The sequence below is a fragment of the Myxocyprinus asiaticus genome, chromosome 10 (assembly GCF_019703515.2).
Source record: "Myxocyprinus asiaticus isolate MX2 ecotype Aquarium Trade chromosome 10, UBuf_Myxa_2, whole genome shotgun sequence".
Lineage (NCBI taxonomy): Eukaryota > Metazoa > Chordata > Actinopteri > Cypriniformes > Catostomidae > Myxocyprinus > Myxocyprinus asiaticus.
Genome location: NC_059353.1, coordinates 11094292 through 11205883, shown reverse-complemented (window position 1 = coordinate 11205883; position 111592 = coordinate 11094292). Strand labels below are relative to the sequence as shown.

Sequence of the window (111592 nt, the reverse complement as noted above, 5' to 3'; positions counted from 1 at the left end):
GCAAGGATCCTTGAGGGGGTGTGGGAGTTTGCTTATCCATTCAACATGTGTTTTGTGGACTTGGAGAAGGCTTATGACCGCATCCCCCAGGTCGTCTTGTGGGGGGTACTAAGAGAGAATGGGATAACATGGCCATTATGCATGCCACCCAGTCCCTGTTTAAATGGTGCGAGAGCTGTGTCCGCATACTCAGCAGTAAGTCAAGCTTGTTCCCAGTTGGTGTTGGACTCCGTCAAGGCTGTCCCTTGTCACCTATTCTGTTTGTGATATTCATGGACAGGATTTCAAGGCATGAAGCATTTACCCATGTTTCCATTGATCATGGTATGAATAATGGGGGGTTGTACTTACTTGATTTGATTCTTGGGGGGTTGATAGGCAGATCGGTACAGCGGTGGCAGTAATGCAGTCATTGTACCGGACCGTGGTGGTAAAGCGGGAACTAAGTCTGCAGGTGAAGCTTTCAATTTACCACTCAATCTATTTTCCTGCCCTCACCTATGGTCATGAGCTTTGGGTAGTGACTGAAAGAATTAGATCGAGATTACAAGCAGCTAAAATTAGCTTTCTTTGCAGGGTGGCTGGGGTCACCCTAAGAGATAGGGTGCGGAGCTCAGACATCCGGGAGAGGCTCGGAGTAGAACCGCTGCTCCTCTGTGATGAAAGGAGCCAGTTGAGGTGGTTCGTGCATCTGTTCAGGATGCCTCCTGGACGCCTTTCTAGGGAGGTGTTCTGGGCATGTCCAAATGGGAAGAGACCCCAGGGCAGACCTAGAACACACTGGAGAGATTATATCTCTCAGCTGGCCTGGGAACGCCTTGGGATTCCCCAGGAATAGCTTGAAGATGTGGCTGAGGAAAAGGACATATGGGCTGTCCTGCGAGTTTGCTGCCACTGCAACCCAGACAGGGATGAAAATGGATGGATGGATGGATGGATGGATATTGTAACTTCTTGATATCAGGAATTAAATTACTACAAGTACACATTTTTGATAACAGTAATTACATTTGTACTAGTAAAAAAGTTCATTCTTGATATCAAGAATGATGACATCACCCACAGAAATACCCATTCTTGATATCAAAAATGGAATTTCAAATGGCAAAAACCTTAATTCTTGATATCTCTAATTACATTTTCACTGTAGAATTTCACAATTATCTGTCACTCACTTCTATTCAAAATGCAGATATCTCAAATCTAATTTCTTACTAAGCTGAAATTCTACTTTCATATATCCGCAACGCACTTCTTACTAGTAAAAACTATCATTTTTATATGAATAATTACATTGTTACAAGTGCAAATGTCCATTCAATTAGTGTTTTCACTAGTGTTAATGTTAGTTTAAGATATCTGTAATGTGATTATAGCTCATAAGAAAGCCTCTTAAATATCTTTAATTACTCTCCAATTTATTGATATCTGAAATAAATTTCCAGAAATCTGAAATACTAGATCTATACATTTACAGATATCAAAAATCATAATTTTTTACTACTAAGAATTGCATTGCTGATATGTGAAATTGGAATTTCAACAAATTAATTATAGATATCTGTAACTTTAAATAGGAATGACAGATATTTGTGAAATCCCACCAGTGAAAATGCAGTTACAGATATTAAGAATCATGTTGTTAAGTTGCTAAAAAAATTTAAATCAAGAATGAGTATTTCTGCGAGCAATGACGTCAATTCTTTTTTCTTTTTACTTTTTTTTAAATCAAGAATAAAGGTTTTTACTAGTGCAAAAGCAATTCTTGATATCAAATATTAGCACTTTAGTAGTAGCCTCATAACATTCTTGAAATCAATAGCATTTTAACTAGTGAAAATGTAATTGTTGATATTCATATCCTGCACATGATTAAATGTTACAAACGGCTTCTGATACGTATCAGACTGCTCATTCAAGCAGAGCAATGTTTTGATTGCTCCACAGAGCCACAGTGTTTACACTTTTTAGGGGACTCAAGCTATGAATGGCATAGTTGTCTCTCCATATTAAGCTGGGATAGGAGAAAGTATTTTAAAATGTATTATAATAAAAGAATAATACTAATTTTATTTATATAAAAAAAAAAAAGAAAAAAAAATGTCACCTTAAGAAAAAAACTGCACAAGCAGGATTTATGACTATGTAGTTTCTAATTATATTCGTAACTTTAAAATTGTACATGATTGTCCAAGAAGGTTGCTGGGAGCGTTTGTCCAAACACTTAATATAAAAAAGGGTCCTCTACAGGCCATCCAAAACCATTTTAATGATTTAACACATAAAATATAATTGATCAATCAAACAGTTATGCTATATACACTACATGAGATACATTGTAACTTGTTACATCAAACAAACATGTGTGCCCTGTGACATCTAATCTTCTGCAAAATAGATGAGGAGAAAAAACATTGTGGCAGACTGTTTGTACGCAGGATGGAGATACTTTTTGGAGCTTTTGTGCTGCCCGCCCTAATCATTGTGCTTGGGATTGGACTGGGTGTTGAGTTAATATCCTACACTTAACACACCCTTAGCAAAGATGAACCAATGCAACTGCACTTAATAATTAACAGACAAGACTGTATAAGATTGCACAACTCAAGACCCAAAAACATTCATGAGACTCTGTTGAACAATCTAATACAAACTAAAGCCTTGTTTTATGGTGTCGCTTATACATATTAGCCTTTACGTGACGATAGCGATTGGCTGTTATTAAATAATACAGAAACCATAGCCACCATTCATTTGAGTCACAGTGCATTAAAAATGATGAAAGGAAGGATATAGTGCATTGTGTTCTTGTTGTGTGTCAGTGAGGTTTGTGTAATGAAATAAGTTCATGTAATTATGACCTATCCCACATAATGTGTTTATAGGACATTTATCTCTGTTAGTATGAATCTGTAGGCTTACATGTATCCTAAATGTGAAAAATCTTTCTGCACACCTAGTCAGCTTGAGTTGTACAGGGAAATTTTGATGTGGTTCTTCTGGGTGTGTCAGCATGTCTGTACAATGTGATGGCCATCTGGACTGTGAGCTCGGAGAAGATGAACTCACCTGCGGTGAGCACTACCCATAGGAAAATGTTTTGGTCAAAGTTTGCTTAAAGGAATAGTTCACATACACACACACACACACACACACACACACACTCATGTTGGTGCAGCTATCATTATGAGGACTCTCCATAGACATAATGATTTTTATACTGTAAAAACTATAGATTCTGTCCCCCAACCCTAACCCTAACCCTAAACCTAACCCTCACAGAAATTAAATAACGCACAAAATATCATAACACAATAAAGGCTCTGCTAGAATACATTCTTACTTTTTATGTTAACATAAGATATTCTAAATATTTTTATAACTTTCAGTGGTATTTTTGCCCAGAGTGCTGGTTAATTTCTAACCCTGACCTGCAACACATTATGTAAGTTACTCTGGATATGTTTTTCAGTTAAGATGTCTTAAATGTAAATGTACACTGAAGTTTATCCTTTGACAACTTGCGAAGAACTACTGAATGTAAACATCTCATAAAGTGCTTTTTTTTTTCTTTCTTTTTTTTTTGCACTGCATTGCATTCTACAATTAAGCTACTGTTAGTAACATTACATCAGGATTTAAAGCTTCTTTCTGTTCTCCTTCTTTATTAGATATGTGGAGTGGAATTCCCTTCCTCTGTCCTCTGTTGAGCTGGATGTTCAAAGAAACCTGGTGTCAATCATTTGGAACCATACAAGTTCCCAGCAAGCCATGAAATTACACTACATATCTAGTCTCAGGTGTGATATAACACAGTCTCATAATAATTCTTCATAATGTAATGCTATCAAGTACTGTTTGCTAAGGCAAAAAACAAAACAAAAACAATCATAGACTTACATTGAAGGATGAACCCAAGCAATATCTTGGGTCCAGAACATCATTGCAATTTAGCAGTGTCACTTTTTTGCTATGTCAAAATGTAGTTATTACTGTACCATGTCATTTTGGTGAAATAAATCGCTTGTAACATAATACACTCAACTATTCCACACTTGACTGATTTTTACTATCCCTCACATTCACTACTGAAAACTGAAACTGAGGCCCGATACCCTACAAGACAAACACATACAGCAGCACCCTGTTGAATTCATACATTGAAGCATTAAAGTCAAACTAATGATGCTTTTAGATACACATTCAGCTGCTGGTGTTAATATGACTGGTTTTGTCAAAGTCCAGGAAACTTGATCATGCATACAATCCATTTTCGTTCATTTTCATTCAGAGCAAAGTCTCTGAGAATGGCTCTCTCTCATACCTTATCTCCTATATGATACACATTATTGCTTTTGCACAGAATTTTAACCTGGAGTGTACTCTTGTACAACATCAGAATCAGAATCAGAATCAGAATGAGCTTTATTTCCAAGTATGCTTACACATACTGTACTAGGAATTTGTCTTGGTGACAGAAGCTTCCAGTGCACAAACAATACAACATCAAGACAGAGATAATAAAAAAATAGAATAAAAATAAAAACCAAATAGAAAGTAAATAGAAGTATACATAGAAACACACAAGAAGACAAAAATATATACACAGAATATACGTATGTACAAAAACAAATCTGTTATATACAGATAATGCAAGAGAATGTAATGGCAGAAGAGTTAGGATATGTTAGATAAATATAAATAGACTAAGCTGTTTATTGCACATAATTATTGCTCAATGGGGCAGTTTTAACTGTTCATGAGATGGTTAGCCTGAGGGAAAAAACTGTTCTTGTGTCTGACGGTTCTGGTGCTCAGTGTTCTGTAGCGCCGGCCAGAAGGCAACAGTTCAAAAAGGTAGTGGGCTGGGTGAGTGGTGTCAAGAGTGATTTTTCCAGCCCTTTTCCTCAATCTGGAAGTGTGCAATTCTTGAAGGGAGGGTCGGGGCAACCAATAATCCACTCAGCAGTCCGAACTGTCCTTTGTAGTCTTCTGATGTCCGATTTCATAGCTAAACCAAACCAGACAGTTACTGAAGTGCAGAGGACAGACTCAATGACTGCTGAGTAGAACTGGATTAGCAGCGCCTGTAGCAGGTTGAACTTCCTCAACTGGCTAAGGAATTACAACCTCTGATGGGACCTTTTCACAATAGAGTCAGTGTGGGTCTCCCACTTTAGGTCCTGTGAATTGGTGGAGCCCAGGAACCTGAATGACTCCATTGCTGCCACAGTGCTGTTCAGAATGGTGAGCGGGGTCAATGATGGGGTGTTACTCCTGAAGTCCACATTCATCTCCACTGTTTTGAGTGTGTTCATCTCCAGATTGTTTTGACTGCACCAGACAGCCAGCTGTTCAACCTCTCTTCTTTATGCAGACTCGTCGTCATCTTGGATGAGGCCGATGACAGTAGTGTCATCTGCAAACTTCAGGAGCTTGAAAGAGGGGTCCTTGGCGGTGCAGTCATTTGTGTAAAGGGAGAAGAGTAGTGGGGAGAGTACACATCCCTGGGGGGCACCAGTGCTGATCGTACAGGTGCTGTAAGTGAATTCTCCTAGTCTCACCAACTGCTGCCTGTCCATCAGAAAGCTGGTGATCCACTGACAGATAGAGATGGGAACAGACAGCTGGGTTAATTTAGTCCAGAGAATATCTGGGATGATGGTGTTGAAAGCCAAACTGAAGTCCACAAAAAGTATCCTTGCATATGTCCCTGGTCTGTCCAGATGTTGCAGGATATGATGTAATCTCATGTTGACTGCATCCTCCACAGACCTGTTTGCTCGATAAGCAAATTGAAGGGGATCTAGAAAGGGTCCAGTGATGTCCTTCAGGTGGGCCAACACCAGTCTCTAATGACTTCATGGCCACAGATGTCAGAGCAACAGGTCTGTAGTCATTAAGTCCTGTGGTTTTGGGTTTCTTTGAGATGGGGATGATGGTGGAGCATTTGAAGTAGCTGGGAACTTCACAGTGCTCCAGTGTGTTGAAGATCTGTGTGAAGATGGATCCAGCTGGTTGGCACAGGCTTTGAGACAAGTGGGTAAAACACCATCTGGGCCCTGTGCTTTCCTTGTCTTTTGCTTCCAGAAGCCCCGGTACACATCCACTTCACAGATCTTAAGTGCAGGTTGAGTAGCAGGAGGGGGAAGGAGGATGGTTGCAGGAGGTGTTGGTGTTTGTGTGAATTGAAGGTTTAGAGCGGGTGTAGGGTGTGAGACTGGGCTTTTCAAATCTACAGTAAAACACATTCAGGTCGTCAGCCAGTTGTTGATTCCCTACAGTGTTGGAGGATGATGTCTTGTAGTTAGTAATATCTTTCAGGCCTCTTCACACTGATGCAAGGTTGTTAGCTGAAAACTTGTTTTTTAGCTTCTCAGAGTATCTTTTTTAGCCACTCTAATCTCCTGGTTACACCCACTCGCCCCCTGGCAGTTCCCCAGCACTCCCATGCATACTCAAGAAGGGTTTTGCTATGTTCTGTAGTCAACAGCTTAAAGCACCTAATGCCCCACTTATGAATGTAATTCTTTTTCAGTCATCTTGTTGTTCTATTTTAGATCCTTTTTAATATCAGCACGAAGCTTTCAAATTATCCCACAAAGTCTCAAAGTCAAATGTAATGAACATTTTGTAGAATGCCTTAACGTACAGATTAAAGTTCCTTAGTGGCAGGAAATTTCTCAGCCATCTACTGTGTATCATTTTGTTGCCTTCTCTTCCCCAGTAAAACCCAGTGCAGTTTGGGAAATGTAATAAGACTGAAGTGTATAGGTAAGCACAAAGACTCATGCTTTTTTCAAAATAATCCAATATACATGCATGAATTTACAATACAACGTTCTCTGATCTAAACTTTCCACCCAGCAAGCAGTGCCAGCTGCCTCTGGCTTCATGCCATTCCATTTTTTGAAAAAGAGAGAAACAAAGATTAACTATTCAATCCAATGACCATTTCAACCCCAGCATGTTTAATCAGGTTCTGCCGCACAGGTGATGCCCATCAGCCTCATTATCTTGCCACAGCTTGTTTAGGGGGTGTGCTATATTCAGCAATCACGATTATATCACGATTATATCACGATTGTGACCCCCCCACGAACACCCCTGTGGTCAATAGAATATAGACACACACACACAGAAAACTAAAACAACAACATAAAATAACATACAATAATCAAGTTTAATAAAAATAAAAAACTCTAAATTACTCCCTCCACCACCTCACCTCGAGATTCCCTCAAAAATGCTAAATAATTGCCCAATTTCTTATTGTAAGTTTCCCTAACCCCCATCCTAATGCTTGACCCCTCCTCGAAGGCAGCCACCCTCCCCATCTTCGCGCACCACTCTGGGAACGAGGGTGCTCCATCCGACTTCCAACTCCTCAAAATAACTTGTCTACCAATCATCACACCGGTCAAAACCCAGTCCTTCATGTACTTATCTACCAAATCCATGACCTCCCTATCTCCCAAAATATAGAGTCTGGGGCAGAACGAGACCTGAGTGCCCAACACATCACACACAAAACTTTGCACCTTCAGCCAAAATTCTTGGATCTTAAGGCACCCCAAAAAACATGGATGGTGTCTCCATCTTCAGTATGGCATCACCAGCAGATGGGTGTGTCCTTAAGACCAAGCCTATACAATCTAGAGGGGGTCCAATAAAATCTATGTAAAATCTTAAATTGCATAAGGCAAACCCTTGCATCTCTAGATGCAGGCTTTATGTTTTTTAGAATCCTTGCCCACACTCCCTCCTCCAATACCAAGTTTAAATTTTTCTCCCATAATCTTTTAAGAGAATTTAAAGCTCTGTCCCCCAGACTCTGAATTAACAAGGAGTAATACACTGATGCCTCATGACCCTTCCCAAAAGCAGCAATCACCACTTCCAGAGTATCTGCCACTCTAGTGGGGTGTGTGCTACTCCCAAAAACAGAGCAGAGCAGGTGGCGCAGCTGTAAATACTTATAAAATTGAGATCTGGGAATCCCAAAATGTTGAATAAAATTTTCAAAAGATCTCAATATTCCACCCTCATACAGGTCACCAAGTGTATTAACCCCCTCACAATCCAATCTGACCAACAGAAAGGGGACTTATTAATGCATAGTTTAGGGTTCAGCCATATGCTCGAGGCTACGTTTAAATAAATATCAGAATTAAACACTCTGGACACTTTTGTCCATATCGAGTGCAAATGCAAAATAACGGGGTGCGACTTAACCTCTCCAGCTAGTTTAATCGAAAGGCTTTGCAATGGTGAAATAGGGGAATGCATAATAATAAAATAAAATCTTGGCCAGGCCTAACCCACCTTTGTCAATCGGCCTATGTAATTTACTGAAATTTAACCTGGGACGTTTACCATTCCAAATGAAGGACTTCACTTTGCTATCAAATTGCTTAAAATAAGAGAGAGGGACATCTACAGGGAGAGATTGTAGCAGATGGTTAAATTGTAATAACATTAACCTTCCCAATCATCGATAAGTGTAATGAAGCCCACCTGCCCACATCATTCGAAACCTTTTTATTAAGGGATCAAAATTAACTCTGACTAAATCAGACACATTTTCTGGGAATAAAATTCCCAAATACTTAATTCCCTGTTTGGGCCACATGAAGGCGCCTGGCTGAAAAGCCGTTACTGGACAGTACGCTGTCAAAGCCAAAGCTTCGGATTTAGACCAATTGACTTTGTATCCTGAGAATTTGGAAAAGGAATTAATAATTCTGTGGAGGCAAGGCATAGATCTAGTAAGTTCAGAGACGAATAATAAAATATAATCTGCGTAAAGCAGAAGCTAATGCGCCACACCTCCCGCCGCTATACCTCCTAATCCTCCTTTCTTATCGTGGCTGCTAATGGTTCCAGGGCAAGACCGAACAATAATGGGGAAAGAGGGCAACCCTACCGGGTGCCCCTATCCAGAGTAAAATAATCTGAAATTAATCCATTTGTTTGTACCGCTGCTACAGGGTGTCTATAAAGTAACTTAATCCAACCAATAAATGTATTCCCGAACCCATACCTTTCCAAAATCTTAAAAAGATAATCCCATTCTACCATATCAAATGCCTTTCGGCGTCAAGTGAGATGGCAGCAACCAGAGATTGATCATTCGTTACTGACCACATGATATTGATGAAACGCCTAATATTATCAGAAGAACTACGGCCTCGAATAAACCCCACCTGATCTATATGTATACAGGTGCATCTCAATAAATTAGAATGTCGTGGAAAAGTTCATTTATTTCAGTAATTCAACTCAAATTGTGAAACTCGTGTATTAAATAAATTCAATGCACACAGACTGAAGTAGTTTAAGTCTTTGGTTCTTTTAATTGTGATGATTTTGGCTCACATTTAACAAAAACCCACCAATTCACTATCTCAAAAAATTAGAATACATCATAAGACCAATAAAAAAAAACATTTTTAGTGAATTGTTGGCCTTCTGGAAAGTATGTTCATTTACTGTATATGTACTCAATACTTGGTAGGGGCTCCTTTTGCTTTAATTACTGCCTCAGTTCGGCGTGGCATGGAGGTGATCAGTTTGTGGCACTGCCGAGGTGGTATGGAAGCCCAGGTTTCTTTGACAGTGGCCTTCAGCTCATCTGCATTTTTTGGTCTCTTGTTTCTCATTTTCCTCTTGACAATACCCCATAGATTCTCTATGGGGTTCAGGTCTGGTGAGTTTGCTGGCCAGTCAAGCACACCAACACCATGGTCATTTAACCAACTTTTGGTGCTTTTGGCAGTGTGGGCAGGTGCCAAATCCTGCTGGAAAATGAAATCAGCATCTTTAAAAAGCTGGTCAGCAGAAGGAAGCATGAAGTGCTCACATTTCTTGGTAAACGGGTGCAGTGACTTTGGTTTTCAAAAAACACAATGGACCAACACCAGCAGATGACATTGCACCCCAAATCATCACAGACTGTGGAAACTTAACACTGGACTTCAAGCAACTTGGGCTATGAGCTTCTCCACCCTTCCTCCAGACTCTAGGACCTTGGTTTCCAAATGAAATACAAAACTTGCTCTCATCTGAAAAGAGGACTTTGGACCACTGGGCAACAGTCCAGTTCTTCTTCTCCTTAGCCCAGGTAAGACGCCTCTGACGTTGTCTGTGGTTCAGGAGTGGCTTAACAAGAGGAATACGACAACTGTAGCCAAATTCCTTGACATGTCTGTGTGTGGTGGCTCTTGATGCCTTGACCCCAGCCTCAGTCCATTCCTTGTGAAGTTCACCCAAATTCTTGAATCGATTTTGCTTGACAATCCTCATAAGGCTGCAGTTCTCTCTGTTGGTTGTGCATCTTTTTCTTCCACACTTTTTCCTTCCACTCAACTTTCTGTTAACATGCTTGGATACAGCACTCTGTGAACAGCCAGCTTCTTTGGCAATGAATGTTTGTGGCTTACCCTCCTTGTGAAGGGTGTCAATGATTGTCTTCTGGACAACTCCCATGATTGTGTAGCCTAGTGAACCAAACTGAGAGACCATTTTGAAGGCTCAGGAAACCTATGCAGGTGTTTTGAGTTGATTAGCTGATTGGCATGTCACCATATTCTAATTTTTTGAGATAGTGAATTGGTGGGTTTTTGTTAAATGTGAGCCAAAATCATCACAATTAAAAGAACCAAAGACTTAAACTACTTCAGTCTGTGTGCATTGAATTTATTTAATACACGAGTTTCACAATTTGAGTTGAATTACTGAAATAAATGAACTTTTCCACGACATTCTAATTTATTGAGATGCACCTGTAAGTGATGTCATAACTTTATTTAATCGGTTAGCCAGAATTTTGGACAACATTTTTACATCTAGTTGGATCAGGGAGATTGGACGGTAACTTTTACACTCGCTTGGACCTTTGTCCTTTTTAAGAATCAGACTGATCCGGGCTTGTGTCATGGTTGGAGGAAGCTTTCCATTCTTTAATGAATCAGTATAAACTTCTAACAAAAGTGGAGTCAGTTCTGTAGCATAGGATCTAAAAAATTCTGCGGCAAAACCATCTGGCCCCGGAGCTTTGCCAGTAGGTAGGGACTTAATTACCTCATCAAGCTCCTCCAGAGTTATCTCAGAATCAAGAGAGTTTTTTTGCTCAGTCGTCAGTTTAGGAAGATATAATTGTTCCACAAAGTTTCTAATATCTTCATCAGTAGATGAAGACGTGGAACTATAAAGATCAAGATAGAATTCTTTAAAGGCATTATTAATATCAATAGCCGAGGTAAATATTTCACCACCAGCAGATTTCACTGAGGGAATGATAGAAAAAGACTCTCGCTGCTTTATATATCTAGCCAAATGTTTTCCTGCTTTATCACCTCAAAGTATGACTGTCTTGCCCTGAATAACCAAAACTCCACTTTCCGTGACAAAATAGTATTATATCTATATTTCAATCGGGTCAATTCTCTGAGGCCATCAGATGACATACAGCGCTTCAGCTCTGCCTCTGCACTTTTAATATTTCCTTCCAACTCCACAAGTTCTTGTGCTTTGGATTTTTTAATGAATGAGGCATACTGTATGATCCGACCCCTAAGAACCGCCTTAAGTGCCTCCCAAGATCTTAAAAATCTTTTGATCTGAAGGCGTATGCTTAAATGTTTGAAATATGTTTTGTTGACAAAAATATAATTGTGCCACCATATTAATTTATTTCATTACAAAACTATTTTTTGTATTATTATTTTTTATTATTATTAATTATTAGGACCAAATAATAAAGAAAAGCAGCCAATAAGTGCCCAGCAAAGATGTGAACTCCATTACTGTTTAAAAAGCATCTCAGGGTGATACCTCAAGAAGTTGGTTGAGAAAATGTCAAGAGTTCATGTCTGCAAATTCTAGGCAAAGGGTGACTACTTTGAAGATGCTAAAATATAACAGTTTATGATTTTTTTAGTCACAACATAATTCCCACAGTTCCATTTCTGTTAATCCATAATTTTCATGTTTTTACTATTTTTCTAAAATGTGAAATTATAATAATTATTATTATAAAGAATGAGTATGTGACCCTAAACTTTTGACCGGTACTACCGAATGTGTGTGGCTAGTAAAAGGATTAGGGAGGAGAAGTAATAGGGGTGGGACCAGACTGATCTGTATAATTTTTTTTCCCACCATTGACATAATGGCACAAAAGATTAATGCTGACTGGACCAGAGCTCCATTTTGGGTCCCATCTGGACGCTTGGCTTTAATAGGAGTCTATGGGAGTGACATGGGCGCAATGGAAAACGGTCACGGCCCCTAACCACATCCTCCACAGTTTTAGCAATAAATGCGTTGAGTTAATTTGCGTTATTAATAAAAATTGTATATCCTTTCTTATATGCTGAATTTAGAACTTTACTGACCCCTGACTTCTAAAAAAAAAAAAAAAAAAAATACATCTTTTATAGGTTAAAAATATATTTCTTTTTATCTTTTCGATTATTTGTCTCCTTTATCTTATGTACATTTTGGTTGGTTTATACGTATTATTATTTTTTTTTCTTCACCTGTACTTGTCTTTATGACTCAGTGATTGTATTCATACATTGTTTGATCTTACTGAACATGTATATAGAAAAACATCCACAGTTTTAGCAACATTTGTGGACTTTTCGGACGGTCCTTTACCCACCATAGGCACATTTTCCAATTTATATCAATGTTAAATTAGCGATCTGGAATGATTTCACCGTGACGCCATCTGACCAGCTTAAATACGGGACGGGTGGCAACCCTATCTGTGCTTCCACACCGGTGGAAAGCAACAACATCCACTAGGTGTGAATTCACAGTTTTTTGTTGAGCTAGGCCATGTATGTATGGCCACCCAAGTTATCGTGTGCTAGCTAGAAGATATTCTGGTATATCAGTGCCCTCTTGTGGTTTTTAAAAAGAACAACACAACAACAAATGTCTTTTACAATAGCTTTTTCTTTTCTTACAGAAAGAAGAAATGTTGAAATCCTCTACTATCAGCTCTGATTATTGAAACAACTTGCTGTTTAATTGCAGGAAATAAGATATCAGGATACGCTGGGGAAAGGGAAAAACTGCCACCGGGTGCAACTCTTTGTCATATAGAATAAGAAATTATGTATATTATGTGCACTCAAATTTGAAAAAGTTTTGTTTATTTGATGTAAATAGTCTTATACAGTACTTGCTACTGTTTTAAACAATAACCTCCCAAACAATCTTGTGAAGTGTCATGAAGAACAACACAGAACCTGCAATGTGCTTTTGAGGCAATAAATAGAGACAAAAAGGAAAACAGCCCCAACCATGCAAAATTGTCATTGTTCCAAAACTTTATAAAGCCTTACTATGGAATACTACTGTAATTATGAGTCTTTAAATAATTATAAAATGCACACAATTAACAAACATTTAATGTAGTAGTATGGCAAAAGATTCAGCCTTGACCTTTATTTGACTTTGATGATAATATTTAATGCCATCTTCATGAATCTGATATGATAACTGATATGGTAAACTTTGTATACATTAGATTAAAACTACATTGAATCTAAAGGCTCTATCCTATAGAGCAAAAACAAAGAACCCCCTCTGAAACAAAGGAACAACTTTAGCTTAAGGACAAACATTATTTAACTGGAAGAGACCTTGCTTTAATGGATATTACTGAATTTAATCAATGTATTATGCTTTCTGTGTTTATCAGCTAAATAGTTTTACAAAAGAATACGTAAGGCATTTTGCAACTTGTGTGTGTTAAAACCAATTTACATATTTAAGAATGGTTTTCAATCCATCCTTTTTTGTTTTTCTAAAAAATGTAAAGCATCCCCTGAAAACAGGGCAGATAGCTATGTTTCTGTACATAAATATTCCTTATAAAACACAAACTAATAAAAAACAACAACGGAAAAACAACACTTTTTTTTGTACAGCATTAATATATAAAAATAAGAATCTCTTTTCTTCTCAGAAGTGTGAGAATATTGGAAGAAAACATTAGCATGCAGTGTGAATAAAACAGCACAAGGACAAACTCTTAAAATCTTGGCATTTAAATGAGTTACAATAGAAAACAAAATCATTACCAAACATTCACTAGCTTAAAAACTTGCCTCTGGGTGTTAGGTTTTTGCTTCTTATCTATTTTCTAGAAGTGTATCTCTTACATAAAAGTGCACTCACCTGCACAACTATGCAGTAAAAACGGGTGCTGAAATGCAATTCTTCATACATGGCAGCTTTCAGTAACATTGTGCTCTCTTTAAACTGTTCATGTGTGTTTGTGTTTAATATATAGGCCAACGTACAGTACTTCTAATTTTTTGTAGTTCAGCTTTGCTGAGAATCTATAAGGGGACTGGATCACTTGTGCCAATGTAAATGTAAGCATGCAGTGTGTTCTGTATCCTTGTGGCTTAGTTGCTAACATCTAAACCCAGCCCGGTTATGTTGGAAGATGACAAGGTGTCATCTTCATCATCGCTTTCTTCTGATTCATCCTCACTGTGATTCCCCATCATGACTTGCTGCATGGCAAGAGTTGCTCCATCTGATGAAAGCGCCTGGAAGCCATCTACATTCATCCCAACTGTAACCATGCCACCTGCACAACACAGTAACAGTAAATATATCATTCGTCAATTTTTTAGTATAGAAACAATGAACAAACTTTTTCCAAAATTACTTTGTTTCTTTTTTAATATCCTTCGTTACAACAAAACTTGGAAACTCAGATATGCATCTTTAGCTATAATTTATCATATATACCATGTCATATAACCTGTAAGTAATTAGTCTGAAGTTTTACTAACCTAATAACATAGAAATGATTCTCAACTTGAGCAGGACATAACAACTGGCTCTCCAGTCAGCAAGTGAGTTGTCTGATTGATTGAAATCATGATTCAGACCAATGACTTCTGTGTTCTTTTCAATGTGACTCTCCAATTGGTTTAAATGACATATTTAAAAGAACCGCACCAATCAAGCGATTTATTCACAAATTGGACAGTATGTTGCGCTTGTTCATTTTTGCATGCAGTCAGTGAGGACAATGCAATAGAAAATCGTGTTCATTGTCGATACATTTTTTCATAGTCTTTCCCGCTTATTATATTTAATTCACAAGCTCGCACACTCAGCTAAAACATACATACATATTTGCTGTGGTGCAGGAAACAGTGTTGAGGTCATACCAGCTTGCATTGTGAGCTGCTCCTGTGTTCCAGAAGAGGCGACGGTATCAGACCAGAAGCGATGTAGCGGGCGGGTCGGAGGAGTTTTCTTCTTGGTTTTGGGTGTCTCTGTGGAGCTGGCATCCAGCATTGGCTGCAAGATCCGTCTGCGAGCATTAATGAACCTACAGAACAGACCCAGACAATAGTTTGCATCATTTGGTATCGCAAGGGAGAACGGAAGAAAAGTACTATTGACATAATTAATGCTGTAATGAATGAATGAACAAATTGGGAAAAACAATACTGGGTCTATTCCAAATCTAGTAGGCTGCTTTGCTCTCTACTGTCTTCATAGACAGCAGCCTTTTAAGGCAACATCCTCACTGCCAAGGAATCTCATAAGTGATTTGGAAAGCTTTGTATAGGCAGCAACTCAAAGCAAAGGGAGACTCGACTCGATTTCATAGTTTAGCCAAAGTGCCTTTAACCCTTTAAGCTCGAATAGGAGAGAATTCAAAAAACAATTTTTTTAATAACTACAGTCTTGACCAACACAAAATAGGTATCGTTTTAAAGCTTAGAAGCTGTACTTTCCAATGTATGCAGGCATTATGACCAAAACTGAACAAGTGCTTTGAAATTTGCAGACAAATCAGAAGTGTTCCATTTTGATAATTTATTAATAATTTTGCACTGTAAATATTATTTTAATCAGTTAAAACATCAAACTGATCAAATAGCCATGTGTCACGTTGTTGGAAAGTTGTGCCCAATTGTTTTACTCACAAATAGGTTCAAAAATATAGTGAGTAATAGCTAAGTACATGTCTTTGAAATGTATGTTTCATGTGAACAGTTGTTGCTTATATGCCACATTTTCGCTTATAACTTCACGAAAAATACTTAGATGAGACGATTATCTTTCAAACGAGCCCACACACAATGTAATCGGATGCGTACATCATTATATAATCCACATGAAGCACAATAAAATCTTTAAAAACACCCTCAGAGCTTAAAGGGTTATGGCAAGTCAAGTCTTCGGGCAGTAAACGTAATTTTCTATGGATACAGGTACAGCTCCTATATACTTGAATGTGGAAAGACCGAAATCTCCCAAAGAATTGGTCGTTTACGAGCATATAACATTTTTCAAATCAGCAATCAAATTTGACAACAATCGTATCATAAATTGTACTTCTTTAGCTCATTGAAGCAAATACACTATTTTCAGGCTGGTCCATGTAATGCGCATACACATTCTCGAGTAGACAATTTGTCTTTTAATTGTAATGCGGGACTTCCATTCCTAGATCCACCATATTCAGCGTTACGATTTCTCCCATTGCTAAGTATACTAATGACCCATCTCATTCAATACAGTCTCTGGTTTAGTGTTAGCATTTTGCTAAGCTAATGAGGTGGAACTCTTAATAAGCATAAAAATTCACAGCACACAAATAGTGTGTAAAATAGTCAATTTTTAAAAAGATCAAACTATTTTTTATTGCTACTTTTCAGAACTGAATGAATGTGTATATAGTCAAACAGTTTATTTGTAGTAATTTATCTCGCATCATATGGATTTTTTTCACCAAGTCTGTTGCAGTGCATGGGTTTTGTATCTTCAACAGAGGATACATGCAATGCTTCCTTGGAGAAGACTGTCTTCGAAGGCAGCATGATTATGCTACCAACCTCTCGAACATCCTTCGCACCTATGCTGCCTGCTTTGTGTGACTGCTAGACTGACTTACCAATTGTTGACTTGGAGTAAAGTCAGGTTTGTTTGAGTTGCAATCTGTTTCTTCTCTTCCTCAGTGGGATAGGGGTGCTAGGTGAAGAAATTGCAAAAAATATATAAATAAATAATAATAGGAGTGTTAATTTATATAAGGTAAAACAGCAGCAGCAACAACACACTGAATGACTATCATCACTCGCTTTTTCAAAAGTTTCCTCACCGCGATGTGCTGGAAGAGCCAGGTGCGCATGACGTTGGTGGCTTGTTTGGGAAGAACGCCACGCTTGTTTTTAGACAAGCTTTCGTCTGCACCGAAAAAACTCAAATCCTGATTGAGCTGAAGTTGTAGCTAACAAGAGAGAACAGGAAGTGAATGATCAGGTTGTCTGTGATCGTTGTGCAAGCAGGTTGTGCTTTATATATAGCCTGTTGGAGTTTACTGCAAACCTGTGAGTTCTGAATATGTATTGTTCCAGGTGAGATAGCTTGTGTCACTACTTGCCCCTGTGGTGTAACAACAGTCACAGGCTGATAAACTGTATTACCTGCACACAAAGTGGAGTTACCAGAGTGAGAGGGACTGTGCAACCAGTTAGGATGTTATTTTAATGCATATATTAAGATAATAAAAGCCCACAAAAAAACTAGGGATTTTAACAATGTACCTGTCACCATCTGTGATGGACTGACTGTTGTCATAGTAACATTGCCTTGCTGAAGGCCTGATGCAGACACCACAATGCTCTGGGGGCTGAGGGCAGCTGAGAAAGAGCTGGACATCTGCAAAGAAAAAAACCCTCACTGTTATACACTTAATACTATTTGTTTTAAGAGTCAGAAGGCCAGAAATAAATGGCACTTTTGAGAAATAGGGTACAAAAGTACAAATTTACTCAAACTTATTTTTCAACAAATGGTCAGTGAAAGGTGCTTAAAGTTCTTAACATTTGGAAAATGTTGATTGTTAATCTCAGGAAGTCTATATGATTTTCAAGTTGTTTTATTTACTTTTATTTTACATCAAGTTTGCCATCTTGTTTCCAAAAATATAGGACACTGAATCTGAATACCGTTTAAAGGGACAGTTCACCCAAACAATTTACTCACCCTCATGCCATCCCAGATGTGTATGACTTTCTTCTGCTGAACAGAAACAAAGATTTTTAAAAGAATCTCTCAACTCTGTAGATCTATACAATGCACGTAAATGGTGGCCAGAACTATTCGGGTCCAAAAAGCACATAAATACAGTATAGAAGTAATCCATATGACTCCAGTAGTTTAATCCATATCTTCAGAAGTGATATGATAGATCTGACTTTCACTTTCATGTTCTTCTTTAGCTTTTGGCAAGTCACATTCTATCGCCACCTACTGGCCAGGGAGAAGAATTTATATTATAAAATGACTTAAATATCGATCTGTTTCTCACCCACACCTATCATATCACTTCTGAAGATATGGATTTAACCACTGGAGTTGTATGGATTACTTTTATGCTGCCTTTGTGATTTCTGGAGCTTCAAAATTTTGATCACCATTTGGGATGGCTTGAGGGTGAGTAAATGTTGAGAGAATTTTCATTTTTGGGTAAACGTTCCCTTTAACTTCCTGTTTTATGTGAAAAACAATGTGTTTCTGAAAAACAAAACAAAAATAACTTTACAATAATTTCAATAAACAATTGAAATAAAAAACAAGAACTAAAGAAACTATGATAGAATGGGTAACAGGGTTGCAAAAACAGTTGCAAATTCAGCCTAAATTAAGCTATTGGTAGGTTGGTAGTTCTTGATAAACATACATTATTGGCAAATATACAGATATCTGATGTGTTTAAAACGACCTACTTTACATGCTACGTCAATTTTATGTACTAAAATATTAAGATACTTTCTCAATCTTATCTAAAAGTTCACACAACAAAAAACATGGGACTTGTTTGCTACTGGTTCATCAAAGTGTCCCCTATTCATGGAAAGTGCCAAATACAAGGGTTAGCATAAGAATCACAGGTAAAATCGTCCACCTGGTCATGGTCTGGAGAGTATGGGCTGCCTGGCTCTCCGCTCAGCAGTGTCTCACTGTTCATCTTGGTCTTGAGACAGGCAATGTAACGGCTGCAGAAGTCCTTGCACAGGTCACTAACTTTTTCTAGCTCTAACAGATGAATCCTCAGCACCTGGATGGCCTTGATAATCTGAGCACAAGGGAATATAGTAGTAATCTTGGTCACTGTTTGACACCATGATAACATATCCAGGAATTAAAAATACACACCATCTGGGCAAATCTCTTACCAAGTTGTCGAGGTCAGGGTCTTCACTAAAGAACGTCTTGCCCTCTTTCTCCTGACTGCGCACAAAGTTCTCAATGTCAACATCAAAACTGGCTGAAGTTACACAGTCAGAGCCCTGAGTGGACTGCTCACACTTCTCAAACAGCAGAGCCAAAAGAGGAAAAAGGGGATGCCTGGGGGTGAAAAAACATATGCAAGAGATGATACTGTTGAAGTCACTCCTTAAAAGGAATATTCTGTGTTCAATACAAGTTAAGCTCAATCGACAGCATTTGTGGCATAATGTTAATTTCCACACAAATGTATTTAGACAAGTACCTCCTTTTCTTTAAAAAAGCAAAAATCTGGGTTACAGTGGGGCACTTGCAATGGAAGTGAAAGGGGGCCAATCCGTAAACATTAAAATACTCACTGTTTCAAAAGTATAGCCACAAGACGTGAACAATGTGTCAACATGATTTTAGTGTGATAAAATCACTTACTAACCTTTTCTGTTTAAAGTTATAGCCAATTTTAAAACTTCTTTGCCATGACAATGTCAACAAACCATAAAATGACTGTAAAAATGCTGATTTAAACAACTTTACAGCTCACATAGAACATGAGTTTTAACAGAAAATTATAAACTTCACATTTCTGCCTTTAAACCCTCCAAAAATTGGCCCCATTCACTTCCATTGTAAGTGCCTCACTGTAACCTCGATTTATGATTTTTTAAAAAGAAAAGGACGGACGAGTAATCAACAGAGTTGTTCAAAGTGCTTCACAATTTAGAAATGTAAAAATAGTAAATTAACAAACACCATCAACACACATACACATACATTTTAAAGCATTATAAACTCTAATACAAAACTGCATATACAAGATGAGATCAATGTCAGAGCAGGTATCTCCGATACTCAGGATTCCCCTGATTCAAATGCCAATGTAAAAAGATGTGTTTTCAGCTGAGACTTAAACTCTATAGATGGGCCAAACGAGTATAATGGGGAAGATTATTCCATAATTTAGGAACAGCTACAGAGAATGCTCGATCACCCTTTGACTTTTGCTTGGACCGAGGGACAGCCAGCAACATTTGGCTTGTAGATCTCAGTGGCCTAGAAGAAGTTTAAAGGCTTAGGAGATCTGCAATGTAATGTGGAGACAAACTGTGTACTGCTTTAAAAACAAATAAAATCTTAAAATCAATCCTGTACTGAACCAGCAGCCAGTGAAGATATGATAACACGGGGGTAATAAGCTCCCTTTTTTAATGCCAGTCTGTAGCCTGGCTGCAGCATTCTGTACAAGCTGCAGGCGGGACAGTTGCCGCTGACAAAGTCCCGCATAAAGAGTTACAATAGTCCAGCCTGGAATTAATAAAAGCAAGAACTACTATATCTAAATCTTTGAAACTAAGTATGGGTTTTAGCCTAGAAATCATTCTAAGCTGATAAAAGCTGCCTTGTACAACAGAATTTATCTGTTTATCAAAGCAAAGGGTTGAATCAATTATAACACCTAGATTTCTCGTACTGTCTTTCACAGTTATCGCTAAAGGAGCAAGAGTACTGGTTATCTTCTCTGTACAGATTGGTGAACCAAATATAATAACCTCTGACTTTCATTAAGCTGAAGAAAATTGTTAGATAACCAACTTTTAATATTTTCCAAACAGTCCATAAGGGACTTCAGAGACTGATTATTCCCAAATTTCAAAGGGACATATAATGGTGTCACCCACATACATGTGATAAGAAATGGCATGATGGCGGCAAATAGACCCTAGAGGGCGCATATCAAGTGAAAAAGAATAGGACCCAAAATAGAACATTGAGGGAGGAGGAATAGTTTCTAATGTTCACAGAAAATGTTCTATCATGTAGATAAGAATCAAACCATTTTAGCACAGTCCCTCCAATGCCAGCATCACACTCCAAATGGTCTAAAAGAATTAAGTGATCAACAGTGTCGAATGCTGCGCTGAGATCTAAAATGATTAAAATTACAGACAGCCCAGAGTCAACAGCTACTAATAAATCATTTACAACTTTTAACAGAGCGGTCTCTTTGCTGTGACTGGCTCTAAATCCTGATTGAAATTTATCCAGGATATCATTCTCTGATAAAATAAAAAGGGGAAATTTGAGATTTGGCGAAAAATGTTAGACACTGTGGGGTCAAGACCATTTTTTTTTATTTTTTATTAAAGGATGAACCACTGTATGTTTAAGACAGGGCAGGATGATACCATTAGTTAAGGAGCTATTTACAATGGACTGTATACTAGGACCAATGGAGAAAAACAGGTCTTTATAAAGTCGAGGAGGAATAAGATCTAAAGGAGTGGACGTCGGTTTCATATGATTGACTATGTCCATTAAGATTGGAATAGAGACAGGTTCAAAACAGTCAAATAAACAAGAACTTGGAATGGGAATCGCCAGTTCAATACTAGAAGATGTAATATGCGATCTGATAAGATCAGTCTTGTTTACAAAAAAGTTCAAAACTTCTTCACAGGCATTTGGGGTTAAATCTACGAAAGGTGAGGTAGCCGGATTTAGCACCTTGTTTATGATGCTAAACAAAACTTTTTGGCAGTGTGCATTTATTAATTATATCTGAGAAATATTTTGTTCTTGCACCTTTGACTGCATGCTGGTATTTACTGTGAGAATCTCTTAACATTTCATAGGAGATCTGTAACTTGTCTCCCACCTGCGTTCGCTTTCCTACAGACCTGCCTAAGAGCACACATCTCATTGTTAAACCATGGCTGAGGTTGAGATTTGGGGACGTTTAAGTCGGAGTGGAGCAACATCATTTATAATGTCCAGACATACAGCATTAAAAAGGACAGTCTGTGCCTAGGGAGGGCTTAAGGGCCTCAATAATAGTGAAAATGGGCATGCTACATAAGCCTCAGCAAAATTATTTGCTGTAGACTCATTAATAGGTCAAAAAATGGCAATCAGCAAGTCGACTTTTAGAAGAGGAAGTTTAACATTGAAAAAAACAGGTTTATGGTCAGATAGATAACTGTCCTCTGTAAACACATTATTAATGGATAAACCCAAGGATAAAATCAGGTCAAGAGTGTGACCATGCCTATGTGTAGCATCACAGACTGACTGTATTAAATTAAAAGAATCAATATGTTTAGAGAACTGTCTTACCAGTGGTTTAGACGGACAACATACAGTTGAAGTCAGAAGTTTACATGCACCTTTGCCAAATACATTTAAACTCAGCTTTTCACAATTCCTGACATTTAATCATTGAAAACATTCCCTGTCTTAGGTCAGTTAGGATCACTACTTTATTTTAAGAATGTGAAATGTCAGAATAATAGAAGAGAGAATTATTTATTTCAGCTTTTATTTCTTTCATCACATTCCCAGTGGGTCAGAAGTTTACATAAACTTTGCTAGTATTTGGTAGCATTGCCTTTAAATTGTTTAATTTGGGTCAAATATTTTGGGTAGCCTTCCACAAGCTTCTCACAATAAGTTGCTGGAATTTTTGCCCATTCCTCCAGACAGAACTGGTGTAACTGAGTCAGGTCTGTAGGCCTCCTTGCTTGCACACACTTTTTCAGTTCTGCCCTCAAATTTTCTATCGGATTGAGGTCAGGGCTTTGTGATGGCCACTCGAATACCTTGACTTTGTTGTCCTTAAGCCATTTTGCCACAACTTTGGAGGTATGCTTGGGGACATTATCCATTTGGAAGACCCATTTGTGACCAAGCTTTAACTTCCTGGTTGATGTCTTGAGATGTTGCTTCAATGTATCCAAATAATTTTCCTTCCTCATGATGCCATCTATTTTGTGAAGTGCAACAGTCCCTCCTGCAGCAAAGCACCCCCACAACATGATGCTGCCACCCCCATTCTTCACGGTTGGGATGGTGTTCTTCGGCTTGCAAGCCTCACCCTTTTTCCTCCAAACACAACGATGGTCATTATGGCCAAACAGTTCAATTTTTGTCTCATCAGACCAGAATACATTTCTCCAAAAAGTAAGATCTTTGTCCCCATGTGCACCTGCAAACTGCAGTCTGGCTTTTTTATGGCGGTTTTGGAGCAGTGGCTTCTTCCTTGCTGAGCAGCCTTTCAGGTCATGTCGATATAGGACTCGTTTTACTGTGGATATAGATACTTGTCTACCTGTTTCCTCCAGCATCTTCACAAGGTCTTTTGCTGTTGTTCTGGGATTGATTTGCACTTTTCGCACCAAACTACGTTCATCTCTAGGAGACAGAATGCGCCTCCTTCCTGAGTGTTATGATGGCTGCGTGGTCCCATTAGTGTTACTTATATATAGTATACTTGTGTACTATTGTTTGTACAGATGAACATGGTACCTTAAGGCATTTGAAAATTGCTCTCAAGGATGAACCAGACTTGTGGAGGTCCACATTTTTATAATTTTTTTATGAGGTCTTGGCTGATTTCTTTTGATTTTCCCATGATCTCAAGCAGAGGCACCGAGTTTGAAGGTAGGCCTTAAAATACCTCCACAGGTACACATCCAATTCAGTACACCCTCTTTAGAAGTTAATTGGCTAATTGTCTAAAGTCTTGACATCATTTTCTGGAATTTTCCAAGCTGCTTAAAGGCACAGTTAACAGTGTATGTAAACTTCTGACCCTCTGGAATTGTGATAGCCAATTAAGAGTGAAACAATCTGTATGTAAACAATTGCTGGAAAAAATTACTCGTGTCATGCACAAAGTAGATGTTCTAAATGACAGTTTGCTAATATGAAATCTGTGGAGTGGTTAAAAAATGAGTTTTAATGACTTCAACCTAAGTGTATGTAAACTTCTGACTTCAACTGAACATGGATATTAAAATCCCCAGTGATCAGAAGATTATCAGTGGTGGGAACAATGAAAGAAAGAAAATCTGAAAAGTCCTGTATAAAGTCCTTATTATATTTTGGCGGGTGGTAGATAAGAGCACAATTTACAGTGTGAGTCAGTCTTTTCGGAGGAATGGTAATGTATATTAGTCCACAAATGCTGTCGACTGAGCTCAACTTGCATTGAACATTGAATATTCCTTTAAGGTGGGTTCTCATTGACCCAACAAATACCAAAGAGGTAAGATTTAACTTGAGACCATGTGTGTAAATTCTGACAACAATCATGTCACCTATATATAGAGGCTTTGTCGGTATCCATTTGTGTCTGTGGCTCAGTGGATACAGGGCTGCTTGATCTTCCTGTGTTTCCATTTGCAAAGCCCCTTTCAGACTCACTGTCCGCTTGCTCCATTACCTGCATCTAATAAGGGGAGAAACGGTGAAAATAATAATCATTTCATTTCATGTACTAGTTCTAATGATTTATTTGACTTTGTTTTTATGTTTTGACTGAATTCTATGCATGTTCTATGCATTCTAGTACTGCTGTGATAATGTAATTACTGTTATCAACTCCAGATTTGTTAAGTATTCCAAAAAGAATTAGATTTGCATTTCCTGAAGGAAATACTAGTGCTTGCAAGGCAGCAAAAGAATAGTGTTAAAGTTTTATGTTTAAGGCTTTGGTTCTGTGTAAATGAAATACTGCATCAGAGCCAATTTGCCATTGTCATGACACTCAGCATGTGTCTTGTTTTCTGTTGTATATGTAAGAGGATCAACACATAATGTGACATCGATTTTAAGGTGTAAAGGCGATTATAGATGGTTAAATAGGTGCAAATAGATAAGAAAAAAATTATTCAGAACACAGTATACAAATATTAAGATGACTTAATCGATGTTGCATTTTGAATAGCAAACATTCTATTAATGTCAGTCAATGGTAGATTTTCAATTTTTAATCTTAAATTTCTTAAAAGGGATAGTTCACCCAAAAATTAAAGTTCTTTTATCATTTACTCGCCGTCTCAGATGTGTATGACTTTCTTCTGCAGAACATAAATGAAGGTTTTTAGAAGAATGTTTCAGCTCTGTGGGTCCATACAATGCAAGTGAATGGAGGCCAAAACTTTGAAGCTCCAAAAAGCACATAAAGGCAGCATAAAAGTAATCCATAAGACTCCAGTGGTTTAATCCATGTCTTCAGAAGCAATCCAATCAGTTCTGGGTGACCTCCTTTTAACTATAAATCCTGACATCTGCATCATGATTTCAAGCTTTATTACACTTCGAAGTGCTTGATGCATGTGCAGACCGCTAGATGGCATTAGGAAGAGTAATCGAACTTGACATCAATGCATTGAATGGGCGAACAGAGCTGAGATATTCTTCTAAAAATCTTTGTTTGTGTTCAGCAGAAGAAAAAGTCATACACATCTGGGATTGCTTGAGGGTGAGTAAATGACAGAATTTTCATTTTTGGGTGATCGATCCCTTTAAAGGGTATAGCTTAACATTTTCAAAAACACATAGCACACCCAAGGCCGAAATTATTAGGCTGTATGGTAAACAGTTCTGGCTGAATTAGTAGGTTAAGTTTAATACTTAACGTTAAGGGGTTTAGATCAAAACCCTAACCAGAAAGTTAGATGAATGTTAACACACTGAAAGTTATATAAAGTATCATGCCCACCTTCTGTTCTCCCTTTTGATATTTGTCAATTGACACAGACTGGGCAGCCATCATATTTAAAGTTGCCTCGGCCAACACTGCAGCATTATATGGGCATGCAGCAGGAAATTACCTAAGAATAATCACATGCAACCTTTAAAAAAAAAAGCAGCTTTCAACACATTGAGTATAATCAAGATACTAAATCACTTTTGATATAATCCCTTTTCAGCCTATAAACTTAACCAACATAAAGATACTGGTCTAAGTAAAACTTATGGCCAGTAGGGAGGTTGTAGAACATAAGTGAATTGCTTAATTTTTTTTTATTACTATAATCAAATGGGCAATGCATAATGAAAACCTGAAATGAATTGCCCTACTATATTTACGTACTTCAGTGGTTTCATGCCTTCCTTTATTTAAAAAAAACAAAAAACAAAAAGTGAATGCGCACAGTATGAAAATGCATCCAAAAGGAAGCCTAAAGTTAATGTATTGATATGGAAATGACTGTGCACTGTAGCGCCATTTCCATGTTTTACAACACACACCCATCCACTATCAACACCACACAGCTCTGCTGTGGCGCCAACACTGTTATCCGTCTCGCTGCTTGAGAACTTCAATCCACGTGTTTTTAAGCACGTTGTTTTAATAATGTACATATATAATATATTTTACCTAATACAACCGTGCAAAACTATGGTCACTTCACATATTGGTAAGGACAGTTTCAACTCAAATGCATTTGATAATTTGAATAAATCGTGAATAAACAAAGGAACCAATTTTACACTTACAAAAGCCCAGCGAGCTTTGTTTGTGTTCAAGAAAATGGTTCTTTTAAATCAAACTGAATGTAAAACAATAAACCGAGACACTACAGTCAGTCCGCGATTATGTTTATTTATTAGCCATGGGCGCCGACCAAACTTTGTTGAATGTGAAAACGCTCGTCACCTTGTATAAATAGATAAAGTAGTGTGTGGTTGTAAGTGGCACAGTATTATGTCATGCAATAAATAACAGGAGTATCAATGGGTGCTCCAGCAGAAAACGCCATACTCATCTCTAGTGAACGAGAAGAGCAGCAGTTAGCTCGTTAGTACACACTAGCCCGTTAGCAAACACAGGAGGATCTCGCACTCAGCGCAAAACCGCAACACTATCTCTCTTAACCAACTAATTCTTAAATGAGCCCCTAGAAGTCATTACATCTGTAATTAGTATTATTATTATCTTAAAAAGCACCTATACATTTATTCAAGACCGGCTGACGGGGCACAGAGAGAGGAGGAGGCAGAGCCACTAAACCCGGGCCTGTACTCAGCGCTCGCCCTTACTAGAATAGAAACCTCCTGTCCCTTAAACACCCGACATTCTTGTTCCTTCTAAAGATTTTCAGTCCAAGCGTGTCTTGACTGTGCCACACAGCTCCCAATAGCCCCTAATAGCGTATGCTCTCTTTCCCTCAGCCCCAGACATTCTTTGTGAGTTGATTGTTTGATTGATTGAAACGGAAAAAGACTAGTTTGAGTGACAGCTTACCTGGGTGCCAATCTTCGTCACACTGACAAGCGGCTGCAGCAATCGGGATCCGCATTTGTCGCACTGCGTCATCACGCAAGGGGACGCAGGGCATGCTAGTCATGAATATTTATGAGGAGGGCGGAGAAGTGATGTGAGATACGCCACAGTTTTCGCCCCCGGTGAATATTTTGAACATTCCCTGTTATGGGAGTGTCATGATCAAGCCAATTTGTTTTAAATTCCGTGACAAAATACTGACTAAGCAACTGTGCAATTTAGTTGTTTGATATTCTACTCCTAAATGTCATTTGTGTCCTGATTTTGTCATCATTTAGAATCAGAATGAGCTTTATTGGCAAGTATGCTTACACATACAAGGAATTTGTCTTGATGACAGAAGCTTCCAGTGCATAAACAATACAGCAAAGTCAGAGATAATAATAGAAAATAGAATAAAAATAAAAAGTGATTCTTTTTTTCTCCAAAAAGTGAACATTATGCACCCTCATGTTGTTCCAAACCCCTATGGCTTCCTTATGTGAATGTTATCCTTAGTCACCATTCACGTTTACTGCATTTATTTCCATGCAATGAGAGTAAATGGTGACTGAGGCTATCATTTTCCCAAACATCTAATTTTTTGTTCCACGGAATAAAGTATTTTTTCCAACAAAGATTTTTACTTGCTTGCCAACATTTTCAAAGGACCTACCACAAAAATTATCCATTATATTTTAGCAACACGTTTTCAAGTGTCTGAAATACAAACGTATGCTTATATTTCCATACAATGTTTCATGCATTTATTTTTACAGCAATATGTCTGATTTTTTATTTGCAATAATGGCTAGAAATCTTACACTTATAATGTAACACCATGACAGCAATAAGCCTCATAGGAATAATGAGCAAAGTGTGCCAAACACAAGCAATGAAATGCATTCACAGCACTATTCATATTGCCTCCTATAGATGGCAACAACTTCAAGATCCTACCTGATTAAAAAAAAAAAAAAAAAAACTGGATTTTAGATCCCATTGCATAGCTAAATTGAAATAAATAAATAAAAATAACCAAACCAAAACCACTCTAAAGAAGTAAAATTGCATATTTAATTCCAAAATAACAGAATTCTAGCGTAAAGCTTAGGATTTGTTAATAAGCTCTCTAAAGAACAAAGGAACATGGGGAAGATACATGATTGTGGACAAAAATAGCGAGACTGCAGGCCACGCTGCGAGACATCAGTGACTGGGCGAGGGTCTGCCTGAGGAAGGCTGGGGCAGACGATGTTTAGACATTTCTACATCCATATCAGCAAAGGTGTACATGTTGTAGAGGTGGTGCTGCAGGTTCTTGTACGTGGTGTTGTCAAAAGGTTCAGGCTCTGGCTCCGGGGCTTTCTCTTGGGCTTTTTCTGAGAAAATTAAGAATGGAAGAGATTCAAAATGTGTGGAACTGGATAATACCAATAACACATTGACAACAAAGGGAAGACAATCATTTAAGAAAGACCTTAAACAATACAGTACCATACCCCCCAAAAAAACAAAAAAAAACAAAAAACAAGTTGTACCATGGTTTTTCATTCAATATCAGTAGCCATCTCTATTAGATTAGAAGAAATCTTGAAAATACACTACCAGTCAAAAGTTCAGATACACCTACAAATTAGTTTTAATACACATTTTTAGAATAATAGTAAAGCCATCAAAATTATGAAATAACACAAGTGGAAGCATGGAAAATAGTGACAAAAATATTGTAAATTATAATTTATACACACACACACACACACACACAGGCAGCCAAAGTTTGTTATAATGTACAGATTTTGCTCTTATGGAAAGAAATTGGTACTTTTATTCACAGAAGTGGCATTCAACTGATCACAATGTACAGTCAGGACATTAATAACATGAAAAATTACTATTACAATTTGAAAAAAATGTTCAGAACTTCTTAAACTTCAAAGAGTTCTCATCAAAAAAATCCACATTTCACCCCACACTTCCTGTAGCTCTTGCCATAGATGTGGCTGTCTTGTCGGGCACTTCTCACACACCTTACAGTCTAGCTGATCCCACAAAAACTTAATGGGGTTAAGATCCATAACACTCTTTTCCAATTATCTGTTGTCCAATGTCTGTGTTTCTTTGCCCACTCTAACCTTTTCTTTTTGTTTTTCTGTTTCAAAAGTGTCTTTTTCTTTGCAATTCTTCCCATAAGGCCTGCACCCCTGAGTCTTCTCTTTACTGTTGTACATGAAACTGGTGTTGAGCGGGTAGAATTCAATGAAGCTGTCAGCTGAGGACATGTGAGGCATCTATTTCTCAAACTAGAGACTCTGATGTTCTTATCCTCTTGTTTAGTTGTACATCTGGCCTTCCACATCTCTTTCTGTCCTTGTTAGAGCCAGCTGTCCTTTGTCTTTGAAGACTGTTGTGTACACCTTTGTATGAAATCTTCAGTTTTTTGGCAATTTCAAGCATTGTATAGCCTTCATTCCTCAAAACAATGATTGACCGACGAGTTTCCAGAAAAAGCTGTTTCTTTTTTGCAATTTTTTTACCTAATATTGACCTTAAGACATACTGTGGCAACTCAAAAACAAACACAAAGACAATGTTAAGCTTCATTTAACGAACCAAATAGCTTTCAGCTGTGTTTGATATAATGGTAAGTGATTTTCTAGTACCAAATGAGCAATTTAGCATGATTACTCAAGGATAAGGTGTTGGAGTGATGGCTGCTGGAAATGGGGCCTGTCTAGATTTGATCAAAAATGACTTTTTTTAAATAGTGATGGTGCTGTTTTTTACATCAGTAATGTCCTGACTATACTTTGTGATCAGTTGAACGCCACTTTGGTAAAGTAACAATTTCCTTCCAAAACAGCAAAATCTGTCCATTATTCCAAACTTTTAGCCGCCAGTGTGTGTGTGTGTGTATTATTAAAAATGTAGTTTTGTACAACACATTTAGTTAAGTGTGTCCAAATGTTTGATAGTGTACTTGAACAAGAAAAAAAAATAAAAATAACTACATAAACGTTTTAAAAGAAAAAAGGGATTACATCTGAGAGAACCAAGGAAGAGAGTTCCTTCTTTGTAATGAAAATTACTTTTTTATTTTCCATTTCACATTCTGCAGCTTAAGGTTAATTTACACTTTAACAACGAGAACAGCAAACTGCAGTTACAATGTGACAATCTTTCCATATTATTGTGCTATTATGCTCAGCTTTACCATAAATGTTCCTGTTATTAAACCAATACCACCCAAAATGTGTAATAACACATATTACATACAAAACAGCTACAGCTAAACTGCACAAACTGACAAATGACACTTCCCACATTAATGAATCTCAACATAATGCAATTCAACTTGTAATTAGAGAAAAAATGTATTCACAAAGTATCCAAGGGTGAAAAGTCAAAAGAGGCAGAGGAGGGTGATGTCAATAAGATACCTCTCAATCACTCCCAGCTTAAAAACACCAATATAGGATGGCTGGAACTGGAACAAAAATGGAATTTGGGGAAAATCATTAACATTACTATTAATGTTAGCATGATAACACAAACAATATTTAATTCACAAACAAATGTGTGCATCAAGCGAAGCATTAATAATTAGCCCTGGGAGTGGAGATGTTCATACATACAGGAGACAAAGACTGATAGAAAGAGAGAAACTGCTTTGCATTGTCCATATGATATCCATAAAACAATAAGCTAAAATAAGAGGCATGGGTTATGTTTAAAAAAAATAAAAAAAATAAAAAACTAGCTAAGGTTAATATACTTAAGAGTCCAAAAAATTTATTCATATATATACTGAACTTTACAATTGGCTTTATAGTGATAACGTTTATGTTGTATGAACATTTCATACAACTGTTCATTCAGCTGGCAAAAATTATCTGGTCATTTTAAAACTATAATTGGTTAATTTTCAGTTGTCTTTCATTTCCAGTTTCTATGAGGAAAAACTGAAATGAAAAGAGCCAAGGAGCCACAACCATTAAACCTCAAAATCCTTAGACATACTAAACATTATTATTATTTTGGAAAACATGTTTATTTCTCTACAGACCTACCTCGAAATGAGTGAACTGATTAATGCAACTTTACAATGCAGAGAGAGTAGAGACTGTTGAATTACATAGAAAATACATTTCAAGCCTAAACCCACCTTTAGTCCAAGTAGAATTAATTAAATGCTAGGGAAGCAATCATGCAAAGTAATCAGGTGAGACCAAGAGCATAAGATTGAAAATATAGTAAGTCACGCAAATTGATGACAATATGGTGCAGAGCTATAGTCTCTCCAGACTGACAGGAGCAAGAGAATCATGGAATGTAAAAATAATAATAATTTATGTGATTTCCAAGACTGGTAAAGTCACAGAGATTAATAAAATCTTTAAAAAGTCATGGACATTTCTATAGTAATTATCCTTTTTCTTTCTTCTTTCTAGTAGCTTATCCAGTACTGTAGAAAATGTATGGTAGTGTGTCAAGGAAATTCATTGGTGGGAACCCTTGAGTTAATAAGTGAACTAAATAAAAATCAATGCAAATGTACAATGAAAATAAAATGGTGCAAGTCTACTTGAGCAAAAGCAATTGTGTTCAAACTCACTGTAGCCATGAAAAGACTTGAGTGTTATATAAGGAAAACTCCACAAAGAATGATCTAGAGAGAGAAACTGAGTAAAGGTGATGTGTGGTGTACCCTCAGATGTTTTCACAACTTCTGTCTCAGCCTGGGCCTCTACAAAACCAGTCACAGGTGCAGGGTCTTCCAGCTCTTCTGGAGGGGCTTCCTCCGTTCCTGCCTCACCAGCAGCTTTGGCCATTGTCTCTGATGCAGCCTCAGATTCAGGTTTAGCCACAACGTCTCCAACAGCCTCAGAGACAACTGTTTGAGCCTTTGTAGCTACTCCAGGAACAGCTTCAACAGCAGTGTCAGATACTTCTTCAGGGCTGGCCTCTGAAGTGACCTCTGGGACAGCCTCAGACTTGATTTCTGGTTCCTTTTCAACAAGAATCTCCTCTGTGGGAGCAGCTTTAACTTCTGCTGCATTGTCAACCATCTCATCAGGGGTCACAACTGTAATGGATTCAATAGCATCTTCAGAAATTGCTTCAGTTGCAGAGGAGGACAATATAGGGGCAGGGTCAATAAGGGTCTCCGACGAGGGAGGAGGAGGGGACTTCTTCAGGTGTTGCTTTAATCACAGTTTCAGCATTTTTTGTGTGTTTCTCCAAATGAGACACTAGGTGCAGTGAACGATTCAGGTTCTGCTTACTTTTCAGACATATTTACTTGTTCAGTTTTTTAGAACAGGAGCTTTCTTTTCTTCTGCTGCTTTCTCCCTAGATTGGACCATCGTTTCAGTCTTTGGTTTCACCTCAGATTTCTCGTCATCAAGAGTCAGAATCACTGGATGTTGAGGACGAGGTGTCCTTTTGATCTTTCTGAACTTCTGCCTCAACATCAAAGGCCTTACTTTCTTCACTTGCTGTGGTGACTTGATCAGTAGCTCGAACTTCAGTGATCTTTGCATCTTCTAAAGCAACTTCAGCTGCTGCTGTATGAGCGACAGGACTGTCACTTGTCGTCTCATCGGTATTGGCTGTCAAACTTGCCTCAGCAGTTTCTGATGCTGAAGAGGCATTTTCTTTTTCCTTGGTCAGGACCTCTGCAGCTGTGGCTTCAGTTTCGAATTGGGATGGTGGAGTGGGCTGTTCTGAAGAGGCAGTAGCAGCCACCACATTCTCAGTTGTCACAATGTGTGCATTAGACTCAGACTCACCTGTGGCAAACAGTTTAGAAGGGAAGGCAACTACGAGCTTATAGGCTAGAAGAGAGGCCATCTCATCTGCCTCTATGGCTGAGGAAATGGCAAATGGGATAAAATATACACATTAAATTTGAGAAACCCACCTGTTCAACGGAACCATAGAACATATTACACACCCTTTTAAGGCAAGTCAATCCACTCGATGTCCATATTGCCAACACCCCTAGGCAGCTATTTTGCAAGTACAACTCCTATCTACTTGAATGGGAGAAAAGACTGAAATCTCAAAAACTGCTGGCTAAGCTAGCTGTTAAATTACATATGCCAAACCACTAATGAAATCTCACAAAATGTGTAAAATGAATACATTTAAATGGTATACATTTTTCTGCTTTTTCTAAAATCTCAAAAAAAATGTTTTGGTTGGTTCAGCTAATGTGCATGTTCGTTTTAGAGCAATAAAACAAATAACTGCCTTTACCAATAAAGCGACTGGCTCTTTTAACTGAAAGGTGGAACTTCCTTTCCAATAACCACCATATTAAGAATTGAGCTTTATCCCCTTCATTTTTCTACAAGTGATCCTCATCCTAAAACTGTCTCTGAACTTATTTAGACTTTGTCTCAAAATGATGACTTAACCTTCATACACCTTTTCATAAAAAAAGTACATCACTTAACTAAACACTTTAAAAGATTTTTAAACAAATACTGCATAATTGAAACTATTATTTTCCTCAGTACAAATTGTCCATGAAATAACATCACCTTCAAAAACATTGAAGATTTGCTTGATAAATGATAGTCCTGCCGGTACCTTTAAGGGAAAATGTGTTAAAACTGTATCGTTTAAAACTTTTATTAAAACTATTTCACCCTAAACCCAGGGGCTTAAAATGGTGTAACTTTGGATCCTCAACCAGTTCAGCCAAATATAACAGCTTATATGCGCTTAAATATGGCTTTATTAAATGTGTTTGAACGTATATTTCATGACGCTGGGGTATTAGCATTATGTACAGTGACGTCATTACTTGATGACGTAAAAGAACTGCTGAATTTTTTTTTTTTTTTCAACAGGTTCATTGAAACGAACCGTCCGAAAGAATCGGACTTGCCATCACTACATAACATCAGACTTTTAATTATAAACAAGCCCGAAACATACTCTTATTTTGAAAAGTCTGTGCTTCCATCACACAAGGGAAACAAATCACGAACTCTAACAATCATCTACAATGTGATTGTCATATGGGCTAATAAATACTGTATGAGCATTAATTAAATAACAGTAGATCTTCATTAATCAATTGTAGATCATTAGCGATCACTTGTCATTTGTCAAACATGTCATATTTTGTAACATTTTGCATTAATAATCATGAATAAGTCCATAAACAGTGATGGTGGCAGAGTATTGGCTCAGTTACAATGCTCTTTATGTAAATATTCACCAGATGAAGGGTTTTGGCCACAGAGGAACAAGGAGAAACTAAATAAAAGAATAATAAAATATCAGCGTCGATTTTTGCAGAAAACCAATAGTTTCAAAAAGCAACTATCGGTAACCGATTAAACGGTAAAACCGATATATTGGTCAACCTCTATATCAGACATTTTAATGTGTCTTTGGGAGGGCATGCGGTTGAAGGGATGAGGGTGGTCTAATTAAGTGGTGGAAGTCTGCAAGATGGCTGGAATGGCTTACAGCACTTTTAAGCACAAATATTGCATAATCACATGTAATCATGCTGTAGACATACCAGCGTGTGGAACTGAATGAGTTTCACAATGTGAACATGACTAAAAAAAAAAAGCATATTCAGAATTCAAACTTGAGATGGGAGATGAAAAAAAAGACATGCTCTTACTCTTACTTGCAGCCTTGGCCTTTTTTGCTGTTTTGGGTGGGACATCCGCTTTAGTGCAGAGTGCTGCAACAAATGGGGTCCTCTGTGTGCCCCAGCTTTCACGCAGGAGACACTGCATGAATACAGAAAGATATATGAAATTCAGCAGGTGAAATATAATTAACAGAAGTCTTACAACACAGCTGTAACAGGGTGATTCTCACGAAACCTAACAAGAAAGAGTCCTGCCCTATTTTACTCAAATAAATAAATAAATAAATAAAAATTAATAATATTTTATATGCAAAAGATTATGAAGCCTATATTTATGGCCATTAAGATTTTTTTTTCATTGTGACATTATTTTCATGACAGAGTAAGCATATTTTACACCCAATCCTCATTACCACAATGTAAATAATTATTATTTTGAAATATGATTAATTATGAAATAATTACCGCAATGTGAAAAAGCTATATTATTTAAATTGTAAAGTATTTAGGATACAGGCCTACGTCATAGCAGTACTGCCTTGAAATCCTTTCATTTTCAGTGATTTTACTTTATTGTACAGCATAATGTTTTTACTACAGTAAAAGATGACTTGAGTTCGCCCACTGTAATACGAATCATCACTAAAAACAATGTGAAGAGTAAAAGCAGTAGCGTGAGAATTGGGAAATGTGCTAAAGTGTCCTAAAAATACAGGTGCATCTCAATAAATTAGAATGTCGTGGAAAAGTTCATTTATTTCAGTAATTCAACTCAAATTGTGAAACTCTTTGGTTCTTTTAATTGTGATGATTTTGGCTCACATTTAACAAAAACCCACCAATTCATTATCTCAACAAATTAGAATATGGTGACATGCCAATCAGCTAATCAACTCAAAACACCTGCAAAGGTTTCCTGAGCCTTCAAAATGGTCTCTCAGTTTGGTTCACTAGGCTACACAATCATGGGGAAGACTGCTGATCTGACAGTTGTCCAGAAGACAATCATTGACACCCTTCACAAGGAGGGTAAGCCACAAACATTCATTGCCAAAGAAGCTGGCTGTTCACAGAGTGCTGTATCCAAGCATGTTAACAGAAAGTTGAGTGGAAGGAAAAAGTGTGGAAGAAAAAGGTGCACAACCAACCGAGAGAACCGCAGCCTTATGATTGTCAAGCAAAATCGATTCAAGAATTTGGGTGAACTTCACAAGGAATGGACTGAGGCTGGGGTCAAGGCATCAAGAGCCACCAAACACAGACATGTCAAGGAATTTGGCTACAGTTGTCATATTCCTCTTGTTAAGCCACTCCTGAACCACAGACAACGTCAGAGGCATCTTACCTGGGCTAAGGAGAAGAAGAACTGGACTGTTGCCCAGTGGTCCAAAGTCCTCTTTTCAGATAAGAGCAAGTTTTGTATTTCATTTGGAAACCAAGGTCCTAGAGTCTGGAGGAAGGGTGGAGAAACTCATAGCCCAAGTTGCTTGAGGTCCAGTGTTAAGTTTCCACAGTCTGTGATGATTTGGGGTGCAATGTCATCTGCTGGTGTTGGTCCATTGTGTTTTTTGAAAACCAAAGTCACTGCACCCGTTTACCAAGAAATTTTGGAGCACTTCATGCTTCCTTCTGCTGACCAGCTTTTTAAAGATGCTGATTTCATTTTCCAGCAGGATTTGGCACCTGCCCACACTGCCAAAAGCACCAAAAGTTGGTTAAATGACCATGGTGTTGGTGTGCTTGACTGGCCAGCAAACTCACCAGACCTGAACCCCATAGAGAATCTATGGGGTATTGTCAAGAGGAAAATGAGAAACAAGAGACCAAAAAATGCAGATGAGCTGAAGGCCACTGTCAAAGAAACCTGGGCTTCCATACCACCTCAGCAGTGCCACAAACTGATCACCTCCATGCCACGCCGAATTGAGGCAGTAATTAAAGCAAAATGAGCCCCTACCAAGTATTGAGTACATATACAGTAAATTAACATACTTTCCAGAAGGCCAACAATTCACTAAAAATGTTTTTTTTTTTATTGGTCTTATGATGTATTCTAATTTTGAGATAGTGAATTGGTGGGTTTTTGTTAAATGTGAGCCAAAATCATCACAATTAAAAGAACCAAAGACTTAAACTACTTCAGTCTGTGTGCATTGAATTTATTTAATACACGAGTTTCACAATTTGAGTTGAATTACTGAAATAAATGAACTTTTCCATGACATTCTAATTTATTGAGATGCACCTGTAATATCACAGTGCAAAAAAATCTTAATTGTCCTAAATGTAAGCTTCATTTATTTTTAATAATCATATAATCTCATTTATTTTATCTGATTTGAGGACATTTTCTTGACAGGTTTCATAAGAATTGCCCAAAGATCATTCAATTCGAGCATTTACTCTGGGAATATGTCCAAAGACGTCTATAAATTACTTTAAACATTTTTATCTGTAGTCAATGGTTACCTGTAATCTACTTACCACGAACTATCAGTTTACCAGTTTCAGTACTGAGGTTAGTTTTAACGCGTCTTCCCCACAATCTCATTCGCAAGGAGCTCGTTCAATAATAGCAAATATACAAAATATTTCAACATCTTTGAAGAAACAGAAAAAAAAAATGCTTCTTTTATTACCTTGAGAGACCCGAGTCGCCCTAACCTGAGCAGGGACGCCGCCATCTCTGTTCCCGTTATTATTGTCCGTGTGAAAAATAAAACACGATTCTCAAGTCATCAGTAGTTCCTTTTAAATGTTCAATGGGTTTGTACAGCAAGAACGTAATAAAAGTCTTACCATACTTTATGACGTTAATATAGTTTTAAATGACCAGATAGCATGTGGAGACAAACAATTAAACTGTTGACCTATAGACTATTAATGGATTCAGAAATGTACAACAAAAAGTTTCAAGTGTGTCAAAAATAATGTCTTATTGTACGGCCTTTTCATACCACCTGTAGACAGATCATTTTGGGGCTTACAGACAACATTTATCATAAGTGTATTGTAACGATAAATGATGTCCATCATTAAAACTCACATGAAATACCACAAAATTGCATTGTCAAATAATTCCTGTAAAGAGAAAACATACAGAACAAACAGATCATGTGTGGCTCAGTTTATTCATTATTCTTACCCCAAATATTTCAAATACACTTTCTGACATAACTTACAGCAAGCAAAAAGCATTTATTTCACAGCTAAGCTATACCGTCTTCCATCACATGTGCATTCAATACATAAAATAGTTTTTTTTAAATGAGACATGAGATTTAAAAAAAAGCAGCTATTCAGAGTCACAAAATAATTTTGCTAAATGTTTCACTTTTAACAATGAAAGAAGTTATTTCATAGACTTCTGCCACAAAATTGCATTGAGGCACAGGAGAGGAAAACATACAAATATACGATGTTTACTTGGAGGACACGTCGTCAAATTTAGGTTCTGTAATGAGAAATAGGTATAATATTAGTTAAGTGTAATGCAATTTCACAACCAAAAACAAACAAACTTCCAAAATTAAAAAAGGCAAAAATCATTGCAATAGTTAAAAAACGATCATAAATAGCTACATTTTTTCTTGTTAAAGTCAGTCTCAAATTTTACTTATTTTTGAGGCCTTTAGGCTTAACATTGACATACCAGAGAATTTAAACTCTGGAAAGGAGGTCAGGTCTCCACCACCATACAACCGCTGCAATTTAGTTATTTCCTCAGCAAGAGCCTTCTGGTACTCAGGACCTGCATCAACTAGACCACCAGCAGTACTGAGAAAACATTAGTTCATTATAAATGTAAAATGAATGATAACGTTAGGACAATATATGTAATATATGTAATATGCTCCTTAAAGTAATAGTTCATCCAAAAATTAAATCTCTCATCATTTACTCACCCTCATGCCATCCCAGATGTGTATGATTTTCTTTTGTTCAGCAGAACATGAACATTTTTAGAAAAGTGAATTGTGGCCAGAACGTTGAAGCTCCAAAAAAGGACATAGAGGCAGCATAAAAGTAATCCATAAGACTAAAAAAGGATTTAAATATTTATCTTTTTCTCACCCACTCCTATCATATCGCTCCTGAAGATATAGATTTAACCACTGGAGTCATATGGATTAATTTTATGCTGCCTTTATGTGCTTTTTGGACCTTCAAAGTTCTGATTACCATTCACTTGCATTGTATAACTCTAAAGAGCTGAGATATTTTTCTAAAAATCTGTGTTCTGCAGAAGAAAGTCATACACATCTGTGATGACATGAGGGTGAGTAAATTATTTTCATTTTTGAGTGAACTATCCCTTCAAGGCACGGTCACATTTACCTTTGCACAGCGAAATTCTGTGAGCGAAGGTGGTGTTGGATAATGTGAAATGAGCAAAAAAACTGATTTCATCTTTTTAATGCTGCACTTTTTACTCTGGGAGAGTTAAGTTATAAAGAAACTCACTGCTAAAATTATTCCTTGTTCATTGTGAATGTTTAGTGTAGATGTGTACTAAGCACCACCCACACAGGTCACAAATTCACCTGCCAAAGTTAACCAAACTTGAACTCCATACTAATTTCCACACGTGGATTCCCAATAAGATGACTGTATTTCGCCTGCAGAATTTCGCAGTGCGAAGGTAAATGTGGCCGCTTTTGATTCTACTCATTTAATAAGTACCACTTACTTGCTCTGTGTAGAGTATGAGCGAATTGCATCTAGGAAAAGTTTCTGAATGGGGTCTAATCCAGCTGACAGTCACAGGAAAAAACAAACACAATAATTAATGCATGGTCAAAATATCTACAAATACCAGTCATACATATGGATACTAGAATCCTTGATGCCTTGAACACTAAAAAGGAAAAAAATCAGTCTTTTTTAAATCTCATGCATAAGAAGAGTGCCTGGTGTGAATACAGTAGAAGACCAACTGGACTAAAGAAAAAAGAACCAAGTCAAGGAGTAAGTCAGGCTGTGAGTAACTAAAAGAGATTGCATTTACACTGCAAAGAACGGAAGCATTTAACAAAATGATAATAAACCTAAATGTGTTTCCCCATTAACAAATGGCCACATATTATATTGATTATTAATTCAAGCAGTTGTGGTACATTAATGTTGCATCCCCTCATAAACTGTTGCTTCCGTTCCACATACAGGAAAGAGAGTGCAAACTCTGATCTCACTGAATGCACCATATACCACATTGGGAAAGTGCGTAAGGAACAGTGGACATTTCATATTTAGATTTGACATATAAAACACCATACACAGGAAAAGATAAAAGGATAAGTAACTGATTACTGATATCATGCGACACCCTGGGAAGAAGAGTGAGACACTAACAAAGAAAATGTTTTTGGGTGAGGAGAAAACAACAGGAGAAAAATTATGTCAAACATCAAAATATATTGTCAAGTTACCATAATTGTATCATTTTCTAAACAAAATTGTAAAAAAGTTTTTTGGAAAGTGCATAATCCTTCGTGATCTCAGTGCAACCACAACATTTAACACAACCTTAATTTGATCATAAACAAGACAACCCAACATTCGTTTTGACAATTTGACATTTTCCTTTAACATTACCCAAATGAAACATGAAAGATATAGCTTTATATTCACACACTGGTACAAAATGGGGTTAGGGTGGTTGAGAAAAATAATGGTAATATTTTAAAATAAGTGTATGAGGAGCACTGAGGATTGAAAATGAAGATAAAATATAATAAGAGGAGCAAAGGAAGAAGGCAAGAGTTCAAAACATGAAACAGAATTAAGATTAAATGAATGAGTGAATAAACAATGAAACAGAAAGAAAAGGTGCATTTAAATATATAGAAGTTGCAAAAATAAATCTAACTAAACAACAGCAGTCAGTAAATGAGAAGTATGCAGTGAAGAACATGCATTGCACAACATGGTGAAAAGTCAAAAAGTGGCAAGCAAACACATAATGCAAACATGCACAGAGACGGATAACGGAAGGTGGGAATGGCTATGTTCATAAACTGAAAGCCAGGGCATAGACGTAAAATGCCTAAAGTCTCCTAGACAAATGCTATGCCATCTCTGCCCCAGCTTAGAAAATGAACATAGCCCTGAATGAGTGACATGAGTCTAGTTTGCTGCAGTGATGCTGAACTTCCTTTCAAGAATGCTACACACTAACACATGCAATTTCATAAATTTTGTAAATGAAAACATAGAAGGGTAAAAACTGAATTGTGATGTGGTTACTCAAATTACATCTTTATCTTTAGCATTACAAATGTGTATGTAGAAACCCATAAATAAAAAATAAAATAAACTGTCAAATTTTGGCTGTATCCCAAAATATGAATAGGGGTTATAGGGGATATGGTGTATACCCTCTGGCGTCTCCACAACTTCAGCTGGATCAGTAGCATCTGTGATCACAGGGGCAGAATCGACCAGCTCTTCAATAGGAGATGCTTCTACAACAGACTCTACAACAGGCTCAATGGGGGTAGCTTCAGCAACAGATTCTAAAACTATTTCGGTTGTTGCCTCTACAACAGGGGCAGCTTCAGCAAGTGGTTCTTGGGCAGGTGGTCCTTCTAAAGGTGCAGCTTCAGAAGCTGGTGCAACATCAGAAATGGCTTCAGCTGCAGAAACTTCAGCAACAGGTGGGGAAAATTCAACAACAGGTTCTGCGGGCTCAGCTGCAGGAGCAGCACTTTCAACTGCAGCGGCTTCACCTACAGGAGCAGCACTTTCAATGGCAGCAGCTTCAGCTGCAGGAGCAGTGGCTTCAGCTGCAGGTGCAGCACTTTCAACTGCAGCGGCTTCAGCTGCAGCACTTTCAACTGCAGCGGCTTCAGCTGCAGGTGCAGCACTTTCAACTGCAGTGGCTTCAGCTGCAGGTGCAGCACTTTCAACTGCAGCGGCTTCAGCTACAGGAGCAGCATTTTCAATGGCAGCAACTTCAGCTGCAGGAGCAGTGGCTTCAGCTGCAGGTGCAGCACTTTCAACTGCAGCGGCTTCAGCTGCAGGAGCAGCACTTTCAACTGCAGCGGCTTCAGCTGCAGGGGCAGCGGCTTCAGGTGCAGCAGCAGCACTTTCAACTGCAGCGACTTCAGCTGCAGGAGCAGCACTTTCAACTGAAGGGGCAGTGGCTTTGGCTCCAAGGCTAGTGACTTCAGATGCAGGGGCAGCAGCTTCAGCAGTAGTGGCTGGTGCTTCTGCTGCAGCAGGCACTGCAGTGGCAGTCACAACTGGCTCAGGGGCAGGCGTAGCAGCAGATGCAGCTTCTGTAAAGGCAGCAGCAGCTGGGGCTGCAACCTCCTTCTTGGGGAATTCCACATACGCTTTGTGCTGGACAAGTTTTTGTATATCGAAGTACGTATTTGAAGCCCCCTTTTCTAGGATGGAGGGCAAACATAAACAAGTAATCATTTGATATATCATGTGCACTATCAGGCCCAAAAGAGACTGCTACAAATTAGTGAATAAAATAACTTATCCATTTTCTTCAACATAAAGAAGCAGATCAGCATCTACTGAGGTGGTGGAGTTTTGAACACCTCAATAGATTTACTCATCTAAATCTGAACTATGGCTAATATAAAAATGGCCTTTGACATGAAAGTTTTAACCTGGATAACTCACACAAAGTAAATAAGTTTTTCGGTAAAAAATATTGTACAGTAAATGTCATTACAATAATAAATAAATGTAAGAAATTGAAAAAATTAACCCCATCCAAAAGATATTAAAAAGTAATAGGCCTACATAATAAAGAATATATAAAAGTCCATAATCATTTAATTCTCATATTACCATTACAACTATTAACAAAGAAAAATTGGGAATTCATGGTCAAACATGATTAAATTGTGGTAGCAGCACACAATCATTATACTTACATAAGAGGAATGAGAAAGGGTTTATCCTTGTATTGAGACATACATTTTAAATAAAAGTGAAGTGGTGAGTGGCAAGTTTTTCTTCATTTGGAGTTACTGAGATTCTTCATACTGTATTATTTTCAAAGTTTTTTTTAAAAAAGAGACTTTTTCATTTTTTTTTTTTAGCAACAGTCATTAACTTTACAGACATGAATCTATTAAAAAAAAATATGTTTCAAAATAATACTACACGTTTATTTTGTTAAGCTTCTTTTTTCAGTGAGGAGTCACTTGTTGGTCTTATGGCTTCACCATATTCTTAAATGAATAGAGGGTGGCTGAAACCATTAATGTTTTTTTCAGTGTATTCTTTTACTCTAATTTGCCAAGGTGACATTGGAACTTATGAGGTCCATATATTGATTGCCACTAAGCACACAATTACAAAGAACATCTACCAATACAATACCACATGGAAACCTCTATCTCAGGCCCCCTGCCACATCCATCTCCCGACAATGAGACCATGAGTCATAAGGTTATATTCAAGAACTCCACATTACCAATTTTACTTGTTTAAAAATGCACACAGACAAAGATAAAGAGTTTCCTTTACATTATGATCTTCATTCCAGGCTAGTAAAACTTGTCTTTGTGTCTACTTGAGTGATAAGGCATGTTTACAAAGTTTATTAACAATAGAAACTTGAGGATAAAGTTATAAAATTGTCACAAATCCACTTTTAGTGTAAGAGCAAAGCTTTCCAATCAGGTTTCAATTCACTGATATTCTTTAAAATATTCTTCAGCAGTCCATTTTTCAACTTCACTGCCTATGCACAATCATTTCCATTTCAAATCCTTTGAATTTCAGGTGCTCGTGTGTTTCTATAAATCCAACCGTTAATGTACTAAATAAATATGTGGTATTCCAGTGCAATTTTGTCAAAGTGTAAAAGAATATTGGTACCACACTTTGAGCTACCATTAATTTTTCATCTCAGGAAATTCTGGTTTTATTGCCAAATGTCTGCAAATACCATCAATTTTGATGTTCCTGATAGGTAGTGCATCTGTTTCTGGAATACTGTTCTACGCTTATTTTCTATTTTAAAATTTAAAAATGAGTGCCATTTAAAAGCAACTGCAGAAAGAAGTTGTGAGGTAAAAAACACCTTTTCAATTAATGCTTAATAACACCTTTCTCACCCAAAAATGATTGGATCAGGAAAAAACCAAATTATAACTCCTTTTTCACTTTAAATCTTGTCTCCTTGGCGATCAACATTAAGCTTTCTAGCACCATCTAGCGCTCTTCCTAGTGCTTGAGGTATGCGCAGTTTAATCAAGCTTGAAATCGTGATCATGCCTAGAGACTGCAATGACAAGATGTAGAGTGAAAAAGGAGTTATATTTTGGTCTGTTTTCACACAAAACCGATAAGATTGTATAAGGAGTACACTGTTTTATTTATTTTTTCTCCCCAGTTTGGAATGCCCAATGCACTCTAAGTCCTCGTGGTGGCGTAGTGACTCGCCTCAATCCGGGTGGCGAAGGACAAATCTCAGTTGCCTCCGCGTCTGAGACAGTCAATCCACGCATCTTATCATGTGGCTTGTTGTGTGTGTTACCGCGGAGACATAGCGCATGTGGAGGCTTCACGCTATTCTCCGCGGCATCCACACACAACTCGCCACGCGATCCACAGAGAGCGAGAACCACATTACAGAAACCACGAGGAGGTTACCCCATGTGACTCTACCCTCCCTAGCAACCGGGCCAATTTGGTTGCTTAGGAGACCTGGCTGGAGTCACTCAGCACGCCCTGGATTCGAACTCGTGACTCCAGGGGTGGTACCCCCTGCTACCCAGGCCTCCAAGAGTACATTGATTAAACAACTTGAGTTGTATGGATTACTTGCATGATGCTTTTGTGTGCTTTTTGGAGCTTCAAAATTTTGGTTACCATTCACTTGCATTTTATGGAACTACAAAGCTGAAATAATCTTCTAAAAATCTTTGTGTTCTGCAGAAGAAAGAAAGTCATATACATCTTAGATGGCGTGAGGGTGAGTAAATGATGAGAGAGTATACATTTTTGAGTGAACTATCCCTTTACCTCTAAATGGTCAATCGCAGCATTCTGCAGTCAAATGTTTTTGTACAATGACTGTTAAACTGTATAATTGATGGTTGGCCCAGGCAACCAGTTTCCTCAATGTCGCTTGCATCACTCCAAATCACTGTTGGGGTTTATGTCGCGATAATGACCATGATTTATCCCTGTCTTATTAGTAACCTTTCTTATGGGAAGATCACAGGTGAATTTGTAACAGTGCAAGTAACTGAAAACATGAGAATGTGTAGATATACTATGCTAACCAGTCAAAGTTAAGCAGCAAGTATTCTGACTATAAAGTATGGGTGGTGATGGGGGCGTGGCCGAGCAATGTCTGTGGAGAGCGAGGCCGAAAGAGGAAGAGCGGTAAGGATGGACACCTGTGGGAAATCACCTCTAACAGCTGTTTTGTTGCAGTAAGAGCTGGAGAGGGATAAAAGACACACACGAAGCTGACTGTGTGTGTACTTATGTTAAGTTGAAAAGCAACCCATTTGTGTTGAGCTGAAAACCATTGTTAATAAAAAGACTCACGCTAAATTATTTCCCCGGCTCCCGCTTCCTCCTTCAAAGAGAGTCCGTGACTTTTCACAGCGGTGCCGAAACACGGGAATTTGGAGGAAGATATGCCGACATTGTGTCCTCACCTTCGCCTTTCTGATCAAGACCCTCGCCAGCATCCACCAAATGCAACATCAGGCTCTGCTTGAGCTGTGCCAGGAACAGGAGCAGTGATTCCAGGTCATCCTTCAAGCTCAAGCATAGGACCGGCAGGTGCTACAGAGCTTGATACCCCAAGGGGATTCCACCAGCGCAACCTCGGCTGCCGCCCTAGCCATGACCCACTTCACACTCGCCAAGTTGGGACCAGAGGACATCCCGGATGTGTCTGTGGAGCGGTTTGAGCATGCGGCGGATGCAGTGGGATAGCCCCAGTCCCAGTGGGCGGTCCGCCTGCTGCTGCTGCTGTCGGGAGAAGCGCAACTGGCAGACCAACAACTACCTGTTGCCAACCTCCTGGGGTATCAGGATTTTAAGCGAGCCATCTTGCAGGGGTCGGCCGCAGCGCAGAGCAGCACCGCCTGTGCTTCTGCTCGCTGATGCTTGACGAGCTCGGCCGCCCATTTGCCTTTGGCCAACAGCTCTGTGACTCCTGCCAGTGGTGGCTGCTGGCAACCAAACATGACGCCATGGCAGTAGTTGACCTGGCAGTACTGGAGCAGTTGATCAACCGACTACCGAAAGGGATGGCGGAATGGGTCCAGTGCCACCGCCCGGCGTCGCTGGACGAAACGGTCCATCTGGCTGAGGACCATATGGCGGTGTATTCAGGGGCAGGTGAGCCCTCTTCTCTCTCTCCCCTCCCTCGTCCTCTCCTTCCCCTAGTCCCTTTCCTATTCCCCAGAAACGGGGAATTCTGATCCCAAAACCGGTTCCCCGGTCCCGTGGGCCGCTAAACCTGCTGGTTTTCCCTAACCCTCTCCACTCTCCCCCACTGGCTGGTGAATCCGCTGCCGTGGGTGTGGGCGTGAAGTCTGGGCCGGTCTGTTGGAGCTGCAGGGAACCTGGGGATTTCTAATGCCCCACGATGGAAGTGGAGACATTGTTCCGGATCCCCAATGCACCACAGGCCACCCCCGATCGAGCAGGAGCATACTGGATACCTGTGAGTATTAAGGGGGGGTACATCCCAAGCCTTGATGGATTCAGGTTGTAATCAATTGAACCAAGCTTTGGTGAATGGAGGTTTGAAGGCTTTGGATACGAGCCCACGGGTGAAGGTAAGGTGTTTGCATGGGGATATTCAAAATTACCCTGTAGTGACGGTCATTATTCAATTTCAGGGACAAAAGCATAGTGTCGAGGCTGCGGTTAGTCCCCGCCACTCCCATCCACTAATCTTGGGTACGAATTGGCCGGTATTTACTAATTTATTAAGGGGAATATGTGTGGATGGGTCCTGCAACAAAACATATCATGTGTGGTGTGTGATTTGCTGGCTGGGGAGGCGGTGCCAGGACAGTCTACGTCAGCTCCACATCAGGAGGACGTAAGGGATGGGGAAGTCTTGGCTTCCCCAGCCCTTAGAGGATTCCCTGCAGGGGATTTCCCTCTGGAGCAGATGTGAGACGAGACCCTTAGATACGCCTTTGACCAAATGAAAATGATTGATGGTCAACACCTCCAGCCAGACACTGCACTCGCATATCCGTATTTTTCAATTATCAAGGATTGGTTTTATCGAGTGACGCAGGACACTCAAAGGAGGATACAACCCAATTGTTAATACCGAAGAATGTTATTCCAGACGGCTCATTATAATCCGATGGCGGATCACTTAAGGCAGGAAAAGACACTGAACTGTCTAATGGCCCGTTTCTATTGGCCGGGTATTCGCGGGGATGTTCGCAGGTGGTGTGCGGCATGCAGTGAAATGTTAGCTGGTGAATCCGCCGGCCACCCCAAGAGCACCATAACACCCCTTCCTTAATCAAGGTCCCCTCCAAAAGAATTGGTATGGACCTCGCCGGGCCATTAGAGCGGACGGCACGCGAGCATCGCTTTGTGTTGGTTCTGGTGGACTATGCAACGTGATATCTGGAAGCAGTGCCTCTACGCAACATTTCAGCACAGTGTTGCAGAGGCACACTTCAGAATCTCCAGAGTGGGGATTCCAAAAGAAATCCTCACTGATCAGAGCACTATGTTTATGTCACATACACTACGTGAACTATGCAAATTACTGGGGATTAAATCGATTCAGACCAGCATTTACCACCCCCAAATGGACGGCTTGATCGAACAATTTAATCAGACCCTAAAGAATATGATTCATAAGATTGTGCATGAAGACGCTCGAAATTGGGACAAGTGGCTTATTTGCAGTACGATAGGTCTCGCAAGCCTCCACGGGGTTTTCCCCATTTGAATTATTGTACGGGCGTTGAACCACACGGTGTGCTCGACATCCTACAAAAAAAAGGAGGAGGGACCTTCAAACTGCAAAAACGAAATTCGAAACTTTATTGAGAGCAAAACTCCACACAATGGGGAAATTAACACAGGAGAATTTGCTCCAGGCACAAGAACGTCAAAGCCGGCTTTATAATAGGGGCCGGGAGATAAAGTCCTTGTATTGCTCCTCACATCAAGCTCTAAATTACTCACCAAGTGGAAAGGACCCTTTGAGGTCACACGGTGAGTAGGGGAAATAGATTATGAGGTGAAATGAACGGATAGAGGCAGAGCACGTCAGATTTACCACCTCAACCTCCTAAAACAGTGGAGAGAGGCAATCGGCATGACTTTGGCGATGGTGGTTCCGGAGAGGGAGCTCGGACCGGAAGTGAACTTACAGTAAAAGCCACCAATCGAGTCACCCCGTTCACTTGTGGAGACCACCTCTCACCATCCCAAGTCATGGAGGTTGCAAGGAGAATTTTCCGACGTGTTCTCGTCTCTTCCCGGTCGTACGAATCTCATAGAGCACCATATCGAAATTACCCAGGGGTAGTAGTACGTAGCTGTCACTACCCATTACCCGAGCACAAAAAAGGAAGTGGTTCGGGAAGAATTAAATGCCATGCTGGATATGTGGTTAATAGAAGAATCCCACAGTGACTGGGCCAGCCTGGTGGTTCTGGTTTCTAAGAGCGACGGCTTGGTCCGTTTCTGTGTGGATTATAGAAAAGTTAATGTGGTGTCTAAATTTAATGCGTACCCGTTGCCTCGGCGCTGCTTGCTTTTGACACTGGATTTAATGAAGGGATATTGGCAAATCCTCTTAACTCCCTTGTCCCGTGAAAAGACGGCATTTTCCACACCGTTCGGATTACACCAATTTGTGCTTCCATTCGGTTTGTTCAGGGCCCCGGCAATGTTTCAGTGGCTCATGGACAGAATCCTCAGACCTCACGCTGCTTACACCACTGCCTATCTGGATGACATCATCATTTTCAGTAATGATTGGCAGCAGCACTTGCGGCATCTGAGGGCTGTCCTGAGGTCGTCGAGATGGGCGGGACTCACGGCAAACCCAAAGTAGTGTGCAATTGGGCGGGTGGATGTACAGTATCTGGGCTTCCACTTGGGTCATGGGTAGGTGCGGCCCAAAATTGATAAATTGTAGCCTGCCCGAGACCTAAGACCAAAAAGGAGGTGAGACAGTTCCTGGGGCTGGCTGACTATTATCGTATTATCGGTTTGTGCCAAACTATTTGACCGTCACCAGCCCGCTGACTGATCTGACTAAAAAGGGGGCACCAGATGCGGTCCAGTGGACGGAGCCGTGTCAGCAGGCGTTCACGCGGGTGAAGGCTTCACTTTGCGGAGGGCCATTATTGCACTCTCCTGAATTAACTCTCCCCTTTATCTTGCAGACGAACACATTGGACAGAGGGGTGGGAGCGGTACCGTTCCAGATGGTGGAGGGAAAGTAGCGCCCCATGCTGTACATTAGTCAAAAGCTCTCGCTGAGAGAGCCTAAGTACAGCACAGCTGAGAAGGAGTGTTTGGCCATCAAGTGGTAGGCCCTCCGGTACTACCTGTTGGGGCGTGCTTTCACCCTCTGTTCGGACCGTGGCCTGCTGCAGTGGTTCCATCGCATTAAGGATGCCAACGCGCGGATCACCCGTTGGTATCTAGCTCTCCAGCCTTTTAAGTTCGAGATGGTCCACAGGCCTCTCCAGAAATGGGGGGGGGGGTTCCCCGGCCTGAGTCAGGTGATGTGGTGATGGGGGCATGGCCGAGCGACATCTGTGGAGAGCGAGGCCAGGAGAGAAAGAGCGGTAAAGATGGACACCTGTGGGAAATCACCTCTAACAGTTGTTTTGTGTTGCAGTGAGAGCTGGAGAGGGATAAAAGGGCAGTCCATACCGCCAGAGGGGGAAGGAAGAGAGAGAGACATGAAGCTGATTGTGTGTGTATTAATGTTGAGCTGAAAAGCAACCCGTTTGTGTTAAGCCGAAAACCACTGTTAATAAAAAGACTTGCATTGAATTGTTTCCCCAGCTCCTGCTTCCTCCTTCAAAGAGAGTTTGTGACTTGTCACAGTATGTTTTAATTAAAAAAACATACTGTTTTGTGTTGCAGTGAGAGCTGGAGAGGGATAAAAGGGCAGTCCAAACCGCCAGAGGGGGATGGAAGAGAGAGAGAGAGAGAGCGAGAGACATGGAGCTGATTGTGTATTAATGTTGAGCTGAAAAGCAACCCGTTTGTGTTAAGCCGAAAACCACTGTTAATAAAAATTGCACTGAATTGTTTCCCCAGCTCCTGCTTCCTCCTTCAAAGAGAGTTTGTGACTTGTCACAGTATGTTTTAATAAAAAATAAAAAAGTGTCAATCGTATTGTGCTGTAATCCTAATGATTGTGACAAAACAATAGGTTTGTACACTTTTGGCCATGACTTCAACATGCATACTGTATGTTTATTTGCATGGTATTAGTCCCATACGGCACAGCTATAGAAAGGGAACAAAACACACTCTCCAACAGGTTCAGAAACAACAGCTGAGGTCATGGACATGTCTCCAGCAGGATTTAAATTACAGTCTTCACATGCATGGCATGTAGATCTGACCTACAAAACCCTCCACTCCCCAAATGCACGCTACTTTACATGATACACTCCGAATACTATTACAACAACTTAAATAAATATATGCAGCATTTACCTTTGTTGGACTTTTTGGACTTCTTGCTGTCCCCAGATTTTGAACTGAGAGCGACAACTGGAGCTCTTAAACTCAAGCTCTCCGCCTGCAGATGCTAAACAAAAAAAGCAACAGAAACAACAGATTTCAAAACAGACCATGAATACCTATGAATAATCACAACTACCATTTCCCCCTTGTAAGTAGGGAAAATGTTGACTTTCTGACTTCAGTTTTCACACATAAAAGCTGAGGGTAAACATTTAACACCTTGCCATTATTTGTATTCATAAAGGACAACTTGACCGTTGTTCTTTATTTTGTTTCACAAATGAAGCTAGGGTTGTAACACCAATAACGATAACACCGCCGACAAATTCTCTTAAAAGTTTAATTTTCAAAGATAGTGTCAATAGAATCACAAAAATACATCACTAATCAGACTTAAATCAATAAATCTTATTACATTTTTTTTATCCAGTAAAAAAAACTTTCACATGAACATTAAACAAACAATGTAACACTAATGACATATTTAAATGAACCATGTGGAAAAAAATAGTTAAAATGTAAACTAATAACATTTTGAACATGGTGGGATAAATCACTGTATGCGCATTTGAGCAGCCTCTTCTTCCTCATAACTTTGACCTTTGAAGAACTTTTAATACAACTTTGTTTTTTCAAAATACACTTTTTTTTCAGACTGATAACACCAATGACATGAAATCAAAGGAAAACATTATTTTGTAATTATTTAAATTACAAATGACTGTTGCTTTTTTGTACACTTGTTACCCTTGCACTAAATAATAAATGCATAAATAGCTGTAAATGTTACAGAAGTGGTGTACCAGCAGAATGGGACAAGGGTTTTCTTTTTTTCCCCAAGCAACTGACAAATTCAAATGTATTTTCTAAAAATGTGCAAGTCAATGTAGAGTCGAACCATTTCATATTATTTAATAAAAGGTGAGGTTACAGAATGCCTTTTAAATGGGGTTTCTTAAATATTACCATTTTTTTCATGACCAAAGGGACATGTTTGTCACCATATTCTGATACTGTCGCTTTCACAAATCTTTGCTGTGGTCTCAGCAAAACAATATGCTCAAAAGTACACCGTGTTCTCAACACACGTATGCGAAGTTGACCAACATGCAGACATACTCTTCAGTTTTACTTGTTTTTGCAATGGACATTCATGCACAAAATTGTTGATAATACCTAAACTCGTGGTCTTAAAACGACTATATAGCAAACAAATAATATATGAATAATTAATTGCAACTTCTACATATAAAATGTAATTTGCAAACGTATGCTTTGGTAGTATCTAATCCGCATCGAGTACATGGAAATGCCATACTATGAGTTCTTCCAGTGTTGCGTGAATAAACGGCATCAGAAGATATTTGCATCGAGTCGGATTGGATTAAATGCTTCAGTGATTTAACGCTTGAACAACGCTATTGAGTTCAGGTAGGCTCACAGTCCGCACATTTTCCGTGGTTTCGCATGTTGTGACAAGTTTGTAAATGCATGCATGCAAATTTATTGATAAATGTCGAAAATAATCGTTTTATTACCCTGAGAGATCCAAGTCGTCCTACCCTGAGTAGAGAGGCTGCCATCTTTACTGCTGAATCCTATGAGAAAAAAAGAAATAAAGCAGCTGCATGAAAATGTTATCCATCACAAATCCTCACAGCGTGTGATTGTAAATGTTAGACATCTCTCTAGTCCATTTAAAGTTCGTTCAACCATTACTGAGCACAACGGTTGCTTTGAGCAAATTATAATTTGAACGAGATTAGAGCTGTTTTGTTGTTTCTTCTTCTTTGGCTTCTGTTATTTCAAGACTAGACAGCAAGAGACAGAATATGCAACACCACACATTTGACCATGTTTAATGTTCGTTTGTTACCACAATCATAAATAGTAGAAAACAGCATAAGATATCCACGAGAAATGCCACTGGCTCCTATGGTAAAGTTACCTGACTCTGTTTAGAGATGTTTAAATCAATGCTCTAGTTTGAGGAGATCCCACAAACGACAGCAACTGAACTTAAGAAAGGTCACAATAAAGTAAAGAGAGTAAATTACAAAAAGTGTGGCGCATGCACTGCTTTAAAGTACTGTCCTTGCGTAACGAACACGCCCCCTCCTGCAGCTCACCAACGGATCCTGTATCTCTTAAAATTAACTAAATGTTACTCTGACTGCCAAATGAGTATCCTAATAATAATATACATTAATTACAATAACTCGTAGTGAAAAGTATGATTAAGCATTCACACAGTATATATAAATTCTTCCCATCCCGCACACTCGTAATGGCGGTTTGCCAAATCCCTGCACGTATATGTTGATGACGTATTAAATATGCGACTGACAGCTCACACGTGAACAACAATCATGGCAGTAGTGTGCTCTAAAGGCGACTGGTTTGTTTCTAGCTGTTCTAGTACTTTAGTTGCCGTAAACCTTAAACAGACTAGGTGAGTAGCTGTATTTTGGACTTTTAATAACTATCTCTTCGTTTCCAGATACTTAGGAGTTTGGGATATTTTTGCAGGTTTTTGGTGTGTCAGCATATTTCTGCAGTGACATTTGAATAAATTATTTATAATGTGACGTTTTTGCGTTTAAACTATGTAATAAATGCACATTCTTTAATACTTATCAATATAGATTTCTTCTTTTGGATATATTTCGAATTAAACGTGATAGCAAAATTTCATAAATTAGTGCATTTACAAATATATGATATTTATGGTTTGAAAGTCAGTTTTTTTTCTTTTTCTCCTCAATTTGGAATGCCCAATTTCCAATGCGCTCTAAGTCCTCGTGGTGGCGTAGCAGGCCCGGCTCCAGCTCTAAGACGTAAGGTGGGCCGAACAGTTGGAGGGGTGGGTGTAGGTGTAGTTCTCAATGTTGGCCAAGTTCATGATTGGGTGGGCCAGGCCCCCCTGTGGAGCCGGGCCTGTGGCATAGTGACTCACCTCAATCCAGGTGGTGGAGGACGAATCTCAGTTGCCTCTGCAACTGTCAATCAACGCATTTTATCATGTGACTTGTTGAGCGCGTTACCGCTGGAGACCTAGCGCGTGTGGAGGCTTCACGCTATTTTCCGCGGCATCCAACTCACCACGCCCCACCAAGAGCAAGAACCGGCCAGGAGGAGTTTACCTCATGTGACTCTACCCTCCCTAACAACCGGCCAATTTGGTTGCTTAGGAGACCTGGCTGGAGTCACTCAGCACACCCTGGATTCAAACTCACAACTCCAGGGGTGGTAGTCAGTACTCGCTGAGCTACCCAGGCCCCCCCTCATATCAGAAAATTAAAAAATGTACATTATAAATGTATGAATTATTTTGGCCAAGTAATACATTTACAGAATAAAAATGGCACTGTTTTGCAATACTGACCTTAATACGTCTAAATTAAAACTCTTTCAGAAATGCATAAACAAAGCCCTAAACTTGCAAAAACTAACATTCGTAAAGCTTTTCAAATGTATACAAATGTCCTATTTTATCCATCAATACTCTTATCATTGATATTTTATCATTGTTAACCTCTGTAGTTCGTATTTGTTCCTTATACAGGTTTTTGTTAAATGTGCACGCAGTAATTTTTTCCTCATTAAAAAAGTTTAACTCCTAAAGGCATGAATTGTAATTTTGCAGTATATGTAGGAAATCATGAGCACTCACATTAGAATGAAGACTCCAGTCGTATCAGTAACCTTATAAAGCTGTTTTATTCTACATGGAGAGGGTCTGCACATGGGGTTAGAATCACATGACCAGCTGAATACTACTCGCTTAATCTCAGTAACCGTCCTGTTATTTAACAGTTTCACCCATTGATTAAAGTAATCATGGTAATAATCATGAATAGTACATTTCTACAATGGCATCTGAAACTGAAAACTGTTGATTTTAAATGATGCTGCATCCAAGCCGCTAGATGTCAGTGTAATTTCCAAGATGACACAAAGACAAAAGTTACTGAGTGCACTTTAACTTATACATTCTTGTACTCATGCAAATGCATTTTTCTGATAGTGAGCCATTTGTGTTCGACTGCGCCAAAGCCGAGAAGAGACCAAAGGAAACTGAGGGTAATAATAAAAGGTACATTTTTTTTTTTTTAATATATTTTCTCCACATGAGTGTGTTTTCTAACTTCATATTCACATGATACAGTAACTACAGTGATTGTGCACATCATAAAGCTAATGCATATTTGTGCATTGCAGTAGTGAAGGAGGGTCAAAGGAGAAAGACAGTGATAGGATTCTTGGGTTTGCTGTCTCAGCCTCTGGGAATCACATAGCACTCACAGATGATCACAAACGTCTTGTTCTCTTCTGTACTGAGCCAACCTGGCAGTGCGTTAGTACACGGTAACAGTACACTCTCATGTCTGAGGTTATATGTTTTATAGCCTAGTTGAATAGTTCACCCAAAAATTCAAACTCTGTCATCATTTACTCACCATTATGTTGTTCCAAAGCCATACCTCACTTTAGTGGTACACAAAAGGTAAACGTCTAAAGAGTAGTGAAAGTGAATGAGGGATGTTCCAAATTGTGGTCTGTTCCTTACTCAAAGCTTTTTTTTATTGCTTCAGAAGATTGAAATGTATGAGTTGCACAGACCACTTTATATGATGATACTTAAAATGGGGCTTTTTTGTTATTTTGGACCTTGACAGCCCCAGTCTTCATTTACTTTCATTATATGGCAAAAGAGTATTAAGGCAACATTTAAAAAATTTCCCATTTGCGTTCTACTGAAGAAAACCATAAAGGTTTGGAATTACATGAGGGTGAGTAAATGATGACAGATTTTTTTTTGTTTTTTGGCTTTTTAAAGGAAAAGTTCACCCAAAACTCATTTTTCACTCTTATGTCGTCTCAAACTCTTGTCTTTTTTCTTCTTCTGCAGAACACAAACAAAGATATTTTAATGGAGATATGATGTCTGTTTGTCCATACAGTGCAAGTGAATGGTGACCAAATTTTCAAGTTTCAAAAAGGAGATAAAGTCAGCATAAAAGTAATCCGTACGACTCCAGTGGTTTAATCCATGTCTTCTGAAGCGATCCATTTCGTTTTTGTTGAGAACAGACCAAAATATTACTCCATTTACACTGTTGTGGCGAGCAGGGCGTGGCCGAGTGGTAAGGATGGACACCTGGGGTGGAATTCTCTCAATCAGCCTGGAGAGAGATAAAGAGGAGCCAGAGCCGCAGTTGGGGAGAGAGACGCACGAAACTGAGTGTGCCCGTTGCATTGCTGAAAAGCAATGCTGTTGTGTGTGTTTATTTATCGTGCTGAAAAGCATGTATTTATTTATCGTGCTGAAAATCAAATGTTACACTGAAAAGTGTCATTAATAGAAAATTATTTGGATTGTTTACCTGGCTCCTGCTTCCTCATTCCCAAGAAAGACAGAGGTCTGTTACAGCTCTAAATCTTGACATTAGCAATCTCCTTGTCGCAATCATGATTTCAAGCTCCACTACATTTTCTTGCACCATCTAGCACTCTGCGCATGCGTCAGGGATTAGGAAGTGTAATTGAGAATGAAATCATGATTATGTCTAGAGACTGCAATGGCAAGATGAACAGTGAAAATCAATCTTATCACTTCAGAAGACATGGATTAAACCACTGGAGTCATATGGATTACTTTTATGCTGCCTTTATGTGCTTTTTGGAGATTGAAAATTTGGTCACACTTCACTTGCATTGTATGGACAAACAGACATCATATCTCCATTAAAATATCTTTGTGTTCTGTGGAAGAAAGTCATACGAGTTTGAGATGACATAAGAGTAATTATATGATGAATTGTCATTTTTGAGTGAACTATTCCTTTAATGAGAAATTCCCAAAAGTTTATACACAAGCCTATGATTATCCCCTTGTAGGTGGGTTGTGCGGAGAGGCACGTCTCTTGTATTTACTCAGGCTGAAGATGAAGTCTATGTGGCTGATAAGTCTGGTGATGTGTATTCATTCTCTGTTCTGGAGCCACAAAAACCAGGAGAGCTGAAGCTGGGACATGTCTCTATGTTATTGTCTGTGGTAAGAATAACGTTTGGATTAAAGTAAAGTTTGGTTATTACAAGCAGTTATAAGGAAGGACCTGTAAATCCTGATAATGTGATAAAAGAAAACAAACTAATATTATTTATATCTGTAACAATTTAATATTTTATTCAATATGTACAGGTGCATCTCAATTAATTAGAATGTCGTGGAAAAGTTCATTTATTTCAGTAATTCAACTCAAATTGTGAAACTCGTGTATTAAATAAATTCAATGCACACAGACTGAAGTAGTTTAAGTCTTTGGTTCTTTTAATTGTGATGATTTTGGCTCACATTTAACAAAAACCCACCAATTCACATCAATCTCAACAAATTAGAATATGGTGACATGCCAATCAGCTAATCATCTCAAAACACCTGCAAAGGTTTCCTGAGCCTTCAAAATGGTCTCTCAGTTTGGTTCACTAGGCTACACAATCATGGGGAAGACTGCTGATCTGACAGTTGTCCAGAAGACAATCATTGACACCCTTCACAAGGAGGGTAAGCCACAAACATTCATTGCCAAAGAAGCTGGCTGTTCACAGAGTGCTGTATCCAAGCATGTTAACAGAAAGTTGAGTGGAAGGAAAAAGTGTGGAAGAAAAAGATGCACAACCAACCGAGAGAACCGCAGCCTTATGATTGTCAAGCTAAATCAATTCAAGAATTTGGGTGAACTTCACAAGGAATGGACTGAGGCTGGTGTCAAGACATCAAGAGCCACCACACACAGACGTGTCAAGGAATTTGGCTACAATTGTCGTATTCCTCTTGTTAAGCCACTCCTGAACCACAGACAACGTCAGAGGCGTCTTACCTGGGCTAAGGAGAAGAAGAACTGGACTGTTGCCCAGTGGTCCAAAGTCCTCTTTTCAGATGAGAGCAAGTTTTGTATTTCATTTGGAAACCAAGGTCCTAGAGTCTGGAGGAAGGGTGGAGAAGCTCATAGCCCAAGTTGCTTGAAGTCCAGTGTTAAGTTTCCACAGTCTGTGATGATTTGGGGTGCAATGTCATCTGCTGGTGTTGGTCCATTGTGTTTTTTGAAAACCAAAGTCACTGCACCCGTTTACCAAGAAATTTTGGAGCACTTCATGCTTCCTTCTGCTGACCAGCTTTTTAAAGATGTTGATTTCATTTTCCAGCAGGAATTGGCACCTGCCCACACTGCCAAAAGCACCAAAAGTTGGTTAAATGACCATGGTGTTGGTGTGCTTGACTGGCCAGCAAACTCACCAGACCTGAACCCCATAGAGAATCTATGGGGTATTGTCAAGAGGAAAATGAGAAACAAGAGACCAAAAAATGCAGATGAGCTGAAGGCCACTGTCAAAGAAACCTGGGCTTCCATACCACCTCAGCAGTGCCACAAACTGATCACCTCCATGCCACGCCGAATTGAGGCAGTAATTAAAGCAAAATGAGCCCCTACCAAGTATTGAGTACATATACAGTAAATTAACATACTTTCCAGAAGGCCAACAATTCACTAAAAATGTTTTTTTTATTGGTCTTATGATGTATTCTAATTTTTTGATATAGTGAATTGGTGGGTTTTTGTTAAATGTGAGCCAAAATCATCACAATTAAAAGAACCAAAGACTTAAACTACTTCAGTCTGTGTGCATTGAATTTATTTAATACACGAGTTTCACAATTTGAGTTGAATTACTGAAATAAATGAACTTTTCCACGACATTCTAATTCATTGAGATGCACCTGTATATACTGTATATGCATATGAAAATGTACTGCATAGTAGAAATGACCAATCTTTAAATTTACTTACCCTTACAGACTCTCTCTCCAGATGATAAGTACATCATAACAGCAGACAGAGATGAGAAGATCAGAGTAAGCTTCCGGCGGGCACCCTACAACATTCAGGCTTTCTGCCTAGGGCACAGAGAGTAAGTGTGGACTGTGAGAGGCAAGTGATATTATGCCTCATATGTTGTTTCGGTTTAAAACTTCTTTTTGTTTTCCCGTGTAGATTTGTCAGTACATTGCTTGTGCCTGCAGGGCACCCTGACTGGCTTCTTTCTGGTTCAGGGGTAAGTGTTTTGTTGTGGGTTTCTACTGGCATAGCAATTTTAAGTGTTATATTTGAATTCATAGCAGGACTGACACGGTTTTATTTGCAGGATGGCACAATGAAGATCTGGCATTATGAGACCGGGCGGCGGTTACAGAGCGTTGACGTGAGGCAACTTGGCATTTTACAGAACTCTGATGCAGACACTGAAAAGGTGCCATGCATTTGTCTTCGGTCAGTCATCCACACACATAACCTCATTTATGTTTACAGAATTAGAAATTGGCATGACGGGGATCGAAGCTAGTAGAAAGCATAGTGATGAACAGCAGCATTAAGATAATTGATATACTGGATTAATTTGTAAAATGATTGTAATAAACATTATAACATTATTATATGATGTAAAATAAACCAGTTAATTTAAATGAACTGTCTGAATCAGACTTCCAAATGCTATATGTAGAGCATGTTTGATAATTGCCTCAGTCCGCTCAGCTACTTGTGCAATAACGTTTTAGAGTAAAGTTTTAAAGTGAAGAAATTCCATTGTGACTCTATATCTTTCTGTCCTCAGAAGTTTGCTGTCAGCAGGATTATAAGCTCACCAGATGGGCAACACATTGCTGTCCAGTGTGAGCAGTATGTACCATTTCGTTACATTTATGTTCATTCTAATTCTTTAAACATAGAATTTAATTTTGAAATACTCTGTCTAAACAGTGGTATTTCTTTGATCAGGCCATAACACACAAGCATATATATATATATATGAGTGCCTTGCAAAAGTATTTAGACCCCTGACCAATTCTCTCATATTACTCAATTACAAATGGTGCAATGAAATTTCATTCTGATTGATATTTTATTTAAAAAAATCAGTTATAAATCAATTATTGTAGGGTGACATTGTTTTTTTGTTGTTGTGAAATATTTTTATGAAAAATAAAAACTGAAATATCTTGCTTGCATAAGTACTCAAACCCCACACATTAATATTTGTTTGAGCCACCTTTTGTTGCAATAACTGCTTTAAGTCTTTATGGGTACATATGTACCAGCTTTGCACACAGTGACGTAGTGATTTTGGCCCATTCTTCTTGGCAGATTTGCTTCAGGTTTTTCAGGTTGGTTGGGTGACGCTTGTAGACTGCAATTTTCAAATAGTGCCTTGACTGGGCCACTGTAGGACATTTATCTTTTTGTTCTTGAGCCACTCCAATGTTGCTTTGGCCTTGTGCTTGTGATCATTGTCATACTGAAAGGTGAATTTCCTCCCAAGCTTCAGTTTTTTAGCGGACTGAAGCAGGTTCTCTTGCAGTATTTCCCTATATTTTGCTCCATCCATTCTTCCTTCAATTCTAACAAGATGCCCAGTCCCTGCTGATGAGAAGCATCCCCACAGCATGATGCTGCCACCACCATACTTCACTGTAGGGATGGTGTGTCTTGAGGCATAGGATGTGTTAGGTTTGCGCCACACATAGCGCTTTGAGTTTTGGCCAAAAAGCTCTATCTTGGTCTCATCTGACCACAAAACCTTCTCCCACATCGCAGCTGGGTCACTCACATGCTTTCTTGTAAACTCCAGACATGCTTTCAGATGGTACTTTTTGAGTAACGGCTTCTTTCTTGCCACCCTCCCATACAGGCCAGCATTATACAGTGCTCTTTTATATGGTTGACTGGTGCACCATTACTCCACGCCCAGCCACTGAACTCTGTAGCTCCTTCAAAGTGATTGTTGGCCTCTCTGTGGCTTCTCTCACAAGTCTCCTTTTTGTTAGAGCGCTGAGTTTTGAGTGACGGCCTTTTCTTGGCAGTGCCTGGGTGGTGCGGTGCATTGAAAATTTTTGTATTTAGTGCAGCTTCCGCTTCTTGATTATTGATCCAGCTGTGCTCACTGGGATATCCAAACATTTGGATATTATTTTGTACCCTTTCCCTAATCTATGCATTTTTATTACTTTATATCTAACTTCTGTGGAATGCTCTTTGGTCTTCATTTTCCTTCAGATTCACAGCCTGACCAATGATCCTTCAACAATGGGTTTTTTTATCCAGAAAATATGATTGCAACTTTAATGATTCACAGGTGGATGCCAATGGTAAAGTAATTGTGTCTTCGTTAGGGCAATTTCTTTCATCAGTGTAACTTGGCAGCTTCCACAGCACAGGGGTTGAATACTTATGCAAACAAGATATTTATTTTTTTTTTTTTTTTTAATATATATATATATATATATATATAATATATATAAAAATATATTTCCCAACATAAAACCAGTCACCTAACAATAATTGATTTTGAGTTCCAGTGTTTTAAAATAAAGTATCAAACAGAATAAAATTTCATTGCACCATTTGTAATTCAGAAATATGAGATAATTGGTCAGGGGTCTGAATACTTTTGCAAGGCACTGTATATGTGTGTGTGTGTGTGTATGTGTGTATATATAATATACATTTTTTTTTTTCACATGAAGTCTAAATGGGTAACATATGATATCCATCTATATAGATTTCCCTTTGTTCAACTCTTTCTGGTGGATGCCGGGACAGAGAGCTGCCTGAACCCTGCTGAGACACTAGCTCTTCCTCATGCCCCCTGGGACATGACCTTTGATTCACAAAACCAGCTGTGGCTCTTGCTGGAGAGTGAAGATATTAATGTGCTTCTATATCGATACTCAGAGCAGCATTGGAAGGTACGCTTTTTATTTTTTTAGGTGGCTATTTGTTGATGTACTGAAGTTTACTTGACTGACTGGTTTTGCTTGTGTATAGTTGTGTGACACAGAAACCCCTGAATTGAAGAGGGTCACTGAAGCATTACAGGCTCAGGCGAATGTCTTTAAAGGTAAGAAATCCTAGAAATGTGATTTTATAAAACAGAAAAAGGAAATGCTCATTGAATTTAATGCACATTCTTGTTAAAGGGGTCATATCATCAGATATCACATTTTTGAACATGAACACATGACCACTTATACAGAAACTTGGCCCACCCAGTCACAGTGAGGTAATAAGTAGCATAGATGTTGTTCTTCCTAAACACCAGAAAAACTAATGATAAGAGTAAATTGTGTCTGTCAAACCTTGCACCTGCAGCTTTGCATATACTTTTGATGGATCCCAAATGAGTGGCTGAAGTTTACATTTAACAAAGTCCCTAATAATTTAAGTCTGGTCTTAAAGGTGCTGTAAGTGATTTCAGCCGACACTGAGTCCTTGGATTAGCCACACCCCCTCTTTCCAAAACCCCAAACTCCAAAGACACCAAAATGAGCTTTTTTGAGAGCAAAAACGGTTGTTAAAAACAACAGTAGTAAAATAGCGCCCTCAACTGACAACTGCTATGAACATAAACATAAAATGCATTATGCCTCAAATTCGCTGCAACTACAACACTATGAGAAGGTGCAAAATGATTGACAGGCAGAAAGCTGCATTGTCCACAGACTGCGGACACATTTTTGTTTGCTGTTTACAGAGTCTAGAGCTGTCATAGAGACCGGTGAGAGATCTCAGGACATTTCTTTCATTAATATCTTTCAGGGAGTAGAAACATTTTTTGCATACCTTTCCATGAAAAAATCGCTTGCAGCACCTTTAAAGGAATAGTTCACCCAAAAATGAAAATTCTCTCATTTACTCACCCTCATGCCATATGACTTTCTTCTGCTGAACACAGATGAAGATTTTTAGAAGAATATCTCAGATCTGTAGGACCATATAATGCAAGTGAATGGTGACCAGAACTTTGAAGCTCAAAAAAAGCACACCAAGGCAGCATAAAAGAAATCCATAAGACTCCAGCGGTTAAACCCATGTCTTCAGAAGTGATATGATAGGTGTGGGTGTGAAAAAGATAAATATTTAAGTCTATTTTTACTATAAATCTTCACTTTCACATTCTTTTTTGTTTTTGGCGATTCGCATTCTTCATGCATATTGCCACCTACTGGGCAGGGAGGATAATTTATATTAAAAAAGGATTTAAATATTGATCTGTTTCTCACCCACACCTATCACAATACTTCTGAAGACATGGATTTAACCACTGGAGTTGCATTGATTACTTTTATGCTGTCTTTTTGTAATTTTTGGACATTCCATTCTGGCCATCATTCACTTGCATTGTATAGACCTACAGAGCTGAAATATTCTTCTAAAAATCTTTGTTTGTGTTCAGCATTAGAATGGAAGTCATACACATCTGGGATTTCATGAGGGTGAGTAAATGAGTAAATGCAATGCTGTTGTTGAATGATTGGGTGTTACAAACTAAACTGGACTGGACAGTAAACCCGCAGCTCACAAATACGTGCAGCACAGCATTTGTACTCATTTTACATGAGGGTGTTTATAGAGAAGTGATTAAAAAAAAAAAAACAACAACATAAAAAATAAAGGCTGTTTAATTCTAAGGGTCAAAGAGGGGAAGAAAATGGTCATGAAAAAATAATTATGACATGGAACAAAAAATTTACGTTAAAATAACATTAAGTAGTTAAAAAAATGCTTATGACCCCTTTAATATATCTCTAAAGTTTTTTTCCTTTTTTCTGAACACTGTTTTTCCTTTTATGCTGCATCATTCTCAGGTTCTGTGGGACTGGAGAGTCAGTTTAAGCACCTGTATAAGGTGACCTTTGATAACATGGCATCATATTTGCAGAAGAAACAGGAAAGACTTGAACAGCAGAGTAAGAAAAGAACAGCAAAAGGCTCTAAACACAATGTAGGTGGGAAAAAAATTAAAAAGGAGAGCAGCCCTGTGCCTCAAAGCACAAGCTGAGGGAGTCTGCCTTTACCTCTGCTTTTAGACCCAGAAAAGGGTATTTTGGGATGTTTATATTATTCTACAGTACTTTTTGTTAATTGACAATGATTGCGTACAATTTTGTAAATGTTTTTCATTCAGTTAAGCCTTTCAGTTATGCTACTCTCGATTTTCTTTTTACTGTACCACGCTTTGGCCACTAGAGGTCATGATACTTGGAGTCACACTCAGTGGATGAAAAGTTACAAAACAGCAATGGACCTTAGTCAGGGTAGACTCCATATTTACTTTTACACAAATGAAAAATGAGGCTGTGAGGGATAGAACAGTCTGTTCAATGGTTTGTGCTGTTGTTGTGTACCTTCATATTGATTAAATCAATTAAATATTGAAAAAATTTCCACTGTGCAAAAATATAAAATACAAAAAAAAAAAAAAAAAACACTGGAAAACATGGGTTGTTAAAATTAGACAATACATTTTCTGTCTTCAGATATTTTCATACATTTTCTAGCACCTCAAGACAGTACAACTTATTGAATGGACTGTATGTATCCCTTATAGCCTAATTTTCATTTGTCAAATAAAATATGGCATCGATCCTGACTAAGATCTGTGATGATGGCTTTACTTCTTGAGCAGTTACAGTTTCCTCAAAGGACGGGATGGACCAGAACATAATATGGTATTACTACAGAGACACTTCAGTTGTTGTTAAAGTGTTATTTCTTTAGAATAAAAGTGACTAAAGATCTGTACATCCTGTATAATGTTCAAACTTGTACAAAACCAAATAAACCAACACAAATAAACAATCTATAGAATGGACTCAGTTGCGTTGAAAGCCGAGCTGAACAAGGTTCATTTCCCTGAAAGATGCTTTGGATTTTCTCAGAAGATGGCCAAAACTTCACACATTTCCAACTCATTCACTGTCTCTTATGAGGACTCGAGCTGAAACGAAAAACAAACTAGGTTTACTCAAAGGTAACATATAAATGATCACCACAATGATACACTTTAGTAGCTAACAGCACAATTTTTTGACAATGACCTTCTTCATTTCTTTTTTCTTCCCATTGTTAAATTTTCACTTTTCTTTTTCTGCACCTGCAAGAAAACAATCATAAAAAATCAGATGGAAGTAGGTAATGCAAACTACAAAAAACAACAAAAACATGATGCTAACCTCGTTCATGGCATCATCTATCTGCTTAAGCTCCTCATATCTGTCACAGGATTCTCTAAGTGGCTGTACCATTACCTCCTCAATCTGAGGAAACAACTGGAGTACATAGAGAACAATCAATAGCAAAACCACCTCCAGAGTTGTGCTTTCTGTGACAACTGAAACTGTGTTTAATATTCACCTTCGTAACTGTCTCAAACATGGGAATGAGGACAAACTTGATGAAGCCAATCTGAGCTGTGGGCTTGGTCACTTTTTCTCTGTCCATGAAAGGAGCGACAGGTAAACCTTCTGCCTTCTCTCGATCACTCTGTTTGAGAGGAGTATTCAGAGAAAGAACTCATTTGGGATTCATTTGATAAGGCCAGCCATTACAAATCAAGAGATTTAAATACCTCTTAACACATGTAATATTGATTTTAGAAGGACAGTTCCCCCAGAAATGAAAATTCTCATGTTGTTTCAAACCACCAAGACTTGGCTGGCTGCTCTTTTCCATATATGTTATAAAAGTGAATGGGGACTGAGGCTAACAAGCTCCAAGCTGATCAAAAAAGGTCTATATGCTGAACACTACCAGAATTTTTCTAAAGCCATACAATAGCATGGTCGGGGAAAAAAGTTTACCACAGAAAACAGTCACACAGGTTTAGAACAACATGATGGTCAGTAAATGTTAACAGAATTTTCATTTTGGGTGAACTATTGCTTTAAATAAATATACCAACATAATTGTAACATTGATGCAGAATAGATTTACATTTTACCTGCATGAAGTACTCCTCCAGCAAGCAATCCACCCAGGGCTCAGCAACCTCCATTGGTCGAACCTCATTAGAGATGTCACAGCATTTAATCAGCACCATCTTTAGCTGTGAGGGAATAAAAAGGGCCTTTAGTGTTAAGTAGGCAAAATGTAATGTATAATCAAAAAACATTGTCCATTATGAAATGTTTACTATGTAAGTGCGAGGAAAGCTCACACAAGTAACATGCTCCTCATTAGCGAAGTCAAAGTTATCCACTTTCAGTTTGAAAGAGTCCAAAATCTCTCCATGTCGAGCCATATCTGTGGCCAGGATCAGAGTAATAGTGCCCTGTAAGAGAAAGTAAAATACCAAATTTTTAACTAATGTTCAAATATGTGTGCACAGCTCAGTTTAATTGCCATGAGGCATACCTGACGGATCTGTATAAAGGCTTCAGGATCAAAGTTGGCAAAGATGTTGCAGTCTGGCTGAGAGAATATTTGGAAGGCCACAGCGCAGTGGTGGTTCTCCAGAGGAGAGATGTCATTGTATCTCACAGCCAGCTCTGTGCGTGCATTAATCTGATACCTGCAAAATAGGGAGGGGATTGAAAAGCAGGGTTGTACACAAGTTAGAATTAATGTTGTAGAATGCCTTTTAAATTCATATTCAATTCTAATTTGAATTGGGGTAGCAAACAGGATGGAGATTTGAAATTCGAATTTAAATTTCAGTAGAATGAAAATGGAATAAAAACTGCTGTTAGTGTAATTTTCAATAATAATTCAGTAATCATCCTTATATTTTTTAGTTTAACCCATGAACATGTTATCACACACACAACATATGGGGTATTTCCAAAAACATTAGATCATATTAAACCGTCATGTATTGTTCGGGTCAGTTTTTTACCCATTTCAATTTAGTTTCTTTAATAAAAATGGTATCCTTTATCTGAGTGGTACAACATTTGGCGACTTTTCCTCCACTTAATAATCTGGACTTGATTCGGAAAGTCTAAGTGGTCATAAAAAAATAAATAAAAAAAGTGACACTTGTATTGTTTGCAATAAATTACAGGTAACAAAATAATTACTCTGCCTTTTCTTTGTAGCACAATAATTTTTGACTGTCAGGTCTGATCGCATATTGGAGCATAATTGCAAAATCTGATACTTCAAAAAAAGTGGTTTAAAAAAATATGCTACAATTTGACAAATAATTGTTTTTTTATGATGTCTAAATATACAGTTTATCCAATGCATAACTTGTGATAATAGCTAGAAATTAAGTTTGTTACAACATTGTCTTATAGAGATCTGCCAGTGCATGCAGCACTGAAGCCATCTACAATTAGCAATTTTAGTTTTTTCACTTTAGTGAAATTAGTGTTATTACATATATAAATATAATAGAAAAAAGAAAATACTATTACACTTGAATGTTCGGGTCAATGCCCACGAACAGCTTAAGTGTGTTTTACAAACAAACAATGCTCAAGGGTTAATAATCATTGTTTAAAATGGCACCTTAAATCTGTATTTTTGTAATAATTCCAATTCCAATTTAAACATAACATCCTGTGGGCTGTGTCCAGTTCAAATTCCAACTCATGAATTGAGAGGGAGACCATTTTTAAATTCTGAAATTTTGCCCAACCCTTTTGAAAAGAGACTGGTGGTGAGTGTGTGTATGTTAATGAATATGAGGCTCTTACGTATTGTTGTACCCAGGATGATCCAGGTCATGACACACAGCTGCAGTCATCAAAATAAGAATATCTACTCGTGTTAACTTTTCCTGAAAAACACAGAATCTTTCTGTAAATATGCGTGTTTGAGTGTGTTGACAATGGCGGTGAGGCAGGGTTATTGTGTTTTCCAGCTAAATTGGAGTAATTCATTCGGCCTCTAATAGCTTGGCCTGTAATAACTGGGATAATTAATCCAATGACCCCTTAACACAGGTCCATGGCAAGCGTAGCACAGAGAGGAGGGTGAGAGGTTGAAATTGCTTTTACACCCCCATTCATCACTTATTTATCATTCTTTTTCTCTTTGCCATGCCAATCACTTTCTTTCATTCACCTCCCACTCCTCTTTAATCAAGCTCTGCAACTCAAACGTTCCTGGGGAAAAGAAACAGGTGGTTATATAAAGCAGATGTGTGATATTTCTTTGCTTCATGAATGGTTTTACAGTTTACATTTAGCTGGAAAGCCTAGCATATGCTGTTTAATAACATACATAAGGTTATGATAACTTACAGTATATATTGTGTACAACCCTATATAGTGGGAGCCCCTATTGAGGCAAGATGTCACAAAAGATCAATGTGCGAACTGTATCTTTTTTCCTGGGAAATAACGGTGGAAATGTTCAACAACAATTCAACAACAATCTTGAAGCCAAGACTTAAGATACAGTATGTTCCTATAGAGACATTTTTTTTATTTTTATTAACCTATCCTGAGAAATATTCACTGGAGTAAGAAGTGTCATAACAAGTGTTTTCCCTATTTTAATACAGAATAGTATGTAAATAAAAGTTTCTATACCTGTAGGTTGCAGAGGTAGATCATGCTATACATCATCTGTGTGACGCAAAAGCAGTGGCGGAAATTATGAAAAGGATTGGTCCTGTAATTGTCATGAATGCAGAGCTGATAGGGGACAGAGAGACAAATTATAAACATTACTAGTGATGCTTGCTATCACAATTACTATTGCTTGTTATCCATAACACCTAAACCTACATATTAAAATAACTCAAACTGCTTTTGCAATGGACATGAAAACTACCTCAAATCATGCAGCTTTTTTGAGGAGAGCTGTCCTATTAATTTTCAAAGCAATTGGATGTACCATTTTCACCTGGTGGACTCAAAAATCCCATAGACTTACTGTACAGTGCATCCAGAAAGTATTCACAGCGCTTAAATTTTTCCACATTTTGTTATGTTACAGCCTTATTCCAAAATGGATTAAATTCATTATTTTCCTCAAATTCTACAAACAACACCCCATAATGACAACGTGAAAGAAGTTTGTTTGAAATCTTTGCAAATTTATAAAAAATTAAAAAAAAGAAAAGAAAAAAAATCACATGTACATAAGTATTCACAGCCTTTGCTCAATACTTTGTTGAAGCACCTTTGGCACCAATTACAGCCTCAAGTCTTTTTGAGTATGATGCTACAAGCTTGGCACACCTATTTTTGGGCAGTTTCTCCCATTCTTCTTTGCAGGACCTCTCAAGCTCCATCAGGTTGGATGGGGAGCGTCGGTGCACAGCCATTTTCAGATCTCTCCAGAGATGTTCAATCAGGTTCAAGTCTGGGCTCTGGCTGGGCCACTCAAGGACATTCACAGAGTTGTCCCGTAGCCACTCCTTTGTTATCTTGGCTGTGTGCTTAGGGTCGTTGTCCTGTTGGAAGATGAACCTTTGCCCCAGTCTGAGGTCCAGAGCGCACTGGAGCAGGTTTTCATCAAGGATGTCTCTGTACATTGCTGCATTCATCTTTCCCTCGATCCTGACTAGTCTCCCAGTTCCTGCTGCTGAAAAACATCCCCACAGCATGATGCTGCCACCACCATGCTTCACTGTAGGGATGGTATTGGGCAGGTGATGAGCGGTGCCTGGTTTCTTCCAGACATGACGCTTTCCATTCAGGCCAAATAATTCAATCTTTGTTTCTCATGGTCTGAGAGTCCTTCAGGTGCCTTTTGGCAAACTCCAGGCGGGCTGTCATGTGCCTTTCACTGAGGACTGGCTTCCGTCTGGCCACTCTACCATACAGGCCTGATTGGTGGAGTGCTGCAGAGATGGTTGTTCTTCTGGAAGGTTCTCCTCTCTCCACAGAGAAATGCTGGAGCTCTGTCAGAGTGACCATCGGGTTCTTGGTCACCTCCCTGACTAAGGCCCTTCTCTCCCGATCGCTCAGTTTGGCCAGGCGGCCAGCTCTAGGAAGAGTCCTGGTGGTTCCAAACTTCTTCCATTTATGGATGATGGAGGCCACTGTGCTCATTGGGACCTTCAATGCTGCAGAAATTTTTCTGTACCCTTCCCCAGATCTGTGCCTCGATACAATCCTGTCTCGGAGGTCTACAGACATGCACTGTTAACTGTGGGACCTTATATAGACAGGTGTGTGCCTTTCCAAATCATGTCCAATCAACAGAATTTATCACAGGTGGACTCCAATCAAGTTGTAGAAACATCTCAAGGATGATCAGTGGAAACAGGATGCACCTGAGCTCAATTTTGAGTGTCATGGCTAAGGCTGTGAATACTTATGTAAATGTGTTTTTTTTTTCTTCATTTTTTTTTATTTTTATAAATTTGCAAAGATTTCAAATAAACTTCTTTCACCTTGTCATTATAGGGTATTGTTTGTAGAATTTTGAGGAAAATAATGAATTTAATCCATTTTGGAATAAGGCTGTAACATAATAAAATGTGGAAAAAGTGAAACGCTGTGAATACTTTCCGGATGCACTGTATATGTAAGGAAGGAACCAAGCCATATCAGTTATACAGACTTGGAACGGAAGCATTTTTGACTTATAAAAAGATATTAAGCAACACTTTAGAAATCAAATAGCAATGTGCTAAAAACACTCATGATAAACAAGCATCGTAGCATGCTTGCATTATGAAAATTTAAAAATCTCTTTATATGAAACAAACTCTATTGCTCTAGTATTATTCTTATTATAAATAGCTATAGTTTGCTTACCAGCCATCTTTTCAGCGTAATGGGGTTGATATTAAAGTCCTTTACCAGCCCCAGGTCATGGTACATGTGCTCCAGACAACTCAGCATCTTAAAGTACAAAACATGTGATTGTCAACAGCTGCTTCATGCTAATAATTGTGACCAAGTGTCTCTCATGCATCTCCTTGAAATGGGTGAGTTATGACATTTTGGTATAAATATTTATGCATATTTGCATAGAACATCTGATATCTTAAGCAACCTTTCTGATACATCACACTCTAAGAAAAAGTTTACCGTGGAAGGTACGAGGGCCATCACTGGATTGATACCCTCAAGGGGACCTTTTTTGTACCTCTTGTTAAAATGTATAACTTGCTTTGGGTACACAATTGTACCCTAAAGACCTACTGTGTACCTTTAAAGGTAAATTCAAATTTTTTGTTCTTCTAGGGATGTTTTTGTCTCTTTATTAAACCCAATAAGAGCATCCACGTACAGGAAGCGTGACACAAATCTCATCATCAGTAGAGTGCTAAACACTGAACACGCACAGCCTGTTTTTTAACTGCGTGTCTTTGAACGCACAGAATGTGCACGCGCCTGGAGTTATTTGCACAAATAAGTGGGTCCACAAGGTGGCAACACTCACATTTGAACCGTTGCTGTCTAGAAGAAACACTAGAAGAAGATGTAATCAATGCTAAACATCAGTAGATGAAGGAAAAAACAACAACAGTGGATATGCAAGTCAAAAGCGTGTGCGAGGTTAATCTGTATTTGTGTAACTCGAGTCTGAAGGAATATAAAGACATCTTGAAGGGTCTTAACTCCTGAAGAGAAAGTCCGGTGACTCACAGCAGTCATAGCACACAGTAAATGGAATATAGTTTGATAGGCTCGCATTCAACTGTACGCAGATGCTGAGTGTTCGCATTAAAATGGAAGTATACTGTACCTAGGGTTTAAGGGTACAAATATGTACCCAAAACAAGGGTACCACCGCAGTGAAGGCTTTGCACATTAAGACGGTACAGTACCTTTTTTTCTGAGAGTGCAGAATTTGTACAACTTTGCTATTATACAGCAGTGGCTCTCAACTGGTGGGTCATGACCTAAAAATGGGCTGACCTAGTTCTGTTCTGATAGGTTAGTTGCAAGGAATTTCAACAAACCTTATCATCATGCATAGTTTGAATAGTAAAACAAATAGGCTTATCAACTTTTAAATGTGAGGAGAAAACACTTCCTGTTAATTTTGTTGTTGACATCCAATTTTTTCTCTAATTTTGTGCAAGTTAGCTAAATTAGGTAGATGCCAACATGGACAGGTTGCATGACATTCCTCGGAATCCATGAACAAAATGAAAATACGAATAAAAGAACATATGAAACAGACTACACCAAATGTGGGTTCACTAGCTACTAGGATAAACATGGTTTGTGCTGACCTTTGATATCCAATAGCAAAACCAGTTGAGAACCACTGGTCCATAGAACATCTTGAATTCAGCCAATCCTCACCTCATTAGGTTCCCATTGCCACACATCGAAGATTGGCTGCCTCAAAGATTCTACTGTCTCCTGGGAGAGGTGATACTACATAAGCCCCACAAACACAAACATACAAGCAGCAGACGCAGAAGAGAGAAAACAGGGAAGGGAGAAGAGGAGAAAGATAGAACAGTGCCGTGTTAGACTCTTACCTCGTTGGATTCCCACAGCCAGGCGTCGAAGGTGGGTTTTCTGAGGGCATCTATGGTTTGCTGGGAGAGCATGTACTGCAGGCGACAGAGCTCCCAGTTAACCCCCGATAAGCAACGCCTGGCTGTGGCCATTGCGTACATTAAATCACACATCAGTGTTGAACATGCTATAAAGCAGTAATAAAGCAGTTATACTTCCACAAAACATGTGGAATGTCTGGATATAGAGTACTTCTCACACATATCGTTAAAAGAACAGTTCAAACAAGAAAGAAGATTCTAAATATAGATGAAAAATCATTGTTTACTCACCTTCATGTCACTCCAAACTTGTATACAGTTCCCTATCTGTCACTCACTCGACGTTGTGTTGATGTAGTGACACTAAGGGTCACTCTTGGGAGCCCCAAACACCTCTGCTTTTTGAAAAAAGGCCAATGGGAATTGGCAAGTGGAATTTGCATGCCACTCCCCCAGACATACGGGTATAAAAGGAGCTGGTAAGCAACCACTCATTCAGATTTTCTCTTCGGAGCCGAGCGGTTCTATTCATTGAGCTGAATTCACCCGCCGAGTTCATTCACCTCATCTGCTGGATTTTACGGCGCATTTCAGTGGCTTCTCCCCTTCTGCACCTGTGGAGTGCAGAGATCGCCCCTGGGCGCTTCGGCAGAACATCAAAGATTATATTCTAATAAAAGAGTATATTTTCAAATTCTAAAAGAGCGGCACACATGGAATGTTTTTTTAAAGATGCCTTTCCGTTTGTGTGTTATTCCTGGTTGCGGTCGTTATCTCTCCGCTTCTGATGGCCACGATCGCTGTCTTACGTGTCTGGGCACTGCCTATGAGGAGACTTCATTTGTGGATGGGTCTTGTCCTCATTGGGAGAACATGACCATGGCAACATTGCGGTCGCGGCTTGCCATCGTAAGAAAGCAAGCCACCCCAGCGGCTCCCCGCCTCGGTCCTTCTACCTACGGGTATGAGGCCACGTCGGTTAGCACTGGGGACAATTTGGGGACTCCAATGGGACCACCTCCACCGGGTGCCCCCGACGGACCTCCCATTCCTCAGCACGCTCGCTTGCCCCGGTCGGGCTCTCGGATGAAACCGCCGGCTCGTCTCATGGTGAGTTCGACCTCTTATTCGGGGCCCGGGAACACGATGAGTTATCGAGTGCAGCATCAGAGAGCGGACTCATCCACTCTGACGCGGAGACTTCGGCTGGGCTTCCCCCTTCGGGCGTGATCGCCCAGTCTCAGGCTGACGCGGAGATTACGGACATGCTGGGCAGCCGTAAGCGTTGGGCTAAAGTGGAACCCTCCACTCTCCCCTGAACCCTCGCGGCTCCATGATTGGTTCCTGGACCCAGAGTGCCGCTCACGGCCGCGTGGATAAGGCACTCACAGTGCACTTGTGCCTGCAGAGTGCCACCACCTGGCGCGGGCACCCGAAGCTCCCGTTCAGGGCCTGTAGGTTTATGTCGTCTCTGACAGCTAATGCCTATGGTGCTGCTGGACAAGCCGCCTCCGCCCTGCACGCCATGGCTCTCCTGCAGGTACACCAAGCCAAGGCACTAAAAGAGCTGCACGAGGGTAGTTCTGACCGGGATTGATGCAGGAACTGCGCTCGGCAACTAACCTCATTCTCTGGGTGATGAAGGTCACAGCGCAGTCTCTCGGGCAGGCAATGTCCACCTTGGGGGTCCAGGAACGCCATCTTTGGCTCAACCTGGTCGACATGAGAGAGGCTGACAAGGCATGGTTCCTTGATGCCCCCATCTCCCAGGTTGGCCTGTTCGGCGACACCGTCAAGGACTCCAGCGGTGGACCCCCCCGCCCCTGCGCACCCAGCTGTGGCACAAACATGCCCACACTGGGTTGGTTCTGATGGACTGCGGGGACGATGTTCCTCCTCCCCCCTCCTCGACCAATCTTATGGTGGGCATAAGGAGCCAGGTAAGTGTTTCGATGTCTCTGGACCACGGGGTTCGAGCCCCCTCAACGTGGCACCTCAGTCTCCACCCCGCCCCGCCGCGAGGCATGTCCGACATGATTATCCCCTTGGTCCCCCTCGCCTGGAGTTTGGACGCGTGGCTCGCGCTTTCCAACCCGTCGCGATGGCTGATCCGGACCGTCTGACTCGGCTATGCGATTCAGTTCTTCAGGTGCCTGCCCAGGTTCAGCAGCATCTGCTTCACCTCTGTGAAGGGCGAGAACGCTGCTACCTTGCGTGTGGAGATCGCTACCCTTCTACGGAAGGGTGCAATACAGCCTGTCCCTCCGGCTGAGATGAAGAAGGGGCTTTACAGCCCCTACTTCATCGTACCGAAGAAAGGCAGTGGGTTGTGGCCAATCTTGGACGTGCGAGTACTGAACCGGGCCTTGCACAGACTCCTGTTCAAGATGCTGATGCAAAAACACATTTTAGAGAGCTTCCGGCATCAAGATTTGTTCACGGCGGTAGACCTGAAGGACGCGTACTTCCATGTCTCGGTCTTACCTCGACACAGACCCTTCCTGTGGTTTGCTTTCGAGGGCCGGGCGTACCAGTACAAGGTCCCCCCCTTCGGCTTGTCCTTGTCCCCTTGCGTCTTCACGAAGGTCACAGAGGCAGCCCTTGCCCCGTTAAGGGAAGTGGGCGTCCGCATCCTCAATTATCTCGACAACTGGCTAATCCTAGCTCACTCTAGGGATGTGTTGTGTGCGCACAGGGACCTGGTGCTCACACACCTCAGCCGACTTGGGCTTCGGGTCAACTGGGAAAAGAGCAAGCTCTCCCCGGTTCAGAGCATCTCTTTTCTCGGCTTGGAGTTGGAGCCAGTCTCGATGATGGTGTGCCTCACGAACAAGCACGCACAGTCAGTGCTGATCTGTCTGAAGGCATTCAGACAGAAGACAGTGGTTCCACTGAAACTTTTTCAGAGGCTCCTGGGGCATATGGCATCCTCAGTGGTTGCCACACCGCTCGGGTTGATGCATATGAGACCACTTCAGCACTGGCTTCAGACTTGAGTCCCGAGATGGGCATGGTGCTGTGGGACACATCACGTGGTCATCACACCGATCTGTCGCCGCCTCTTCAACCCTTGGACCGACCTTGCATTTCTATGGGAAGGGGTTCCCCTAGAGCAGGTCTCCAGGCATGTCGTGGTTATGATGGATGCCTCCAAGACGGGCTAGGGCGCCGTATGCAATTGGCACACAGCCGCCGGCTCTTGTAATGGCCCTCGGCTGCGTTGGCACATCAACTGCCTCGAATTTTGGCAGTACTGCTTGCGCTGCGGAGGTTCCGGCCATTGATCCAGGGCAAGCACGTGTTGGTCCGGACAGACAACACAGCGACGGTAGCGCACATCAACCATCAAGGTGGTCTACGCTCCCGTTGCATGTCACAACTCGCCCGCCGTCTCCTCCTCTGGAGTAACCAATGCCTCAAGTCGCTACGAGCCACTCACATCCCGGGCGACCTCAACACCGCAGTGGACGCGCTGTCATTATGCTCAGGGGAGAGTGGAGACTCCACCCCCGGGTGGTCCAGCTGATTTGGAGTCGATTCGGTTGAGCACAGGTAGACCTGTTTGCTTCCCGGGAATCCTCCCACTGCCCACGAGGTGCCTGTATTCCTTGAAGTGGCGTCTGTTCGCTAAGTGGTGTTCTTCCCGACACGAAGACCCCCAGAGATGTGCAGTCGGATCGGTGCTTACCTTCCTACAGGAGAGGCTGGAGGGGCGGCTGTCCCCCTCCACCTTGAAGGTGTATGTAGCCACCATTTTGGCACATCACGAGGCAGTGGATGGTAAGTATTTGGGGAAGCACGACTTGATCATCAGGTTCCTGAGAGGCGATAGGACAGGGGTCCCCAAACTTTTTTCTGTGAGGGCCACATAATTTTTCCTTTCTTTAATGGGGGGCTAGGGCTGCAGTGATTAACCGGTTTCACGATTAACTGCACTTTAAAACGCCACAGTTAATTAATCGTAAAGCTTCCGCTAAACCGAGTGTTTCTGTTACACAGAACGGAACTGCTGCAGCTTGCGCAAAACGAAAACAAAGTTACACTAGTAACTTCAGTGAGTAGTTCATCAGTGAGTCCTGATCTCATCTGAGTTTTCATCAGTTTCATGCATGAAAAGGTTTGCTCACAGATATACGTGCTGCCAAAAAGTGTGGACATCTTCACTGCATGCCTTTTGATGTTTGGGTATGTCTCGTTTGGGAGGGCAGCATAGGATTCAATGAGACCATTGGGCTTAAATGCATCTTTCAGAACAACACAGTTCTGTAACTCAGCCAACTCAAACTGATAAGAAGGCAAGGCTTCGTCAATGTCGGAAGCGAAGGGGTTCTGGAAAAGGCGGATTTCTTTAGCGTGGACATGTAGCTCACAGAACCGCACGTCAAACGCCGCCTTCAGCATTTCCAGCGGACTTTTCAGCTGGGAATGGAACCACTGGTTTCTCAGCTGAGAGACTTTGGGTAACGGGGAGATGAGCGAAGTCTTGCTTTTGCACTTGTCCCACAAGCAGTTATATGGGAATACATGTCACATATTAGTTTTTTTATTTATTTTATTTTATTTATTTATTTATCACACATTATACATTTTGCACATATACAGTGAAATTCTTTTTTTTCACATATCCCAGCTAAGCTGGGGTCAGAGTGCAGGGTCAGCCATGATGCAGCACCCCTGGAGCAGATAGGGTCAAGGGCCTTGCTCAAGGGCCCAACAGTGGCATCTTGGCGGCGCTGGGGCTTGAACCCCGACCTTCTGATCAGTAACCCAGAGCCTTAACCGCTGAGCCACCACTGCCCCTAATCCTAGTTTCCCCTTGCCTTGGTGCTGCAAGTTGAGGCCGTTCAACATTTCTGTCACATCTGTTAAAAAGGCAAGGTCCCATTTCCATTCTGCGTCGATCAGTTCTGGGACAGTTTTGAAAGGCGTTGATTTCGGGTAGCAGCTCGTAAAAACGCCTCAAAACTCTGCCTCGGCTTAACCATCGGACTTCAGTATGGTAAAGCACATCTCCGTGAGCAGACTCTAACTCGGCAAGAAAAGCTTGGAACTGCCGGTGTTTAAGTCTGTTTGCTCTGATGAAGTTTATACATGACACCACCACATTCATGACTGATTCCTACTTCAAAACTTTGCAGCAGAGTGCTTGCTGGTGAATCAGGCAGTGGACTTGTAACGGGGGGCTGAGACCTCTTTCCTCCATTTCTCTATTCATGCATCCTATAAGTCCCCTCGATGCGCCAACCATACTAGGAGCCCCGTCGGTAGTGATGCTGGCCAGCTTAGACCAGTCTAGACCCAGCTCTCCCATCGTTTGGCACACTTTACCAAAAATATCCTCCCCTGTCGTAGTGCCTTTTAGACTTTGTAGGGCTGCCAGCTCCTCGGACACTTCAAAGTTTGAGCTAACGCCACAAAGAAAAATTAGCAGCTGTGCCGTGTCCTGCACGTCATTGCTCTCATCCAGTGCTAATGCAAAAAATTCAAATTCTTTCACTTTCTCCTGTAGCATATACATTATCCCCCATTTCTTCAATTCGTCTGGTGATTGTACTTGCGGACAGACTCACCGCATTTAAGACGTCTTTTTTATCAGGGCACACCTCCTCCACAACAGCATTCATACATTTCTTGATGAACTCACCATCACTGAATGGCCTACCGCTGGTTGCAATCAGTTTAGCTACCTGAAAGCTAGCTCGAACGGATGACTGGTTCAACTGGGTTTGGCGTACAAACGTATTCTGCTGAGCTGATAGTACACTTTTTAGCTTCCACACTTTGTCTGCTCTCATTTGGCCTTGCAAGCTTGCATACTTTTCTCTGTGGTGGGTTTCATAGTGTCGGCGCAGATTGTATTCTTTGAACACAGACACTGTTTCTTGACAGATGAGACAAACAGCCACTTCTTTGCACTGAACAAAAAAAATAATCACTTGTCCACTTTTGGTTAAATACCCTGCATTTACGGAGAAACTCGCTGCCGGCCCAGTATGTGTACTAATTAGGCCCTGTACTGAGGTGTGTGCTCCACATGTGGTGGTTCCCCGTATATGACCCCATGTGATATCTCTGCTAAATAGATTCCCTGTCAGTAAACTGCATCTTCCTTGGGCAGAGGAAGTCCCCGGTCACCATGTCTGTAGAAACTCCTCCCCCCTTGGGTAGAACCTACAATGGGACTTCTCCACATGACATACTTCCAACAAGACTCGGTAAGACCATGTGACGTATTTCCACTCAAAATAGAAGGGAGGATTTTCAGAGAATAATTACTTAAATTTCGGTCTGTTACTCACACAAAGCTATTGTATGGCTTAAGAAGACTTGGAATAAAGTGTACAAGTCATGCATATTACTCATATTGTGCTTTTATTGTGCTTTTTTGGAGCTTGATAGATGTGACCACTACAAACTGCTGTTGAATGGAAAAAGCTGTGTAAAGACTCTTTAAAATGTCTCCTTTTGTGTACCATGAACAAAAACAGCTGCATACGGTTTTGAAACAACATGAGGACGAGTAAATAATGACTCCATTTTCTTTTTTGGTTGAACTATCCCTCAAATCCTTTACTAATTTTACTTTACCCAATAGGAAAAACACTAAAAAGAACATTCGCTGTCTGTATATTCTGTACAACATAAAATATTAGAGCACACACTGAGTATATAAAAAATAAAAATAGTTTTAAAGGAAAAAAATTACAAACGCTTGTACACGTTTTTACCTTTGGGTATGAAGGCACATCTCTGCGAGGAGTTAACTTCTTGTTGTCATCTAGGAAACTACTGCAAATGTTTAAAAAGCACAACTTAGTAGTTAGCAGAGAGAGAGAGAGAGCTCAGTTGCTTGAGAACATAACATGCTGTGTTATTACATTTTTAAGTACCATTCTCAAGATTGTCTATCAAAGAGCGCATCTTGAGATAACAGCTATCTTTGATTCAGCTACTGCTAATCTGATCCTTCACTAATAAGAGATCATGTGAGGTCCATGTCAGCTCATTAAGACTCAAAAGGGAATAGACAAGATCTCATTTGTTATTATTTTGAATAAGAACTGACTAACAGAACACCTGGGCTGCCTCTTAATGTTCCTCTCATTAAAAGCGAAGTGTGCAGTAAGTTCAATGAATAGTCACCTATAGATATAGGCTAATGAATTTGGCCTACTTAAAGCCAAAATGATTTGACCGTAAATTTTCTTAATGCACTTTCCTGGTCCCAGTACAATATATATCAATGCACATTATTCGATATTTATCTTTGTAATCTATCATCAAAATTTAATAAATAGCTCCGCCTCTGAAACAACTTCCTTTTTGTCACTAATCCCTCTTGTCAACCCTCACCAACCCACCTATATATTTTTTCCTTACAGAATATCCTGTTTCAATCAGAATCATGCTAGATTCTGGAAGTTAAATGGGTTGCAAACGGCATTTCACATTGACTCAAAATTTTTTGAAGTTACAATACTTTCTTTTATCAAAGCTTAATGTAGATAGACAACTTTAAACAGAGTGGCTCTATGGCTCTATCAAATCACTGGCTCAACCAATGGCATGAGTTTGGGGTGAGACTTTCTATTTACCTAACCAATGGTAGACGAGGGTATAGTTTGGGAAACCTGTTTGAAAACAGTTAAACAGTTAAAAAATATTTTTGCAATTAAGTTTACTGATGCTAGTGGCGCTGAAATTACATCACCTTAAAAAAGCACTGATATTACCATTTAATCTGAATTTAAAAAAAAAAGAGCAATAAGGTGACTGACCTGTTGTTCCTGGAGGCCATCTCCTCTCGCAGCTTCTTTATGTCACTGCAACATTTCTCTATCTCCACAACCTTCATACCCTCCACTGAGGACACATAAAGGAAATCAAATAAAATAGTTTTGCATATTTAAAGTGAGCCAAATACAAATATGATATGGAAATGAGCTGGTGGTCACGTTTATGGCTGCATACCCACAGAGTTTTCCTGTACACTTTTCCCTCCACACACATACAGGATATAATTGTTGAGCCATTGCATCAAAGGGATATTTTACACCTGTTGCTGTCTGGCATGTTTCTATCTTTTGTCCAAAATCATGCTGCTGGTCTGGAGTACAAGCAGTTCACCTGTGTCATCTAACCAAGTTACAATGTCCAGATAGTCTACAGGTATTTTTATTTACGTCTCATAATTGCTGATGTCAGCTCTCTGGAGCAGTGTCAGAAATGAAATGATTTTAAGGGGCAATTTTATCCTTACCATGGTATATTATATATAGGCAATATGCACAATTATTAACTATTATTAACAATTATTATGACAATTTTAGGACAACAGACAATTTTGAAAATACATAAAACAAATAAAAAAAAGTAAAACAAAATTTCAATTTCAATGGTTTCATGCCAATAATTCACTGAATTTATGTTTGTTTGTTGGTTTAACTTAATTCAATTGTGGGCATTGGTTTCACACAATGAAAATGAGTTTCTTTAATATGAAATTAAAATGTAGGCTCTACTCAATTACTTTGTGTAGCAAAAAACCTAAATGAATTAAGTAAACCTTACTTAAAGTTGATCTGTTCAAATAACTCTATTGCAACTTGCAGTTTGTTGCTAGCTAGCAACAAACACATTAGCACATTATGGACAGCATATTTTGTTGCTGAGAGCTTACAGATCTGCTATTAGTCATTACACCGATGTTTCCTCAGTATTTGCTTCATGAGAAAAGCTATACACACTGATGTTTCAGTAGTAATGTACCCAACCTCGACTTAACCATTAGCTCCACTCTTCTCCACAATGGCAACCTCCAAAAAAAATTTACATGACAGAAACTCCTCTAATCCCAACATAACAGAACATTAAACACTAACAAATCTCCTACTTGTTTCATTTTGCATATAAAATATATTAAGGCTGAAGTATGTAATTTCTGTGACAATGGAATTGTAAAAATAGGCAATCTTAAAACAGCTTTCTGTATTTTTTTCTCCCCTTTTTGGTATGCCCAATTCCCAGTGCACTCTAAATCCTCGTGGTGGCATAGTGACTTGCCTCGATCCGGGTGGTGGAGGATGAATCTCAGTTGCCCACACATCTGAGATAGTCAATCCGCTTATCACATGGCTTGTTCAAGACCTAGTGTGTGTGGAGGCTTCATGCTATTCCCTGTGGCATCCATGCACAACTCACCACGCGCCCCACCGAAAGCGAGAACCACATTATAGCGACCACAAGGAGGTTACCCCACGTGACTCTAACCTCCCTAGCAACCGGGCCAATTTGGTTACTTAGGAGACCTGGCTGGAGTCACTTAGCACGCCCTGGGATTCGAACTAGCAAACTCCAGGGGTGGTAGTCAGCATCTTTGCTCGCTGAGCTACCCAGGCCCCCCAGCTTTCTGTATTTTCAAGAAAATTAACTTTGGATGACAGTATAGTTGTCGCTACATATTAAGCTGGGATAGAAGTATTTTAACACAGAAAAAGTTACATACTTTGGCTTTAAAATAATGCTTAATTTTAAAATTTACAAAGCATGCTGGGAATCCCCTGACCAGTTTCAACAATACATTGATGTAACAATTATTATTCACATAGTCCCAACACAATTGGATTAAGTGAACATAAGTTGAGATCAAATGCCAAAGAATAGTGTTGCATTAGCCCATTTTAAATAAGTTAATTGAACAAGCAGTAAAAACCACGTTGAGTGAACACCATCCGTAAGAAGTCTGAATTCATTTGAACACTTCATAGCAATGTGATCATATCAATTTTTGATGACTGTATTGAATAACGCTTGGACTTTTGTCTCATGTCAAACATAAATGTATTAAGTTGATTTCAAGTGTACTGGTTTAGTACTTTCAATAGAGCTGCTTTCCCTTTTTTCAATGTTCACACATTTTGGCTGGCAAAAGCTATGTTTATTCTCATTGCAAGTGAACCCGTATTTAATGTAGTCTGGGTTGTATTTTCTTTTTTTTACCTTGCATAGTTTTGATTATGTATTTTGGGGGATGAGGGCATGTCTCGCAACCTTTCCATGCTGGCATCTGCCTAAACTGATTTGCTTCTACCAAGTGACATATGAACTTGTGCAAAAACACCTTTGACGTCAACAACAAAACATATGGGAAGCGTTTTTAAGTGTATTTATTTTGCTATCTATCTATGCACAAATATATATTTTTTTGTCATTTTATCATTTGTATTTAGCGATCCATAATTGTGTCGTGACCCACCTGTTGAGAATAACTAATTTAACATACACTGAACCCATTTTAAACCTATAACTAGGTACAGTAGGCCTTAAATCATGAAACACATCATTTGCTAGATAATTTACAAAAAAACAAAAAAAAAACAACAAAAAAACCCCCCGAACAAACAGAGGTTGAAGGTTGATTTTAAAGTCCACACGGATGAAGGGGTCAGGGTTCATCACCTTGGTAACCGATTATGTCACAGTCGTATTTGGATTTCTATGATCACATAGCCGTGTTGCAATGGAATGAATCCTAAGATGGAATTACAAATAGTGAGCATGTGTAACCGGTCCTGCTCGACCTGCTCTGAATGGGATTTGAACCGGCATCTCCAGTGTGGGAGGTGGGTGCGTTACCAAGGAAGCTAAAGGCTACAGCCTCTAGCGTGCCTCTTGAGGCCAGGGGAGTGAGGTTTACACACTGCACAGATACCTACCAGCTGGCTAACGTTACACATGGACATAGTCAAAGATTATGTACTGACCTATGTTTATTCCATCTGTTTGAAAAATGTTTTGTCTATTCTTTTCAAAGTTAAAATACTTCCAACCTAATGTGTAGAGACAACTATCCTGTAAGCCATTCTGATTCCCCCCAAATGTGTAAACACTGTGGTACTACAGCAACACTGGCTCAACCAGTGGCATGAGTTTGGGGCAGGACAATCTGTTTGTTCAATCTATGCCAGACAGGGAGAGTATTTTGGAAACTTTTTCGAAAACAGTCAGTGTTTTTGTAATTCCATTTGGTGACGTTAGTGGCACAGAAATGACACACTTCAGCTTTAACAATATAAACACTTGGCTGAATATCAACTTATGACCTGTTTTTGTTTTTTACAGCCTGTTGCAATTCAGATGACACACAGCACCCTGCATGTGTCACTTCAGTTCAGTGTTGGCACCAGGATGAATTACTTAGGGGGGCATTTGAAATTTCTAGGGGGGCACACATTCACTTTACCATAAGTGTAGCTACTTTAATGCAACTAAAATGACTGATGGTGTTTAGGGATATCATCATTATACGGTTTGACCATTAACCGCAATTAAAAATGGCACGGTTAATTTAAGGCAAGACATTTTTTATTTACACAGGGCAAAAATACTATAAATGTAATATATACATTAATAATATAAAGGAGTTTTTCATTGTAAGAATAAAAGTGAAGAACTCTTGCGCTTAAGGCTGCATGTCGCGGACTGAATGTGCACTTTGAATTCAAGTGAAACTGCGCCTTAAACACACAAACTGTGTTAACAGCGACTTTAATTTATGCTGATTTATAAAAAATAAAAATGTTATTACAATAATTTCAGAGAACAATGAGAATTATAATAATTAGTTGTAATTAAATTGTTTATATCAGGAATGGACATTTTCACTAGTAACAGTGTACAGTAACTTTTACTAGTAAGAAGCACATAGCTGATATAGTGCATTTGGAATTCCAACTAGTACAAAATTAATTAAAGTTACCTTTGCATTTTGAACAGGAGCGAATGACAGTATGTTACATTGAGTAGTTACATTGTCATTTTATTTTTTTTAAATCAAGAATTAAAGTTTTTACTAATGCAAGTATAATTACTGATATCAAAAATTAGCACTTTCATTAGTAGTAATTCTATTCCTGATATCAAGAATTAGCATTTTAGCCAAAACTGAATTATAGAAGTCTGCACATGATTACATTTTAATTTCAGATGCCATAGTCCCATAAAAAGGCTATTTTTTTATGCAAAACATGATTTATTATTTATTTATTTATTTGTCTATTTATTTATTTAGATTTTAAGGTGAAGTGCAACCTGGGCATTGATTTTATTAGATTCACCTAAATATTTTCTGGACGCTGTTGTCATCATTACATATATCTGCATAGTGAACCTTCTTGAACATCTCCATCATAGTGCATGTTTCAAAAGCTATGTCTCTAAAAACAACACTGGACTCAAGGTGCACAACAGTGCACAGACTCAAATCATGACAACTAAGAACAGTCCATTAATAACAGGTCTACTGTATACACAGTGATATATGTAAACAACATGAACATTTGCTGTTACGATAAATCATATAGGATATAGTGCACAATAAATACCTGTCACTAGCTATGTGAATTATCAGCTGTGGTATTGAAGGCTTCTTACATAAACAAAATGAGCCAGTTACATAAATCAAACACTAAACTTTTTTACTTCCTCATATCTAATTGTTTGCCTTCAAAGAAATAACATTCTATATTTGGTGCACTATAACTTCACGTATAATGCACTGCTTTTGTTGAATGCCCAAGAAAATGAATGATTCACTGTCTGCAGATTTGAACAGCAGCATCCAAGCCCCTTGATTTGTGCAAGCACTCGTCCATTAGCAATAAACGAGAAAAGATATTGAATGAAAACAGTTTAAAACTCACACTCCACTCTCTTCTCCAGCATGGCCAAGCGATTTGTCACTTCAGTCTTCAGTTCGTTGATTTTAAATGCCCTTGGGGAGAACGGGGAGGCAGACCAATGCAGTTGGAGAGAAAAGCACAAAGAAATCATTCATCCTTGAAATGCAACACATTCATTCAAAAGAAGGTCATTATGAATAAGCTGAGTAATTGAGTACGAAATACAGAAGCAGAGACATTGACAATACCTGGAGAACTGCTCCGCCACCTGGGTCAACACATTCTGGAAGAGCTCTTCTTTATCTGAGAGATGACAAACAATCAGCATCCTAAATCATGTTTGAACACTGATGTACAAGTATTTCATAAATTCAGTATGATATATTAAGTGATGAAAATGCAGAACAAATTAAGCTTCTTGCAATAAACAGTACAGTCAGAGGGAAGAAAGAAGGTAAAGATAAAGAATTACAGTTTTCTTGACAATCTCACCTGCTCTAGTATCAGAGAAACTGTGATTACTTAAATGGTCTTGTGTGTTAACTGGTCACTTACAATTTTATAGAATGAAACTTCCTTGTCAAATGCAGCTTCACTGATTGGCTTGGACAATGTTCAGCCCAAGAGCCCAATAAAAGAGCCTGGGACACAAAGACTACCTATTGGCTGGCTGTCATTGTACACTCACTCCTCTCTCTCTCTCTCTCTCTCTCTCTCTCTCTCATTATCCCCAAATCACTTCACACTGGTCAGATATTACAATCAACTTAAGCTCCACCCACCGCAAAACTCACAGGCTATGGCTACTGTATGTTCTTACTATTTCTATTTAGTATTTAGTATGCATAGTACACAGATTTTTAGTATGCATATACAGTTGTACCTGGATAACCGACTTCATCTGCCCAAATGTGCAATATATAACAGATCACACTCTACAGAACAGAATATTGTATCCCCACAATGTGATGCGCTGAACTTGACCTCCCATTTCCAGTGTGATGAATGAACTCAAAATAATTACAGCCATGGCTTTTATCTCTATTTTGACTAAATATTTTATCTCTGTTTAGCCATTTTTCACTCTAACATTAAATTTTTACTCCACTGATGGTTTGGTTTAAGTATGGTGTTAATTTTAGCTAAAGAAAAGCCAACCTACTGTTTCTGATTTCACTGTGAGATCAGACTACTGCTTGAAACATTGTGTTTACATGCACAATCTTATTATGCAGACATGTGTGGTCATGTAAACACCTTAAACGGCTTTCCTTTATAGGGGTAAGGTCATGAACAGTTTAAACATAAACCGATTGGCGCACGTAGATTTGCCCATTACCCCAGTTTAACATTGTATGTAAACACCTTTACTGCCGTTCTTAAGGGCTTATCCAATGTGCGCACGTGTTGTGCGCACATGTTGTGTGTTTCAATTTTGATGTCAAAAGCAAAGAGTAATAAAGTGATTTCCAATCTGACGTAAACACGTTTTTCGTGCGACTGACTGATTTTTATCAGTGTATTGGTGTGCATGTAAATACGCTAATTAATTGTTGTACAATTTCTAATGTTTCACACTCAGTAATGATTTCCTCATTAAAAAAATCTGTACTCCTTAAAGGTGCTGTAACCGATTTTAGCCATTCTAGAATTCCCACAAACTGAGCTGCTGGATTAGCCACGCCCCCCTTCGAAAACCCTGCACTCCAAAGATACCAAATTAGCTTTATTGAGACTGATATTGAGAAGAAAAGATTTACAAAAACAACAGCAGCAAAATAGCGCCCTCAACTGACAACTGTTATGAGCAACATTGTATAAAAATGGCTTTAAGCTTCAATAATTTGCTGCAACTTCAATACTATGAGAACGTGAAAAATTATTGACAGGTAGAAAGCGTCATTGACCGTGGCCCACGGACACATTTTTGTTTACTGTTTACAGAATCTAGAGCTGTCACAGAGACCGCTGAGATATCTCAGGACATATATTTCGTTAATATCTTTCAGGGAGTAGGAACATTTTTTTGCATACCTTTCCATGAAAAAAATTGCTAAAACAAATTATTGCAATTTTGAAACGTGTAAAATCATGACCACTCACAAGAGATGAAGACCCCAGGCATATCAGTAACCTTATAAAAGCTATTTTATTCTACATGGAGAGGGTTCCCTCATGTGGTCTGCCATGTTAGAATCACATGATCAGCCGAATACTACTCACTTAATCTCAGTAATCGTCCTGTTATTTAACACTTTCACTCATGAATTAAATTAATCATGGCTGAATGTGAATTGACCCTTCACTAAACCCTGCCTTAAAAGCATTTCTGACCAATCCTGTCTTAGCAACTGTTGCCAGACCGCCATTACTCTGACATGCGTTTGCTATTTTCCAATGAGAGCCTATGGGAGTAATGTGTGTTTAAGTAGGTTTAAGAGGGATTTTTTCAAAATGATCCAAAAAATTTACAACACGATGTTGCTGGGTAACCTGTAATAGTGACATGAGGTACCCAGATAGGATACATGCAGTGTTTTTCTTTCTTTAGTGTTTTTCACACGGGGGGCGTGGGGTGGAGCTTAGCGAAGGGTCAGCTGTGAATTTTTAAATTGGCATCTGTAACTGAAATCTATTGCGCTTGAATGATGCTGCATCCAGGCCACTAGGTGTCAGTCGTTGTAAGTCTAAGGCAACATTAACAAAAACTTACTGAGTGCACCTTAATAGTAGGCAGTATTGTTTGCTGTGCAGTATTTAGTATGTAGTATTCCACTGAAAAGCAGGAAAACTACATGACATTAACAATAAATCTACTGGGGGGACCAAGTGACGCCATGCGAGAAGCAGACTTGTGAATCACGAGCTCTGCGCACTTTGCTGTTTTTTAAATTATTTTCATGTTATAATCAGGTGAGATTCGATAAACCCAGTTGCATATTTGTTCTTTGAGGTAAACATGGCAAAGAAGTCCAAATCCTCAGGCTTTGGAGACATTTAAAAAAAAAAAATACATTTTTTTTAAATATTTTTATTAAGCAGATTCTTAATTGACAATAAATGCATGGCATACATGGAAGCCATCACAACCTGCTGTTTCTTTGTTTTTTTTAACAACCATAAAAATAAATGAATAAATTATACAAATAACCAGAACAACACCATTATCCCTACCCATCCCAAATGATCCCACAAAAACTGAAGATAAAAGAGAAGAAAAATCTGGGTTGGGCTGGGTTGGCTTGAAGAGAAAAATCAAATCTCCAATGAAGGTACAGTCTCAACAAAGGAAAGGACAGGGTTCCACATTTTATAAAATGAATTAGCAGAGTCCCTAAGAGACTGTTTAATTTTTTCCAGGTGCAGAAATCCTTCAACCAAGAAAAATTAGAAGTGGGGCATGAGGATTTCCAATGTAGCAGTATTCGTCTTCTGGCTACCAATGAAGCAAAAGCAATAATATCAGCATGCCGCTTATTATACAAGCCATCAACAGGGGGTACTCCAAAGATTGCAATTATTGGGCAAGGTTTCACAGAGATATTAAGAGCCTTTGACAATGTAGTGAAAAAAGAAGACCAGAATGAATGCAATTTAGGACAGTTGTAAAATGTGTGAGTATGATCTGCTGGGGATAACGAGCATCTATTGCAACTGTCATCTTCTGTTAAAGAAAGTTTCTTTATTTTTGCTTTGGTGTAATGAATTCTGTGAACAACTTTGAACTGGACAAGATTCAAATGAGCACAAATACAGATAGAGTTAATTTTAGCTAAAGCATCAGCTAGAGCACAGCTCTTCGTCAAGTTCCAGTCCTAGCTCCCTCTCCCAGGTTTCCTTGAGAGCAGAAAGAGGAAGGAACTGCGAAGAGCATAGCAGGTCATAAATTGAGGCTATATGGCTAAGTGATTTCGAAAGTGACATTATATCTTCAATCAAAGTTTTCTTTGGCTGGTGAGGAAAGGGAGCAAAGTGTGCTTTGGCAAAGTCATGTAGTTGAAAATAGTGGAATAAATTGGATTTAGGAATATTGAATCTACTCAACAGAGCATTAAATGACGCAAATGTGTGATCAGAAAACAAATCATGAAACAATACTAGGTCCTTCTCCCTGAGCTGTGCAAAAGTTGAATCCAAAGTAGGAGATACGAAGAGATGATTACCACAGATAGGCATAAAAGTGGACAATGTGTTTAATCTAAAATGCTGACGAAACTGTTTCCAGATTTTAAGCGAAGAAAGCACAATCGGGTTAGTGGTGTATTAGAGTGGCGCCACAAATTGGAGTCAAAAACTAATGCTGGTAACGAGGATGACCTGCAGGATTTAGCTTCTATCATACACCAATTAATATCCGGGGAGTTGCACCATGCATATATTTCCTGGATATTAGCTGCCCAATAGTAGAAAAGGTAATTTGGAAGAGCGAGACCCCCATCTTGTTTGACTTATGTACACGTGGAGGCTTGCCAGCCCAAATATACAAGGTTATAATGGTATCAGATGATTTAAAAAAAGATCTGGGGAGAAAACTGGGAACAGTCTGAAATAAAAACATATTCATGGTAGGATATTCATTTTAACTGATTCAATCCTACCTATTAATGATAATGGGAGACCGCTCCAATGCTGAAGATCTACTTTAATCCGGTCCATTAATTTTGTTAAATTTTCTTTGTGCAATGACTTGAATGAGTTTGAAATATGAACCCCTAATTAACGGAATCCTGTGGGAGACATGCGAAAGGGGAGCATAGCTGGAGGGATTTGTTTTACCAGTTAATTTATGGGAAAACGCTCACTTTTAGCAAAGTTCAACTTGTATCCTGAAATAAAGCCGAACTCAATCAACAGATGCATTATGTTATCCATGCAGTTAAGTGGGTCTAAAACATATAATAAGAGATCGTCTGCATATAATGAGACATGATGTTCCCTTCCTCCTTTATGAATATCTGAAAATACTGAGGTCGACTTCAAGGCTATAGAGAGAGGCTCTATAGCCAGAGCAAAAAGAAGAGGTGAAAGTGGGCAACCCTGACGCTTGCCACGAGAAAGAAAGAAATAAGTTTCAGAGTTTGTTTTTACACAAGCTGAGGAAATGGAATACAGTAAACAAATCCATGAGATTAGTTTAGATCCGAATCCAAATTTTTGTAAAACCATGAATAAATAATCCCACTCCACCCGGTCAAAAGCCTTCTCCGCATCTAGCGAGATAACCATTTCTGGCCTTGATGACCTAGATGGAATAAGGATTACATTCAGAAGCCTCCGTATACTGGATGACAACTGACGACCTAGTATAAAACCAGTTTGATCATCTGATATAATAGACGGAAGATGAGTCTCTAAACGTTTGGCCAATACTTTAGCTAGTAATTTAACATCATTATTAATTAGGCTTACAGGTCTGTAGCTGCCACAAAGTTTAGGGTCTTTGTCTTTCTTTACTATTAAGGAAATCAAAGCTTGGTTTAAGGATGACGGTAGGAAACCTTGATCTAGGGAATGATTGTATAGTTCTAATAATAAGGGGGATAACTGAGTGGAAAACGTTTTGATAAATTCTGTAGGGAAGCCGTCAGGACCAGGAGCTTTGTTGTTTTTCATGGTTAAAATGCAAGATGCTATCTCCTCCAAGTTAAGAGGCTCATCTAGGCGACTGGCTATATCTGGGCTTATCGTAGGTATTTCTAATTGAGAGAGAAAGGACTGAATAGTAGCAATGTCCGAGCAGGCTTCTGATTTGTAAAGATTAGAGTAGAAAGAAGAGAACTCTGAGTTTATTTTAACTGGATCCGTAACAAGGTTATTTGAGGAGTCATAGACCTGTGAGATTAATTGTGAAGCAGTTTGATGTCTGAGCTGAGATGCTAAAAGACGGCTATCTCTATCTCCATGCTCATAATAGGTTGCTCTTGTGTGTTTTAGCAGAAACTCAGCCTTGTTGGTTGTCAATAAGTCAAATTCAGTTTGTAATTTTAGCCGCTGTGTCACCAGATCAGGGTGTGGCGACCTGGCATTCAGCGTATCTACCTCTAAAATTTTGTCAATGAGTTTCTGCTGTTTTAATTTCCTGGATTTGATCCAATATGTATTAAAATAAATAATCCTTCCATGTATAAAAGCTTTAAATGTTTCCCATAGAAGCGATGGAGATACCGATTCTGATTTGTTGGTTTCCAAAAAAAATGTTCCTAGAGATATAGTCACAAAATTCCTTATCAGCCAACAACCCGGTATTGAGCTTCCAGCCCCCAGCATGTGTACATGAATTTTGGGGGAAGGAGAGGTCTAGAATGTGTGGGGCATGGTCTGAGATAATTATTGCTGAATATTCTGTGGATTTAACAAGAGATAAAAGAACTTTGTATATAAAAAAACTATCAATATGCGAATAAACAAAATGGACATTAGAAAAGAAAGAAAACTATTTTGCAGTTGGATTGAGGAAGCGCCAGGGGTCTACACACCCCAACTGATCCATTAGAGATGAGAAGGACCTAGACATTGACGTATGAGCTGATGACTTGGGCTGTGAGCAGTCCAAATTTGGGTTGATCGTGCAGTTAAGATCCCCGCCTAATACATGGCGGTGAGTGTCCAAATTTGGAAGGTGGGAAAAGAGCGTAGTCATAAAAGCAGGGTTATCATAATTAGGGGCATAAACTGCACCAGTATTAGTCTGAAAATGCGCCAGTATTAGTCCACAGCTTAATTAGTAAAGTTCTGATGATAAAACGACTCCACTGCCTCAGGGGAATCGAAGATCCATTCCACTCCGTTACAGCTGACTCAGAGGCGAGCAAGGTACAGCATCCCAAAACGTACTCCTTGCTTGTAAAGTAGGCTCTTGATCTCGTTGAAAGCCGCACGTTTCCTCGCCAGCTCTGTGCTGAAATCTTCGTACATCTTGATTTTGTGGCCTTTGTAAGAAATGTCCTTATGAGATTTAGCCCAATTCATGACAGTTTCCTTAACAATGTATCACTGAAATCTGATGATCAGCAGACCTGGAGTTTCCCCTGTACGGGGTTTGGGCCTCAGGCTACAATGAGCGTGGTCCAGCTCGGGTGTCTCTGCAAGGGAGTCGCCGAGAAGTTCAGAGGGCAGGTTGGTCGTGAACTATCTTGCGTTCTTTCCTTCAGTGCCCTTGGGTAGGCCAAACACTCGTATGTTATGGCGCTTTGAGTGAGATATCAGATCTTCTACGTTAGCTTTAAGCACCATGTTTTCCATTTCCATGCTTGTCAGTTTTGATTGAAGAGCATTTACATCTTGTTCGAGCTGAGTTATTCGGTCACTATGTTCTGAGAGACCCGTTTCCATCTCGCTGATGGTTGTAGCCTGTGTTGTCAGAGTTGCACCAATCGACTCGATTGAAGACCAGATTGGTTCCAAAGAGCTGTTTAGAAGTGCAACGAACTCCCCAGTCATGTCCTTTCTGAATTTTTCGACCTCCTTGACTAAAGACTCGATTGTGAGCTGCTTGGATACGGGCTCGGTATCCACCATTTTGCTGCTTTCTTGACCGGCCTGCCTGTCCTCATAGATTTGCTCATTTTAAGTTAAAGTTCCGAAGGCGGGTTGTTTATGAAATACAAAAAGAATGTAATGAATTCGACGTACTGATACACATAGGGTGTATTTTGAAAAAATTACATGAAATAACGCAGAGCTTAGACACCGTGCGTCCTAACATCGCATTACCAAACAACACTTACGTGCCCAAGATGAAACTCTGGGCCTGCAGACCGGGGACTCGATTTGGACGGCACATCGGGAGATGGAATCAAGCGTCAACTGTCCATCATCTCGGTAATGCTGACGAAGGTTGTTGCAGACTTGGAGGATCTCGCTGGTATACATCGATCGATTACGGCGATGGAAACAAAATTCTCTGAGTTGGTCACAAGAGTTACAGAAGCTGAAAAGCGGATCGATTGTCTGGAATTATCGGAAAGGGAATTATCCACCAATCCGCCCACGTCCAAAATAGTCGTGGAAAATTTTTTGGAAAAACTTGAAGATTTGGAAAATAGGAGCCGAAGGAATAACATAGGAATTGTTGGAATTCCTGAGCATGAAGAAGGTCAAGATATGGTGAAATTTCTAGACGAGCTCTTCCCGAGTCTGCTCGACATAACTGGAAATCGAGCAAGCTCACAGAGTCCCGGCTCGCAGATCTACTGAGGGAGACAGGCCTCGATCAATTCTGGCCACATTTCTGAGATCATCCGATAAAAATCTTGTGTTGCACCAGGCGAGGAGCAAAGAAAAGATTTCTTGGAAGAATCACAATATTTTCTTGTACCCGGACTTTGCGAATGCGACGAGAGAAACGCGATCAATTCAAGGAATGTAAGAAACACTTACATCAACGGAAGATCGCTTTTGCACTGATGTTTCCAGCCAAATTGAGAACAGAAATGAAGGATGGTCACAGGGTATTTACGTGTCCAAAGCAAGCACTGTCTTTTATAAAAACAATGGGTAAGTAAGCCATTTGGGGTTTTTCATGTAGCTCCAGAGTGGATTAACTCGCTGTGCTTACTCTGGCTGTCTGAGGAAGCAGGGCGCCATTTTTGTTTATTTTTGCGTTGGCTCCATCTAGCGGCTGGAGTTTTTTGTGGCATGACTCCTTCAAGAAACTTTTGCATGGACGGATGATCGCTTTTACACTGAAGAATGACTGCAAAATATATTCATGCCTACACAAAGGATGTCTTTTATAAAGTCGACGGACTGAGTAAGTCATGGTGTATTTTGTTTTATTTTATTTTTTATGCAGCCTCAGAGTGAATTTGACTCGCTCAATACACACTTGACCATTCAAGAATCCGGGGCGTCTGTTTTGTTTTTTGTGTGTTGGTTCCGTCTGGCGGCTGGAGCTTGTTTTGTTGAATAACACTCCTTCGGGTCAGCTGTGGATGAATCTGTTCGTTCTTTGTGCTTATGCCTCCTGTTGGCTGGAGTTTATTTTTGTGGAATATTTTTAAGGGACATTAGAATGACTACGTCAACACTTGTTTATCTGTCCGAGTAAACTGAACGGCTTTATATCGGCTGGAATTTGTTTTGTGGAGGAACACACCTTCAAGACAGTTCTGTGAATGAATCTACATGTTCTTTGTGTTTATTCTGCCTGTTGGCTGGGGTCTGTTTTACAAAGTATTTTCTGTTATGTGATGTTGCCTTACAAAATTTGTGCAGAAGCACTGGACTTGAATAATCCGATGGCAAAGTTGTCGCAGGGACTCTTATATGTGTACATGGACCTTTTGAGTTTAGAGGGATTGACGGCGGTTGGCACTGTCTTGCGCAGGGTTAATGCGCACGTTTTTCTTTTTCTGTTTGTTTTGTTCGGGGGGGGGAAGTTCGGGGTTTGATTGTTGCAATAATGTTGGAATGTGGTCTGTATAATCTTGTTTTTGACACACGATCTATTTTTTCTATTATATCAATATGAGTGTACTATCTCTCTCTTCATGGAATGTGAATAGGTTGGGGCACCCCATAAAAAGAAGGAAAGTTATTTCTTTTCTTAAACATAAGAAATATGATATAGTATTTCTTCAAGAAACACATCTTTCCCAGCAGGAAGCTGAAAAATTTGGGAAGATATGGGAGGACATGTTTTCTTTAGCACTGGCTCAAGTAAGAGCAGGTGGGTCTTCATATGATAAATAAACATCTTCAATTCAAATTTCTCAAACAGATTAAAGATAAATTAGGAAGAGTCATTATTGTTTTAGCAGAAATTCAGGGGCAAAGTTTGATTTTGGCTAATATTTACGCACCTAACGCTAATGATCATGGCTTTTATATAGATCTTGAAGAGATGTTGTAAGCTGCTGGCACTCCTTATGATATAAATTTGGGAGGAGATTTTAATCTATTGATGGATTCAGTACTTGATCATAGTGAAGCAAAAGCATGTAAGCCCCCTAAAGCAACATTGACGCTTCACAGAATCTGTAAAAATCTTGGTCTTACAGATATCTGGAGACTTTTGAACCCATCTGGGAGCACTATAAATTTTTTTCATAAGTCCATAACATTTATTCTAGAATAGATTTTTTGAAGACTGATGAAGATATTAGGAACTTAGTGGAACCATTAGAACTCCCTAAACTGATGACTGAGCAAAAAAATTCTCTTGATTCTGAGATAACCTTGGAGAAGCTTAACGAGATAATTAAGGTCTTACCTACAGGCAAGGCTCTGGGGCCAGATGGCTTTGTTGCTGAATTTTTTAGATCTTCAGTTCCACTTATGCTAGAAGTTTATACGGAATCATTAAAGAATGGAAACTTCCCCCAACCATGACATAAGCCTGGATAAGTCTGATTCTTAAAAAGGACAAAGATCCAAGCGAGTGTAAGAGTTACCATCCAATTTCCCTGATCCAGCTAGATGTAAAAATTCTGTAAAAAATTCTGGCTAACCGATTAAGTAAAGTTCTGACATCTCTTATACATATAGATCAGGTGGGGTTTATTCGGGGCCGCAGCTCTTCTGATAACATCAGGCATCTCATCAATATCACGTGATCAGTAGTGAATGATCGGACTCCGGTCGCTGCCATCTCACTTGACGCCGAAAAGGCATTTGATATGGTAGAATGGGATTATCTTTTCAAGATTTTGGAAATATATGGGTTCGGGAATACTTTTATTGGATGGATTAAGTTACTATATAGACACCCTGTAGCAGCGGTACAAATGAGTGGATTAATTTCAGATTATTTTACTCCGAATAGGGGCACCCGGCAGGGTTGCCCTCTTTCCCAATTATTGTTCTGTCTTGCCCTGGAAACATTAGCAGCCGCGATAAGAAAGGATGGTGATTTTCCAGGGGTGGTGGCAGGAGATGTGGCACATAAGCTTCTGCTTTACGCAGATGATATTTTATTATTCGTCTCCGACCCTACTAGATCTATGCCTACCTCCACAGAATGATTAATTCCTTTTCTAAATATTCAGGATACAGAGTTAATTGGTCTAAATCCGAAGCTTTGGCGCTGACAACGTACTGCCCAGTAATGGCTTTTCAACTGGGCACCTTTCATTGACCCAAACAGGCATTAAGTTAAGAGTTAATTTTGACCCTTTAAAAGGTTTTTGAGTGATGTGGGCAGGTGGGCTTCATTACATTTATTTATGATTGGGAAGGTTAATGTTATTAAAATGAATTATATTCCAAAATTCAACTACCTGCTACAGTCTCTCCCTGTAGATGTCTCCCTCTCTTATTTTAAACAATTTGATAGCATAGCGAAGTCCTTCATTTGGAATGGTAAGCATGCCAGGTTACATTTCAATAAGTTACATAGGCCAATTGACAAGGGTGGACTAGGCCTACCCAATATTTTGTTTTATCATTATGCGTTCGGTCTTAGACATTTGGCTCATTGGTCGCTTCCACCTGAGAGGGCCCCTCCCTGGTTTCTTATTGAACAAGAAGTTCTTGCCCCTGTTTCGCCACTGCAAAGCCTTTCGATCAAACTAACCGGAGAAGTTAAGTCACACCCTGTTATCTCGCATTTGCACATGGTTTGGACTAAAGTGTCCAGAGTGTTTAATTCGGACATTTATTTAAATGTTGCCTCAAGCATATGGCTGAACCCTAAATTACATATTAATAAGTCCCCTTTCTGTTGGTAGGAGTGGATTGGGAGGGGGGGTTACTACACTCGGTGACTTGAGTACTGAGATCTTTTGATAATTTGGTTCAACATTTTAAGATTCCTAGATCCCAGTTCTTTAGGTTTTTACAGCTGCGCCACCTGCTCTGTACTGTTTTTGGGAGTGGTGTACACCCCCCTAAAGCGGCATATACTTTGGAAATGGTGTTTACTGCTTATGGGACAGGTCACGAAGCTTCTGTGTATTACTCCCTGTTAATTCAGAGTCTGGGGGATGGAGCTTTGTCTTCTCTCAAGAGATTATGAGAGAAAGATTTAAACTTGGTATTGGAGGAGGGAGAGTGGGCTAGGATTCTAAAAAGCATCAGGTCTGCATCTAGAGATACAAGGATCTGTCTGATGCAATTTAAGGTTCTACTGGACCCCCTCTTGATTGTATAGACTTGGTCTTAAAGACTCACCCACCTGCTGGCGATGCCAGTCAGAAGACGGGGACACAACCCATGTTTTTTGGGGTTGTATTAGATTCAGGAATTTTGTTTGAGGATCCAGCGTTTTGTGTGTGACGTACTAGACACTAGAGTTTTCATTTTGCCACAGGCTTTGTATTTTGGGTGATGGAGAGGTCCTGAATATAGGAGATAAATACATGAAAAGCTGGGTCCTAACCAGTGTGATGATTGGTAGACAGCTAATCCTTAGGGGATGAAAGTCAACTGATGCACCCTCATTTTGTGAGTGGTGCACCGAGTTGGGTAAAGTGGCAGCTTTCGAGGAGATGACTTCCAGATGGTTGGGGAACCTGTCGAGTTATGGCAGAAAATGGGGCAGATATTTGTCTCATTTGGACAGGTCCTAGTGTGAGGCAGTGGAGGGAGACAATAATAATTTTTTATTTTATTTCATTTTTTTCCCCTATATGTTGAACTTTGTCTTTTTTTATGTACTTATGTATTTCTATTTGTGTGTCTGTTTATATGTGGGTATTTAGTTATTTAATATTTGTGCAGGGGGTTGTGGTTATAAAGGGTTATAAGTTGATTCCTAATGCATAATTTTGTGGTTACATTTATTTTTGTCTGTCTTGGAATTAATATAAAATGTTAATAACAAAAACAAAAACAAAAAAACAATAAATCTACTGACAAAGAGAAACAGAATGAATATGAGTCAGAGAACCTGTCCAAAAAAGGAAGTTGTGTAGCAGATTTTTCTTTGTAATTAATAAAAAGTTTGTTATAATAATTTCTCAGCTCATGATAAGTGAGACAGCTTTGGTAAGACTGCAATCCATCCCCGCTGTAAGTGTTCTCACAGTGATAAATGGAGTTGCTCTTCTACACACATGCAGTCCTCTGCACGCTCCATTTATGGAGATTTAAGTAGATATGAGTGATCACTTCAGTCGTGAATTCCTATTTCAGTCTTCACAAAAAACTCAGTTCATTTTTTTCATATTGCAAACACTTTCTGTGAAAGCAGAGCATTTTACATGTGACACATACATGTATCTTGGTTATACAGTGGCCCTATAAAGTATGCAGATATCTAAGTCACACTTAAAAACGTCTGAATGTTATAGCATTAGATAACAAAGAAAATATCAAACCATGTGGCATCTGTAAACAAATGATCTAATAACTTTTCTCAGAACTAACTTCACTTCTCTTTTTGCATTGACTTTCATTCCACTGGTCTCAAGGTGATTTTAGTGGATGTAGGAAGTTCACACAGGTGTCTTGGCAGAATAACTACAGGTGTAGTTCTATGGACATGTTCTGCTAATGTGAGACAAGCACAAAGTGCCATGATACTTTTTGTTGTCATTTTAAACACTATCTATTGTTTGATTATTTAAAAAGGAACAAATACCTTTTTATGAAATGCTTTGCTTGAAAAGTGTGCTTGCACTATGTTTTCTTAAAATAAACATCACTTTTGTGATCATTAAAAAGTACAGAACATCGGACACTTACCTGCAAGTTGTCCACCCGTTCTGAGCACCACTCTGTATGGCGACCTTCAAAAACACCAGGACACACAAATGCAGTTACAAAGCAGCTGGCGCCACACTAAAATACGTCCCCTCTCCCTAACGGATCATCAGCACCCACTTAATTTCAGTTACTCCTCAAGAGTGCCGCAGTTATCTGTAAAATTACTATCCAAGATGTCTACTCCTGGCAGTCGATTGTGATATACTGCATGTATCTTTAACAGTAAATGGGCACCCTTAGACTCTGCTTTTCAAGAGTAACTTCCCCTTTATCTTTATCTGGCCAACATCCATTGTTTGTTTTGTAGGCAGATCTGTATAAACCCCACAGATAAGGCACAGACAGTAGGCTACTTTATTTAGGCTTCTTACCTCAGAATGTTTTGACAGTTCCTTTATGTTTAACGTGTGTCCTCTGGTTTTTTATTAGGTTAATAACATAGGGACTTCTAAGAGAGTTCAAATGCTCTAAAGCAGTGGTTCTCAACTCTTGCTTCAGGACCCAGATTTTACATTGGACATCAAGTGGCAAAGCAACCCACAACCCATTTTTGGGTCGCGACCCACCAGTTGAGAACCACTGCTCTAAGTTTAAATATGAATTTAAAAACAACTGGAGTCAATTCTATTATACTTCAGTAACCTTTCAGAGTTAATCTGTAGACAGAAGTCGATATAAAAGGTAATCATTTATCTATGATAAATATTTATTACTACGTCAGTTTGAAAAGAGATTGTGATCAAATTAAATGTTGTTTAGGCATACACCTTTATGAATGTGTATGTTTATAGATCGGATAGGGCAGTGTTACCTCTCTGAGTTGTTTGGCATTGTGGGGTCGATGGAGACCATAGCTCCTGTTGAGTCCAGAAGAGAAATGGCTGTGTTCCTGTCAGCAGCAGATACATACTCTAAATATGGGAGCACTTCAAAAGTGGAAACACTTCAATTACACACACACACACACACACACACACACACACACACACACATGTTGGTGCAGCTATCATTATGAGGACTCTCCATAGACATAATGATTTTTATACTGTACGAACTATAGATTCTATCTCCTAACCTTAACCCTACCCCTAAACCTAACCCTCACAGAAAACTTTCTGCATTTTTACATTTTCAATAAAACATCGTTTAGCATGATTTTTAAGCGATTTAAAGTATGGGGACACTAGAAATGTCCTCATAAACCACATTTATAGCATAATACCCTTGTAATTACCAGTTTGTAACCTAAAAATATGTCCTCGTAAACCACTTAAACCTGCCCACACACACACACACACACATATGTTGGGTTTTCATGTTTTATGAGGACTCTCCATAGACATAATGGTTTTTATACTGTACAAACTTTATATTCTATCCCCTAACCCTAACCTTAAACCTAACCCTCACAAAAAACTTTCTGCATTTTTACATTTTCAAAAAAATTTTTTAAGCTATTTGAATTATGGGGACACTAGAAATGTCCTCATGAAGCACATTTATAGCATAATACCCTTGTAATTACCAGTTTGTAACCTAAAAAAATGTCCTCTTAAACCACCCAAACCCACACACACACACAAACACACACACACACACACACACACACTTTATCATACTTTACCTGGAGAGCCCTGTGGCGGTGCAGAATAGCTCCTTAATATCACATGGTCTACAGAAACGGCTGAAAACAACCTAAAAGTAACACAAATAGTCCATTCAATGTCAATTAAAATGTGCTTGTGCTTATATTCTATATTAATAATATATACGTTTCATTAATAATCTACATATAGGTGGATTAAAATATGTTTCAACTATGTTAAACATAAATATAAAAAAAATCTGATCATTGCCTTGATCGAGCTTCAAGTGGATTTACCTTTACCTATTATCATATGTGGTGATATGGATTTTTCATATTGTGTGTGTGATGGAAATAACAGTTTTTTGATGTTTTGGACCAAAGGCTGGATTGACTTTGAATTTACAACAATTAAAAGAAATTGATTGTTTCTGAATTTAAATTCTCAAACTCTCTTTATTGGTAATGACATCTAATAAACCTACCCTCCGAACATGATGTAGCCTAAAATGCTTAAAATGAATTAGATTTCTGATCTTTAAACTATATATATTTACTCAAACATTACTACCCCCCCCCAACAAATGTGGAAAAAGTAATAAAAGAGACACACTAAAATGTTTAAAGCTATCTTAATACATTTTTTAAAAATACAATGATTGTGATGTGAAATAATTTTTCTTTTACAAAATCTTAGAGATCAGAAAAGTTCCCCTTTAATAAACACACTATATTTGATGAAAACCGAATTTGACCAAGATTATATTCCTGGTTTCCATGTATGGTGCTGACCATTACACATTACACTTTATTGATTATTAAAAACTTAATTTGCAGTGACAGCCGTGACCCCTGAGTGCTCTCACCCACTTAAAAAAAACATGTAGTGTCTGTCTGATGCCATCAGCAGACACAACAAGACTGCAAAAACAGGTGACAAACACAAAAAAGACAACGAAGGGGTTGCAGCTGACACACACAGAGCAAAGGCGAGAGAGGAGAGAGAGAGAGAGAGAGAGAGAGAGAGAGAGAGAGAGAGAGCAAATGTGAATATGTGTAGAATGTGACTTACTGCTTGAAAGAGACAAGAGAATTATTCAAAAAGAGTGGGAGAAAGAGAGATATATGAGCAGATATTTGCATAATGCAATTGCAGATTACAAATTGAAAGATATGAGAAATACTTATTAATGTCCAAAAATAGCTTCTAACTTAGTACTTTGTCAAAGATAAAACATAAAAACCATAACTCACCACCCTAATAATGACTATAAAATGACATACCACCAACCACAGAGCACTCATTTTAGCAATGAAGCATTTACAGTCCTTTCAAGTAACTTCCAGTGTCTATGTGACACGATTTTAGTTGAAATAATTCAATATCACTCAAAATGCCTGAAGAAATACAGTTACACTGTGGAACAAAGTAAATTACAGTTGAAGTCAGAAGTTTACATACACCTTAGCCAAATTAATTTAAACTCAGTTTTTCACAATTCCTGACATTTAATCGTAGAAAACATTCCCTGTTTTAGGTCAGTTTGGATCACTACTTTATTTTAAGAATGTGAAATGTCAGAATACTAGTAGAGAGAATGATTTATTTCAGCTTGTATTTCTTTCATCACATTCCCAGTGGGTCAGAAGCAGAGGTGGGTAGTAATGTGCTACATTTACTCCATTAAATTTACTTGAGTAACTTTTTGGAAACAAATTACTTTTAGAGTAGGTTTAAAAGTGGGTACTTTTTACACTCACTCAAGTAAATTTCTAATTAACATTTTTTTACTTTTACTTCTTTACAATGAGTGGCGTTCCTGTCGTTACATTACTGGGTTTAATTTGAATTAATGCGTAATTTATTATTGAATGGGACTTTTACGAGAGCAGAAGTTCACACAGAGGTGGGCGTTGCTGTCACAGACTGTCACTCAAGTCATTAGTGCTGCAGCATCAAACTCTTCAAAGTGAAACACTTTCTTTGCTCTGCAGAGTGAAAAAATAATATTTTCATCATGCACTGCCTTCATTTAACACCAAAGCTGATATTTCAAGATTAAAATCACAACTCCAACTTAAGGCAGCACTCTGAGGACGTTTTGGCTCTAATGATAATGTGGGCTTTTCTGTGTAATGAGATGGTCATTTTCAGGGTGATAATGTATCTGGGCTCTTATGACATCAGTTTTTAAGTGTACATTTTTAAATCAGTGCAGCAATATATCAGTGTGCTTTGTTCCGCATGTCATGAGCAGTATTTACGCATTTACCCCGCACCCTCGCATGTGTACTGGAAACTATCGCAGCTACTTCAGGTGGATGAACTATAAATCCATGTAACCATCCAAGTTAAGTGTAAATAAATGCCTTAGCTCTGCTGTTCGCGTGATTGACAACTGGAGCGCGAACAGACAGCATTCCTGCACGTGCACAGTGTGTGAGAGATGTGCGGGCGCGAGGCGATCGTATGGCGAAGAGAATGGCTGTGTCCGAAATTGTTCATTCGTTCACTATTTCCTATATAGTGAATGGCAGTTAGTGCACTATATCTCAGCAGGGAGTGAACGAAATGAGTGAGTGAATTCGGACGCTGATGTACGTATACACCGAGTGTCGGAGCTCTGGGTCTGTCGCAGAAACAACATCACATATGAACTTTTAAAATACTTGGGCCTTACTTGTTATTCTTATTAAATAATATATTAATACAATAAATATTCATTCTGTTTGTCATTTTTAATATATACTGTGTGTTAATATAAAGAGTAAACATATTTGATCAAATAAAGAGTACATTTTAAAATGTATCTGTATGTTTTGCCTCTCTATATGTTATTATGTTATTTTTGTCAAAAATTAATTTAATACATTCAGCATGAAAGAAAACATTGCAGGAGTGAAGGAAGCAGTAAGCTCCCAGCTCGAACGTCTTCCTCATGGTGGATTGTGGGCAATTAACCGTCGTCGTGTGTACAGTCAAATGTACACTCAAAATTATAGTGCATTGTGGGTAATAATGAGTGAAAAAAAAGTAAGGAACAAGTGGCTTTCTGACACAGCGAGTGTTCCACGACCGGGGTTGGTGCCCTACTGACTAGGCTGTGTACTCTGCATTGTACAGAACTAATGATCTAAATTCTTTCGTCACTGAAAACTTCTTTCATATTTCAGCATTATATATAATGTCTCTGTGGGACATTTTCACGTTTTCACCGTAATAATTACTAGAAATGTTTCCAATCCTCTCTTATTGACAAATTCATCCAGATCTGACAAGAGCCCTTAAAGGGATAGTTCACCCAAAAATTTTAATTCTCATTATTTACTCACCCTCATGCCACTCCAGATGTGTATTACTTTCTTTCATCTGCTGAACTCAAATGAAGATTTTTAGAAGAATTTCTCAGCTCTGTAGGTCCATACAATGCAAGTGAATGGGCGGCAACATTTTAAAGCTAAACAAACAAACATAAGTCAGCATAAAATAAATCCATAAGACTCCAGTTGTTAAATCAGTATCTTCAGAAGTGATGTGATAGGTGTGGACGAGAAACAGAGAAACAGATCTTCACATTCTTCTTGTGTTTTTGGTGATTCACATTCTCTGCATACCCTGCTGTCTAGCAAAAAATGACAAATATTGATCTGTTTCTCACCCACACCTATCATATCACTCCAGAAGATATGGATTTAACTACTGGAGTCTTATGGATTACTTTTATGCTGCTTTTATGTGCTTTTTGGAGCATCAACATTTTGGCCAACAGAGCTGAGATATTCTTCTAAAAATCTTAATTTGTGTTCTGCTGAAGAAAGGAAGTCATACACATCTGGGATGGCATGAGGGTGAGTAAATGATGAGAGAATTTTCATTTTTGGTAAACTACCCCTTTAAAGTGATAGCTCAGCCATAATTTAATATTCTGTCATTATTTCCATACCCTCATGTTGTTCCAAACCAGTGTGCCGCTTTGCATTATGTGGAACACAAAATATGTTAGACAGAATGTTAGGGACTGACAGTCTCGCTCACCATTCACTTTCAAAATATGGAGAAAAAGAAATCCACTGAAAGTAAATAGTGACTCAGGCAAACATTCTGTCTAATATCTCCTTATTGTGTTGCATGGAAGAAAGAAAGTCATATGGGTTTGAAGCAACATGGTGGAGAATGATGGCAGAATTTCCATTAATAATAATAATAATTCTGAAATTCATGTTAAATGTGTATTATGAAATGGAATATAGGGGAGTTAATGTCTATTATGTCATTTGTGAAAGTAATGAGTTACTCACTACTTGAGTACTCTTTTAATTGGATACTTTTTTACTCTTAATCAAGTAATTATTTATGTTAGTACTTTTACTTCTACTTGAGTAATTATTTTTTAAAGTATTTGTACTTTTACTTGAGTACAGTTTTGGGCTACTCTACCCACCTCTGGTCAGAAGTTTACATACACTTTGTTAGTATTTGGTAGCATTGCCTTAAAATTGTTTAACTTGGGTCAAACATTTTGGGTAGCCTTCCACAAGCTTCTCACAATAAGTTGCTGGAATTTTGGCCCATTCCTCCAGACAGAACTGGTGTTACTGAGTCAGGTTTGGAGGCCTCCTTGCTCGCACACACTTTTTCAGTTCTGATGTTGAGGTCAGGGTTTTGTGATGGCCACTCCAATACATTGACTTTGTTGTCCTTAAGCCATTTTGCCACAACTTTGGAGGTATGCTTGGGGTCATTGTCCATTTGGAAGACCCATTTGCAACCGAGCTTTAACTTCCTGGCTGATGTCTTGAGATTTTGCTTCAATATATCCAAATAATTTTCCTTCCTCATGATGCCATCTATTTTGTGAAGTGCACCAGATCCACAACATGATGCTGCCACCCCCATTCTTCACGGTTGGGATGGTGTTCTTCGGCTTGCAAGCCTCACCCTTTTTCCTCCAGACATAATGATGGTCATTATGGCCAAACAGTAAAATTTTTGTTTCATCAGACCAGAGGACATTTCTCCAAAAAGTAAGATCTTTGTCCCCATGTGCACTTGCAAACTGTAGTCTGGCTTTTTTATGGCGGTTTTGGAGCAGTGGCTTCTTCCTTGCTGAGCAGCCTTTCAGGTTATGTCGATATAGGACTTGTTTTACTGTGGATATAGATACTTGTCTACCTGTTTCCTCCAGCATCTTCACAAGGTCCTTTGCTGTAGTTCTGGGATTGATTTGCACTTTTCGCACCAAACTACTTTCATCTCTAGGAGACAGAATGCATCTCCTTCCTGAGCGGTATGATGGCTGCGTGGTCCCATGGTGTTTATACTTGCATACTATTGTTTGTACAGATGAACGTGGTACCTTCAGGCATTTGGAAATTGCTTTCAAGGATGAACCAGACTTGTGGAGGTTCAAAAAATTATCTTTCAAATTTCTTTTGATTTTCCCATGATGTCAAGCAAAGAGGCACTGAGTTTGAAGGTAGGCCTTAAAATACCTCCACAGGTACACATCCAATTCAGTACAGCTCCTATCAGAAGTTAATTGGCTAACTGTCTAAAGTTTTGACATCATTTTCTGGAATTTTCCAAGCTGCTTAAAGGCATAGTCAATTAAGAGTGAAACAATCTGTATGTAAACAATTGTTGGAAAAATTACTCGTGTCAGGCACAAAGTAGATGTTCTAAACGACTTGCCAAAACTATAGTTTTTCTAATATGAATGGTTAAAAAATTTGTTTTAATGACTTCAACTTAAGTGTATGTAAACTTCTGACTTCAACTGTATATTTACTTTTCTAATTTGTGGGTGTGTGTGTATGTGTGTGTGTGTGTGTGTGTGTGCAGACAATGTGGGTGTATGCATACACAGATGCGCTCATTAAAATGTCCCTTTGTTTTTCATTGTGCTGTCACTGCTGTGGGCTTTTATATGCTAATTCTTTTGTTTTGTCCCATTGCCAAGACAGAACAATAACAGCCAGATGCACATTTGTAACTAACAGAAAAAGTAAGCATTGTTTTGCTCAAATGTTTGCACAATAATAGACATACTGTGATGGCAACTGATTGTCACCTTGATATCTGTAAATTAACTGAAAATATACCAACTATCTGACTGATCTATATACTTTAGCATCAAAGGCAATCAGACCAGCCGTTTGACCTTATGACCACAAGAGTAGAGACCACACTCTCCTGAAAGCTGGTACGTTTACATGACAACGATGTACTAAAAATGGAAAAGTTTTTCCTTTGCGTTTTTGAAAAGTTTCGCGTACAGACAACAACGTTGTCAAAACGATCCCCGTTCACATGGATCCGTGAAAACGACTAAAAACGCTGTATTATGCATGCCAGGCCAGTAGTTGGCGATGTCACTTTGTAAAGAAACACTATGCGCCTGCGCACATAAGCATTTTTCCACAGAGCGGTGAAAACAAACAATGAAGATGGCGAAAGCATCGAGCAATTTTGTCTGGATGGACGATGAGGTTGCTTTACTACTACAGTTTACACTTTGCTGGAGAAGTGTCAGTAAACTCAAAATCTTGAGCAGCACAAACACAGTCCTGTAGTCCGCCATTGTAGTTTTGAATGTCTCGTCCGTTGTTTTGAAGTACTCGTGCGCATGCCTATAGACTGAACTCTCAAGATTATTCAATAAACTCTGCTCATTTTTACCATCACTTCGTCTCCTGCCTTCTTCTGTATTCCCCCTGCTGACTCTTGGGCTGGTAGGAGAGTAAGTTTACATAACAAGCTGTTGATGTTGTTGACTGGTTTTGGATATCAGACAGAACTCTGATATATGGATATCTTCTGACGGAGAGAGAGGTCTTGTGTACACTGGATCTAACATGCATTTTCACTGCCTCATGTTTTCATATTCTAAGCATATCATTGAATACTGTACAGGGCATCACATTTCTGTCTATAGGCTATATACATAAGCGGTGGGTGAATGAATTGCAGGGTAAAGGTACATCAAATAAAATTAAATAAGTAACATTTAAAATACAAATACATTTTTCCCATCTGAATCCATACATTAATTTCAAGATTTTCAAATTGCAGGTTCTGCCTACTGTACAATGTTCACACTCCATACAAAACACTCCAAATGAATAAATTGTTGATTATTGTTATTTGCACAGACACCAGTATTCATATTGATAATTATACATCTCAAATTGATGCCTATCAATCAATCATTCTTTATTTAACACGTAATACGCGTGCGCATGATTTGCGTATGTTTGCACGGAGACGATAACGGCATCGTTTACAAAAACTTGCACTTTGAAACCCGTTTTCAAAAGTTTGCGTTTTCAGGCCCCAAAACGCTGTTGTCGTGTAAACGAACAGCCAAAACGCATAAAAGGTTTTCCGTTTTTAGTTGAAAACGTTGTCGTGTAAACGGCCCCCTTGAGTTGTATTATACTGTGAAGCATCACAGGGTAGAAACTGTTTATAAGTTGTGTGGTGAGTAAAGATGCAAGAGAAAATTGTGTATCATCATTATCACTGTAATAGGACAATTATCCAAACAGCAACTACTGTTCAGACTTTTTTACAGATGTGTAATAAATGCAAAAACAGGCCATAAATACAAGTTTAAATAAAATGAGTGTTTATTAAAACTTGTTTATCTTGATGGTGTATCCCGGCATCAGATTTGAAAGATTAATTTGGAAAATGAAAGATTATTGTTTGTTTGAATTATTCTTGCTTTAACAACAATCTTGTGATTTTGTCCATTTTGTCTGGTGTTCCTTAAATAGAGAGCATGAACATAAATAATAATAATAATAATAATAATAATAAACTATATTAAGAAGCAAAGTTTGTGTAATCATCTGTTAGATTGAAATTCTGCTAAATACAATAGCTAATGAATAGTTTTAGGGAAGGCAACCTTTTTAAAAGTGTTGAGTAAGGAAACATAAACAGCTACATTTAATGCCATATAATAAATATGATAATACATATAGCCTAGCAACTTTTTAAAACATTTTATTTGTTCATTACGTGAATTAAGAAAATGCTGTTCTCTTTTTTCCCGATGTATTCATTCGTTTTACCTTCTGAATCCTTCCATCCACGTCCAGGTATATCATCCGATACGCCGAAGACGCGCTGCCCATCTCGCTGTCCTGGACTACCGGCTTCCGTTCAGTGCCTCCGTGGCCGACCTAAAATAAAGTCCTGACCGTTTCTTTGAACAGGAACGGGTTTACTAGCGTAGTGACTGTGTTTCTCATCGCCACTGATCTCTTCTCAGTTCGCCCCCTTTACTCCCATGCGCGAGAAGAAGAGAGCCGCGCGCGCGCTCATTATGATCTCCATAGTAACCAAACCACACAAGGATGCGCGAGGATGGAGAGGCTGCGACTTTTGCACCGTGTGAATACTAACGGGCGTTTATTCCTGAAGACAAACTGTAATCATGTAGAATAATGAAGAACTAAAGAAGGTGAGCCTGAAGAGGCAAAATGAACAGATGGGGTTCAGGAGTCTTTTAGGGGAAGCGTGATTTCCTGTGGCAAATGTAATTAATCATCTGTCATGATGACCCAAACGCTGACACGCGCTCATTATACTCAGTATCCGATATGGAAGACCAGCATGACCAGCCCTTTAGTTTTCATTGCTTGACTGCCACCATGATGTGTCACATGTGCGTGCACACTCAAAACACTTGATGACTCACACTGACCTCTTAAATCAGAGTCTGTGTGACTGTATAATATCTTATTAGTTTCATCTAGCCTAGAGCTTGACCGGTCACTCATTTCAAGTAAAACAAATAAGAGATGTTTGCTGTCTGGTCCAATATGCTTTTAACTGCCTCATCTTTCAATAGCGGCTTTTTACAAAACTTGCAATACATTATGGCATATTTACAAAACAATCCTGAAATGTTCTGCTCAAACTGTTAAAGGGACAGTTCACCAAAAACTAAAAATTCTCTCATCCCGTATTTACCCTCATACCACCCCAGATGTGTATGACTTTCTTTCTTCTGCAGAACACAGATGAAGATTTTTAGTAGAATATTTCAGCTCTGTAGGTCCATACAATCCAAGTTATCAGTGGACAAAACTTTGAAGGTCCAAAAAGCACATAAAGGCAGCATAAAAGTAATCCATAAGACTCCTATGGTTTAATCCATGTCTTCAGAAGTGATGTGATAGGTGTGGGTGAGATACAGATCAATATTTCAGTCCTTTTTTACTATAAATCTCCACTTTCACTTTCACATTGTGAAAGTGGAGAGTGAATTTCGAGGGGGGACGGAGTTCCACTTGCCCTCCTAGGCTGCGGTGCCCCTCTAAACAAAGCAATTTCATTTGCATATATAATTTTTTTGCTAACGCTTTTAATCAACAGTGTCAAAGTGATTTATATATGATGAATAGCACAACAATGTCTGCATGATTTTGTTAATTTATGTAAACATGCGCTAGACGGCCATGTCGTCTCTGTTTTGTGGATAAGGAGCTACAGGGGGAGGGGGAGAGGGGCCCTGAATGTTTCTAACAATTGACACTCAGTTGTGTTGAAATGCATCAATAACGCACATTAATCAGTATTGACATTGCTTGAGTTGATCCAAATGCATTACAAACAAGCATTAATTCATAAGGTGAACGATCACATCAAAGATCTAACATAAGTCTCTAAAAATTCATACATATTAATATTTACACTGATTATGACCACCTGCCTAATATGCTTTTGGTCCACCATGTGCTGCCAAAGCAGCGCCGACCTGCCGAGGTATGGACTCTAGAAGACCCCTGAAGGTGCCTTGTGGTATCTGTCACCAAGACATTAGCAGCTGATCCTTCAAGTCCTGTGAGGTGAAGCCACCGTGGATCTAACTAGTTGGTCCAGCACATCCCACAGATGCTCAATCAGATTAAGATCTGGGGAATTTGGAGGCCAGGGCAACACCTTGAACTCTTCATCTTGTTCCTCAAACCATTCCTGAACACTGTGTGTAGTGTGGCAGGGTGCATTATTCTGCTGAAAGAGGTGACTGCCATCAGGAAATACCATTGCCATGAAGGGGTGTACCTGGTCTGCAACAATGTTTAGGTACTGTAGGTGGCACGTGTCAAATTTACATCTACATGAATGGCCGGACCCAGTGTTTCCCAGCAGAACATTGCCCAGAGCATCACACTCCCTCCACCATCTTCCCACAGTGCATCCTGGTGCCATCACTTCCCCAGGTAAATGGCGCACATGTAAACGGCCATCCATGTGATGTAAAAGAAAGCGTGACTCATCAGACAAGGTGACATTCTTTCACTGCTCCAAGGTCAAGTTCTGATGCTCGCGTGCTCATTGTAGGCACTTTTGATGGTGGACAGGGGTCATCATAGTTATCATAGACTACAAGTGGCTACGCAGCCCCATATGCAGCAGGATGCGATGCACTGTGTATTGTGACACATTCCTCCCGTAACCATCATTAACATCTTCTGTGACTTTTGTTGTGCCAGAGTAGACCTTCTGTCGGTTAGGACCAGTTGGGATAGCCTTCATTGCCCTCGTGCATTGATGAGCCTTGGGCGCCCAACACCCTGTCGCCAGTTTGTGGTTTGTCCCTCCTCGGATCACTTTCTGTAGGTACTCACCACTGCTGACCAGAAGCACCCCACAAGCCTTGCTGTTTCAGAGATGCTCTAATCCAGTCGACTGGCCATAACAATTTGGCCCTTGTCAAAGTCGATCAGGTCTCCTGCCCATTTGTCCTGTATTCAACACGTTGACTACAAGAACTGATTGTTCACTTGCCATCTCACTAACCTTGACATGTGGCCTTGTTAGGAGATGATCAACGTTATTCACTTCATCTGTGAGTAGTCATAATGTTTTGGCTTTTTGTGTATATAAACACACTCAAAAGGATTTTTGCTGCTTGTTAACTTAATTAAAATGAACTAAAGCAACACAATTCTAGAACGTTTGGTCAAAACTTGATTTCATTGCATTCCATCCATTTACATTTGTAAAATTGAAATTTGCTTAATCCATTTGAGTTGGGAGTTCATGAATACTTTTTGTGGTGTTAATGTAGCATTGATTAAACCGTGCAGGGGATTTCCATTTCCCAGCATGCTTTGCACGGGACTGGATGCGGTGAACAAATGTTGATATTAAGTGGTATTTTATGCATTTTTGAGCAAGATGAGAATAAGAGGAGATTTGTTAATGTTTAATGTTCCGTTATATTGGGTTTTAAAAAGAGTGTCTGTTAGGCTGGAGTTTTGGGGGTTACCATTATGATGAAGAATGGCGCTTGTGTTTAGATTGAAGATGGACCTCATCTTTGAGGTGGAACTTGATACAAGTGTTGTTTAGGTCTATAAACAGATCAAATTGACAGTGCAGCAATTCCACTGTCCTTACACTTGCACAACTGGCATACATAAATGATTAATAAAATAAAGTTGGACCAACATAAAATTAATCAAATAAACCTTAATAGTTTGAATTTGACACATCTAATGAAGTTGAGTTAAAACTACTATAATAAATACATTTGACTTAATGCAACTAAATTATGTTGGCTCAATGAAACTGACTTAATCTGAATGAAATACATTAAATTACTTGAAATTTATATTTATATATATACACTACCGTTCAAAAGTTTGGGGTCACTTGACTGAAATGTTTCTCATGATCTTAAAAATCTTTTGATCTGAAGGCGTATGCTTAAATGTTTGAAATTAGTTTTGTAGAC

The 111592-nt window shown here is 39.2% G+C and overlaps 5 protein-coding genes across 15 annotated transcripts; 1 reads left to right on the top strand and 4 right to left on the bottom strand.

Moving 5' to 3' along the window:
- Positions 1-13132: 13132 nt before the first annotated feature.
- On the bottom strand, positions 13133-27394 carry LOC127447045 (homeobox protein PKNOX1-like). Of its 4 annotated transcripts, none has more exons than XM_051708528.1 (11): positions 27317-27394; positions 25787-25898; positions 24381-24511; positions 19236-19407; positions 18965-19135; positions 17601-17715; positions 17383-17480; positions 17156-17284; positions 16949-17025; positions 15210-15373; positions 13133-14617 (listed from the first exon to the last, which is right to left on the bottom strand). In XM_051708528.1, exons 2-11 carry the CDS (start codon positions 25838-25840, stop codon positions 14430-14432), a joined length of 1299 nt encoding a protein of 432 aa, XP_051564488.1. In that variant the 5' UTR covers positions 25841-25898; positions 27317-27394; the 3' UTR covers positions 13133-14429. The 4 variants fall into 4 exon arrangements, with proteins under 4 accessions (XP_051564488.1, XP_051564489.1, XP_051564490.1 ...); XM_051708529.1 differs by lacking the exon at positions 27317-27394 and adding an exon at positions 27112-27301; XM_051708530.1 differs by lacking the exon at positions 27317-27394 and adding an exon at positions 26162-26268.
- Positions 27395-27628: 234 nt separating this feature from the next.
- Positions 27629-37700, bottom strand: LOC127447071 (NADH dehydrogenase [ubiquinone] flavoprotein 3, mitochondrial-like). Of its 2 annotated transcripts, none has more exons than XM_051708583.1 (3): positions 37598-37700; positions 34992-35097; positions 27629-28716 (listed from the first exon to the last, which is right to left on the bottom strand). In XM_051708583.1, the coding sequence occupies exons 1-3, from the start codon at positions 37640-37642 to the stop codon at positions 28544-28546; spliced, it is 324 nt and encodes a 107-aa protein (XP_051564543.1). In that variant the 5' UTR covers positions 37643-37700; the 3' UTR covers positions 27629-28543. The 2 variants fall into 2 exon arrangements, with proteins under 2 accessions (XP_051564543.1, XP_051564542.1); XM_051708582.1 differs by having other exon boundaries at positions 34986-35097; positions 37598-37699.
- Positions 37701-38070: 370 nt separating this feature from the next.
- LOC127447043 (transcriptional regulatory protein AlgP-like) lies at positions 38071-52973 on the bottom strand. 2 transcript variants are annotated; one of them, XM_051708525.1, is made up of 7 exons: positions 52606-52973; positions 52196-52255; positions 50628-50721; positions 41336-42349; positions 39649-39712; positions 38611-38735; positions 38071-38412 (listed from the first exon to the last, which is right to left on the bottom strand). In XM_051708525.1, the coding sequence occupies exons 2-7, from the start codon at positions 52238-52240 to the stop codon at positions 38381-38383; spliced, it is 1374 nt and encodes a 457-aa protein (XP_051564485.1). In that variant the 5' UTR covers positions 52241-52255; positions 52606-52973; the 3' UTR covers positions 38071-38380. The 2 variants fall into 2 exon arrangements, with proteins under 2 accessions (XP_051564485.1, XP_051564486.1); XM_051708526.1 differs by having other exon boundaries at positions 52715-52973.
- A 33-nt stretch (positions 52974-53006) lies between these two features.
- LOC127447048 (tRNA (guanine-N(7)-)-methyltransferase non-catalytic subunit wdr4-like) lies at positions 53007-64484 on the top strand. 2 transcript variants are annotated; one of them, XM_051708534.1, is made up of 11 exons: positions 53007-53109; positions 54685-54753; positions 54879-55025; positions 56559-56715; positions 58519-58631; positions 58715-58775; positions 58866-58970; positions 59334-59398; positions 61278-61464; positions 61544-61616; positions 63364-64483. In XM_051708534.1, the coding sequence occupies exons 1-11, from the start codon at positions 53027-53029 to the stop codon at positions 63555-63557; spliced, it is 1254 nt and encodes a 417-aa protein (XP_051564494.1). In that variant the 5' UTR covers positions 53007-53026; the 3' UTR covers positions 63558-64483. The 2 variants fall into 2 exon arrangements, with proteins under 2 accessions (XP_051564494.1, XP_051564495.1); XM_051708535.1 differs by lacking the exon at positions 59334-59398 and having other exon boundaries at positions 58866-58990; positions 63364-64484.
- LOC127447041 (high affinity cGMP-specific 3',5'-cyclic phosphodiesterase 9A-like) lies at positions 64348-108001 on the bottom strand. 5 transcript variants are annotated; one of them, XM_051708517.1, is made up of 19 exons: positions 107916-108001; positions 99876-99946; positions 99063-99140; positions 98231-98274; positions 84853-84907; positions 84626-84696; positions 79703-79787; positions 78653-78713; positions 71904-71978; positions 70219-70305; positions 68038-68142; positions 67198-67280; positions 65912-66068; positions 65715-65828; positions 65499-65603; positions 64913-65041; positions 64732-64827; positions 64597-64652; positions 64348-64496 (listed from the first exon to the last, which is right to left on the bottom strand). In XM_051708517.1, the coding sequence occupies exons 1-18, from the start codon at positions 107976-107978 to the stop codon at positions 64602-64604; spliced, it is 1530 nt and encodes a 509-aa protein (XP_051564477.1). In that variant the 5' UTR covers positions 107979-108001; the 3' UTR covers positions 64348-64496; positions 64597-64601. The 5 variants fall into 5 exon arrangements, with proteins under 5 accessions (XP_051564477.1, XP_051564476.1, XP_051564478.1 ...); XM_051708516.1 differs by lacking the exon at positions 71904-71978 and adding an exon at positions 71722-71796; XM_051708518.1 differs by having other exon boundaries at positions 78653-78710.
- Between the last annotated feature and the right edge of the window lie 3591 nt (positions 108002-111592).

Bases quoted from the DNA above. Each gene is read 5' to 3' on its own strand.
- LOC127447045 (XM_051708528.1), bottom strand. From the start codon at position 25,840: ATGATGGCTGCCCAGTCTGTGTCAATTGACAAATATCAAAAGGGAGAA. The intron at 15,374-16,948 runs GTAAGTCAGTCT...TCTGTTCTGTAG, and splicing joins TTACTCCAAGTCAACAATTG to GTTCATTAATGCTCGCAGAC. The intron at 14,618-15,209 runs GTATGACCTCAA...TGTGTTGTGCAG, and splicing joins GCAGCTCACAATGCAAGCTG to GTGGCATGGTTACAGTTGGG.
- LOC127447071 (XM_051708582.1), bottom strand. From the start codon at position 37,642: ATGGCGGCGTCCCTGCTCAGGTTAGGGCGACTCGGGTCTCTCAAG. The intron at 35,098-37,597 runs GTAATAAAAGAA...GTATTCATGCAG, and splicing joins GGCGACTCGGGTCTCTCAAG to TGTCTCCTGCGTGAAAGCTG. The intron at 28,717-34,985 runs GTAAGAGCATGT...TAATTTTCTCAG, and splicing joins GGCCAAGGCTGCAAGTAAGA to AAAAAGCCCAAGAGAAAGCC.
- LOC127447043 (XM_051708525.1), bottom strand. From the start codon at position 52,240: ATGGCAGCCTCTCTACTCAGGGTAGGACGACTTGGATCTCTCAGG. The intron at 50,722-52,195 runs GTAATAAAACGA...TTTTTTGTTTAG, and splicing joins GACGACTTGGATCTCTCAGG to CATCTGCAGGCGGAGAGCTT. The intron at 38,736-39,648 runs GTAAGTGGTACT...ATGTTTTCTCAG, and splicing joins TCATACTCTACACAGAGCAA to TACTGCTGGTGGTCTAGTTG.
- LOC127447048 (XM_051708534.1), top strand. From the start codon at position 53,027: ATGGCAGTAGTGTGCTCTAAAGGCGACTGGTTTGTTTCTAGCTGTTCT. The intron at 56,716-58,518 runs GTAAGAATAACG...TTACCCTTACAG, and splicing joins TCTCTATGTTATTGTCTGTG to ACTCTCTCTCCAGATGATAA. The intron at 58,632-58,714 runs GTAAGTGTGGAC...TTTCCCGTGTAG, and splicing joins TTCTGCCTAGGGCACAGAGA to ATTTGTCAGTACATTGCTTG.
- LOC127447041 (XM_051708517.1), bottom strand. From the start codon at position 107,978: ATGGGCAGCGCGTCTTCGGCGTATCGGATGATATACCTGGACGTGGAT. The intron at 71,979-78,652 runs GTAAAAACGTGT...TGTCGCCTGCAG, and splicing joins ATGTGCCTTCATACCCAAAG to TACATGCTCTCCCAGCAAAC. The intron at 70,306-71,903 runs GTAAGAGTCTAA...TTGTACTTTAAG, and splicing joins GGCTGTGGGAATCCAACGAG to ATGCTGAGTTGTCTGGAGCA.